The sequence below is a fragment of the Leptopilina boulardi genome, unplaced genomic scaffold, assembly GCF_019393585.1.
Source record: "Leptopilina boulardi isolate dan_hultmark-lab unplaced genomic scaffold, ZJU_Lbou_2.1 LbouV2_392, whole genome shotgun sequence".
NCBI classification, from domain to species: Eukaryota; Metazoa; Arthropoda; class Insecta; order Hymenoptera; family Figitidae; genus Leptopilina; species Leptopilina boulardi.
Genome location: NW_026137965.1, coordinates 1,028,576 through 1,172,754, shown reverse-complemented (window position 1 = coordinate 1,172,754; position 144,179 = coordinate 1,028,576). Strand labels below are relative to the sequence as shown.

Sequence of the window (144,179 nt, the reverse complement as noted above, 5' to 3'; positions counted from 1 at the left end):
CAGGAATAATTATATAGACGCTGAGCGGACCGTATAAACTCGCAGATTCATCCCAGAGATCCGGCACTCAACGGTTCGACTTTTTTCCTTTTATTCCTCCGCACTTCGTCGGCTTATTCTTATATACGCATATACATACATCGATGCACTATAACAACATATGTATTCGTGATATATGCTCGCTTTCTTATGAAAAACACGTTAAAAATCATACGAGGCAAAAAGTAACCTTTTTCTAAATTTAAATCAATATTATATAGTTATTTGCGATTTCAATCAGGGAATTATTTTACTGCATCATATTTAAAGTAGGCGTCATTGAATGAATTTATAAAAAACGATAGTTTAATTTTTCCAAGTTAATAAAAACAATGATTTAACTTGCAATCAATAACTTTTTTTTAAGTTTTAGTTAACTCGAAAAAATACATAATTAAAAATTAAGATTGATATCGATAATAATAAAAATCCGTAAAGCCTATACTTTGCGGGCAAGATTGAGCACTTTTCTTCGTTAAAATCCACGTATATTTTATCCTTAATATCCTCATTTTCTCTTGGTATAAAAAAACCCATATCGAATCCTTTCGCAAGGCTAAAATTATCGCCCTCCTGTTAATAATATGTATCGAAATTGCAGGTGCCATGCCGATGCAGTGATACTTCAAGCAGGTGCATCAGCAAGCACCTGAACTCACATATCTATATGTTTCCCATTTTGAATCATTAGAACCGTATATATACGAAAGTGCATAATTTAAAATGATTTATCTCATTCTCATTTTCAATTTACTCATAAGTGCGCAGCAATATATGGTTCATTTTTACAGTGTAGTAAATATATATAATATAATAACTTAGGGCTGGCGTCGAAATTAAGTAACAATAATTTACCTCTGGATTAAAAAACAGTGCTTTAATATTAATTTAATAATTATTAAAATTTTGTTTATACACAGAAAAAAGTTGGACTCATCTTTGTTGCATCTCAAAATGAATTCATGTTAAATGGCATAGAACGTGGCGCCATCTGTCTGTCTCATTTTTGATGCGTATCAAATTGAGTATAAATTTTGTTTTCAATTTGAGATTAGGTTTTTTCTGTGTAAGCAATTGGTTAAAAATTTTGGACCGTTGCAATTATTTAATAATTCTACATTGTATATGCACTTTTAAATAAGTGGTTTTCACTCAAAAATAAGTGAAGTTTCACTTATTTTAAAGTGCATATATACACTTATTTTTCTACGTGGAAGACTTTTGACACATTTTAAGTGAAATTTCACTTATTCAGATTTAGAGAGTATACACGGTAAATTGTATACAATTTACAATTTGAATCAACAGCATTTCTGCCAAAAGCATAAAAATTATTAATTCAAAAGCATATACTATAGAATCTATATAATATTTTACAAATTCTATAGCATATGCTTCAGAATCAATCATTTTTATGGCTTTGGCAGAAATCTGTTGATTTAATAGCATATTTTTATCAGTGTACAACATTAAATTTACATTGTTTAAACTCTACATAATGTTCTTTTAAATTCTTCAAAATTAAATTTTTACACTCTGTAAACCTTACACACATTTATTTATAAATATATGTAGGGTTTTACGGTTTTCAGTTTACGTAGTGAAATCTGAAAAATTTGACATTGCACACTTTGATTTTGCCTAAATTCTTACATTTTATTGAACATAACAAAATAAGTTATAAAAGAGATATTACCACTGGAAGTTTCTCTTTGAATTTCAAAATATTTATTATTTGTGACACTGTTTATGTGATTCCGAAGAATTTACCTGTTTCATAAAGATTTGAGCCAGGTTAGTCAGTTTCTGCATAATTGTGTAAACATTGCACAATGTTTCAAATATATTTTTTTAAATAAAAGAAAATAATAAACATGTGTATTATCATTTCATTATAACAAAGTTCTCGAAGAATTCGATTATAAAGATATTCAGCATTCACATGGTAATTGTTGTGTTAAGTTTTCAAATTGAAAATAGATTTAATAGAAAGGAAAAGCTGAACACAAAGAAAAAAATATTGACAATACACCTTTTTTGAATTTCCATTATAGCCTCTTGAAATATTTAAAAGGGAAAAACTCTAACTTTTGCAAGTACGTTTAACCACAATGTAATTTTCAAGTGTATATAGACACACAGACACAGAGAATTTCCATTTGTCGACTCGAATTGCTAATCTGAACGCACTCGTTTGTTACATTCTCTGAAAATCCGTTTACGGAATGTGAGTCGTGCGACATTCATTTGAACGTGCGAAGTAAGAAGTTTTTCCCTTTCAACTACAATGCGTAATCTCGTCAAACTTGACAAATGGCATAAAAAGAATAAAAAATGCACTCGAGATCCAGAGAGAGAGAGAGAGGGAGAGAGAGAGCACTCAACGGTTTTTTGTTGGAAAAAAAGTCCAGCTTAGCGCCGTTCATCTTTATGCTCCACATAACTGCGTTATCCTAGGACAAGATCGCGATTCGGATACAATCTCTCTTTGGATCCAGAATCCATCAGGTGTCCATCGCCCACAACAGACACCTTCTCGAGTACCTGTTTGTGTCTGCGATAGGTTCGAGACATTGTCTCAGGTATTGTCCAGACGCGGACTACTTTTCCTCCTGAAACTGAAGGATCGAATACTAAGACCCGTCTCAAGGGATCCCCTTGGATTCCTTATTGCCCCTTATGACCAATGGACCACCTGCTGCGAAGGTTCAGCTGTTAATCCACGCAAACAAAAAGAGTTGGCGCCGAAGTAATGAGCGACGAACAATGTCCTTGCATTGTTACCAACATTCCCGACAATGATGTACTTACTCTAATCCCTGTAAACATTACTGCCTTCCAGAGTCTTGGTTATATACATTCAAGTTTCCTTTTATTGTTCTATCAGATCGGTTTCATTTCACTCCAGTGTTTATCAATTCGCCCAACTTTGGTAGTGTTGCAAAAATCTAGTTCAGATTTCATCATTTAAGTAACGCTACTTCAAAGTATACTCTATTTTTATCCAAGTTTTTTCGAAAGCAATAAATAGTATAGTGGTAATTAAAGAGTTAGTATTTAAGTACAAATAGCAACACGATTATTACAAGGATAATGCACTTGGCTGTTTGCTTGGCTAAATTCCACCGTTCACTTTTGGACGGGTCCAAAGTTTGGAAATCTTTCATTAACTTTGTTTAAGATTTCACCAACTTCTTTTTGTGCACGTGCGCAGACATTGATTGTCATGAAGAGAGTGATGAACGTTCGTGAAATCTTGGAAAAAGTTAATGAAAGATTTCCAAACTTTGGGACCGTGTCCAAAAGTGAAGAACTAGTTTACGAAAGTTTCGCGAACTATTTTTTTTCGTGTACGAATCTTGCGAATTTCATTTTAACATAATTTTTTTTGCATCGAATAAATATTTAACCGAATTTATTTTTCATAAAATTTTGGAGATTAAAATCCCCGAAAATTCATATTACAGAAATTCTAATCGACAGAAATTTATGTAACAGAAATTTTATTTGACAGAATTTTCGTTAAACACAGAAGTATTAAGTATAATAGACGTTTAGTTGGACAGAATTTTCATCCAATAGAAATGCCTCTTAACAGAATGCTTACCCAACAGAATTTTCATTTAACAGAATATGAGTGTAGCCGAATTTTCATTGGACAGAATCTCGGTTTAGCAGAAGTTTCGAATAGCAGATACCTTACTGGACAAAGCCGCTTTATTGGGCAGAATTTTCATCTAACAGAATTATCATTTAACAGAAATCTCACCTGATAGAATTCTTATTTGACAGAATATGAATATTGCAAAACTTTTATATTGAACAGAACAAAGCCATTATTAAGAAACATATTTATAAAGTTAACAATGCATTTTAATTGTTCAATATGAAAGTTTTGCAACATTCATATTCTGTCAATAAATAAGAATTCTATCAGGTGAGATTTCTGTTAAATGATAATTCTGTTAGATGAAAATTCTGTCCAATAAAGGTTTTGTCCAATAAGGTATATCTACTGCTATTCGAAACTTTTGATAAATCGAGATTCTGTCCAATTAAAATTCTGTTACACTCATATTCTGTTACATAAAAATTCTGTTGGGTGAGAATTTTGTTAAGAGGCATGTCTATTGCGGATGAAAATTCTGCCTAACTAAAAATCTGTTATTTAATACTTCTGTCAAATGAAATTTCTGTTACATAAATTTCTGTCTATTGGAATTTCTGTAATTTGAACTTTCGGGGATATTAATGCGTTTCGAATTTTTATGCAACATAACCTCATTTAAGTATACGTTAGTTTCCCATCCCTGAAAAAGTGATATTGCTAAAGACGCTAGAGGGCTCTATTTCAATTTTTTAGGGATGGGAAATTAATGTACTTAAATGGGGTTATGTTGCATGAAAATTCGATTGAAGAACAGTTCGGTTACATGGTTAATACTTATACACCCCGGAGGAACTAAATAGAGGAATTAAGGAACTATACAGACAAGTCGAGTTTACAGTTTTATGATTTTTATTTGTTTTTTTTATACTCTTTTTATCGAACCCCCCAACTCTGGTCGAAATGAACGAATGCGAGCAAACCAACCAACCAAAAAGGCGAGACAATCAACCCTCGACTCTTTGGTCTTGTGGTTAGAGTAGAACTGGTATTTCACATTGAAAACGCGACACGTTTCCACCCCCGTCTCGTCTCGCAGCTTCAGACACAACGCCTGGATCGAGCGCCATATCTCCGCACAAGAAATAAAACACTGTCAACATGTTTGTCGATGTGAGGTTTGCTTCTGAAAATGTGGGTTTTAATATACACATGTTGTACATACGTGGCCGAGTACGCGTGATACGTATACATACGAATGAGAAAGCGTGCAGGGCCGAAAGGGAGGAGAACTGCTCGCACACTGGCACTGGGGTGCTGGTTTAATTTAAAAAATAATTAAACCGTAAAATTAAACGACTTTCTATCTTTTCTTTCTCGTCGGAGTGTTTTCGTTAGACTAGGGATTTTTAGGGGTTTTTTTTTAAACAAAAAGAATGGAAGTTTGGAATGAGATTTTTCATTAATATGATTCAAAGATGAAAGAAATTTCATTAAATTCTGTCAATGGAAATTCATCAAAATGTGTTCCATCAAACGGAATTTTGTTTAAGGAAATTTCAAGATTGATACATACGAAAAAGGGATACATATATTACTCGTCGTAATTAATTACTTTATGAAATTTAAAGATGGATGGTAAGATTTTGATTGGTAAAAATAGATGATCATAATGCTACTCGGTACCATTAAAGATGTTACAAAAAATATGGTTATGTTACCAACTACAGTCAAGATGTTACTCCTGTACAATCTGGATTGTAACCTGATACTATCTATTAGTACCCCGCACCATCTATATTTCTCTTTGTATGTACACTCTACTTGAAAGTCTACTTAATTATCACAATAATTAACATAAGGATTATTTTGAGTCACTTGAAGTTTGACAATTACTCATTTTGATCCAGAATTCAGAATGATATCCCACACAGCACCCAAAATTCCCTGAAACTTGACAGAACCTCACATGGCGAGGTTAGGAAACTTTAGTGGCAAGGTTCATACAAGTTTGTGTCGATTTTTAAATGTCCACATGAAAAGAATATTCACACGAAACTTTGAAGAAATATTACACATAAATATTCACGTGCAATGTTCAGTCAATGTTGTGTCAATATTGAAATTACATTTTCGCCTAGTTATAAAAATTTCATTTACTAATATAATAAGTATAGGTGAATATTGACACAACATTGACTGAACATATTGCACGTTAATATTTATAGTGTAAATAAACCCAGGTTCTTACAGTCATTTATCAAATGAAAATACATAAAAATTGATTACCAAAGAAAAAACTAAATATTTTCAATACACCCAATAAAATAGTTTAGTTGCTTAATTACCAGCCAAATTTAGTTGGTTCTGTACATCTTTCTTAGTGTATATTTATGTATTATTGTCAAATAAAAGACTTGTGTTAAAAAAAAAGAAAAAAGTAGTGTATGAAAGGTTTTTGTTGATGGTTTTAACGGTTTAACTCATTAAATTCGTGAATGCAGTGTATAATCGTTTCGTGTGCACATTGAGATTTGAAGATTGGAGGTTGACCCGACGGGGATCTTAATTTGATCAGACGTTTCTCAGCAGCCGCGCAGTTGCTCTGTGTATATATTTGTGTGTCGCACTTTTGAGGAAGTCTGGAATTGCAGAGCCTCGCCCAGGGGCAGGTTTCTCATAAAAATGCTCGTTTCGCGTGAGTTCGGATAAAAAGTATGCCCGCTGCCGGCATATCTACTCGCGATAACAATGATATCTCTGATATATTGTTGCCTCCATACTACTAACCATTCGCGAGACTCTTTGTATATCCCACACCGCGTGCAGAGAGCGAGGGAAAAAATCATCTACATATACATTACTTGTTTACAGTATATATATAGAGTGGCTATATATGTACTTTTTTGCGATACGCGCATTGTGCACCTGCAAACTTTACAGAGCAATAGAATATTTTTACTGCCTCTATGATTACGAAAATCTACGAGCTGAAACCCGAGTCGAAATTTAGACTCTACTTTTGATGACTATTAAACTTTTACTCTCTGATGCTATTAAAGCATCTTCTTTTTGACTTAACTCGTATAGAATCAGTAAAAAAAATAAAAATCAATAAAAAACCGAGTTGAGGTACAGTAACAACTATGTCGACATGTTAAGGGCAGTAGATATATTCTGCGTCTGCGCAGAAACTGTATACAAAAATTCTGCGCAGACGCAGAATATATCTCTAATTAAATTTATCCACATGGTGTAAACGGCGTCATAGTGAAAAACAAATAGTTTAATATAGTTTTTTTATTTCTTAATTTTATTGTTTTGTGAAGAAAATGGTTAAGGCATGTACTTTTATTATGAATTGAAAAGAGAGAAAGTTAGGTTATGTTAAGTGTGACTGTAACTTGCATATAAAATCAAATATTTTGTCATAATACCACTAAATTTTTTAAAAATATATTTTTCAGTATATTAAACTAGGTCGCACGTGTGTTGCCAAGAATAAAGACGCACATAAATGACCCAAATTAGGTCAGTACGCATGAGCATGAGACAATGAACCTGTTAGCTGAGCAAATTGCCAACAATTCTTATTGTTCCTTTAGCAGTCGCTAGGATCACTACTATTAGCACAACACAAAGATGCCAAGGACTCCTTTAACGCAACTGCGCTTGCGCTATCTATTACTCTTTCATTGGTAGAAAAAGGCGCTTTTATTTAAAATGGTTTAATATAAGAAAATGTTTTTAAAAAAAGAAAAAAAATTGTTTAAGCAATAAATTTATTGTTTAGTTTTTTTAATTAAAATTAATTTTTATCAATTATTTTGAGATTAATTTTTAAGTCAAGGTTGGTGGCGCCACTGTCTATGTCGTTTAGAATTGGCTCATTTTGAGTTGCAACAAAAATGAGACTAAGTTTTTCCTGTGGCAAGAGTAGTTGTGTTTGCACTGAAAAAATTTACTTGTCTCAAATAATTGGTTATCAAATAAATATTTACTCGAACCGAATAATTTTTATTTGAATTAAATAAACTGTATTTAAACCAATAATTTATGTAGTATTTGAAACAAATACTATTTAACTGACTTAAATAATAATTACTTGATACAAATAAATATTTATTAGATATAATAGTCAAGTAACCGATTATTTGAATCAAATAATTTTTTTTCAGTGTGGCATCTTTGGCACTGTCTTGAATGGCTAAGGTGCTTAAGACCAGCTTATTAGTGTTTGATCCCATGTTCCGAAGATTTTTTTTCTTTATTTCTAAATAAGTTTATAGACAAAAAAAACAAACTTAATGTAAAAATTGATATGTTAATAATTAAATTAACGATAAGTATGCCACTTATAACTGACAATGAGAATCAGTAATATTCCGCTGATTCAGATTTAGACGTCAAAAAATATTTTGTTGGTGGAACTTTTCTTACAGTATATATTATTATCTCTTCTATAAAGTATGGATATTGTATATGACCCAAAATATATATGTAAGAGCAGGTGAGAAAGGGTCGAAAATGTATTAAATAAATAGCATGCAAATTATGTAACAGTATCGATCAAAGAGAGCTTATCGGACGATGGTAATTAATAAAGTGCCAGAGGAATACAAGTGTCAAAGTTTTCAAAACTTGTCCTTGGTTATCTATAACATTAGACAGCATGTGACGTAGCAACGTGTGCTACTTTGTAGCCTAATTAAACCGCAGATGCAGTAACTCTAATTAGCCAGGGTATGATTAAGTTTACGAAATTGCAGGTGATTTCAGACTAGCGGTAATTAACGTCTGTGAAAATTAATTTTACCTCGTACGCGGAAAAATAATTGTGTAGAATAACATTAAAAAATATATCATCAGTTATCGCCCATAAATTTTAACAGTTTTTAACTTTTCTAATTTTACATTTATATAAGGACAAAATGAAAATTGATAAATGAAAAAAATTAATAATAATTAATATAAAAGTAGAAAATTGTTATTATTACAATCTTTCTTAACATTTTAAACTAAATTTTAACAATTACTATAATACAATTACTATTATAATAATATTATAAAACCTTAGAGGCTAAATATTTTAGAGGTTATGTTTGTAATTATGTTGGATTGAATATTCTAGAAACTGATTTTGATTTTACATAATTAAAAATGAACGTTTAATGAAGCTAATAAAACTATCACAAAACATAACCTAAAATTTTTTGTCTTTAAGGTCCCTCTTCTCGTGAAACGTCACATATATAATAGTAAGTTGCGGTTTAACACATTTTTAATTTATATTCTTAAAAAATATATTTCTGAAAAAAATTTGTAAATTTGACTCTGCTAATTTTATTGTAGTGCTGAAAGTACACATTTTAACAGTAGAAGACACTCAATTCTTATTCTAAAAACAAGTTTCCATAAAATTTAAAAATTGTCGTGTCGAGGAAAAATGCGCGAGAAGGGATGAAAAAATAGAGGAAAGAGAGAGAAAGAGAGGGTTATCGCGATTCGTGGCACTTTTACATTAGCGAGATAAGTCATGGCGAAATGGGGTGGTGGGAGGGAGGGGAAGGTTCGGAGAAGATGGAAGTGGGACGGGGGTGTATTTTTTTACCCTTTCTTGCAATAAATCTGGTCGCGGGAATTAGTTTCGAGATAAAGTATAATATCGGACCCAGGGTGGGTGACGTCAGAGACTGCGAGTATTTATGGGCTTGATAGTGTCAGTCGTATGCACGGGCCCGTGCGCAAACCTTCTCTCCTGTACCCCCTCAGAGGCTACACCCCTATTCTCATTTCCCCGTCACCTCAGTTGGTGAGCCACCCCTCAGGCTAAATTATTGGAAAATAGTCGCTCTCTCGGTCTTTCCCTTCGTGTTTTTTCTTTTTTTTTTGCAACGCGCGCCACCACCCTAAAATCTCCTTTCTTTCTCTCTTCCGTTCCAATGCGATTTTCTTCGTTGGTAAAGAGCGATTCTTCTTCTGTTTTGTATTCAACGGAAGCTTCGGGCACTTGTCTGATTTACGAACGCTTTTCTTTCCGAGGAACGAATTTTATTTTCCTTATACAAATGTTTTCTCCATTTCCTTTTTGTATTTCTTTCATTTATATATTATTGTCGAATTCTGCTGAAAATAATTTGGGTATTTTTATTTAAAAAAATATAAAATAATTAAATATTTATTAAAAATATTATTTTTATACAGGACAAAATTGTATGTCAAATCAAAAAAAATGTTGAAAAGCTTTATTGTAAATTTAATGACGTTTCTTGATGAAAGGATTTATTACTTCTTAATATAAGATACATATGTTTTTTGTGGATTTGTATATATAAATGAAAATTGGCTACTTTGAATTTCTATTGAGCTGATAAGCTGTCCGAATCTTCCTTCCTTCCTTACTTTTCATATCCTTTTCTTTATATCAAAAATGCGTCCCTCTCTTTCTATATACAAGAGAGCTTGGCAGATTTTCAGGACCGTCGCGTCGGCCGATAATCTGATACAGTCCAAGGAGGAATAGGATTGGCGAAATACAAATTCCTCGTGTGCAGATATGCGCAGCATGTGTGCGATGGTACACTGATAATAATATATATACGTACATCGGAACTGTATGAAACTTGTGTAATATGTAAATTGACCCGTGCTGAGTGTATATATATCCACTACATTGTAACTTTAAATTATTTTCATAGTAATGTTTCCCTTCAAAATTGACTAAAAGTAATTCCTTCTTATTGACAATATTGTCAATACTGTGATAGATTTCACTTTTTTCTTCATTTATATATCAAATCATTGCAAAACCCTAAATATAAGTACTTAGGAGCCATCGATGTAAAAGAATTGTAATTTAATCGAGTTTTAACTTAACAGAATTCTCATTCAATCGAATTTTACGTGATTCGAATTTTTAAATGACAGAAATTCCAATTCACTGAATTTTTATTTGTCCGAAATTACGAATGACCGAACAAACAATTGATAGACAGATTTTGGCGCAATTTTTGAAATTGAGCAATCAGAATTTATCAAGAAAATCGAGATTGCGGTTAATTTTGAAAATTGCTACGATATCTTTTCTGTCGATTGTTTGTTCGGACATTTTTGTAATTTTTTGGCAAATGAAAATTCGGCGACTTAAAAATTCTATCAATTAAAAATTTGTACAAATAAAAATTTGAACAAATTAATATTCTCTTAAACAAAACTTCACTCTCTAAATCTGAATTAGTAAAAATGTTTACTAATTTGAATTAGAGATTCACTTTTTGCTTCTATATTAGTAAAATTTTACTAATTCTAAAGCAAAAAGTGAGTCACTAATTTAAATTAGTAAACATTTTTACTAATTCAGATTTAGAGAGCATTTAAATTAAATGATTATAAAATAAAAATTCTGCCATACAAAAATTCCGTATAGCTAAAAATTGTGTTATTTTAAAATTCGTAGAAAAAGAAAATCTATCAGATTTTAATTCAAAAATTGAAAATTCGTCTAAAAAATAATTATTTATAATAAAATACTTTAAAATAAAAATTTTAATCAATGAATTTTATGATATAATCATGTGTGCCTCTTTCAGATTAACACTTCAGTTACATAGGTCGAAAAGATGTTGGCCTACACTGTAAAAAATTTCGGAATCATTTCCATTAAAATAATCGGCAATATTTCCAAAAGTGGAAGAAAAACGATTATTCCTAACACTTTGATGGAAATAATTCCGAAATAGGAATATTTTCCAAAACGTTGGAATTTCTTCCAGTAAGTTAGGATTTTTTCCTGAAATTGGGAGAGTTTTACGATTTTAATTGATTTTTATCCAAATCTTAGAAAATAAATCCAAAGTGAGATAGAAATATGTCCAAAACTGGAATTTTTTCCAAACATTAAAAGAAATTTCCGAGTTCAATAGATTTTTATCCTAATGATAGGAAATAAAATCTGTTTGAAATAGAAATATTTCCAAAACTATAGGTACTTTTCCGAATTATTTTGAATTCGAATTTGACCTCAGAATTGATCCAACATGGAAGATTTTCAAGTGACGCTCCGCGACAAAAGGTACCTATAAAAGCTCCCAAAATTTTTAGATTATATTTAGTGATTGTCGCGAAGCGTCACATAAATTCAAACCTAAAAGTGCAAAAAATATACGTTTTTGACCAAATTTGAGGTCATGTATACCATCAAGAGATAATTTTGTTTAAAAAAAATCGGTATACGGCATTGGAAAGTACCATTTTTCCCCTTCAAGATGCATTTCGAAACTTTAAAAAATCTTTACTAGATTCTGAATTATTGTCATGAGAATTTTCTCAGTTTGTTGAATTTTCCAATATTCGTAAACTGCGATCAGAACATTCAAATCACGATAACTAAGAGCCATGTAAAGATCTATTAAAGTTTCAAAATGCATTTTAAAGAGGAAGAATAGAATTTTCCGATGCAACCTTTTTGAAAAAAATTATTTTTTGATGATGACCTCAAATATGGTCAAAAACGACTTTTTGGACTTTTAGGTCAGATTCATAGATTATCATGTCAAAATGCTTCGGAAACGTATAATATATATTGTTTATTTGTACTAATGTTTTAGTACCTTTCTCACAGTTTTAATTGAGAGAAAGATTATTTCGTATAAAAAAAGACATGCTTGTAATTGTAAAAGAAGATAATGTTCCTTGTATGCAATGGCCTTTAGCCAGAATACATGAACTACATCCTGGAAAGGATGGTGTGGTTGGATGTGTAACTTTGAGATTTTCGAATAATTTGTTAAAAAGACCAGTTACTAAAATTGCTGTATTGACAATACAAGAGAAAGATGTTGAGTGAATGTTGATCGTTAACTCTCAACGGGCGGAGTATGTTTAAGCATGAATATAATAATTTGATGAATTATTATTATTACTTTTTGTTTAACCTTCGCCGGACTGGATACTTTTTATATACACGGTTGACAAGATCCCACCCAGGGTGGGCCAAATGTTTTCTTCTTTGTATATTGCAATAAAAACTTAGAATCATTCAGTTTTTTTCCAAAATTGTTATATGTTACCAAATAATATATTATATTAATGTTTTGTTGATTTTTTATTTGTTTAAACAATTTATTATTAATAATTTATAACTTTTTCAAATATACATACGACAGTAGAAGAATTTTAAAAATTTGTTACCTTTTCTTCGTAGTTATTAATTCAAAGGTTATAAATAAAATAAAATATATAATTCAATTTGCAACAACTATTATTATAAATTGTTTAAACAAATAATTGTTGCTATTTATTAACTTTCCTTATAATGTTCCAAGAAAGTTGCAATTTTTTTCTAATTTTGCAACTTCCCACACAGCACCGAAAGTTTCCTAAACCTGTATTAAAGCTGTGCGTGCCAAGTTGGAAAAATTTACCGTAAAGCTTAGCACAGGTTGTGTAAATATGTAAATGTCCGCAATTGAGTAAATGTTTAGCGTAAAACTGTACTGAATCTTTAAATTACATATTTAGTACAGGTTTAGCGCAAAACTGTACTGAATCTTTAAATTACATATTTGGTACCCCTATCGAAAATTCCGATATCGAAACCTATATAGAAAACTATATGGGAAACTATATTGTTTCCCATATAGTTTCCTATATAGGAAGCTATATATAGCTATATATAGCGTCAATAATATAAAAAAAAAAATTCTTCCGACGTGTTGACTCTGAGACGCGAACCCTCGACCATCATAGCTCTCAACCGCACTGGGAGCGCCTTAACGGGCTCGACCAGGGGAGGCTATGAAATATCTTGAGAAAATGTCTCTTATAACGAAAATACTTTAAACAGATACTTATATTATTATTTTGTAAAGTCATCAAACAGTTTTTCAGATGTTTATTATTACAAAGAGTATATTATTGTATACATATATTTTTCTCCAATGGTATATGCGTTTTAATACCCAATTTTATATTCGGAGTTTATTAACTTCAACATTTTAATTTAGAATGACATGAATTTACATTAGTTTTAAAAAAAAATTTGCTATACGAACATTGTTACTTAATTTATTTCCAAAAAAATTGAAATTTATGCAGAGTTCACTTGATTAAAATTTAAATTCATGTCATTCTAAATTAAAATGTTGAAGTTAATAAACTCCGAATATAAAATTGGGTATTAAAACGCATATACCATTGGAGAAAAATATATGTATACAATAATATACTCTTTGTAATAATAAACATCTGAAAAACTGTTTGATGACTTTACAAAATAATATAAGTATCTGTTTAAAGTATTTTCGTTATAAGAGACATTTTCTCAAGATATTTCATAGCCTCCCCTGGTCGAGCCCGTTAAGGCGCTCCCAGTGCGGTTGAGAGCTATGATGGTCGAGGGTTCGCGTCTCAGAGTCAACATGTCGGAAGAATTTTTTTTTTTTATATTATTGACGCTATATATAGCTATATATAGCTTCCTATATAGGAAACTATATGGGAAACAATATAGTTTCCCATATAGTTTTCTATATAGGTTTCGATATCGGAATTTTCGATAGGGGTACCAAATATGTAATTTAAAGATTCAGTACAGTTTTGCGCTAAACCTGTACTAAATATGTAATTTAAAGATTCAGTACAGTTTTACGCTAAACCTGTACTAAATACGTAATTTAAAGATTCAGTACAGTTTTACGCTAAACCTGTACTAAATACGTAATTTAAAGATTCAGTACAGTTTTACGCTAAACCTGTACTAAATACGTAATTTAAAGATTCAGTACAGTTTTACGCTAAACATTTACTCAATTGCGGACATTTACATATTTACACAACCTGTGCTAAGCTTTACGGTAAATTTTTCCAACTTGGCACGCACAGCTTTAATACAGGTTTAGGAAACTTTCGGTGCTATGTGGGTTAACAAGCTCAACATAATAAACATGTAGATTTTATATGAATTTAGTATTCAAACGATTGTTTAAACAATTTATTGTTGTTATTTATTAACTTTATTTGTTTAAACAATTGTTGAATTAATAATTTTACTTCAAATCTATCTTTTATTATATTCGGCTTGATAAATTGCAAAATTAGAAAAAAATGCATCTTTCTAGGTACAGAACAAAGAAAGTTAATAAATAATAACAATAAATTGTTTAAACAAATGAAAAATGCAATATAATATTTTTTATATCTATTATTTGACATCATAAAACACTCACAGTGAAAAGTCTGCATGATTTCAAGTCTTTTTGTAAAATAGAATTAAAAAAATATCTGAATCATCCCGGTTATCTCCGTACATACATTGATAAAAGTTATAAATAATCAAGAAGAAATTTTTTTTAAAAATTTGTTTTTACATTTTTTGAAAGTTCTTAAGATTTTGTTCAGTGACTTAAAATCGCGATTCAATTAAGGCAAAACTTTAGAAGATATGGCAATTTCAATTTGTCTGGCCCACCCTGGGTGGGCATCTTGTCAAGCGAAGGTTAAGCATGTATATAATAATTTCATGAATTATTATTATTACTATTTATCAATATATTTTTACTATTATTAATGTAATTTTCATCTAACGTCAGTTTATTAAATTTAAAATTATATATTATATCGAAATATATATATATAAGAGATTTAAACTATATCATATATACGTTGAACGTTGTTCAGTTTGTAAGTTTCGTTTTAAGAATCGATTTTAAATATTGTAATTTTTCAACATTTGTATTGTCATCGCGTTTGTGTATCATAGTAGTAAAATAGTGTCTTTGAAAGATAACCATTCTTCCACTTTACCACTGAAAGTTGAAAGAACTGCTTGAGGAAGTTTCAATCTCTTATAATTGTTTGATACATTAGAGAGACGTTTATTTTCAGAATTTGAATTTACTTCGTGATTGTTGGTTTGATCTTTTTGCAAAACAATTGAAATTTGATTTTGAGCTAAAGACATTATTTTAAAAAATGAATTTTGTAACGTTTTTTTATCAAGAGTATGATTTGTTACAGTATCGATCAATTGTATTTCATTATACAAATCATCAATATTTGAAAAGTACGAAAATACTGAATTATATCGTAATTGTAATTCAGCAATTTGAGCAGGGTCATATGAATTGAATTGTGCAAGAAATTCTTAGAACGAATTAAAATGTTCTTTAATTGTAGTGACTTTTTGTCAAATACTTGTGAATGAATCTATTTAAATTTTGACATAAATGATCAACAGATTGAAGTTGAAAAAATCGTATAAATAACACACATTTGTTGAGACATTTCCGTAAATCAAGACTCAATGAATTGACATACCTGATATGACCTGAGATTACCCATGATGTTGAAGATAAGGTGTTTTAAACGCATTGCCTTTTTTCGTTTATGATGTAAATTGTAGAGTTGAGGTGTTTTAAACGCATTGCCCTTTTGTTTGTGATGTAAAATTGAAGTGTTTTACAAGAATTGTCACATTAAAAAGTTGATGCAGTTATTGAGGTGTTGAAATGCATAGCCTCAAATTTTATACGAATATCAATGTTTATAAATTCATTGAAATGTTTTTGAAGGGTGTTTTTAATGCATTGCCAAGACAAGATATTTATTTGAAATTTACTTGTCTCTTTAAATCGTGAAATCAATGTAGTACTTACTACTTAAATGATTTAATGATGAATTAAACTCTTAAAAAGAGTAAATTTTTAATGAATGGAATGTTGTGTAATATTAAATTGACGTGTAAATGAACTTTGATGAAAACTGTTTTACATTTGTTTGTGTATATTGCACCGAGTGTACACTCATGATGGTTCACTTATTTTGTTCGCATAGCCTGACATTATTGATATCAGGTGTATGAACTATTTGCACAGCACTGTTTTATCAGATTATTTATGCGTTTGTTAAAAAGTCATAGTTTTTGAAAATATATCCGGCTCGAAGGACCATGTTTAATTGTACTAATGTTTTAGTACCTTTCTCGCAGTTTTAATTGAGAGAAAGATTATTGCGTATAAAATGGAAATGATTGGATAAATGAATATGAATACTTAAGATAAAAATAAACGTTTAATTATATGTATTCTTTACAACGTGTCATCTGGAACTGAATAGTTTTTATAACACTTTTGGACAGAGCCTTTGTGTCGAAGGTTCGAATGAGTAGGGATAAACTAAACAAAATTTGGTACACGTGCATTCGGCGAAGTCCCTTATCTTATTTAGTAAAACGAAACTTACAAACTGAACAACGTTCAACGTATATGATAAAAAATATATTGATATATTGATAAATAGTAATAATAATAATTCATGAAATTATTATATACATGCTTAAACAAAAAGTAATAATAATAATTCATCAAATTATTATATTAATGCTTAAACATATATAGTTTGGTTTTTGGTTCTGAAGTAGGTCAAAATTTTATCGGCCAGTGAATTATAGGTATCAAAAAATGCTCCAAATATTGCGGATCAAGTTGATACCAATTATAGGTATCAAAACGTTGCAAGCCAAATTGATACCTTTAGATTAAAATCTGTGTAATTAAAAATTTATTTAATCAACTTTTCTTTTCTTCCGCATAAACTGCGGTAAAATTATTAGATTCAATGGTAATTTGTTTTAAAATATACATTTGCGATTCAGCTAATTGGTAAATTGATTAATGTAATAAATTCCTCGTTTTGAATAAAGTGCGTGTCTAATACGAATGAATGAAGCAATATATTGTATTGGTTTGCTTAATCAGTATCGAACCGCATTATGCCCGCATCTGTTTGTTGTAGTGTCAGTGAAGTGTGTGCATGAACATGAAATCACAGGGCAAGGATGGCCATTAGACTGATTTGTCGCTTTATTAGATCTTAGTCTGCGTTTGCGGGCCAATTGCGACATTAGTGCATTGGATTGCAGCCTGAGCCTGCATATAACACCTCCAACGGGTAGAGAAACCTCTCAACTATGTATATATACTCACGGGAGGATGAGAGTCAGAGAAGGGTTTGCAATTTGCGTAAATTAGACGATTGCGCCTCCCTTAGCGACCTCTAATGGCACGTGTAATCGCCAATAATTTGCGCGCGACTCGCTTTGACTTGGCGTTAATTGCTTATTGAGAACACAAACATATTATCTTAAACCGGATAGAAAATAATGTGCTTTACTCGCATCTTCAATGTTTCCGATGGGTTCGAGATATTTATTACATCAATTTGTATCGACCCAATTCATTTTTCTTACTAATATTTTTTTTTAGAGAAAAATAGTTTTTATAGTCAAAATTAGTCATCGTTATATTGCATTGCAACCTAGGGACGATTGTCCACTAAAATTGGATTTTCCGTATTAGACAACTTTCTAAAACGACATATGTTTAAATCGGAAAAAGTATGTAGAGATAAATCACAAGACATTGGTAACAAGTATATATAGACATTATGGAGAGTTGTAACAGTGAGACAGGTCCTTGCACCCCCTTAGTCATTAAAGTATGTTTAAGGATGACCGAGTGTCAAGTTGGAAAACCAAACAGCACCCTCAAAGTAAAAGGTCCTTCTACCCCTTATAGGAGGACCACCCGTTGGGATCAATTGGGTGAATCAAACATCACGGCCCATCTGCTCAAGGCAGCGAATCGCGCAATTACAGGCACTTAAATTACGCGACAGTGCTATATATTTCAAGGGTAGACTTTTAGGTCTGTCTCTATATTTATCGACACTGACGTAATAAACATATAACCGCACCCTCCCACTGCGATCTATACATGGTGTTGACGCTAAAATTATTTCATTAGGTCCCCAGGGTGCGTCGTGTTATGCGGTTTGCCGCGATTGCTCCATCTGGCATATGTGTTCAAACCTGCAGCATTGTATATACTTAAAGTTCAGGGTGGGACAGTTGCCTCAGGCGCTAAATTTCGGAAGGTGACAATATTAGTGATGAAAATAAATTTAACTTTCTGCATTCCAATTCAACTTTTTTACTTTTCGCATTCCACATTTTACTTTTCACATTCTGTATTCTACATTCCGAATTACACTTTTCATATTTCTCATTCCGCTCCTCATTTTCCTCATTCTGCATTTCACTTTTCACTTTCTACATTCCGTGTTCTACTTATCACGTAACTATTTCGTATTCTACATTCCGCATTATGAAATCCACTTTTCACATTCCACAATCCCACTTTTAACATTACACTTTTCGCATTCTACATTCCACATTCTTAATTCTACTTTTCATTTTCCAGATTCCGCAATCCACTTTTTCTTTTAATTTTTTAATTTGCTGATTCCTTTTTACATTTTCCAAATTCCGGATTCTATTTTTCACTTTTCGGATTCTAAATTCCAGGTTTCACTTTTCACATTTTCAGTTTTAACAATTATAATTGTTTTCTATTCTGGAATATAATTAATATCATTTTTTAAAATTTGTATTAATACAATAAGACAAAAATTAGTCCTATACATTAGTTACTAATCCTAAATTAGAAATTTGGGACGCATGATTATGTTCTAAAAATCATTAGTTATAGAATTTTCATTTTATGGAATTTCATTTGTCATAATTATTTTTGAGCCGAATTTTTATTTGTTCGAATTAGTATTTTGCAGAATTTTTGCATCAAAACGATTTTCTATATTACAGAATTTTTATATAACCAAAAATTCACTTCACAGAATTTTTATTTGTTCGAATTTTTAATTGACAGAATTTTCATTTAACATAATATGTATTTTAAAGAATTTTTCTTGGATAGAATTTCATTGCATATAGAATTTTCTTTCAGATGAATTTTCATTTGTTCGAATTATTATTTGATATAATTTCCATTCTCTTAATCTATAAATCAGTGAAAATCTTCACTGATTGCAATTTAGTGACTCACTTTTCACTGATTGTCAGTGAAGATCATTGATTGAATCAGTGGAATATGTCACTGATTCCCAGTGAATTTTCCACTGATTTTAAATCATCAGTGACCCACTTTTCACTGATTCAGATTAAGACAGGATATAACCGATTTTTCATTCTACAGAATTTTTAGTTAACCGAAAATCATTTAACAGAATTTCTAATTGATAGAATTTTCATTTGTCCGAAATTGCAAATAGCCGAACAAACAATCGGCAGAGAGATTTCGGCGCGATTTTTAAAACCAACCAATCAAAAATTATCCATAAAATTGTGATTGGTTGATTTTAAAAATCGCGCCGAATTCTTTCTGTCGATTGTTTGTTCGGCCATTTGCAATTTCGGATAAATAAAAATTTAAAAATGAATTTAAATAAATTTAAAAATAAATGATTTTTTGGTTAAGTATAAAAATTCTGTAGTATGAAAAATCGGTTAAATATGTAATCGACCCCCAGATAATACAAAAGAATTGAACATGAATGAAATTAATAAAGAGATTGATTAATTTATGGAAAGGCAAAAATTTTCAGTTCTTCTTAATTTTTCGTTCCTTACTAGGATGTAATAATTTTAATTTCCTTCTTTGATTAAAAAAAAAAAAAAAATTTCGAAGATGAGTTTGATTCAAAGAAAAACATGTGCATGATTATTTAGAAATATACAGGAAATGTGTGCGTGATCTAGGAAACGCAATAAATCTTTTGCATCCTACATTCCTATATATATATATATATATATATATACATGGATATTGTTCGACTGTGCATTATGACACGAGTTACGTTCGTGCGATTCTCCTTCCCGGTGGGACGTTTGGTAAATTAATTGAAGCGTATTTATGCGAACATTATGCGACAGGGAGCCGGGATAAGACTTTTGCTATAGTACGGCTAATTGAAACGCCACTGTCAAACAGATAAGCTCGATTGCTACGGAGAGTTATGAGATAATATTATGAAGCACACTGTACGTCAGATACAAATTAATTTTAGCCGCATCTCTCCAATGCACGGCGGATTCCAAAACATCACGATGGATTGGTTATATATGCAAGTGAAAATTTCAATCTATGCGTCCAATTTCCTATCGCTGATTTTATGATTCGATTATCGACCATATTCTTTCGACATTCATTCTCTTGTTTGTTTGTTAAATGATCTAGATAAACCGGCGTTTCATTCGAGATTTCAATATAGTCATTCGTTCGTATTTGTTTATTGTCGCCAACGATTATTTAAACGGACAATTTATTTTTCAAAATCTATTATTTAAATAATATAATTATTTAGTGTAATTTCTTATTATATTTTTAAAATAGTTTTGTATATTTTATTAAATTTAATCTTCGATCTTTCTGATATTTTTTATTTCGAATTAATCATAAATAATAAAAAACCTAGTTTCATATTTGTCAGATCAAACGATATAGAACGTGGCGCCACCTACGAGGCACATTTTTGATGCGTTTAGTAGCGTACGCTAATTTTAAAAATCTTAATTAAATTTAGTAATTGTTGAAAAAATAAATATGTTTTTTTTGAAGATATATAAATTATATATTCATGATGGCAATTTGAGTTCATTTCACGCTTCTAAGTAATAACGCAAAAATCTCTAAAACGTTGAAATATGATTTGTGTTTATATATATGTATTTTGTTCAAAAGAACAAAACTCTTTGTAATAAATTGCAAATGCAACATTTTTCTCAGAACTTCAAAGGAATACAAATGTACTACGAGTGTAGTGAACTACTGCGTGACTTGACAAAGAGAAATGTTGGATAGCCGTTTGGGAATAAAAAGCTACTCAACGTCCTGCTAACTGTGGTTACTTCTTTACCCTCAAGAAGTGCTCTGATCTGCCCTATCGACATCTGCAAGTCGAGAGTACTAGGGATTAACAGTTCTGAGGGTGCGTGCTAAGTATGCTGCTGAACTTAATCGCAATAAGTGGCAAATACATCTATAAAGTTTTTTCTTCGTTAAAAAAATATACATATATTCATCGTTTTAAAAGAATCTTTATGTATTTATAATATTATCCCATTTTACTCACTGTACACATTTTACGAAAATATTAATAAAAACAGGACAATGCGTTTTAAGGTTATGTAATCAGTAACTCCGAAAAGTCTTGAATAGTAATTTTTAAGAGCATGGGCTGATAGTCGGATCTTAATAATTAAATTAACTCCTTAAAACTAACTCTTTAGGCATAAAATTAACTCGTAAGTCATTAACTCCCTTCGCTTCTACTTCAAAAGGGTGGGACTTTTATAGCATCCTTTAGGGAGTTGAAATTCAACTCCTTTCTTTGCAGTGTATATGAAACACAATTATATAAGAAAGAATAGAAAGAAATAAGACTCCGATTTTAAGAAAATTTTAATAAAAAGCATTTTTGTAATGTCACGATTATTCGGATTAAGGTTTCGATGACTGTGTTATTTACATCAAGGAAAAATATCAAACTCATATAATTTTATTCACAAGTGTATATGACAATAATTTTGGAAAAACATCTTTTCGAAAGCACACGGGACCACCGAAGGATAAACGCCCACGTATTCCCTTGTGGACGATATTGCTTATGTATATTATGGGAATGTTACGTATGCTTATGTCTCTCGAATTTGAAACTTTTTGAAGAGGGAAAAATAGAGTCAACCAAGATAATCCCATGTCCTTAGGGAGAACCTTTCAAAATTTTTATTCAACATTACGGATTATGAGACTGAATATCCACGCCTCTTTAAACAGTTTGTGGTTTTATAACATTTTTGAAAAAAAATTTGTTGATTAGTTATTTTTTTGAGTGTTTTTATCTATTTAAAAACTACAAATTAGCACTATACAACTCCAATTATTAATTCATTAATAAAATTCAGTTTTTTAGAATTTCTACAAATTACGAATATTAAGTTTCAAATAGTTAAATAAAGAAAAATTAATTAATTATTATTCTAGGGTGGTGAAAGTGAATCAAGATGATAAACAGACCTAGCAAATATAATTTAAGTAAATATTATTAAATAGATTTGATTTAGAATAACTCTAAAAGTCACATCGAAAAATAATTTCTAAATATAGCAAACTTTGCTCCTGAGTCATAAATTTTCGAAAGAAAAGAAAAAGCCGATATTTTCATCCTAATCCTAAGAAACCGAAAGCGAAACGTTCAGCGAAAGTCTCTTACCTAAAAAAAGACACCCCGCATAGAAAGTCTAACACTGAAATCGATACCCGGTTAAATCAATTACAAAAATATACATATAACACAGAATTTTCAATTTTGCCTTAATTTCTACCGTATTTGTAAATTAATTTCTTTTAACAGTAAATTTAATTAATAATTAACTGATTTTTGCTGATTAATGAACACTTTTAAGAAATAAAATTTCAAAAATAGTGCACTGCTTGGCAATGATGATTAAAATATTTTACCGACATTGTTTGGTAATTTAATAATTATATAAGTTAGAATTATATATAATAATAAACGTAAAATATTTATCAAACGAATTTTTTAAAATAAATGTAATTAGATTACATAAAAATTGACCAAAAAATTTTTCGGCAAATGACAAACAATTGTTTGAAAATTTTTTACGCTTTTAGATTTTTTTTGCCATCCATAAATTTTACATGGTCGAAACTATTTAAAGCTATATATTGCTGACCGCAACCAACAATAAGGCCCAATCGAGGGCCCAATTTCGGACAGTCCCTTTTCGCATGTTGTTCACATAGCAGGACGTCTTCTTGAGAGAAAGGTTGTTTTAAGTATGAACTTTAAAATTTCACCTTATTTAACTGTTTATAACACTAGAATTTTTTTCTTCTATTATATACGCACTTTCGAAACAGATTTAATTTTCCGATTTTTAAATTGTAACTAAAATTTTGAGGTTATGTTCTCCTCTTTTCATTGTGGACGGTCCTTAAAATGATCTAAATATGAAGGTTATGTTGCCCTCTTTCCATTGTGGAATTACCCTAAAAGACCCTTTAAGAACACTGTTAATTTGAAAGTATCAAATTGGATCAAATTGATACTTTCAAGAAAACAGTAAAAAATCAGGCGTACAATTTGTACAATGAAGTGTGATGACCGACGTTCAACCTATATAACTAATATTATATTACTAACGACATTTAACTACCTATTTCTTAAATTTAATAACGAGATTTTTAATATAGATCTTAGTTAATATAGAATTTAGTTTATTATAAAAACAAATTTTTTTTGTTTTTTCATCAGTTACTGTTATATTACTACAAATTTTAATTGTTAGAAGAACAAAAAAATTTGTTGCAACAACAAACTAAATTTTTTAGTTGCATAGTTTTTGTAATAACAATAAGAGATCTGAGTAGAATATCTTTTAAATATGTGATAATTTATTAATAAAAAATGAAAAAAATTTCAGTATATCTGTTGGAGAACATAACCTCAAACATGTTACCTTTGTAAGAATTTGTAGATTTTGAAGAAAGATCTGATAAGGAAAGGGGTCCAACTCTTCTAAACGTTCCCGAAGAAAACGAAAGTAAAATAAAAGATAGAAGTCATTATAGAACCACCTGATAAGACAGTAAGGCCGCGATTTTATTTCATTAATTATAATTAACGAAATAAAAAATAAATAAAACTATATAAAAATTGTTTATAATTATTAACAATTCTTATATTGTTTTTGTTAAAATTAATTACAGTTAATCAATTTCGTTTTGATCCGATTTATGGGATCAATTTGATACCTTAAAGTTAACATTGATTTTGATAATTAATTTTAAAATTTGAATCCAGTCTTAAATAGAGAAGATATATTTTCAAATTAATTTATTATTAATCTAAACTAAAATAAACTAAGTCGACGTGACAAGAAGTAAATTTTTTTTTTAGTAAAAAAAATTTTTGGAAACAATTTGAAATGTGAAACGAGTAAGTCGTAACTTTAAGTGAATGTATATGTTTTGAGACGAGATGAGGGGTGAATTTTGTGAGCGGCGCCTACGTTTACAATAAGTCCAGACACCCCTACTGGCGCATCATCTAACATGGCCCGTGAAAATGAGCCTCTCAGGTATACACATAACTTCTTCCCACTGATGTGTACACTCGCATCTATGATCTGTCTCCATTTTATGTCACGTGCGTGCAGGTAGATGCGGCATTTGGCTCTATATACATGTTTTTTTTCTGTTCCATGAACTTTTCCAGGATGCTACAGAAACGGTTAAAAAGGGTCTAAATTATGACGCGGTCACGTTTCGAGTACAAAATTTATTATCGTCGCTAGTTAATGGTTTGGTCCTTCTAAAAAAACACGAGAGAAACACACATAGATCTAATGTTCAGATTTCACTTTTCTTTTTATCTTTAATTATTATTCAACATACATTTACTAATTAATTTTTGATAAAATTTAAAAAGGAGAAACATTTGTTTAAATTACAGTAATAACGAATAAAAAAGAAGAAGAAGAAGAATAAAATATTTACATGAAGAGACATGAATTATCGAGTGATGTAATTTTTGAGGCATCAGATATATGAATATCCTGAGAGATTGAATAGAGTAAAGATTAGCTACTGGTGATTTGAAGATTGAAGAGTAGATAAAAAATCAGTTGAGAGTCAAAAAGATAGTGGTCAGTGAACACGTGTCACATCTGAGTGGGATACAATCGCAAACTTGAGGCATGAAATAATACCACGCTTTTATGAATATAGATAAGGTCATTTGGTTTATAGATAAGTGTACATTTAGTGAATTTCGATTTTCAACGAATTAGGAAAAAGAGCGTCCAGCACTTATCTACGACACACCCTGACACCATTTCAACTCCACCTTGTTCCGGCTTCTCAGTATCTTACCGCAGACAAGAATATACCAGATAAGTAGTGTTCGAGATGATCTTCTTCAGATATGGCTTACTTTGAGTAGCTTCTATTGACTACCAGACATACTATATAACTCTTTAACTGTATCTTCGACATGCCAAACACCATGTCGTTTATATGATCTTTCACACGACAATAAACATGAAGATATACATGAATAAGTTCTAAATTTTATTTGTTAGAATTTTCATTTCAAAGAATTTTATTAAATAGAATTTATTTTTAGCCAAATTTTAATTTCTTCGAATTATTACACAGGCCGACAAATTGTTGACCTACTTCAGAAAAAAACTAGATTATATACTTATCCGAAGCAATTTGACGTACTGAATCTGAATCTGATCTCAAAACTGACAAAATACGTTTTCGAAATATTCTGACCTCAAAGTGCAAAAAAGACATTTTTAGCCATATTTGAGGTTATGTAATATCAATAGATAATTTTTTTTCAAAAAAGTCGTTACATCATCTAAAAGTATACTATTCTTCCCCTTTAAAATGCATTTTTAAACTTTAAATAATTTTTATAGGCTCTGAGTTATCGTTATTTGAATTTTCTGATCGCAATTCCACTGAAGATCAGTGAAATTTGACTGAGAATCAGTGGGTTTATTCTCGCGATTTCAATCAGTGAAATTGCACTGAAGAACAGTTAAATATTACTGAAATATCAGCCATTTTTCACTGATTGTCCAATTAAAAAATTACTGAAATTTTCTGTCATTCATATTGAAAATTTCAGTTATTTTTTAACTGGACAATCAGTGAAAAATAACTGATATTTCAATCATTTTTATCTGATCTTCAGTAAAAATTCACTGATTCTCAGTCAAATTTCACTGATTCAGTTTTAGAGAGAGTTTACGAATATTGGAAAATTCAACAAACTGAGAAAATTCGAATGACGATAACTCAGAACCAAGTAAAGGTTTTTTAAAGTTTCCAAATGCATTTAAAAGAGAAAGAATAATAGTATTTTCAGATGCTGTAACGACCATTTTGAAAAAAATTATGTTACATTACCTCAAATATCGTCAAAAAATGCCTTTGTTGCACTTTCAGGTTAGAATATTTTGAAAACATATACTGAGTCAGTTTTGAGATCCGATTAGGATTCAGTACGTCAAAATGTTTCAGAAAAGTATAGTTTGGTTTCTTTTCTGAAATAGGATTGAGCCTTCACAACGTCAAGTCCAAATGCTGGCAAAAAAATTAGGGCGCAAATTTCTGACAAATATTTATTCGGATGTAAATGACAGTTCTGTAAAATAAAAATTTGCAGTTTTAAGAATTCTGTGATCTAATTATCGTCTAATTGACAATGAGGAAAAAAACATGCAGTTGTAAAGAGGCTATATACCTATGAGGTAAAAAAATGACCAAAAGCATTCGTTCTGACAAGATGTCACGCATTTTCTAATAGTCGTATACGAGACACGACGGAGGCCTCTCACTAAAGCGGAACGGCTCCAAGACTCTCAGAGAAGGTTTTTCTGCCGCTTAGATTTTAGAACAACAGACCTTCCTCACTAAACTCGGGGATAACATTTTAAATTTTACCTAATAACTACTCACCACGTACTGGCGCCGTCTTGTCCAAAGGGCAAAAGATCAAAAAAAGACTTAGGTCATTGTAATGATAAATATTCGGTTGCAATGACCTCCTCATTTGCAAATAAGATATTAAGGAATTTATTATTTATAAACATATATATATATATATACACTAAAAATTATATGCTCTAAAATATGTATATCTGAATGTACAAAAGTGTATCGTTAATTCAAGAAAATTTACTTCAAACTGTTAAAATTTTCTTAAATCAAGAAAATTCAATTCAATTTGATTGAATTAATATTGTCTCGTAGAATATTAATTATGCAGAATTTTAATTCAGAAGAATCTTAATTTTGCAGAAAGAAGATTAGACAGAATTTTGCAAAATATTCATTTGTTCGAATATTAATCTAAAAAATTAGAAAAGGTCGAAAATCAATTTACCATCAGAAATAATTCAGCGGAAACTTCAAATTTGACAAAACACAATTTTCTTGATAATTTCTGATTGGTCAATTTTAAATTTCCCGACGAACTATTTCTGGAAAATTAATTTTTGAGCATTTGCATTTTCTAAAAGTATAGTAAATTTTCGATATGTTTTCAACTAATACTTTAGTAAAAAAATTATTATTATTGAATCAAATTTAAAAAACTCCATACCGGATTTATAAATTATTATTAACAAAAAAATTGAAGTATACAACGTGCTTTTTAAATAAAATATATCAATATTATTTGTTGTTATGGAGCAGAGGCGCGAACTTCTATTATAAGTATATTCTAAGGATTCCTGTTGTGAAAATGATGTCTGGCTTAGGAAACTAAGTTTCTAAATTTTCAAGATTTTCGTGTTTCTGATTACTCTAGTAATCCTTTTGTCAGAAAATTTCATGCCCCATTAGTTTTGTAGTCGAAAGAGTAAATGAGTCTTGAAAAATATCAATTTGTCAAAAACGACGAATTCATAAAAACATCATCTTTGTACGAGTATACTTTTTAAAGATTTAATTTTTAAGATACATATACTTTGTGTCTGCTGTCTGTGAAATAACAATTATCATTCAGGATATTTTTTTACGTTCGAAAAAAGGTTTGCCTAATTCTAAAAATCTATGTCTTTCCAGAATGTGACATCTTTTTGACATTCTGTAGAATTTTTTTTTTATTTTTAAACTAGAAAATTTTTCATAAAAATAATAATTCAAAGTAGGAACTTAGAAAAAAATGAGTGAAATTTGATATGTTATTAATTAAATATAAAAATCTCAATAGTATATGCATTTTCTCCCATTACCCCACCTGTGGGGTATTAGGAGCTCTCATTTGAAATTCCAATAAAATGATATGTGACCTGGACAGTTAAAAGGGACCTTTTGTCCGAAAAAATCGATTTTTTATTGATTGGTGTTTCTGATAAAGAAAACTTTTTTCTATCAGAATCACCAATCAATAAAAAATTAATTTTTTCGGACAAAAGGTCCCTTTTAACTGTCCAGGTCACATATAATTTATATTTTCTTTAGATATTTTCCTTATTTTGTCAATAGTTCTCGCGACAAATGAACAATTTTACAAACTATTTAAGACCTTAAGACCTACAGCTTCTTTAGTATTAAAATATCCAATAATATAACACATTATAGACAATAAAACACAAATATTGATTCTTAGCAATTAAATATGCAACAATATCAAATTTTATAAATGAATCTTGTTTAATTTTCAAAAAAATAAGAAAAGCCATATCGAGGTAACGAAACTCTCCTGGCTGGCACAATTTTCCCATTACCCCAAAGAATTTTCACAGGCCACAATTTGAAAAAAAGAAGAAAAACATATACAAATTTAATTATTACCTCTATTTTTATTCATGTATCTAAATCTACATATATTTTTCTCTAATAAAATCATAAAACATAATTAAATAATAATTTTTTAACCATTTACTTTGATCTTCAAAAATATATTTTCCATTTAAGAAGAAAAACTTGAAAACTTATTGATTTTTCCTTGTGGTTTCTACAAATCTGTCAAAAATGTGACCATTTGTCTTCGTATGACATACAGGAAGATTGTTCAAGTTTTCCGATCCACAGTTTTCTTGTGTGGATCAAATTGATACAAGAATTAAGATCAACTCATGCAACGTTTTGATTCGATATAAGGTATCAAATTGATCCAAGATTCAAGAAATGATCCAGAATATGGGATCATTTTTTGATACCTGAATTGGTATCAAAGTATAACTGTAATGGCTGGCATGCTCTTATTGACAAGTTTATTAATTAATTTATTCACTGCCCTGAATATTCAGATATTAAAAATACTTTTATTATAAATTTTAAGAAAGAGAGAAGCGAAAACTTATAAATTGCGAGCAATTAAATAAGAAAAAATTTATTTCGAAATAAAATGAAATATACTAACCTTTATTTATGTTTATCACATAAGATTTAAGTTAAGTTCACCATCACAACACTTGAAAATTTTTAATTATTTTTATGGTTCAAATAATTATCAATAATTTATTTATTATAAATGAACAAAATTTAAGTAATGCAGGCTTGATAAATATTTCTAATGCGTTGTCAATTAATGCAATTTATAATTTCCTATTACACAATATCATAATGGACATATATAACATTTGTAAACAAACAGGGTTGGGAAACAAGAGCCCAAAATATATTCGTCCAAAGCGAATTTCAATCCTACCCAACTCTGCTTTGGGCGAACATATTTTGGGCTCTTGTTTCCCAACCCTGTTTGTTTACAAATGTTATATATGTCCATTATGATATTGTGTAATAGGAAATTATAAATTGCATTAATTGACAACGCATTAGAAATATTTATCAAGCATGCATTGCTTAAATTTTGTTTATTTATAATAAATAAATTATTGATAATTATTTGAACCACAAAAATAATTAAAAATTTTCAAGTGTTGTGATTGTGAACTTAACTTAAATCTTACGTGATAAACATAAATAAAGGTTAGTGTATTTCATTTTATTTCGAAATAAATTTTTTCTTATTTAATTGCTCTCAATTTATAAGTTTTCGCTTCTCTCTTTCTTAAAATTCATAATAAAAGTATTTTTAATACCTGAATATTCAGTGCAGTGAATAAATTAATTAATAAACTTGTCAATAAGAGCATGCCAGCCATGACAGTTATACTTTGATACCAATTCAGGTATCAAAAAATGATCCCATATTCTGGATCATTTCTTGAAAATGATCCAAATATTTGGATCAATTTGATACCTTATATCGAATCAAAACGTTGCATTCCAAAATGATACCATCAAGTTTACAGTGGAGTTAATATGTTAAATTTTATTAAATCCTGTATTAAGTTTATAAAAGTTTAGAATTTTTTATATGAAAAATATACTTTTTAGCATATTTTCTACAACTTGATAATACTTTTATAAAATTTCAAATATTTTCATAAAATTTGCTATTTATTTTCTTTCCGTTTATTAATTTTTATACGAAATTTTGGGAGAAAAAGAGGATTAAAATTTTGGTCAAAAATATAAGTATTAGTTCTGATTTTAATCTCAAACCCAGCTGCGAATTGACGTGCAATGATCCACATATATCTACTTATATTAGTATTAAAACGAACATAACCTCAAAATTCAAGGTCCTAGGTCAAACATAACCTCAAAATTCAGGGACATATAGATTACGGGACCTTTGGGTTTGAGGTTATGTCCGACAAATATAAATTCGAATTTCTCTAACCCAGAAACGAACGTAATCTCAAAATTTATATAAAATTTTAATAATTTTAATACGTACAAGTCTTTAAAAAATTAAGCATTAAAGTGGCATTAAATATTTAAAGCATTAAAATTTAAAAAATTTAAAGTTAACCCCTTTTTCGGAAATTAAATATATTCTCGATTTTTAAAGAATACCCTTTTTACTCCTTAAAATGAAGCTTGAAATGTATACTTTTAATTCACAAATTAAATTAATTAATTATTCTAATAAATTACAAATTAGTTTGTATATAGCTTCTGCGCAAAAAAAGGTCCTTAAAAAAACAATTAAAAAATAGGTTTAATTTTCAAAAAAATGGGTTTTTTAAAAAAAAATTTACACGATTGGAAAGCACGCAATTATGATTTTTCAAAAAATGCAATGCTATTGGATCACTTGAGAAATTTTGCCCCACATATAAATAATAAAACATATATATTGAATGAACACTTGTTATTGTAAAAAATCAATTTGACGGGAAATAAAATTGACAGAATCCTTCTTGAATGGAGACGCATGTTCGCATGGTCACCCCCTTCGTTGAAAGTACATCGAAGGAGGCACTTTTCCTTTCTTGTGCGATCAAAATCTGTCGATTTATCTTTGCTTTGAATCATCCTTGTCGCTATAACAAATGTTGAGCTTTTTGTCATCACTCACAATAAGCTCTATGTTCACTTTGCCATGAGACTAGGATCAATATATATATGTATATAAGTGTTTCGCGACATTCTCTTGGTGAAGAGGCGAAAATAAAAAGAGATTGAAAAACTATATATTGGAGAATGCAGCTTCAAATGTTATCCCCTTATCATATTGGCATCGACATATAGTATATGAAAGATCTCCATTTTTTTCTAAGGTGGATACACTCAGGTACACCTTCTCCAGTTTTCCTTCCATATACACTGCATCTCTCCTTCACCAATGGGTACTTAGGATTCATCAAGATAACTCATGGCTTTGTGCTCACGTACATTGTGCTCACTTGTGTGGTGGACCCTTATGTTTTGGGTTTCTTTTGACCTATCGAATTTGAAAAACGATGCTTTCAGTATTCGCCTTTCTTCAGTCTTTACATATACATATATATAGAGAATGGTAAATCAGCTTTTGATATTAAAATGCGGATGACAAACACGAAAAGAAGCAAGTTTTGTAAAAAAAAAATATACATACGATTATTTTCTGATTTTCAATATATTCGAGATAATGATCTAAATTTGAATTAGTTTCAATTTATTTAAAAATGCTCTTAAAAAGTATAAATATATATAGTTTTTTGAAAGGAAATCGTATAGTGACAGTGATTACAAATCGTTTAATGGTTGGTTCTCGTGACTTCCTCCTTAGGGACTACCGACATGCAAATTCCATAGATGCGGATATTGCGATACAACTCGTGAGAACACGTAAGAACGAGCTGGACAAGTCAGAGGATTACGAAGATTTATGTTCGTTCACGGACATCCCATTAAAAATAATATAAATAAAAATAATAAAAATACAAGTCAAATCGATTTGACAGATAAATGGAAGTCAATTTCATTTTAGTTTCAGTAAATTATTTAATCCGACTGATTTGTTCCTTATATTATTTTAATTAATCATACTATAATATATATGTAATATTAATCATTAAACCTCAAAACGTGCAAAAATGAGCAAATTTAGCCCCTGGATTTAAGGAGCCTTTATGGTTTACATTTGAAAAAAACACACTTTTTAAAACTTTAATTGTAAAAAAATGTATTCAAGTTTTTGCGAAAATTCTTTTTGGACAATGTTACATATTACGAATTTTTTTTACACTGAAAAAACGATATTCTAGATGTAAGAACGCCTACTTAAATAGGAGCCAAGAATATTCCCTACTTAAAGTAAGTGGGAAATATTTTTACAATAAGAGATTGAATATTCGAAAAAATTATTTTCTATCCTTTTATTATTTTCGAATTTACACCCAGAAAAAAAGTTTCTTTGTTTCAAAGAACGTTTCTTTGAATCAAAGAAATTTGTGCATTGCTATAGGGTCAAAGAAAAATTTCTTTGATTTAAAGAAATTACTTCTTTATTTGCTTTTTTATCGACTCAAAGAAATATTTCTTTGATTTTACGAAATTTTTTATTTGAATCAAAGAAATAAATGTTTAGTTTAATGCACAAATTTCTTTAAATGGAAAATATATTTATTTCGTTTTGAGATTGTATATACGTTCGTATTTTGATTAAATTATAGTTTAAAAATATTTAATTAATTAAATATTTTTGAAATATACTTGAAATGTATTTCAAAGACATTTAATTAATTTAATGCGCATTTTTACATGTAAAACACTGAAAAAAACTTCATAGCAGAATTTTGATCACTAAGAAAACAATTAATACACTGCGAGTCACTATTAACACATTTCACATATCACTCGTTAATCCCAAAGACACGAACGATTCACAAATTTTTCTTTATTACTTACTGTAAGAAAAACTGAAACAAAATTTAGCTATTAATACAACACTTTTTAGACCATAAATCCGATTATAATTATCACGCCATGAACACGGTGCCATGAGGCACACACAGCTGTTTACTAATTTACGTAGTCAGCGCAAACGCAGAGTCATGGCAACTCAGCGTACTTAAGTTCGAAACAAATATTTCTTTGATTCAAAGAAATAAAATTTTTCTTTAGGTTAAAAAAGTCATTCAAAGAAAAAATTTCTTTGATTCAAAACACTCAAAAATTTCTTTTTCGTAAAAGCAAAGAAAAATTTTTTTAATTCAAACAAATTTTACCTTTGATTCAAAAAGTGAGTTTAAAAAAACGATTTCTTTGTTTCAAAGAAATCTTTTCTTTGGGTGTAAATTCTTAAATTTAGAATATATATAATTTTTTCAGTGATATATTCAAGCGTCTCATTTAGCATTGGTCAAAATATAACACCCGACAGAAATAACACTTCTTTTTTCTGTGTAAAATTCCTATACATATAAAGTGTCTACAGAATCTTATAATTTTGCTTTTAGTGCTTTTTTTAAACAATTACTATACTGTGATTGAAAAAAAGTGACGAATGCCGGAATTGAGTAATATTAATTTAAAAGCAAAGTGAGTATGTATTTGCTGCCGGTGCATTAAGGTAATCACAAAGACCACCAAATAGATGTCTACATATATACGAAGTAATGTCAAACACGTTCCTGACACGCGTCTCTATAATCAAACCACCTACTCGAGCGTCAAATTATTTCTACTTGGTCCATGTATAAATATATATATATATATATATACTATAGGTATACGGTTCAAAAGTATTTTTAAATGGCTCTGACTCGACAAGAAATTCATTTTTATATACGCATTCGAAACATATATTTGATTTTTTCTACTCTGTTTTTTGAATTCACATTCTTCCTATAGGCACATATATTATAAACTTTTATAAGCCATTCGTTATCGATCAGACTATTGAAAAATATACGTCCGAGATAAGACTTCCCAAATTTTGAGCAGCGCTACTCCTATATCGCGTTAATTTATTAATTAATGAGATTTCAAACAAAAATGTGTGAAATTTCAAGTAACAATGTATGAAATTTTACTCAAAAACATTAAATTTAAAGAAAAGTATTTGAAATTTTAAAAAAATGTGTTTGAAATTTAAATCAAAAAATTTATATTAAATTTCAAAAAGTGTGTTGTAAATTTACAAAATTGTATGTGATACCTATACCTGAACGTCTTCCGTAATATTAATAAAAATTATATATTTAATTCTTCCATATGTATATATATATTGTATTATTTTAAATCGATTTTTGGAAGACAGGTGAATAAAACACATTCACATATGAAATGACAACGTTTCGGAGGCACAGTTCGCCACCATCCTCAGGTCACTTTATTACACACTGAGAAAAAAGGTTTGAACTGACAACAAAATATTTCATTTAATATATGTGCAACTAAAATTTTTTGGTTGACACAACTAAACTTTAGTTGACATCAACCAAAGTTTGGTTAAGACTACCAAATTCTTTTTCATTTTCTTATTTAGTCGTCTGAAACAAACTTTGGTTGTTGTCAACTAAAGTTTAGTTGTGTCAACCAAAAAATTTTAGTTGCACATATATTGAATGAAATATTTGGTTGTCAGCTCAAACCTTTTTTCTCAGTGCAATCTAAACAAATTCAATACATACGGAATAAACCAAAAAATTCAAAAAAAAATTTGTTTAGATTGTAATAAAGTGACCTGAGGATGGTGGCGAACTGTGCCTCCGAAACGTTGTCATTTCATATGTGAATGTGTTTTATTCACCTGTCTTCCAAAAATCGATTTAAAATAATACAATATAGTCTTCCGTAATATTCGAAACGCATATGACAGTACACTGAGTAAACTAAGCTGAATCTTTAAATGGATAATCTTAGTTTCCTAAGTATACCAAAGTATTCAGAGTAATCTCGAAGGTCTTCAGAAGTCTTTTAAAAGTATGAACATCGTCCGGAGTAAATAAAATGAATACTGCAGTCTCTGAGTTTTTGGATACTTAATTGGTGATACAACACATAGATGACAGAAGTAAAAAATTAGTATAGCACTAATAAATAAAATAATACATAATGAACTGAGATTATACAGTATTTTATTTAAATTTTAGTATTATACTTTAAGTAAGGACTACTAAACATAACTGATAACAAGAAGAAAGATTTTTTATTAATACTGCAAAATATTTTTACTCTAAAGCAAAAATTGGAGTATTTTTTTGTTTTCAAAGGTTTGCCACATCTGGTTTGCATTAGGATGACCAGTCAAGGGTTTCTCGATGCAAGAGGTCCTATTTTATGAGTTTTTCGGTACCTGTTTTTTTCCTATATAGATTTATTTAGATAGAAAATATGTGAATTTTGAAGATGCAAAGAGATGAAGGAAATGTTTTTAAATGTTTAGTATTTTTTCAAAAATTTTCCTAAGGCAGACCTTCAAGTTTTCAGTTGCTTTCTATAGCATTTGCCAGGAACGAAGGGGAACTTACAGTCTGTAGTTAGTGAGTTAAAATGAAGAATTTATTGTGAATTTATTTATTAATTATTAGTTTAATGTAATATCTAGTTTTTTATTAAATGAAATAATTTGAAGTGTAATGTAATTCTTTAACTAAAAAAATCCTGCACTAAATGATACAAAGCATTAATGACATAAATTACCCTTCGAATGGTACGAAATCATATGCTAAAAAATATAAGGAAATCAAGTAAGTTTTTCATATATTTTTTATTTACTTAACCAGAAATTTATATTTTATTAAATATCATACACTGAGAAAAATGTTTAGTCAGAGCAACCAAAATTTGGTTGGGCCAACAAAAAAATTTTGTTCGTATTTAAGCAACCAATAACTATTTGTTTAAGTCAACTAAAAAATTTGGTTGAGTGTTTTTTGTTCGCATAACAAAAATGTTTGGTTAGCCCAACCAAATTTTTTTGTTAGGTCAACAAAAATGTTTGGTTGATCAAACAAACCGTTTTTTTTGTAAAATTAAAAATTTTATTCTACCTTATCTCTTTTCTTTTTATCTTTTTTATTTATTTCATTATTTATTTATTATCCATTTAACATTGAATTTATATTTATCCAATTGAAATATTTGAGGACTTTGAAAAATCTCATCTCCGCCTGGGATCAAACCTCTGTTTTAAAATTGAAGGTCGAGAGCTCTGACCACTGAGCTACCCATTCTTGTGAGAGATTTAAACTAACTGTTCTCATAAGCTATGAGCTGAGAGCGAATCAATTTATTTGGTTGTCGCAACCAAATTTTGGTTAGGACAACAAACGATCATTTGGTTTTTTAGACCAAACTATTTTGTTGTGTTAACCAAATTATTTTGTTGTCGAAACCAAATTTTGGTTGGAATTAAAAAATATTCTACCAAATAATTTTGTTGGCCTAACCAAATGTTTGGTTGAGATAACTCTACGACTTTGTTTCAGGCAACCAAAATTTGGCTATAAGAACGAAAATTGCTTAACCAAAATATTTTGTTGCAAACACTAAATTTTTTTTCTCAGTGTAATATAATATTAATATTATAAATGTTAACCTTGTGTTCACTGCCAATTGTAATAGTTTATTTAATAAATTATTGTATAAAAAATTATAACAAAAAAATTTGTATAAAAAATAATTTGTAAAGGATATATACCATATTACTTAATCGCTTCAAATATTTAATTCAGATACAGTTATTTTTTTTATTTTTATCTATTTATTTATTTAACTTGTATATTAGTTAATTAAGTATTAGATATTATATGTATAATTATGTTATTTGAGAAAAAATTTTTGTTTATTTTGAAAAAAATTATTTGAAAAAATATTTTGAAATGAATTAATTATCATTTAATATTATTTATTTTTATTCACATTTATTATTGAGAAGAATTTTTGTCTATGTGATAATGCGACATCTATTAGACACCATTAGAACTCTATAATTGGAGTTCAATACAAGATAATTAAGAAAAATTCATATAATATCCCAATGTATACGAAACGTATACTCTCCTCTCTATGTGGTAGATCTTAATATACCATCAGTTTACTTTAGTAACTTAATTTTCTCAAAGTATTCCACAGTCTATACCTTTTGGCACGGAGGAATACTTATTCGAATACACACTAAAAAAGAAATCTTGATTTCAGCCTATTTTTGAGGCTGAATTTAAGGTGTTAACGGAGTCAGACCAATTAAAAAAGGACAGACTTATGCAAAATATATGGGCTTAATTTAAGGTGTAAACGGTTTAAGACTTTGTTTTTACTGTGTACTATGTAACTCAAGTTTACTTTTGGAATATACCAACATTTTTCATCCCGGAGCACAAGCTCCAAAACTTCTGTTCCTTCGAAGTAAATAAAATGAATTTTAATTTAAATAATTTAGTTCTAATATACATAGCGATCGCATAGATAAAGAAAGTATTAAGTAAAAATTTCAGATAAATATATGTATGAATTTATCAATCAATTTATCAATCAAAATGTTTAAAATATTTTTTACATACAGGATAATTTCTATAGTTTATTCCACAAAAGTATTTTACTTCATTAGTTTTAAAGGAATTGTATAATTTATATGATATATATATAATTATATATGTTGACGGTAATTTTTTACGAAAATTAATGTGAATGGCAATGTTTAAATTGTTTTTAAATGAAAAATATTATTTTTTACCAGAAACTAACATTCATATACTTTAATAGAACAGTTAAACATATACTATTCCTATATAGTATTTATATTTTTTGATGACACAAAAATTTTGAATTTTGTCCAGCCATACATTTGCGGTGATAAAATAACACTTCTTCTTTCATATTAATTAATATATTGAACGGGTTAATTTAGGATTTAGGTTAGCCTGGGAAGTTAATATTAAGGAGTTAATTTAAATATTAACTCCTTTTTTGAGTTAATTTTTAACTCGTAAAATTTAACTCTCAGTACTATTATAGAGGAAGGTGGGGGAATTGGAGCCCATTAAGGAAAATGATTTAAAAAAATAACTTATTGTTATAATAAAATATTGTTTTGGTCATTTTTTACTCCTTTTGTTATTTATCTTTAATTATAAATAATTAGAAATTAAGAACAAAAAAGTAAAGTTTGTAAAAAAATGCATTTTTACCCATTAACGAAACTCTGCTGGCTGGCACAATTTTCCCATTACCCCAAAGAATTTTCACAGGCCACAATTTGAAAAACAGAAGAAAAACATATACAAATTTAATTAATACCACTATTTTTATTCATGTATCTAAATCTACACATATTTTTCTCTAATAAAATCATAAAACATAATTAAATAATAATTTTTTAACCATTTACTTTGATCTCCAAAAATATATTTTCCATTTAAGAAGAAAAACTTGATTTTTCCATGTGGTTTCTACAAATCTGTCAAAAATGTGACCATTTGTCTTCGTATGACATACAGGAAGATTGTTCAAGTTTTCCGAGTTATTTCCACGAAATTCAAAGTCTCTGTGTACTTGAAATTTAAAAGCTCCCATTACACACGCTCTCCTGTTACGCCACCTTCCCCTAACTCCCTAATTTTTTACAGTGTAGTGTATACATTTTAACCTATAACATTTAGTTGTATCAATAAAATGTTTATTTGCCTCAATAAATTTTTTCTTCATTCGATAAATTTATTATTATAATCTTTTGACTAGGAATTGAGCGTGTTTTATCACTATAATACAAAAATTAAAGATTTATATTTTAATGAAGATGTATGACGCACAGTGGTACGAATTGCGAATCTATGCGGTGTTAAAATAACATATAGAACAAATTTTAACCATTCATGGTAATTTTAACACCACTTTAGGTGTTAAAATAATAGTGTTAAATCAACACCCATCCAGTGTTATTGTAACACTAAACGGTGTAAATCTTTATTGTATTAAAACAACACCATCTGCTGTCGTGTTAAAATATAACACTATATATATATGTATATACTATACAAGGCAACAAATTTAACACTTATTTTTTTAACGTCAACTTTAATTGAATATTAATAAGGGAATTATCTTTTTAGGATGGAAAAATAATTTGAATAATTAAAAATTAAATGTTACATTTTTAAGAAAGCAAGATTTGATTTTTTTATGAAACATTCTTTTCATTTCAGCGCCTTTAGAAAATCGAGTGCCCGAGGTTACTACGTTGGGAAAGTAAAGGGAAACTTATTTCTGCTGCAAATATTTGTGTTTCTAAGGATGTTTTGGCGAAAAAAGAAAAAACACTCTGCCTGGAATTCCCCAGAGGTAAGAGACTTTTAATAATTTTTTTTCTTCCCTCTTCTTTTGCGCGATATTGTTTGTACATACACATAGTATGTACGTTTTTTTTAAAAGTATATAAAAAAAAAAAACGGGAAAAACATTTTATAAACAAACATAACGACTTTTACAGAAAAAATATATATTCCTTATGTAAGATTCTTCATATACTTAAAATCACAGAAATACAAATGTATTCTTGAGAAGAAAATTGAGAAAAAGAGACAGAGTGGACGGGAGAAAAAAAGCGATGGACAAAGAGGGAATAATGTTGAAGAAGGGGTTTTGGGGGCAGAGGGTGAACGAGAGCAGTAAAAATGAATCGATAGGCGGAGTTTTTCGTGACGCACCGCGAGGAGGCGCTGAAAGTGGGGAGAGCAATAGGCGGAGTCAGGCTGATTTAAGGCCGCCATTTTGTGACAATGAACGAGAGGGGGTATGCCTATCTGATTGGCTGATCTACGGACTTCTCTCGTCCTGGACAAGCTTCTACAGATTGTTCGGTTGTACTCCGACGGTATTCTCCAGCCACCCGGCAACGCCGCTACCTCACCCCACTCTTTCAATTCCATCTCCCCTTCCACCCTTCCAGTCAACCCTTCCATTCATTTCTTCGTTTCGTGTCACGATACCTTCTGTAGTGCACAAATTTGTCTTAGGATTCTTCTTCAAAATTTCTTGTTTCATGATATGGCTTTTTTCCGGAAAATGAGATCAAAGGATTTAAATTTTACTGATAAAGTTAATTATAGTAGTAGAATTCTTTTTATTGTATAATTATTTGTTCCAGATGTTTTTGGATATGCTGTTTAGGATTTATTTTTGTTATTTAGTAAAAGCGCGCCTTTTTTGAATGACTCGCACTTTTTGCTTCTGAATTAGTAAAATTTCATTAATTTTTAAAAATGTTTTTACTATCAAATTGGTAAAATTTAACTGATTCAAAAGCAAAAAGTCAGTCATTATAATTCAAATTAGTTAACATTTTTACTAATTATTCAAATTCAGAGAGTTCTTTCAGAGAGTTAACATTTTTACTAATTATTCAAATTCAGAGAGTTCTTTCTAAATTTGAATTAGTGAAAAGTGAGCTACTAATACACATTAGCAAGAAATTTTACTAATGTTTAGTAAAATATTACTATTTAATTTAGTAGTTTTTAATTTTTTTACTAAAATTTTAGTAAAAAGTGACTAAAAATTAGTGAAAATTCTTACTAATCTAAATTAGTAGCGAGATTAGTAGCTCACTTTTCACTAATTCAAATTTAGAGAATTTATTTTCTATAAATATTTACTTTTTAAAGCAGCTGCGAATATTTTTTTAAAACATATATATATATCATGTATTACGGAATTAATTAGTACTTTTCAAACGAAAACAAATTAAGTTGAGGTATTTTTTCTACTTTCTGCAAATTATTCACAAAAATTATAATGTATTATAAAACTATGCATAAAATCCAACTAAAAATTAAATTTGATTCAAATAATCGGTTACTTTATTCACTATACACTATATCAAATAAATATTTACTTGAATCAAACAATTTTTACACGGGAAAAAAAAATGTAACATTTTATAAAAGTATATTTTTAAGTCATGGAAAATATGCTAAAAAGTATAATTTTCAAATACCTAGTTGACTCCAAAAATATTTATTTGGTAAATAAAGTAATCGATTATTGTCTTAGATTTCAACTAATATATATATGACGGAACGTCTTTTAGATACATATTTTCTTAACCAATTGAAACAAGACGAGTCAATTTTAAGATGTTCCCTTAACCTTACACAGAAAAACGCTGGGTAAATTTTATTGCGGGTAATTTTAACCAATGATAATTCACATAGACGGTGGCGCCCTCAACTAGGATAAAATTTGTTGCAGGTAATTTTTATACCGGTTTTGGGGTAAAATTCTACTTTTTTTTCGTGTGTTATAAAAATGAAGTGTCTTATTTTCGTCAAAAGTGTCTTGTTTTGAAAACCTTATAGTGGTTTCTAAGACATAAAAAATGTCTCAATTTGAGACGTTTTAAGTATCTTAGACAACAAATAAGACACTTTTTTCGTGTCTTATTTTAAAACATATATGTATCTTATGTGTAGCTATTTATTCACAAAGAAAATTTCTGCTGTCCAAAGCAAAAACCTAGTAAGTCCTTTTTTCGTAAGGGTGAAAATCGTTTGGTCAGATTTATCGACTTTTAAACTTACTCTCTAAATCTGAATCAGTGAATAAGTCACTGATGATCTCAAATCAGTCGCTAAATTCTAGCTATTTGAATCAGTGATTTTCACTGACAGTTAGTGACATTTCACTGGAGAATCAATTACTTTGACTGAAAATCAGTGAAATGTTACTGATTCAAATAGCTAGAATTTAGCGACTGATTTGAGACCAGTGACTTTTTCACTGATTCAAATTTAGAGAGTATGGAAAGGCTATATATACTCTCTAAATCTGAATTAGTCAAAATTTTACTAATTGAATTAGTAACACTATATTTTACTAATGAATTAGTTGTTTCATCACTTTCTACTAAAAAAAATAATCACTTTTCATTACTGAATTAATTAGTAGTGCTTTTTCTACTAAAAAAAATAGTCACTTTTAATGACTAAATGAATTGTAGAGATTTTCTTCTAATTTGTTAGTCATGATATGTGCATACATCAAAATAAGCAAAAATAGCTTAATTGAAAATTTTTTAATTTATTATACAACATTATTCTGTTCCAACCAAAGAAAAATCAGTTTAACAAATGCACAAGTAATTATTTTCTATTAAGTAATTATGAAAAAAATATTTATTTTTCTTTATGTCCAGTCATAACAGTTAGGTTTTGTAGGTTATGTTTACCAAAATTGACATATAATTAATTTAGTAATATAATATTAATAATGATGATATTGATATTTTGATCAAATTGAATGTGTTCAAACTCAGTTCTTCAAATGTTTGTATAGATGGCCAAAAAACACTCCAAACTATTGTTGTTATGTTAATGTTAATTAATTTAATTAACAAATCTAAATCAATATTGGCACATTTATAAGACTCTAATTACAAATTTATATAATAATTAAATTTGTATAGAAAACAAATCGACTTTACCTTATTTATTAGCGATTTGACAACGAGTTTATGACAATTTGTTTATAAGAGACATTTTGTAACTAATTTTCATAGCCTCCTTTGGTTGAGCGCGTCAAGGCGCAGCTCCCAAGGTAGAAGGCAAGGTAATGGGTTCAAATCCTAGTGACATCTCCCATACCAGTAATTATCGCAGAATAATTTCGAAAATGAAATAAATAAATTTTTTTTATTGATTCACGTTATTTAAACTATATAAAAACAAAATATAATCGTTTTCTATTTTTTAAGCAATAATTTTTGTCAATTTTCAAAATAAATACGTCTACATTACCTACTTTATCTACCTATGTATACCTATCTAGAAACTGAAACTACTAATTCATTTAGTGGTAGATTATAGTTACAGATTGAATTAGTAACTTTTGACTAATTCACAGTAAACGAATCCGCCCTATTTGAATTAGTCAAAAATGACTGTGAATTAGTCAAAAATGACTAATTCAGATTTAGAGAGTATATACTTACTAGGTTTTTACTTTGGACAGGAGATTATTATGTACAGCTTGAGTTAATTAAATGTTTGGTTTACTCAGACAAAATTTTTATTTATTTAAAAAATTTTTAAACACCAAATATTTATTATAATCGAATCATTTTGTTTAAACATATCCGAAAACGAACGCTTCAATAAAAAAAAGAAAAATTCATTTTAAAATAAAGATAGTCTTTGTTAAATATGCGCAAGTGTTCAAATGATAGTATGAATAATGAGGGGGGAGGTGGTAAATTGTAAAAGACGAAATATAATGAGAGACGTCTTTTCTATTTTGTGTGACGACCTACGACAACCTGTAACTCAAGCAGAGGGTTTACGTCCTCATCGCATCTCGGTCAGATTTCAGACTTCAGATTTCGAGGGGCGTATCTTAATCGACGTATCTCATCTAGATAGTCCGCATGCTATCAAGATTAACTCTCTGCACAGGCATATATAGGCATATATCTTGGGTGTAATCTTCTCGCGAGAGGCACGTGGCACGTGGTTCTCGTTTTCCCGATCTGATCTAAATTTGGAACCGTCGAAATGTTGCGAGACATTTCATTCACGGCGATATGATGTCACTCTCTCGCAGCATATCTTTTCACATTCACTCAAATCAAGCTTTTCTATTTTGACTCCATATATACCTGCCTTTTATCAAATTATAGGATTCAATTTCGGCCATTATTATACTCATCATTGGATATAACCTATATATGTTTGAGGTTTTTAATGTAATTTTTTATATGTATGTCTTGAAATAAAATTTCTAGTTTCAATAATTTTATCAATAAGACCCTAAAAAATTACTAAAGCTTTTCTCTATTCAACAATATAAATTTAGAATATATTTTTAAAGTTAGAAAAAAATATTACTAAATTAAATATATTTTTTTCTAAAAATTAGTGAAAATTTATAATAATTTGAATTACACTGTTTTCATAGTATAATTACAAGCCCAAAAATGGACTGAAATAACTTATTTTGAGGCAATAAAAAATTGGCCAATATTCATCAGTCATTTTCACTGCAATAAATAAATAATAACTTATATATATACTTGATATCTTACAATAAGATGTAATATGGAAAAATGGTATCATTCATCTTAAAAAAATAAGATATTTTGTAAAGCATATATAATCTTATTAATATTTATAAGATGCTTTTTAGCGTTTTAACGAGGATTAAAATATTTCTTCCATCTTAAAATGTATAGGTTTATACTTCGGCAAGTTTCTTTAAGTAAATTAATTGTGGAGTCATAAGATCAAGTACTCTCTAAATCTGAATAAAAGTGAATATTCACTTTATTGGAATCCAAAATCGACCACGTAAATTAATAATTGCACATATACACAAACGCATATAAGTATATTCACCCAATGGGAAATTTATATATACCATTGGCAAAAGTATATTGGCAGCATTTGACCCAATAGTGGACTATCATTTGTCCTATAATGGTTTAATTGGTTACCGCATTGGCAATTTTCTACTGAGCACTTATTTAAAGTTTATATGCGCACTTGTTTTTTTACGTGAACGAGTTTTTACATATTCAGATTTGGAGAGTATATCTTATTACATAAAGAGCCCCATATTTATAACCTTAAAATTTTTTTCACATAAAAAATTTGTACTCATATATTTATTGCATCTCAAAATTACTTCATGTTATGACTTTGCCATCAGTGCGCGGTGGTTCTAAGATATAAATGTAAACTTTATAGTAATTAATATACTTTTTTATTTTTATATTAATATTTATTAATTTTTAACTGAAAAAAGAGTTATATTTTAATGATTAATGTCATAAATTTTTAATATCATTGTCATAACCCTTTTTAAATTTTATCTATACTTATATATATATCACATGCAATTAAACCACCTATTAAAAATGAAGATAAAAATATATTGAATGACGCCTTTCCTTTGGCAAGACAAAACGTCGTTTTTATTAGGTGCAGTTAATTTTCAGCAAGATTCAGTGACGCTGAACGAATCTGGCATCCGCTGGTTACAGATCATTCGTTCACTATCATAATTTACGTAATAAGTTGCGGGATCGCTCGCGAACCTCATATATACACCAACGAGTAATGGAAAAATCAGTACCTTTATATAAAGGATACAAATTTAATGCAACTCTTGGCAAATATCCCGGGTGCGATTCTCTGTCAAATAGATCTAGCTGTAGTGAATATATTCTTATAAATATTAATATATACATATATATATGACCGCGCATATATCATATAGTGAAATGACTCATCTTCATATCATATTAATATAATTCTTTTAATATATATACAAGTCAGCACTTGTCTTTTAATCATATTTATCATTAAATAAATATATATATATGATAATATATATTTAAAATAAATATATTTGAGGTATTTATATATATATATATATTGTATCAAATATAATAATATGTATTATATACTTAATATTATTAATATTATATAAATTATCACATATGTCGCTCTGTTTCGTACAAATAAGTCAGGATATAAAAATGACTATAAGTATAAAAGAGTTGCCACTTTGTCTTTATGACTTAACAGAATAAGTCCTCCGCTGCGTATATAGGATGTCACGCCTGCGCAGAACTTATATGAACATGGTTTAATTAAGTCACCAATCGAATAGTGTACCGAACTTTAAAATAACAAATTTTCAAATCTTAATTAAGCCCAATTATAACAAAATAATTAATTGATATGGTTCTAAGTAATAAACCACAATCAAGGAGAAAAATGAATAAATATATATATATATATATATATATATACTTTAAAAGTAGAACTGAAACTGTCTGCAGTTTCTGTGCATTTATGTCAATTTTTACTCCAGAAGTAGTAAAATTTACTACGAAAATAGTAAATTTTACTATTTCTGGAGTAAAAATTGCCAGAAATGCGCAGAAACGCAGTTCCGGTTTTAAACTACTTTTAAAGTAGTACAAATTACTTTATTATAGGTATAGTTATCCCATTTTTCTCTGCGGTACTTACTATCTTAATAGTAACAATATTCGTGATGAGTATTCATTATGTGCATGTGTGACTTGCACCATTGTCATTTGCGCAAAATTTTATTTATTTGTGCTTGATAGAAAAAACTTTGTTTTATATATATAGTAGCGTCTCAAATTAAACCACATATGGTGCTGCCACCTACGAGGCTCATTTTTATTGCATTTCAAATTAAGGTAACGTTCGATACTTAAATCGAATTCAAGTTTTGTTTAGAAAATAAAATACATTTTAGAAACAAAGAATTGATTCCATTTTTCTCCCTAACGCATAACTCATAAATATATCAAATCTGATGAAATTTTAAAAATAGGTAAAGATTTACACAACTTTCTTTTTCCGCTTTCCTCTTTAAGGTAACCCCTTATATACAATGAACACAGATTCTTTAACCAGAGAGAAAAAAAAAAGAGAACCCTCTCGTTGCTTTCGCGGAATTTCACGAATGAGAGGACGTCGTTACAAGGAACTTTTGTTCCGTGAGCATATAAACTCGCTTTTTTTCCGCGGTGTTGACAGAAGTTGCGACGAGAAGGTAAAGTTGGGTTAGGTAAACCTCTCAACGAAGGAGGAGGGGGTTAAAACGATAAGGGGGTGGGTGAGTTAACGCCCGGTCGGAGGTGGTACTCCGCGCTGTAGGCGTTTCCACAGTGACCCGATTAAAACCGATTGCCACCGAAGAGACACGAGTTGTGGTGAACGTGGGGGCTTCACAGGTTTGTGTTTTTCTGCGCTTTAGTTCCGCGCCGGGTGCCACGAATGTTGCATCTATCATATTGTGTGTGCGCGCGTTTTTCAAACATTTTCCCACAAATTTTCGCATTTAAAGTGTGTAGCGCGAATTTCAATTGGTTTAACAAAAAGGATTTAATATTTTCAATGCAGCTCCTGCAGGTGGGAAAGATCAAAATCAAGTCTGATAAGATTCTTTCTACCTGGACCCTCCCGTGAAGTTAAAATTTTCAACAACTCGAAAACGATGTGCTGTGTGTGTGTACAGTGCAGTGTTCTGGTGATTACTTAGTGATAACACTTCGCGCCACCTACAAACTAGTCGCTATCATCGTTATCCTAGGATTGACACTCGAGATAAGGTAAGCAGTTTACTTTTCATCTCGAGCGGCGCTTATCAACCAGTGATCGAACTTCGAGTGTCGAAAAGTCGTTTACTCAGGATTAATTTACAAGATGAAATCTCGTTTTAGTCCTCTTACAACACATTTTTATGGGAATAGGTTTTTCTTGATAGCAGTGTTTTTGGTGAATTTAGTGCACTGAGTGGAAAAATATTAACATCTCGAATTGATCTGTTAGGTCCTTAAATAAAGATCATTGGGAAATTTTATGGTATTTAAATTAATGCTATTTAACTTTTGTTCTTTTATTGTTTCTCTGTCATTAAAAACAGAACTTCACTGCAATTTTTTTTTGCAACAGAAACAATTCACGATCATCTAATTTTTCCTATAACAAAAAACCGAGGGCAGGCATATAAAATCAGGGAAATTTTGAAAATTTAAAGCAATTTTCCTATAAAAACAAACAGTAGTTCTACGTAAACATTTCTAAGGATCAGTTTTGTATTTACTCAAAACAGTGAAAATTTATGACGTTGTTAGTTTATTGACAGTTGAAAATCATGTCTTTGATTGTTATTTGAATAAATAATAATTAGAGATGCCTATTGCAATACATTTTTGACAATTTTATTAAAAAATTTTTGTATTTCAATTTTTAAGTTGAGTATACTTAAGAAGAAAACTCATTGCATTATTCGAATAATCTTTTTACACGGAAGGAAAATAAATATCAAATTTTATAAAAGTATTTTCAAGTCGTAAAAAATATGCTAAAAAGTTTATAATTTTCAGATGAGAAATTCTAAAGTTTAGAAAAACTTTAATAAAATTAATATAGAATTTAATAAAATTTCCTATCATTTAGTAGTGAAGTTAGTTTTACGTTAGTTTTGCTAAATTTTAATATAACTTGTAAATTTCCTACAAGCTTATTAAAGATTAGTATTGTATGAAAATTACGTTTTTTACCATATTTTCCACGACTTGAAAATTCTTTTACAAAATTTGAAAATAATTTTATAAAATTAGATATCATTTTTTTTCCGTGTAAATTTCTATTGTACTGAAAGGCATATACGTATAACGTTAAAAATAACGAAATTTTTGTCTTTTTTACTACGTCTTTGTATTAAATAAAAGAGGATAAGAAATTTCATAATTTTTAACGTTATATAAGCGCAAATCATTCTTTTAGATTATTTGATTATATATTATATAAATCTAAAACTTTAAAGTATTATTAAACAATTGATTTTTCAATTTACATCTGTAAAATAATATCGCCTCACTGGGAAAAAAGAAAAAATAATTTTTTCTACTTTCGGAGTAAAACGGAAATTGTCACAAGTTTATGCGCATCTCTGGCAACTTTTACTCCAGAAATAGTCAATTTTACTATTTTTGGAGTAAAAGTTGCTAGAGATGCGCAGAAACTTCGGAGTTCCCGTTTTACTTTGAAAGTAATAAAAATTGCTTTTCCTTTTATTCCGTGAATTATACTCAACGAAAAAATCTAAAAAAAAATCTCCGAGTTTCAATATCGAATTTTATCAACTGTCAAATTGTAAATATATATATTAAAAAGTTATTTATTTACATTATTATTATCATCTTAAGAAAATTCAATGAATTTTTTATTTCCAATAATTGCTACAAAATATAAATATTTTATCAAATTCACAATTGAAAATAATTTTTCATAATCATCCAATCGTTTGGAAAATAAATATTATTAATTACTAATAGAAAAGTAATAAAAATACAAATTTAGTACTATGTGAAAAAATTTACTGATTAATCTAATGACAATAAATAGTACAATAAAAATTGTGTTTTAGTCAAAGGCATGATCTGTCAAAAATATTTTGCAAAATAATTGAGACGTGTATTTCAGAATATTTTAAAATAATTTATTCTTAAATTTGAAATATATTTTTATTTATAGCGAAATTTAATGATAATTTTTGAATTAAAATAAATAAATTGAACATAAATTTCAAAAATAGATGTCAAGGATTTCTTCTAAAATAATTTTTTTCACTATGTCATTCTGCAATTCTGAAGGTCTCGGTATATATGTATATTCGCATCAGATTTGTTGTCTACTCTAAATTTGCAGATTTGCACAATTTGCGGATTATTCCGAAATTCCGTAAAGCTTCATTGCGCCCACAATTAGAGACGTTTAATTTAAAGCACCTAGGATTATCTGGGATTACAATGTCCAAACTTTTGAACCTCTTGGAGAGTCTGGAGAGTCGCGCAGGTATATATATATATTGGCGACTTGGGTTCTTCAATAGGAGTGCGAGCAACATACACATAAAACTTGCAATATTATTTATATTGTCATGAAATAAAAGAGATTATATGGTTCGTTCAAATCCTTTTAGACATTTGGGTAAACACAATTTTCTTTTGGAATATCGTTTACAGGGGCGTATTTATATATATATAAAAGTATATATCGAGAGAGCTAGACTTCTTAAAAAAAAGTCTTGCAGCTTTTTCTGTCTCGAGTCGTTAAAAATCAATTAGTAACTAGCGCCATTTTCCTGTCTAGACAAATTAAAGAACATCAACATGAATTGCCAATTCTGGGCCTGGATGCGAACTTTCTACTCTTAAATCATTTTAAAGCGTTTTTTTTCGAGTTTAGGAAACTTATTTGAAGTTAGTTGCACTCAGTTCAGTTTCGTTTGTGCATCGGGGAAAGTGTTCATTTTACTTCGGCAGATTTAACTTTGACATAGAAAAGTTTTATAATTATAGGAATTATTAAATATAATTCTGTTTATTTATAAGAAAAAGAATTTTTATAAGAAAAATAAGGTAGGAATTATTTTTCTTCTTTTATTTGAATTAAATATGAAAAAAATATTTTCAAAATTAAATAACTATTTCTTTGAACGAAAAATAAAAATTATTTCAAACAAATAAATATTAAAATAATATATTAATAATATTAATTAATATTACAATAATATTTATAAATAAATAAATATCCCTACTGAGTGATATTTAGTTCTGAAATATATTTACTATTGTTAAAATTTCAGTTTTTTTGGAAAGTTTTTTTTGTTGAATTTTTGGCATTAGAAATATCTATATATTCAATCATTCGAATATCAAATAAAAAAAAGTGCGATAATAATGTGACAGGTAGTGTTGGAACAAAAGTGGACTTCTATATTATCCGACGGCAGAACAGGTAGATTAATCGATTCAGTCCATAGCTATTGTTTGCTTTTCGGTACAGAAATTTAACTGAAATATTTTCAATATAAAATCGAATTTCACGGTAATTTCGTATATCATCAATTTTCACACACAGCTTTGAAATATAGTGTTAAATCTCACATATTTAAAAAATAAAAAAATACAGAAGTACATTTTTTTATTGATACAATTAGGAAAATTTCTCCATTTATGGTGAAAATGAAAAAATATCATAGACTTTATAATATAATTTTTTTTACAATTATATCGTAATAACAATTTTTTTTATAATTGTATTATTATAATAAAATAAATTTTAATAACTGGCTTTTAAAATATTTAAATATAACTTATAATTGAAAGAATATTCTCAGGACTCAATTATTTTCTTGATTTTTTGGAAGGATAGAAATCTTCTGGATCAATTATCTTTTTTTTTATAAAATATACGATGTTTTGATACAGTATTCTCTTGAGCTGATATAAAATCCATATAATATAATTTATAATCATATAAAAGAATTATAAATAAATGAAGCAAATAATTATATACACGCAAATTTATAATAGCAGAAATGCCTCAAGTGCGAGAAAGATGTAAATTTTCTTTATTAATGTCAAAATAAGCATGAACATTAACATGAAAAATAACTTATAATTGCTTTCGCTAATAATATATAACTTATTATTTTACGAGTTGCACTCAACATTTATATAATTGCTTTTTGTAAATAAATAATTAGTTCACCACAATCCATATTATAAATATATATGTGCGAATTTGACCTGACTATATACAATATAATTATGCAATATACCTAGTAAAAGTCTATGATATTTATTTCCGGAATATTTATTAATAATTATTTTTATGTAGCAATATACTTTCAATCATAAAACCTTTATTTTGAATGTGTTATGAAAATGAAAAAACAAAATTAAAGTAAACAAAGTTAATTTTTTCTAAGTTTCATATCTCTGGACACTTCCGGCGAGGAATAAAAAAGTAGAACATGTCTATTCGCGGGGCACCGCAAAACAATAAACGGGCTTATTGGGGTTGCATTCAGCGATAGGGAACGTAAAGCATATTGTTGGTCTATAGCATAAGCTATAATTGGTAATTTGCAAGTATAATCACGTGGCGGTTTGTGTTTTCATTTATTAGCCGCGAATTGCCTCCGCTTATTAGCGCATCAGCGACGCATTTAAAATAACTCGTTTTTTTAAAAGTACTTTTGTTCATTTGTTTGGTCTCTTGAAAAATAATCATTTTTACCCAAAAAACGGTGCAACAAATTTTACCCTAGTCTTTAGTAAAAATTAGCTCAACAGAACTATGGCAGATTTTTTCCGTATTTTGCGAATAAGAAAGATTCGGAGAGTTCGAGATTTAGGATGAGATGAGACACGGATTCTTTTTTTATTGTGAGAATTTTCTTATGAACTTTTGATACTGTGTGCAAAATAATAAACTCTTGTGATTTTTTCGCACTTCGTTCCCTATTAATGGCTCAAGTAGATTGCGCTCCTTCAAGTACCAACGGAAGTTGTAAAATTTACCTTTCAGCGTAATCGGTTCTGTCGAGAGTTTCTCGGATTCAGGTTCATGTTTATTCAATTTTAATCTTTATGTATATATGTATTATATATACTCTCGCTATTTTTTCATTTTTTGCGCCTTTGTATGCGTAATGCGCTCACAATTTCTGTTGTCGTTCGAAAGTCGTTTTTTTCAAAAACAATTTAACATCCTGTTGAACTTATTTTCAAGATCAACACCCAGAAAAAAGTAATCATATATGTATATAGAATATTAAAAGAAATTTCTTTTCTGATATTTCTTATTCTTTTATTATTAATTTTTTTAAAGAAAGTATATGGTAAAAAAGTTTCCATTTAATTTTTATCATACATTTTTCGAGGATTTTAATTTTAAACGAAAAGAATTATAAAAAATCTTTTGGAACTAGAAAAAATTACTTCTGAAATAGTAAATTTTACTCTGGAAATAGTATATTTTTTTACTATCGGAGAAAAAGCTAGTATAGAAATGCGCAGATTAATGTTTAAAAACTAAAATTATGACAAATTGGATAAAAAATAAAAATGGCGGCAAAATTTAAATTCTGTGAACAAATTAATTACACATAGAGAAAAATGGAAAAAAGAATAAAGTAACTTTTACTACTTTAAATAAGTAAATAAGTACTATTTCAGGAGTAAATTTTACTATTTCTGGAGTGTATAAATTTTCGTTTTGATTTAAATCCGTGTAAAATTGCCACCTTTACAAACATTGTTTTTACTGTACTAAAACTATTTTCTGGAATATGTGATTCTCAGCATGAAATATGTATATATAATTTTTTCAGTTATTTTTCTATATAGTTTTTCATTATTATATGTTGTACGTGCCTCGATTGGTGCCGTCGGATCGAAACAAATATATACAAAATTCGATGATTTTTTTTCACGTTGTTGGACTATTTTCTATTGTGAATGTTTATTATATACTATTTTCTAGACATTATTTACTCCTGTCATTTTCTATTTTGCTTGTCATGGTCTTCTATATACATATTTTTTTTGCAAACATTTTTTTTTGCAATAATATTCTATATGATGAATATATATATAGTGAAAGAAAGATGTTATAAAGTGATTTAGATGCTGTTGAAATCTCAAATGATTATGCTGTTCTCTAAGTGCAATAACCAATGTACGAGAGAGTGGCAGAGAGTTTGCTTTCTCGCAACGGGGGGAGGAAAAGTCGGAAACAATATAACCAGGAGCGGATTAATCGAAGTCTCTATTGTTTTCTATTTATTAAGCTAAAAATCGCTTTATTAAAATTAAAAATTATTTTCTATAAAAAATTAAATTTCTGCTTTCTTCAGTATTCCAAAGAGTGCGTATTTCAATTACCAAAGTGTGTTAAATCAGATTTAAGGAATTGGTTAAAATTTTTTTAAACTTTGCTTCACAATTTAAAAATAAGCTTTTTTTGGATATTTCTTTCTATTCTAGGCGTCGTAACTTTGTTGGCATTGAGGATAACAGAATATATAGATTACAAAAATCATTCGATAAGATATATATATATATATATATATATTTCGTGTACGATTTATCTTAAATTTTCGATATTTAAAGAAAAGTGAGTTTCTGAGAAAATTCAAACATTATTATTCTTAACATTTTTATGCCTTTTAAATTTTTTTCAAATTATTTTCATAATTGTGTTATTATTATATTATAAAAATTCACTAATATATTTGTAATATTTACATATATATTTCATCTATAAGTGAATTTTTATTACCTATACGGTGAAGAAAAACAGTAAATAAATTATATCAAAAATGATTTCCATTACATTTATATATACGTCATTTCCATAAACTTTATAGACAATTTCAAATCGTTAAATTCTCATAAATTTTCCAATTTAAAATTAATAATTCTCAAATTAGAGAGAAAATTCAAATTTTGAAATATATATCCTCTTATGGCTTTTTATGGATATTATGTTTCTTTCGTCGGATCGAATATTAAATATATATTTAATAAAAATTGGCCTTCCCAGGTGATTATTTATCATTGTTTATTTGAAATTTTTGTAAGGAAAAAGATCATTTTGGCGATAAATTAAAAAAAAATACATATATGAATTATCTAATCTTTCATATAATATATAATAAAAACGTCATACATATATATATGTGCGACTATATTTAATCTCAAAAAAAAAATTAAAAATTAATTTTTCTTCAATCTTCTCTTCTTAAATAAAATAGAATATTTTCCAATGATCTTTTTTAGGGATTTTCTGTTACCTAATTATTTAAGACTGCGTGTTACATCACACGATAATACTTGGATTAAAGGTCGCTTATCTCTATTTTTTCACTCATTTATGTATTTCTTATCGGAAATATTTGACGTTCCGATTCTTCCATAACTTCTGCACGTATTAGATAAATTTCACCCAGGATATACGAGACAAAAGTTTGTCGTTAGATAAAAAACTATTTCGATAAATTTTTTTCCCCTCAAAATTTATTTCTCGTTTCAATTTTTTTTGTGTGTATTGTTTCCGGCTAAAATTTCCTAATACTTGATCAATTACGATATATCATTGATAAGTTTGTGATTTGACAAAATTTTTCATTGACAAATAAAAATACTGGGATTTTGATCTGATGATATAATTTGATGGATGAATTCATTACCTCGTCAATCGTCATTTGATTTTTTTAAGATAATTACTCGAAGGTAATTACGTCTTTCTTGCTCAAATTCGAAATATGAGGATTAAAATTGAGAATTAAAAAATGACGAAATGGCGCCCAGTGAACACGATATTATGATTTTTAAAATTTATTATATATATTCTATTATTATTTTATTATCATTATTATATACTATATATAATATACATTTTTCAACAATTTATAATTTGCCTTAAAATACAAGAGTCGTAAAAATTGTCTATGCAATAAATATTTTTTATGCCTAACAATAAAATTCGGTTGGACATCCGTCTAATAGAAATTAGTTCACTAGCGGAATAAATTAGCTGGGAGTTAAATATGGTATAGGACAGCGCTTACGACCTGCGTAATTTGCTACCGGTGTCATTCTGATAAGTCAAATAATGTTCACTATCCATTAAAGTAATTTCTAACACTGTCAGAAGACAACTTTATCGATAATGCATGTTCAATCTTCTTCTTTCTCTTTTTCTTCTTCTTCATATATCGATTTTGTGACTTATAAAAAACTTGTCTTTTCATAAAACAAAGATTTATTTCTTTTATAAAAAAATCATCACCTTTAATTAAATTTAATTACGTTCGTCTGTCGAATTCTTGATTTAATCTTATCGATACATAATTTTATCATTTTTTTTACAATATCTTATCGTATATTGTTTTTGACTGTTCTATTTTCTACTTTTACAAAAACCAATTTTCTATATTCAAAATTTTGAAATATTTTAAGTATTAAATTTTCTGTTTGAAATAGGAGAGAATTTTTTAAGTGACAGTTGTGGATTTTAAAAAAGGATAACTATTTCATTTTATAATATTTATATTACTGCCAAAATTCGTAGAAAAATACATTTGATGTAAAATTTTTTTTAATGATATATATAACAGAGTTATTTTTATAAAAGTGATTACATTTTTTTTAGGCAGATTGTTTTTCACAATTTGAAGTATATAACTTGTGGTCGAGGAATTTTTGTGTGATATCGTTATCGATGACCTTGTTTGATCACGCGTTTGTTGATAAATAATTTTGGACTCAGTTACACAAAATCATTTAATTCCAGTATTCCCTAACATAAGTGTTGATCAAGTCGCGATCAGGAAAGATCATATTCGATTGGATTTTTATCACTGTATCTTTTCATATATGTAAGTTTATTATAAATTTCATTTTAAACTAACAAACTTTTCAAAATCTATAATTTTGCCAATAAAAAATAATTAAGGGGCAAAATTTTTCCCTATAAAAATCATTTTTGATAAAACAAATTCTCATCAGAAAAAAACTTGATAAAAATATTTTTCTCCATGAAAAACCTGTTTCAATTAGAAGATTTAAAAAATTTTATACAGAAAATATTTGCTGATTTTCTATCTACTTTCCATATAGAAATAATTTGATAAATAAAATTCACTGCGGAAAAAAAAATTGGGAATTGTTTGCAGAAACAAGCGAGGAAGTGTAATGAACCCCCATGACTTAACACCGTGTCAAAAATAATACCCTGTGTAATTGGTACATTGCGGTATAATATCTTCCGAGTATAAAAGACTCGCTCCTTGGAAATTCGATCCGGCCATTTAGTCGTAAGTCTTTCTATCGATATACTGATGGCATCCGATCTTCTTGCGCATAGGAGGTCTTAATTTCATGTAAGCCGATTTCCCTTGCTCAATATATATATATATATATATATATATACAAATTAAATTCTCGTCCTTCCAGTTTCTTTAAAATAATCGTAACCAGTTTCGCTACGACTTCCAACTAACTGGTCAAGTTTGTTAAGAAAACCAAAAAAATCGACCGAAAATCATATTAATTTTGTCATTGCTACTCGATTACTCTTATTGCTCGCCATATTAGCGACAATTAATTCTTAATTATAAAAAAAATTAATTTTTTTTGTGCTTTCATTTTGTATAATTTGAATTGTTTGTTTGTTGCAGAGGGACAAGAGAAAAACAGGGGAATTCCCGGAGGAGCCGGGATTTAAGAGAAGGACCTTATGACACAGTATCGAGTGGTTGTGACGAGGCACAAAGAGGGGCGCCACTGATAAAAGCCTGTATTTTCCAACTGCCCTCACTTTTTTGATTGGCCTCGGCCTTTCTTTCTTTCTCTTTTGCTTTCTCTCTCTCTCCCTTATTTCTTTTTTTTTTTAAATTTCTTACCGCGAAAAAGTATCGCGCGTGCGCCTACTATTCGACACGTGCGGTGTCATTAAAAAACCGCAAAAATTCTCGACATAATGGACATGAGCAGCGAATCGAGCGCGCCGAGGTCGTGGTACGAGCAGCCGAGGAGCCTCGAACCACCCTCGGGGGCAGGAGGACCAGCCGGGGTCACAGGGGTCGTCGGCAGCCCCGATTACAGGAGTTACTACCCCCACGGACCAACGCCCCATCATCCAGCAGCCGCTCACTACGCTCACAGTAAGTCAACTCTTTATTTACTCTTAAGTCTTTTTTTTTCTTTTCGTTATATTGCCTCTCATTCTTTTTAATGTGTGTTTAACATCAGACTTTTTTTTTTAAAATCAACCTTCCCTTTGGCTCAATTTTTTTTTAAACAGCGCCGCCGTCGCTACTCTCTGATGAAAGACGATCTTTGAATGGACCTAATTAAATTTTACGCTCGCTCTATTTCATCGCTAAAGAACTAATTTTAATAGGATTTCAAATATAAATGTATAGTAGAGTATGTTTTATATTTGCAGGGTTTTTGACATTTAAGACCCGTTTTAGCGTGCAAAAAATTAGCATTTTTTTTTTTTTAATCATTTTTATACCAATTTGTGCTGCAAAAATTTTTTTCAAAAAAATAATAATTAGGACTTAAGAAACGAATTTTTAAGCTTACAAATGCAACTTAATTAAAAATCAACAACATTTTTGTCAGAATTTATTTTTTAAAGAATTTTTAATTAACAGAATTTTTAGTCACAAAATTTTTATTTAGTAGAATTATTAAAATGACGAATTTTTATTTGTCCGAAATTGCAAATGGCCGAACAAACAATCGATTTCGGCACGATTTTTAAAATTCACCAATCAAAAGTTGTCAAGAAAATCGTGATTGGTGGATTTTAAAAATAGCGCCGAAATTGATTGTTTTCTCTGCCATTTGCAATTTCTGACAAATAAAAATTCGGTGCCTAAAAATTCTGTTAATTAAAAATTCTTTAAAAAAAAATTCTGACAAATTTTAATTCGTCTGAAAAATAATTGTATTTAATACAATTCTTTAAAATGACAATTTTAACTAATAATTTTTATGGGATAATCATGCGCCCCACTTGTACAATTCGGTAAAAAATTTATTTTTGAGAATATTTTTGAATATTTTATGATAAACCAAACTTCTTACTTCTATATTAATAATTCGGTTATCAGATGTAACATTTTTTTAGTTTTTTTTCTCATTTTCTCAGTGTTCACATTGTTGATTATAAAGTGGAATTATTTGAGTCTATTTGATGATTATATGTAAACAATTTTTATAATTTCCTGCCAATAGATAATAAATAAATGTGACGCGTTCTGAAAAAGAGACCTAAGAAGCAAAAAATTATAGGCTATGTTCTGAAATTTTCAATACACGCACACAAAATCATTCATTAAGTCTTCATTACATTTAAAATATTCAATATAAAAACTGATTTTGCTTTTATATAAAAAAAGGATAAATTTAATCAAGGTAAAACTGTCGTAATTCTTCTAAGGTTATGTTTAGCTTCTTAGGTCCCTTTCTTTAGAGCGTGTCAGAAATATTAAAAAATTAACGAAATTTCCAAGAAAACCATCAATCTCAAAAATTGTTTTCTGTTTTCCAATTAAGTACAATGCAACAGAGGAATTTTAAGGATTATATATAATAACGTTTTCCAAGGTCGCCAGGTGGTTTATGTCTGAATTTAGATATAAACGCTGCACTATTAAATGCAAATGCAAATCGTAGCACGAATGCTATCGACCAGTGTGCGGAATAGTAGTGTGTGTGTGTGTGTGTTCCTCCGTATAATGCGTCAGAACAACGAAAATTCGTTCGGTGTATAGCAGTGGTGGCCAACCAGCAGCGCGTGCTCGGAATACATATTTGGAGTACATAAGTAATATACGTCCTTGAGATATCCCAAGTAACCACTCGGCCATATATACGTAATGCACAACACGCAATCCGACGCGGGTACTTGGCCAGTGGGCACTCGCGTGCCGAGATTTTGTTCCCTTGTTCTTTTAAAAAAACACTTGGAGGACCTTATTCTCAACTCACCGGGTGACTTTCCGTTTCGACTTTGTGGCCATTCTTTTTCCAAACAAAAGAGCGAATGTGAGTTGTAACATGCGGGCATAGTGATTTGTGAGATGAAGTCGACGTCTCTAATACATTATTGTAATGTACTTCATTGCTCACTTTTCGGACAAATTGGACCAACTAATCCCTTTCAGATATGGTCCACTTGATGACAAACAAATCATTCAGTATTTGATTCTGAAAGTCTTGAACCAAATGTTTCTAAAGCATCAGTTTGTATAATGAAATTTTCAGAATCAGTTAATCCAAAACATCAATTTAAAATATACAAAAATTTTCAAAATCAGAATTTGTTATTCATCCAAATGTTTCCAAAGCATCAATTTGCAACATAACCAAAATTTTCAGAATCAGAGCGAAATAGTTGGTTGGTGGATTTTGATATAAAAATTATTGGGCAAGAAATGTATATATATAAATGTAGGAGGCCTTGAAAAAGAAATAGAGATTACGCGGTCAAGAATATGAGGATGCTATATTGGAGCAGGAGAAATAAAGCCAAAAAGTACATACGATCCATGAAACTTGATCCACCCGGTCGGATCTTGAGGCCTAGAAGGCGATATCCCTGATTCGTGCCGACATACGTGGATCATACCCGAGCCTCTGTTAGCTCGTGGCCCCGAAAAACTGCTGTTCCTAATCGGAATCAAATCTCAAAGACCGCAGAAACGAATTTTGTTTCTTATGACACAAGCCTTCCGCTTTGAAAGACCCGCTGCTTTCTCCATTCCAGTTGGAAATCAACTTAATTCGCGTAACTTATGATCCCGTTTTCCAACTTTCAAGAAAAAAATAAATATTCCTTCCACTATAAAAAGAACATTTATATAAATAGCATTCTGTAAACATTTTTAAAAATAAACATTAATAAAAATGTACATTCATAAAATTTTATAATAAGAACAGGATTGAAAAGAATTTAATTAGCGTGATCCAATTATAGACATTGTAATGTTTACAAGTTAAAGAAGGAGGCTCTTGACACGTTCAAGTTCATTTTCCTTAGTGTGTGACAAAGTGTGATCATAAAGCTGATCATGTTATATGTATCATTATAATGAAATATCTTGGTTTATCGGCTCTTTATTGACTCAATGGAAACTTGATATGAATATGCACTGAACCAGAAAACGAAGGTTGGAGATAAGGAAGATAATTGCATACTGGTTTTACTCCCCATGTGCAAGTATACATATAGCGATTCAGAAATGTTTTTGCAATGCAAATCAATTGGAAATTTTCAACACGAAAATATAGAGTTCACTCAACGAAATGTCCTTTTCCTATAAAAATTGAACCAATCATTTATCTTTATTTTCGTTGATAACAGTGGAATCAATTGTACTTAATGCAGTTTTATTCATATCCGAGTGTCTATAAAAAAAATTGGGGGTTAAGGGAATACAATTTTTGGAGTTGTAAATCAGATCCAAAAATATTTAACATAACTTCCTTAGCATTGATTTCCTTTGCTTCAACTCTCCAAAAAGGTATGAGACATATAGAATTCCGTTGGGATTTAAAATCTGCTAAAACCCTAGTAAGTCGCTTTTCCATAAGGATGAAAATCGGTTGATCAGATCTAGCGATTTTCAAACTTACGAAAAAGCGAGGTTTTTACTTCGGATAGCAGAAATCTAACTCCCTTTTTTGTGTACCGAATACAAATTGTAAAGAAAAAAGAATTAACAATTTAGGCTTTTTAATAAGAGTCGTGTGATCTTTCCTGGAAGTCATATTGTTAATGAACGTTCCTAAAAATGGGTAAAACAACGTTATTCCCAGAGGCCATCATCATCTCAAAGCTGTATATACTATTGGTGCAAATGGATGGATCTGATGTAAATGAAACTTAGTCGAGATGACTTCGAGGAACAAATTTGATACCGCAGGACAGTGTTTTAGATGTTGGCGATAAGATGTTGTAAAGAAACTTTGTAAAGCCGGGTAAAGGAACCCAATCTTGCTTCCCACGTGACCAAAAAACAAAAAGAAGAAGAGGGTCGCTACCTGTGCTTGCGAACGAAGACAGAACCTTTCTGATGAAACGCTGTAATAGGAAAAAGAGAAGCGAGAGGAATACCTGATAAAGGAAAGTGTGTGCGTATGTGTGTGTATTCATGTTTGTCAGTTGGCAGCAGAGGTTGCAGCAGACAGGAAGGAAGCGCAACCAACCGCGAAGCTCCACGGGATCTGAGAGAGGTGCATATATAATTGCAGAGGCCACATAGGGAGGCTCTTTGCCAGAGAGCTGCTGTTTTATGCTGCTGCGCTGCTCTGCCATCCGTCCACTTAAGTTTACTTCTCTCTCTCTCTCTCCCTCATATTTTCCCTACATGGCTCTGTTTCCTCTTCTTCTTTTTCACTTGTTTTCTCCGTTATTTCCTTTCATTTCTTCAGTTTTCTTCTTCATTTCTTGTTCTTATTTTTTATCTCTTCATCCTTTTTTCCTAAAAATTATCTTTAATTTTAAATCCAAATTCTGTATTTTCTCTCATAATTTCTCGATTCTTTCTCTTTCTTCATCGAGACCTCCTCTTTCTCCTCCTCCTCTCTTAAACGGACTTTTGTACATATTTGACCATCTTTTCTGCAGTATTTATGTATGTAGTACGTACTGAAAAGAGAGAACGACGCCATCTTGCGCAAATGCATTCGCCAACCGAAGGCGGAGCCAAGGCTCTCTCTTTCTCCTGGCTCTCCTTTTCTCTACTCTGATCAAACTACAGATCCAGCTTCCCGCTTTCATTTCGTTTCTTCAATTCTTCGAATCCTTTTTCGAGTTAATGGAGTTTTGTAATTAATGAATAAAATTTTTCGCAACTATATTTCATCTTGTAATTTTCGTTTTCTTATATATATACATATTGCTATATATAATGCAGCTTGTTTCTAAACAAAGGGATTACGTTTATAATATGTGCAACAATTTTTACCACATATTTCTGTTATTTACTATAAATTTTATAATTTTTATTAAAGTACAGTTTTTCCCAAGTGTTTTGTTAATACTGATAAACTTATCAATTATCTAAATTATTCGTAAAATTTTCCTAAATGTTGCGTATTTTGTTATATATACTAAATTTTACAAACGCTTTGGAAAAAATTACCAATGATCTTGTGTATTTTTACATAAAACTTTTTTGGTATAATTTACTTGTATAGTAGTTCCATTTTTACCATACTAATAAATGACTCTGATTGATTTTCGCGACCTACTATATGGTAATAGTTCAAAAAATCTCAGCAGATGTCGTATACTCTTTAAATCTGAATTAGTAAAAATTTTAACTAATTTGAATTAGTGACTCACTTTTTGCTTTTGAATTATTTACACTCTAAATCTGAATCAGCCAAAATTTCACTGATCTCAATTCAGTGGACGAGTTTTCTTTAATTCATCAGTAAAATTTCACTGAGAATCAGTAAAAACCACTGATTGTCAATGAAATTCCCCTGATTCATCAATGAAAACTCGTCCACCGAATTGAAATCAGTGAAATATTCACTTATTCAGATTTAGAGTGTAAATTTAACTAATTAATAGTAAAAAAGTTTTTTACTGACAAATTAGTAAAATTGAACTAATTCAAATTCAAATAAAGATCCCAATTAAAAACCTATACCAAAATTAGACAGTTTGTACAATCAAATAAATTTTTATTAAAAGATAAATTATATATTTTGAACAACCAAATAGAATTCAAAATTTGCGTTGGATTTTACGACTTTGGCAGATAAAATGTTTTGAATAGGAGTCGTTTTTACGCAAGATTATAATTATTAATCTTCTTCTTTGAAATGTTGCGTTCTTATATAGTGCAGCATTGAATCCGTTTTTTTAAAACATTCTCGCATTGAGCGTTCAACGCTCTCCGCCACTATTTTCCGCTCTCGGGCAAATAACGAATGAATATATATATTGTAGCGAATCGCACGCGAGTAATAAGTGCACGTGCTTTTAGTTTAACGAGTCGAGGTTGCATTCCGTGGAGCTACGATGCGTCGCGCGCAATAGTAGCGCAATATATATATATATATATACAATTTATCTTGAACGTGTGTGCACTGGAAATAAATACAACATATTCTCATGATATAGAAGCTAAAAGTTATAGCCTCGTTATTGGTTTTTATCATTAGCATTACTCTCGCACCTCTCCATTTCAAGATCAAAATTCCCGCGAGTCTAGACACCTTTTATATATCTTTGAATAGAAATATAATTACTATATATTCAAACATTTGTATTCATATTCGGAAGCCTTCATATAATATGAAAATGTGTATAAAGAGTGTAAAGTAATGTTCTTCACTCTCTTTCGAAATGGTTATATACTTAGAGTAATTACTTTTCTGGATCTAGCGATGAATAGCTTTTCAGATACGATTGCAGTGTCTGCTTTGTATGCGAGGTGTCAAAAGCGAATCCATTCCACCGCTGATTCGTTGATTCGAAAAGGGTTCAAGAGGATTCTGCTCGAGTTCAAAAGGCGAGATCTTATCTTTCTTTTCATTCGAAAAGTCTATGATATCGACCGAGCCATGTCAATAGCGAGTTTCTAAAGTTTCTCTCCATTTTCGCCAACTGCGAGATGGGAATTATAATATACTTTTAGATTCGTTTTAAAATGAACCTTAATTCTGCATATTACGTTAGTGTTTTTTAGAAAATAAAAGGGGGAATAAAAATATGTACCTCACCGCTAAATGGAGGTGCCTTGAACCTGCAGGAGCGTGCGCAAACTTATAATAATAAAATCTTGGGAGCTGCTTCAATATATATAACTGATCACATAGCGCTGAGGGGACTTGATATAAAATTCCAACGAGAAAATAAAGCCTCATTTCGGCGAGTGCCCCCAGCAGCTTTTTTCGTAATAACATGCAATTTTAACTGTACCCACCCTCTTCTTTATCATAATCTTCTGAATCTCCTTACATTTCGACGAGAACTTTGGCTTGAGGATGAGAATATATATATTTTCAGAAATATCAGGCTCAAACATTGCGCACGTTATGTTTATTTAAATATAGTAGGAGAAATTTTAACAAATACATTTTATAAATTAAAAACTAAAGAAATTTTGTTAAAAATTGTTATTTTCATCGCAAAGGATATAAAGTATACGTATAGGAAATTCGTGTATGCGCAGAATATAGTCAAAAATGCGATTGATAATTGGATAATTTTCGTGTGTTCTGCGCAGACGCGAATTTCCTACTTCATTCTTTGCGATCAAAACATAACCTCATAATAGCAAATTTTTTCCATATAATTGAAGTCATATTCGCAGCAATTAATTGAAATTAGCCTCTAATTTTCTAAAAATGTCTCTTTCATGTTAGTCGAATTTTAATGTGTTTTTTCCTTTTCTGTATTTGCGCTTGCGGTTATAATTATTTCCTGTATGTGTAAACTTTGCCTTGACCATAGTAGTAGGATTTTCTCCGGCAGGTGAAACTGGAACGCACGAGTATAACTGGACTAGATATATTATACACATATAGCAAAAGTAAAAAAAAAGCTGAACTGGAATCATTAGCATATTAAATTGTCGTTATAGAGCGGAGTAATATTTGCAAGATTGATGATCGTAACGGCCTTTATATTGGCAGTCGTCCTCGAATATTCATGTTTACACGCCTCCACTTAAGATTATTAGACGAGTCGAGGAACGTTCTTTGATCGTGTTCGATATACAATTAATCTGTACGATCTAGATGACGCGAGATAATCTGGTACTTTATAGGCACTCAAACTTCTTTACGATCCAACTGTATAATGTATAAGCGTAACTACGGTTGCTGTTTTCTGCAAAATAATTTAAATTTTAGTTTATACAAGAATTGTATTAAAATTCGGAGTGATAATTATTTAATGCTCACCTTTGGAATACCTTTTAAGGATTTATAATATATATTAAAAAAAATAACATTAGCAGTTGCGTGTCTTCATCTGATGTGCATACGCAATAGTCTTAATTACTATTATTATATGCGGCTTAAAGGGGAATAAAACTATAAAATTACACATCTTGACAAGAGTTATAATTTCCGTGAAAATTATCACAAATTAGTAATTTCAGGTTGCATAGTATTTCTCGACAATTATAACATCCGATGAGTTTTCAAATATTTCACAAGAAGTATAATGAAATTTAGAAAATAAAAGAAAGTATCAATGGAAAATCCGCTTAAAAAAGAGAAGAAAAAAAGAAAATATAAATCTAGTTACCATGTATGAATATTCATTAGTCTCCCTATCATATATATTCATTGTCCATGAATCGGAGTAATACTCGATATTACGAAGTGCTTTATTTATCCCGGATGCGCGAGCGAGTGTCATCGGATTCAATGATCGACGATGTGGATTGAGTCTAACAAAACGTCCGACACGTTCTGAACAGTCTATAACATCAAAGTTTGAATTATTCACGAATTTATATGGTCGACTCATATAAATGCCATACAAAGAATATTGACGAAAAAACATTACTACAGTCGCAGAAAAGCGGCGCCATATTAGAAACGACGACCTGTTTTGAGACGCGTCAACCAGGCTCCGCACTGTCAGCTTTTTTACCCCCTAAGATTCTCCATGAGATATCACCTAATCGATATCTGTAAGAGTATATATATATATACAGCTGCAAGTAATTTAGAAAATTTACAATCTTCCCTAAAGACTGTAAAAAAAGTGCATGTTTCAATTTTCTAAGAAACATTTGTAGAAATAAAAAATCTTATTAACTACTAAATTTCATGAAAATATCTTTATTCACATAGGACCTAAGACAAAATTAAAACAAAAAAAGAACTATTATAACTGCATTCACAAGACCCTAGAACCAAATTCCAGTTGGAGTGCAGAAATTAGTGTTTAGCTGACCAACTGACGAAATTTTGACCCAAAGAACACGGTTTTCGTTATAGAAGAGCGCGATCCAACCCAGATAAACTTGCCGGAGTAGACAGAAATATCGTCGAGAGATAACGCCTCGAGAGTTATGTCAGCTCGTTTCAAGCGCAGAATCTTTTTCGAGGGCGTCAAGGGGGAAACGGAACGAAACGCGCGCGAACGATGCCGACAAAAAAAAGTTTCGTGAATTCGCGTAAAAACAAGTCTGAAAAAAGGCCCTTGCGAGAGGGGGAACATGATAAATATCTGGTAGAAAAGTTTTTGCCGCGTCGAGGCGCGAACTGCCTCTCTAGATTCATTTTTTCCCCCCCTTCAAGTTTCTCTCTCGCCTTATATATATACATTTCCTTCGTTTCATTACAAAGACATGTTTATTCCCTCCATTTTTCAGATAAGAAACTTGTAATTTATTTTTCATTCCGGAAATTGAATTTGATGAGCTTATTCTAAGTTTCGAAAAAAAGAATATCTCAACATTTAAAAAACGGGTGAAATTTATTATTATAAAAGAGAAAACATATTTCTTAATGACGAATTTATTTCTCAGGTGGAAAATTTATGCATAATCCGTTGAAAAATTATGAATATTTTTTTAAAAGTCATTAATTAAAATTCAAAAGGCATCATTTTTTAATGGATATGAATATTAATTATGTATTCTTTAAGTGGTTTTTGTTAAATTTCAGATATAGGAACAGTTCAGTAATAAAGGGTTTATACTGACAGGAAATCATATATGTTGTACATTTCTGTTACTTCCTTTTGTTTTTCCTTTTGTAGGACAATTTGATAATAGAGGAAAAAATTGTTTTTCTTTGCATAAAAAATTCTTGCTTTAAAGGATTTCTATATTGGAAAAAATAAATATTGGTTGGCTTAAAAATAATGTTAACGCTCACAAAGGAATTTTACACAAATCGATTTTTTAATGAAAAGTGACATTAAGAGACTTGCTAAGTAAAAAAATAATAATAATAATGGACTGAACAGAAATTCAAAAGGAAATAAAAGAATATATATATACTTTGCGTAAACTCTATTAATGATTGCTATCACATTTATAAATACAGATATTTTTCAATAATTATATATTATTTTCCTTCAGTTTTCAATAATCTCAAGCAAATAAATGTTTGCTACATATATATAAAAACATATAGGTACATGAATACAAAATTTTCTGTTATGTTCATTAAACACATATTTACTCGAAAATTATATATATATATATATCAAGATTTAAAAACATCAATATTTAACAGAAACTGTTTTCATATTTTATTTTTAATATTATTAAAAATGAAGAAGAATATGACAATAAAATATGAAAACAGGAAAATTAAATAACAATTCAGAGTACAAAATGTATAATTGAATATGTATTGTTATTTTGAAAATCAGGATGTTTCACTGATGAGAGTTTATTATAATTCATTATTAGAGGCTATAAATATAAATCAATCACGGATTTCTTATCTGCTAGTCTAATACGCGATTGAATTTTATTACATTACAAAATACGTATTTTGTAATTCGCGAAGATAATTATTGGATACTATTATATAAAGTGTGGACACTTAATGTCTAATTAACCAAGCACTTAGTGTCGAATTAATTGATCGTCCATTGATTGGTAATCCATAAAACTGTCTTAATTCTTCACATCCTATATATACATATATACATATACAATCTTATATCATTCAGCAATTGTTACTTTGAATTTTCCACATTTTTTTTTTAATTCATCAGCTATTCTTCATTTGTAATGATAGAATTTTCTACTGACGTCCTAGAAGTAGGAAATTAGTATATTCTCAGGACATCTAATTTCCCTAATTTTTAATTTCCCAGAACCATAACTGATAGGACGTCAATGGGATATTCTGAATACCTTGATGATGAACACTGATGAAACGAAACAAAAATCTTTGGTTGCGTTTTTGAATAATTTCTAACGATCTTTTTCTTTTTTGCATTGCAGGTAGGATGTCAACGAGTGGAGTTGGAAGTGGACCAGTGAGTCAAGTCTGTCGTCCTCACTTTCATAGTTCAGTACTCCACCCTTGGTTGTCCAGCACGGGTGCGGACACCTCCAAACCTTGGGGATTTCCATCGAGTGCCGCGTCGACAGGTGGCAGTGGCGAAGATAAACCCCAAAGTCCGTTGAATTCCTCTCTGCCACCCAGCTCAGGAAGTCTCTCGAGTCATGGGGGTGCGAGTGGTCATCACCTCTTCTCCTTCCCACCGACGCCGCCAAAGGACGCGACGCCGGACAGCATAACGGCGAGTACGACGTCGAGCACGACGAACGGCACCAGCAACAACAACAATAACTCGACCAGCAACAGTAACAACAATTCTCTGAATCTCGGCGGCGGTGGAAGCAGCGAGTATCAAGCGGCTGTGGCGCACGCCGCCGTGATGGGGGCCTTCATGCACCACCAAGACGCCCTCGGATCAACTTCCGGTGGTTCGTGTGACGTGAAACCCTCGGTGATGCTCGGTCATCATCACGGCGCACCATCGCCTCCCCATCAGCACAACGGCTCCAACGGTGCTTCCGGACAGGTCAAACAACGAGAAGGTAATAGCCAATCGGCCGGAAGCAATGGGCCATCCGGGAACCAGGCGACTGCAAGTCAACAACAGCAGCAGGATTATCAGAGCAATCAGCAGGCACCAAATTCACCTTGCCGGGAATCTTACGCCACGTCCCACCATACATCCTCTGCCTCCCAATATGATCCCACTGCCACTGCTTACAACATGTATCAACACCTTCAATATCCCACCCATCATTCCCACAATCCTCACAATGGGCCATCCTCAATATTTTCGACGAACCATCATGGCTCCGGTGTTCCCGGCGTCAGTCCCGACTCCAAACTCTTAGGCTCCCACGGGAACACACCCCACTCGCCCGGTTCCCAACAACAGCAGCAGCAAAAGCCGAGGAACAAGTCCAGAACGTCCGCCGGTAAGCGGCACCGTCTTTATTTTTCTTTCCTTTAGTTTTTCTTTCTTTCTTTCTTTCTGTTTCACCTTTTTGGTTATCTTATGGTTTGGTTTCCTTTTTTGTTCATTAACCTGTGTTCACCATTTTTGTTCATATGCACTGAGGATGTGCGATGTGTTGTTGTTCAGTGGTTTAGTATGTGCATCAGACTTCGGACTCACATTTGATAATATAGACACTAATTTTATTCTTTTTCTATAATTATGGCGAATCGTGTATTTTCCTCTTCAATTGAAAGTTTGTGTTTTAGACAAAATTTGGCCTGGACCTAATAAAGATTTGCATATTAATTTATTTTAATTTCTATGAATTTCTAAGAATCGTTAATTTACAACACAGATGGATTAAAATTCTCTCAATATTAAATGCAAATTTTCAATTAAAGATGACAACATATATCTTGGCAAATGTTTCGGATTCCAATCAGTTTTGGTAATGTATTATTCCGAGGCATTCTAAAACTTTTCGAACCAATTCGAACCTAACTTTCTATGTAACTCAGCAAAAAATTATTTTCGCATCATTTCGAATCATTCCAAAAGTTAATTTTATTCCTTTTAAATCCTGGAATTTTATTCCGAATCAATCCGAAGCTCAATTTTAATCCTTTTAAATTATGACATTTCATACCGAATAAATCCGTTTCCAAGACGAATGATTGATTTCGAATGAAATTGCAGGATTCAAAAAAGGATTAAAATTTAGTTTCGAAATGAAACGAATTGATTCTGAAAAAAAAGAATTAAAAATCCGGTTTAGAATGAAACGGATTGATTCGGAAAGAATATTTTGTTAAGTTAAATTAAAATTTAGATTCGGATAGTAATTGTTTGGCTCGGAAACAAATTTCAGAATGTCTTGGAATAATACCTATTAAAACTGATTGTAATTTAATCCGAAACTTTCGTCAGGGTATATAGCTAGAAAACTTTTCATTCGAATTGTGTAAATTAATTATAATTAGAAAAAAATTGTAAGTCGGGAAAATATTTTTAACAGCATATAATGTAATTGTTGTGATTTCACATATAAATTATCTCCGTACGTTTTCTTGCAAAATATTTAATTGAGCTAAAATTTTGTAGAGAATTCAAAAATAGTATAAAAAATTGCTGTTATTTTCCATCAGAGTATATTAATATGTTAACAAAAATTTATGGATAAAATAATAATAAAAAATAAAAAATTAATATACTCTGCCACATGACAATGATTTCTTCTACTATTTTTGAGTTCTCCTCAAAATATTATCTAAATCTATCGAATATTTTGCGAGAAAACCTGCAGAGAATATGAATGGGAAATTACAGCTACTTGACCTTAACAAGTTTGAAACATTAAACATACAAAGTAGGAAAAAATTCAATTATCAATTTTTAAAAATCATTTTTAATATTTTCTCATTATTTAAAATAGAAAACTAATATGGTATTTATTCTTTGAAACTTTCAATATTAAAAGTCCGAGGCCTGAGTATATAATTTTGAAATTGCAAAAACCATATATTCACCATCGCACTGCCTTGTTCATCTTTTGTGAATTTTATTTGATACTAATTTTTCTTTTTTTTATCTTATTTTTAATTAATTTATGAATTTTTAATAATAACGATTTTTTATGATTATTTTTCTTTTTTTTTGGTGAGCTTTCGGTGGCGGTCGTCCAACGCTTACAAATATATCAACGACACACGTAAAATCTACACCATTAAAAAGCTAATTTTCGTTATTGATTTGACTATAATAACATTGATGATTAAGAGAATTTTTTTTGCGCTCGTCCATCTGTGAGTGGAAGGAGATGGACACCATAAGATTTTGTATTTTGCCTCACTGAATTTTTTGAGTGGCACCCACGAAACGAGCGCACATTGAAAAGTGACACGACACGAGCACGTTTTTTTATGTGGTGTGGCTACTATTTGTTTATTATTCACAGCTAATATCCCCCAAAAAAATTTTTGAATATTAATTTCATTATAGGTTGAAAATTTATTGCGATTCATTTGAAATTCATTTGTTATTGAAAAAAAGTTTCGAAATTAAAATTAGAAATAGACTTTTTGAAAAAGTTAAAGTTTATCATTTTAGTGATATTAATTTTTGTTACGTTATTATAGAGATTCGCTTTTCAATTTCACAGGAACGGCGCTTTCTCAACGCCCTTAATTGCAAAACAAAATTATTCCTTTGGTTAATTAATCCTTCGCGCTTGGAAAATACCGGATGCAAGAATTGCAGTAATCGTTGGTCGCGGTGAAAATCCTAATTCTATTAACAATGGGGCATCATTGCACTGCGGAGACCGTTAATTAAATTTCCTTATGACACGCGTCTTAGGTCTTGTTTAGTTGTAGAAAAAGGCGCAGGAAAAACTAATTACAAACTGTGTTGGGTGTATATAAAAATGTAGAGAACGTAAAGTGCATAAACGTCTTGATAGCAGCGACTGGCTATTTATTCCAAGTATATAATATAAGGCATTGTATACAAATCACCCTCGCGAGTGAAAAAAACAAGAGCAACTTGGCCATTAAACAATGAATATTGTTTACGGAACCTTGTTGCACTCAAAAGACAAACCACAGAGAACTAAGAGGGAACATTCACTATGTCATCAACTTTTTCTAGAATGAATGGAAGTAATTTTTTTTCGTAATATGTATGTAACTTGGATATATATATATATATATATATATATATATATATTTAACGAGAGAAAAAATATGTTCATATTATCGAACCCCTGCAATCTCATGGCAATAAAGCTCAAATCGAATTAAGCGAAACAATATGGAGAAGAGTCTTTCGTAATTACTTTCAGAGCCAACTACAATTAGAGACACATTAAGTTAGACTAGATTGCATCTGATGAGATTGGATTTAGATCAAATCAAACTTTACCGATTGACCCAGTAGCAATGCCGTGTTTTTTTTTGTCCCAAAAACGACTTTTAGTTTTCGCCATCATCAATCTTTTCGGTATATATCTTGAGATTGCAGTTTTTATTCGAGATAAGGGTAATTTAATGACATCTCAATTTGAGTTGAGATTTAATTACGTTATTTCATTGATAATTAAGAGAAATTCATTGCATATATACGTGGAGAAAAATGAAATGTACCGTTTAATTCCTTTGGCGATTTATATATGTATTTTAAATTCGTCTATTTTTTAATTTTCTGTTATCACTATTTTTATGCGTATACGAATTTTACGTAGGATATTAACTTAATTTTTAACAAAAAAATTTATCTTCATTTCGGATCATATTTATTTTTCACTGAACTGATGTTCTATAATAATAAAATTTATGAATAATTTAATGAAAATATTTATTATTATTAATATAATTAGAATGAATTAGAACAGTAAAGTAATTTTTATTTCCAGTTCTATTTAGAAGCAAAATAATCCACAATTTTCAGATTAATTAAACTTTATTGAACGTTTGGAATTTCAAAAAAGTATATTTTTATAAAAAAGAATACTAAACTTTTTTTAACAAAAAGTATAAAAATTAGGAACTATAAATAAATATACAAATTATAATTATATATAATATGCTTAAGGTTATTACAATTAATATGTTTCAAAATTATCAAATATTTGAAACTGTATTTTTAAAATAGGATTTGAAGAATATCGACGTTCTACAAATTAAAAATTAATATCTAGTTAGATGTTTTGTATAGTCATCATTGATATACAAAGCGGGGCTATCAATTTATCTTCGTTTACTCTTATTGATGAATAAGCATCATGTTGTAATGGTTCAAGTAATTATTAATTGGATTCTAATTCTCACTTTAAATTTTCATCTGATTGAGTTTCTTTTTTTGTCAATTTTCCTTAGGATGCAGCAACTGTGTCAACATTTGGACAAATAACATTACGGTTTGAATTTTATAAAATTGACAACAATTTCTTTAATACAATTTGGGTAACTTTTGACTACTTTGATGATTTCAAAAAATTTTACCAGATTTATGGTACAATTATTTTATATTATATTAACTTTCTTATGAAAGTTAGTAATATAATAATAAATTAATAATAAATAGTAATAGTAAAAGGTTGTAAATAATATTATTTTGTTTATTAATCATAATTTTTAACTATGATTCAATAATTTTTTTTATTAATAATCAATATCTGATGATTTTTATTAATATAGTCAATCTACTGATATGTCTGCAAAGATTTTTATTAATAAACAATCTGACGACTTTTAAAACTTTTATTATTAGTATAGCCATTCTGAAAAATTTAATTAATTGCGAGATAATGACTCTGTTGATTACTTTTGATTAAGACGTTGACACTGGTAATTTTGATTAATTATATTGATCATCAACGTTACAGAATTGTTGTGGTTACCATTTTGTAAGATTGATCTCAACTTTGTTAACCTCATTGATAACTTTTCCCCCATAATCCGTTCTTCCTTCTTTCACTTTTCCTCTTGTAATTCGGCCATGGGATAATCTTTATTCTAATCATATATATGAACCTTAATATGCTGTCCTTAACTGCCTTAAGTCTGCTGCTTTTGCTCTGGTAACCGCTTTGTTGTATATGTTTGCAATGCATGTCAATTTATGTCAAAATATCGAAATGACCATTGATTTTATCGATAATTATAGAAATATATACACAATTTTTATTACAGATTAAAATTTTATTAAAGATTATTAAGAATATTTTAATGCGACGTTATTTTGCCTACCAGATGGTAATTTTTCACAAATATTTATTTTACCGACGTATATATAAATATAATAATAACACTGATTTTTATACAGATATGCGTCGGTAAAATAAATATCTGCGTAAAATTACCATTTGATAGGGTGCCATTACGTCTAAAGCCGAAGTTCATTAAAATAAAAAAGAAAATCTTTGGTCATTTTTGAAGCTTAAAAGTCTTCATCTCAAACTTAATGTTGAGTTTTAAGTTTTTGCAAAAATAATCTATTGTTAAGAATGAATCTGACGCGCTCTGAAGAAAGATATCTATATGCAAACAAATTTTAGGTTATGTTTGTGAAAGTTTTACCTTGATCCTTTTTTATAGGTAAAATCAAAATCAGTTTTTATTGAACAGAGTTGGCATTTTCACTTCAAAAATTACAAACCTACAACTTTTTGATAACCTTTCTTCAGAACACGTCACAAATAATAATAATTAAAGAATGAAAATAAAGTTAATTGAACATTAAGTTTGAGAATAAGTAATTATTTATGAAACAATATGATGCTAATATTTAACCCTGTTTGGGGCGAAAATGATCGCAGAAGGTCGCGAGTGTGTCAACTGTGGTGCCACGTCAACACCCTTATGGCGAAGGGACGGAACCGGTCATTACCTCTGCAATGCCTGTGGTCTTTACTACAAGATGAATGGACAAAATCGACCTCTCATCAAACCCAAACGACGCCTTGTAAGTACCTATATATATGCTTCTTCAATTTCGATAAATCATCGTACTGATTACTTTTAGTAGTCGATGACCCAAACTATTTTTTTACAAGTCACCTCAACTGTATATATCGATTTCCTAATGATCTAATCTATTAAAATTTTAAAAAATAAATCTCACCAATAATCATAATCTCAATATGTTTTCTGTTATTTGATACGTTATAGTCTTATTTGGGTCATCGACTGGAGTCGATTGATTATTTTATGAGTGTGTGTTTTTCTTATTAAATATTTCCTTAATTTCCATTTGATATATATAATCAATGGTGGGAAAATTCTTCGTGAGAGTCAATTGTAGAGGATCGTGCGAATCTGATTTATTTTTGAGCGACTATTGAAATGGCTTTGCAGGAAGCATCGCGTGGAAACAAGACACTGACTCGTCTGGACGTTTTTTTTCTTTTATCTTCGCATTCTACTGCCTTTGACTATATACACAGAAATCGCCCACACGAAACAGTCTAGCGATTGAATGATGGCGTAACAGCTTAATCCACTTCCTACATTCTCATTTTAGTTTATCACTTTTAATTCATATTCCAAACAAATCTTCCCCCTTATCAAAAGCATCCATTCAAAAAGCACCACCGTGTATACATATAATGCATTAATGTTGAATAAAAGTTTTATTTTATTTATACAACTTTAAGACATTCATTTATACACGGATATTTTTACATTGCATGCTGTGTATAGGGCAAGTTCATTGGATTGCGAATCGGTCCTTTGCGTGTTTCGGGTCCGGAATATATACCCTCAGTTTTGTAAACTTTTTGTGCTAAGACCACCACCCCTTTGATTTTCTTTCTCTCTTTTTTTTTTGCTTGCTTACACTCAGAACTCTTTCCAGCCTTTCAGTTGGAAGTCACGCTCTTTAGAAACACGAAGCACCTCGATTCTGTAATATCGATCCATTTCCTTGCTTTCGATAGACAGCTTGAAAATTAACACCGCGCAGTGAAGAGAAAAATAGGGAAAAAAATTGATAGAGTGGAAGAAAATTTTTCAATAGAATATACAGTGGAGAATGTGGAGAAACACGGAATAATAGAAAAAATTTAGAATAATAAAAAATTGGCAGATAAATTTCTAATAATTGAAAATAATATTTTTAATCTTGATTTCCAATAAAATTCAGTCATATTTCACTGAAAATTAGTAGAATTCCTTATTGATTGAAACATTCAAATCTGTTTTACCGATAAATGATAATGCTTATCATTTATCGGTAAAACAGATTTGAATGTTTCCATCAGTAAGAAATTCTACTAATTTTCAGCGAAATGAAAATTAGAATTATTTACTGATTGAAACAGTCAAATCTGTTTTATAACGAAAATATCAAAATTGTGAATATTGTCAGTAATAAATGAAAATGGATGACACATATACAATTTCTTTGAGTACCACTGAAGTCCCTGGACATGGCGTATATATACAACAGAACTGATGATAAAATATTTATCGCTATTGAACTGCGGTGTGTGCGCGCGGTATTCGTGTGTATGAACATTAGAGGAGGGTTGAGGGCGTACGCGACACTCAGGCGCAAAACCATAATTTTCGTGGTACCCACCCCTCTAGGAGGTGTCATTGTTCATGTTATTTACGAATCCTTTTTCAACCATTTACCAGGAACGAGATTAAAAATGAATGCAGACATTCAAATGTATTCCGGCCTCCATTGCAGACTGTCCAAATCCCAATAAATCCAATGACTTTGATCGATGTCCCAAATATACCCTGGTGACTAAATAATCATTTATGATTACTTTCAGGGAGTTTTATTTCAAAAATATGTTATTTTAGACTATCATTTCCGGTTTATATGTACACTGACAGAGTTTTCATTTCAAAAATTTAATTCCAAAATGGGAATATCTTTGTTTTTGTACTATTTAGTATAGGAACGTTTTCTAACCAAATAATTACTGAAAATAAAAATTGCCATACTAATAAGTTTTAGTATGGTTTGGTAACCAAAGCTGCAGTTTTTAGCCAAATAGTACCAAAAATTAGTATATTTCTAACCATAATACCGAAAATTAAAATAGTCTATACAAATTTTGAGTGTGGTCAGAAACTGTCATACGACTAAATAGTGCATGTCCTTATTTTGAAATACACTATATTAATTTTTAAAATGAAAAATCTCTAGTTATAATATAAATAATACTTAAACAGACTCGTGCGCTTGAAAGATTTTAAAAAATCCATTTCTAAACTGCCAAATTCCAAGGTATTGGAATGGTTCTCAATATATTTTTTAGGAAGCTTGGATACCAGAAGTCATTCGGTTTTAATGCTAAGCACAATCGGCTACATTCCTCGGACAAAAATGTGGCGCCGGAGTGGGTTAAAAAATCGTTAAAATTCGGACGGCATTCTGGGTGAGTGCGAGACTATATATCAGGCACTTTTGAACGTTGAGTGTGCGCAACAAAAGCGCGTTATAAGGGCATATGCCTTTTGGACAATATGTTACACTTTTATAAGTATAGTAAAGGTCCACCATGGGAGCCAAAGGTTTTCGTTCACAGATGTGTCGCCTACATAAAAAAAGAAGCAAAAATAGAGCGAGAACGATAAAGAGAGAGAGAGAGAGTGAGAGAGGGGGGGGGGAAGAACTGATACGATCTGGGAAAACAAAGCGACCACCATAGACTACTGCTGTAATAATGTTGGGTATATATATACGTAACATGGAAGGGCGTGCGCCTGCGTGTACGTGTTTACCTCCCGCCTCTACACACCAATATCGTGCTCACTCCACATGTGAAAGTCTCGCTCCGATGGGGAAGATAGCAAGGGTTGAAACCCATCGCCATCTTTGATTTTCGCCGCAGATAACTGGTGAACAGCTGGGAAATTTTCAAACTTCTTTTTTCCTCCCCTTCTGTACTTTGAAACCAACTATATATTTCTGTCATTTTTTTTTCTTCATGGGGAGTCGCCTTTCGTGCAACATATTCATAACGTATAATATGGCCGGTAATTTAATTTTTTTTTTGAAATGAAAATATTTGTTTTGCATTAGATGAAAATTGCCTCTTTCTCATATGGCGAAAGGTACGACCATGACATATCTTTTGAAAGGGTATAAGATGAAAAGGGGGAGTGTCGAGAGTAAACCGAAATATGCGCACCGCGCTGTCTGTGAGTTGCGGCAACCGCGTTAAAATTTATAACACACGTACCCACAGAACGTGGTCTGAAATATTCAGATACACGATGAAGAAAGTACCGCATCGTGCATCAGTGAAGAAAAACAAATTCGATGAAGAAAAAGTACGGAAAGTGAAAATCCGTTAATTTCGGTTGATTGAGAGGTTTTGTTTTCTTCACGGCCCCCGGAAGTAGGAAATGTGAATATAATTAAGTAATTTCCTGTCAGAGAGCGATGTGGCGAGAGGGAGACAAACTATAAACTTGGTGGCAACGATTGGTATATCTTTTCACTCTTCTGATCTCACTTTATCTCTCTCCCTCTCTCTGTTTAGGTAGCGAGGTTCGCGAGGTTATCTTCGGCATCTTCGCTTGGAAAATGAATAGTTGCCATACACCTCGGCCCGAAGGAGGAGCATTGTCTGGCCTTCCCCCGGTTGCATTGTCCGAGGCGTTAAAGGCTTCATATACATGCCAAGCGACCGCTTTATAGATCGTGTGCTGTGTTGCACCTCCGCCTTATGCTTTGGAGTTCGTGTGTCCCCGAACAAAATATATATACGCGTACGCGAAAGGATAAATCATCGCTACTCTCAGCCCTAGAATTCCTCAACACCTTTAAAAGATAAGATTCAAAGTCAAAGGAATTTAAACCCCTCCAAAAAAATTGTTATTTACTCCTAGTAGCAACTAATGGTTTCCTTCCTTTTGATACCGATCAGAAGCCTTCTTATTTATTAAATAGTTTGCTGCCATTGTTCGGATACTTTCTCTCTAGCTTCACAAATCAATAATATATGTACTGTATGCATCAGTAGCATCGATTGCAGCTTTAGTAGATTCAATAGCTCATATGGGAGGTGTCTTGCAGATTCAGAATCTTTTCAACATGTTGATAAGAATTTCTTCCTGACTTTGAAAATTAATAGTGCTAAAGAAGTAGCAATGATATATGTGGAGTATTTTATTTTTTGGTTATGAAGTCGTTGGTAGCAAATGAATACTAAAATCGATTTAAATAGTTATGTTTATTATCACACCAAATTAAAAATTAATTACAAATTTTGAATTTGGTGTATTTTCTTAAAGTTGACGTTTACAACAAACCTGATTTCTAAATTATGACTTTAGAAAACCGTCAAGTGTGACTTTAGCTTAATTATAAATAACTTCATTTTTTGGTAATAATTTTTGCTCTTAAAAGACGTGACAATTACTCCAGAAATATGAACCCTTTGCAGCTATTTTAAGATAGAAATCGAAAGCGCATATTTGATTGGTAATTGACGATAAAAGCGTAGGTTTGGTTTTATCCATTGAATATGGATCATAATGTCAGTATCGGCTTAATCGATTGGCAATCGAAGGGCGAGTTGGATTCGTCAGCATATATATAGCGATAAAGTATCGCCTTGAGAGGCTGCCAGAGTTCTCTATGAGCAGCATTCACAACATGCTGAAAGGCAGAACGACGTCTGAATTATGTATACCAGATGCAAATTCAGGCGCATTGTCCAGTGCCGCTCGGCGTGCTCCATCCATCTTTCAGCTTCCTTGAAAATTCTTCTCATGAAATCAAAATTTGCATCGTTCACACTTTGAATACGACGTCAGCATATCACGACGATGTACCGTTTTTCTTTTTTTATTCTCAAAAAATAATTTCTAATACATAGAATAATATATAAATATATTTGAGAGTAAAATTGTATTTCATTCTTTGATTGTTAATTTTCGATTGGTAGTTAATTTTCTGAATGAACGAAAGGTCAGTGACGATCATCGATCACAAGGGGAATTGGTACTCGTAATTTTCGAATCGTTTCTCTCGTTTCTTTGATGTTGTTTTATTCCTCTTGGATATATCTTCGAGCTCGATTGAACGAAGAGCAGAAGTGTTGCGAGCCAATTAGATGGGCGTACAAGCAGCCGAAATAAATCCTGCAGGAGCGAAGTGAGAAGGCATGGAACGAATCTGGTATAACCTATTAACTTGTAAATTGCTTCCGACTGTGGGCGAAGCGAACTAGAACACATAAATTTGCGATATAAAGCCCCTCTCACCCCTCGTCTCTCCTTTTCGCTCTCAATACACGTTTTTGTCTCTCTCTGTATCAAATCATAAAGTGAATTTAAATTTCTTTCAGAAAGTATTAGAAAATATAGATTTTAATTAATTATTCGCTGAAATTTCCGTCTCGGGAATCGATGAATGAAAAGAAGTGATTTTAAATGGGAGGGTGAAATTCTAAAGTGGATGAGGGTTAAGAACAATGTGGACAATGCAAAAAAGAAGAGTCTCTTAATTAAATTCCATTTTTTCTGGTCGGGAAGAGTGGTTCGGCACTTTCTAAAAAGTGACGACGTCGAAGACGATATTGATCGCATTCCTTGACGTCGCAGAGGAACCATCGTTTGGTAGCTGACAGTTCATACATACTTTACAAACAGTTAGAACTGGATTGCGTTTGGTATATATAGTCTTGAAGTATGCCGTCGATCCGAGACCCCTCGTTCAACAACTCGATCGATCATTCTCCATATGCAGGGCCGTATAAAGAAACAATTATTGTTCCCTTAGAATATAGAGCATAAAATTATAAACTTCAATTTTACTCAAATTATTATCTTCACAAGGGGTCAATGGGGAAAAGTTATATTCTATTTTGAATCAGAGCAATAACAATTAGGCAACGTTGCTCACTTGTGTTGGGAGATTAGGTACGATTGAAAATACAAAGCGAGCTTTTGTAAAGAACCATAAATGATTTATATAATTGAAAGGGAAATGAAGCGATGAGAGTCTTGAAGATGTCGAAATTGAAAGGGCGAATCGCTTTATAGCCGCGCCTTATACGTACGATCGATCTCCTTTCGACGTAAACAAACGGTACGATTGTGTATTAACTACCATTTGGCCTTTTGTTTTACTCGCTTGCTTTCAATGAAAACAATAGCATACGCGTGCACCCAGAAACGAACAACGCTCTTGAAACAATAATCTCGATGGAATAATTGTCTTTAGATTTGTTCGCGCCTCGTTTGACGAGGTGCTAACTTTTTTCAATTTTAATATTTATTATTTTTAATGTTATTTTATGTAAAGTTTTGGAAAATCGTTATTCATATATTTTCCACAAGGAATAAATGTTGTCGTAAATAATTTTCTTTTCGTAAATTAAAGAATTATTGCGGAAACAAAAAAACAAGATTGAGATTTTATTGGCTTAGAAAAATGGGAGTGTAACCCTAATCTTTTGCCAGACAAATAACCCTCGATATTACTGGCTTTCTTCCTCACATTTCACTGCTCTCATTTTATTCCCCTTTTATTTTCTCCCTCTCTCAACAGGGGTTGGTTGAGAAATATTTGGGGGCAGCTGTGCTTTATCATTGGTCGCGATCTTTCAGGAAACAACCCCTCGCCAATCAAGGACCAATCCTATTCGTCTCCCCGGAAGGATGACTTTACCACCCCAATTCTCTTTCCCAAGAAAAAGTCTATACCAACTTTTTGCTCTGTTCAACGAAAGAATGTTATAAAAAGACAACTTTCCGTCTAGTTCGCGGTTCAGTAAACTGTTAAAAATATTGTAGATTAAATTAATACCATCAATGATTAAAATAATTTAGATTAAATTTTTATTCTAAGTTTATAATTTTTGAAAGTTTTAAAATTTTAATCTTTTATCGGATTGAAACAGTTATTTTAATCCATTTTGGTATTAAAATGGATAAAAAAACAGAAAAAACCCGTGAAAAGCTATTCATTTTGAAATGCAACAAAATCATGTAACATAGGTGGCGCTACGTTCTATGTCTTTTGGCTCATTTTGAACTGCAACAAAAATCTAAAGTTTTTTCTATGCCGTGGTTAGGATCTTAAATCATATATAGCCATTAAACAAATTAGCCCAGCCTTTAAAGTTTATTTTTGACCAATCCGCAATTAAAATTTTTCTGAAAGCAAAATAAAGAAATTTATTCCATCAAATCGTGTATATACGATTTAATAGACTAAATTTGCGTTCCTATAAATAAAAAATATATTATACGAATGTTAAGCGCGCAGCTTTTGAGAGGAAAAGAGCAAAACAAAAATATAGAAACTGCGTCCGCGGTATAAAAAGACTTTTGGGAAGAGAAAGGTGGCGGGCCAATCTTAAAAGAATCGTCCAGGGAAGTCCATAAATTTCTGAGGCTCGAATGGGAAAAAGGGAAAAAAGCGTTGGGAGAAAGGGGGTGAGGGTTTGGCGAACCTCCATTACTGGCTGAAGGATTCGAAAAAGCTGCGACGGTGGCGCACTCGAATAAATCAAAGTGGCGTGAAAATCAATTGTAAGACACTCACTTCGCGTGTAGGCATCTTTGTCTTTCGATTCTCTCTCTCTCTCTCTTACTCTCATTCCTCTCTTATTTCACAGGTTACGAGACCCAACCCCACAGTGGCGCTTTGTAAATGTGCGTACACTGACAATAGTGTAGGTGTGTTGATGTGTTTTTATGTTTACTGTGAGGAGGCAAGCAAAGTCAATACGGTTTCACTTATGCGCACGCGCAACTTCCTCTCGTTGCTATTTTACCACCCAGCACATGCGTTCTCAGTTATATACTCGGTTATATATGTATTAGTATTTTCCCCTTTAAAATAATAATCTCCTTTACTTCTAAAGAAAATTTCAATTTAATAATTTTTGATTTTGAATCTTCAATATTAAAAAATTGTTCCTTGTGAGAAAATTCGACAGAAGCGCCATCTGCATTTCTTTGGAAAAAATTTTGCTATTTTTTCTCCTAATTATATTAGAGTATAAGGGAGAAAATAGAGGGAACGAGTCCGCCCTTCTGGCTCGGAAGTCCAGTAAGCAAAAGGGGGTGGTTCGTGGTAGGGTGAGTGACAAGTAATGGCCGCTTTGAAGTTATTTATTACGGCTGCCGTGAGTCTCGCAAACTCATAAATACCATAGAGGTATACATATATGTGTGCAAGAACAATTTTCGCACGTTACGATTAGTTGTTGGCGACTAAGCGTCATCGCAAACCGAAACGCAAAATGGAACAAACTCAACTGTTGTAAAGCAAGACGTAAAACAAAAGCGAAAATGGCGCACGGAGAAAATGACACGAACCGGAAGTGAGAACCACCTCGTTGTACACTCTGTTCCGCCTCAGCAAACCGCCATTTGAAAGTCATTCTCCAGCGGGACAAAATCCCATTGAATTAAGTTTTTTTTCACCTTGTCCCCTGCGTATCTTTTCACTGTATATATTTGAATTTCTGTTGAATATTTAAAAGAAAAATATATGAATTAATAATTTGAAGTTTATATTTTTAAATAAAAATGGTAATTTTTATTATAAAGGCAATTATCGATTCTTTGGTAAAAATGTATAGTAATATAATTATCAGTTGGCATTGTCATTAAGGATGATGAATGGGAGATAAAAGACGGAATCTACAAAGTAACTATTACTTTCAAGCGCAAAGTGCATAATAATAATAAGAAGCGTGTAAGCGTGAAAAGATACGAGCATAAAATTGATAATTGCAAATCACTGCTGATAATTGGCAAAGGAAAACCACCGCTTTCTTCAATTTGATATCCCAATCGACTGTTTGTAATGAGAAACCGAAAGCAAGTGGAATTGTAATTTTCGTGTTATAAAAATGTCTAATGGCAGGTAATTACTTGATTATCAGGTTTTATTGCGGTGTAGAATCATCCTTCCATTCGGAGGCAAATGAATATGGCGCCGGCGGCCAGCCGCACGCCACTGTCTCTCTTTCTCTCTCTCTCTCTCTCTCTCTGCTCCCTCTCCGCTATCGATTAATTTACTTTGCGCTAATTAGTCACGAGTTACGAAGCCGAGGAAAATGGAGGACGAGTCGTGGGCTCACACAGTAACCACGACGGATTTAACAAACCCTCCGGATAGCCGCCAGCTACAAGGGACTCTGATTAAGATTCGAACGCGAGAGAGTATATGATGTAGGTACACATGCAGTACACAAATACACCTGCACAGAATTACCAGTTATAAATCGCGTAACTTGCATATATGCTATTTGGTACAAAACGATTTTTCACGTTGTTTGTTTATTTTCCATTTATTTCATACTGATGCTTTATAGTGCACCTGAAAAATCATTGAATCAAACATTTTTCTTATTGATCGTCAATAAATCCTGTTGAAAAATCATCCTCGGCAAACAAATGAACATGAATGCCTGGAAAATTTCTATGGAGACGATGTATAATGAAATAGTCATTTGCATAAGTGAGTAATTGAAAAGTAATAAAAAATTTCATTTTTACCGTATCCAATAAGTTTATAGAGGATTCATTGTGAAGTGACCTTTGTTCTTTTTGTCAGAAAGTATATATTTATCATTCTTTCAGTTCAAATCCGAGTAGTCGAAACCAAAATTTCACTTCTTCCATTTTAATATTTAAGTATTTCAGAATACATTTCTTCGTACGACATTATTTATGTTTCAAAAAACATGTTACTTTTCACTCCGTTAACATTGAAAAGGAATATTCAAAAATAAATCACTTGCGAATGTGTAAATAATGGCACAATATAACCTTTGCAAAGCAGCAATTTGACAAGACAGGAATCATAAACTGAGTAAAGAGAGTTAATAATTAACTATTGGCGATTATACGCGAGGAAAGGGAGGTGGACGTTTGAAAAAAAGTTGGGAACTATGGGAGCATGTTTTCTTGAAGAAAAAGGGAGAGCGAGGTGATCCGAAGGAGGTCCGGTCAGACGGTATTCTCCAGCAACAATGGAGACAACGTAATGACCCTATAAATAAATAATAATGGCAGTCACTGAGGCACATGCCTTCAAGAACTAGGTACATATACCTATACTTGTTTCGCGACGCAGGTATTACACCAATTTCATCTAGTAAAGCGTTAAATCGTTCCAGTATAATATTTTCAAGCATAACTTTATAAATTATAAAGTTCAACTCTTGTTGAGTTCATGACTATTTGACAACTCTGATTAATATATCGACACAGGGGAATGTTAAAGAAAAACAAGAAATCTCAGATTTTCCAATAATATTCAACATGATCTCATGGCGTCTTCCCCGCTATTATAATGTCTTGCAAATGACTTTCTAAATAGCTGTATTACCGTCGGAACAACAGAATATACTCGGCATGTATCGATCCATTGAGATTTATTGCTAATTATTTACCTCCGCGTGCTCGTTCACGGTCGTCGCTTATAAAAAATATTTGCCTCTCTATTCAATATATACATCCACGACACTTATTGCCTTATTCTGTCTTGCTTTCGCGTCCCATAAGCAATTCCACGCGAGCTCCGGATGATTCATCGCGATATACCAACTCGAATTGATTTCTAAATTAATAATTCAGCGACTATCCTGCGCAAAAATATTTATTTCCCAGCCAATTAATTGGACAAAAATTCGAATCATCGTTAACGAGACTATAATTCGATCTATTGTTCTCCGTCGATAATATTCTTCGATGGAATATCACTCGATTTTTTTTATTCATAATATTTTAAAACTTATTATTACGACTTTGTTTAGCGATTACGAATAAAGAGTGAGATAATTATTAACTGGTGAATAGGAAGACAATTAGTATGACCTTTAATAAACGTAAATGTACCTATAACAAAGTGTGTGAAAAAATGAATGCGAATAGCGTTTATAATTACGGTATTATTACAAGAATATCATTGAAAGCATTGTGTAGTTCCATATTACAAAAAATAGACTTAATTGCAATTTATTCACAAAAATATATATATCTTTCCAATTAAGTTTTTTTTGTAGAAAATAGCAAACTGTCCTCACAAAAGTAAATCTTATATTCAAAATTTTCGAAATTAGTGATAGTTTTAATTATATATGTAAAATCAAAATAAATTTTTATTTTCAATCTAATAAAAAATTAATTTCAGTGGATCGTATTAAGTGTTGATACTTTTTGTGTATACTTTCAATATACAAATTACAAATATAACCTAAAATTTGTTGCTTCTGAGGTCTCTTTTCTTGTGGACATTTTCTTATATTAAAGCAATTTAAATAAGAGCACGTTTTTCTATACCAATGAGAGAGTTATAGTAGCGCATGCGCAGTTGTGAAATGAAGATCGTTAGCAGTTTGCTTGCACAATTAATATTATTTGCGACTCAAGTGCCATCTGGAGGTACACCCGCGTCAATATAAAACTACTTCTCCTTTTCTGCGCTATTTAAAATGATTGACTATTAATAAAACGACTTACAGTATAAAAATTAAAAAATTTAGTTACCACTATACAAAAGCAAAGTTTAAAAGTGAATATTTTTTCTTCATTCATGTGTATAATAAATAGAAAAATGATATAGACCCAGGCATAAATTTTTTTTTCTTTTTTGTCGAGCATGGTAATTACTTTTGGGCGCCCGGGGCGACTGCCTCGCCCCGATTATGTGAGGATGATTATTTGTTGATATTTGCGATTAAAAGTTGAAAATTTGTGAAAGTAATTTTAGTTGATATATAAGTGGGATAAATGACGAGGTTTTAGCGAAGCATTATCTTTGATACTGTAGTGTAGTATCAAAGTGGCAAGGTTGGCCACCTTGCCCTAATAAGCCAAACAGGATATTCGACCTGTGTATAATAACTATACACATATCCCTCGTGGTATATTGTCTCTTACTATCGTGCGTACACGCCGTAAGCAGTTGCACAACATGCTTCTATACATATACACATATATCGCCGCGGGCTTGCGAGAGAATGAAAGAGAGAAAGAGAGAGAGAGAGAGAGAGAGAGAGAGAGAGAGAGAGAGAGATTCATAAAACTATTTAAATACCATACACGTATGCTCGAGCAAATGCCTTTAGTCTACGTGCTCTATACTCACGCTCAAAAGATAAATAGAAAAATCATATTGTGATTGTCCGACAAGCCGTGGATTTTCAAACGAAACCTCATTTTAAATCCAAGTCTGAGTCATCTTCATCAACTCTCGATTATATTACCTTTTGTTTCTCTCTACGTCTCGTAGAATTTTTTAAATAGTAATTAATTTATATTTTTATATATTTATTATTATTTATACAATAATTACTATAGAAAATTTAACAGTTTTACATTTATTATAAAGCCGACCCTGGACTGAGAATGACCCTTTAATTTTCACTAATTATTTATAAATTACATCAATCATGATAGCGAAAAAATATTGATAATTTAAAACATTGTTGCAGACAGTCATCAATAATTTTCAGTGAAAGATTTCAATTTTTGGAAAACATTAAATAATATATTCGCTTTTATATATATATAATAGCAATCGCAGACAATTTAATCGATTCTTGTTTTATGATAAATCAGCAATAAACATATATATAACTTTATCGGGTTTACTTGGCGTGACATGATCGAAAATGCTAATTCGATCGTTGAATTGGCGTTGGACGATTAACGCGCAATCGCGATGGATAAAAGAAACATCAAATGACAAGTTGATTATTGTTAGATTTATATGCACCTCACTATTTTCAATTAATCGTATAATAGAAAAATGTCACAATTATGAAAAAACATTTTTGTCTTTTATTTTCTATATAAATTTAGAGTAGGAATTTATTTGTAACACGCTCTAATGAAAGGGACCTCTAAAGGAATTACGACACTTTCAAAAGTTCCTTTTTTATGTAAAATAATAATAATAATTCAACTTCCACGTTTTCCGGTGAAAATTAAATGTATAATAATAAATCCTGCAGAACAAAAAGCTATTTTCTAAAAAAAAATAGAAACAAAAATTTCTAAAAAATGTATAAAAGAACTTATAAAAAACAATATTACATGTTGAAAAATTATATACAATAATAAGCAGTGAGAACGTACAAATTACACAGTGCAAGATGAAACGGTCAACATCAAGTCAAAAAATGCCTTAAAATTATATCGCGCAGGCAATAGAGTAAATTATATGTCTAGGCGTGAAGTGTAATGAGAAATTGATACGCGCATTTATCAGGTCACCCGTTAAATGAAATAAGTCTGGACGAAAGTGCAGGAATATGTGGGTGCGTGTAAGAGGTCCAACCTTGCGGACGGAGGCTGGGTGTGGCCGTGACTAAAAGTTCACTAGAGCACTATATACATATTATAGTTAATAGCAAACAAAGTCGAGTTATTCTCTCTCAAAACTATATATGCATTTATTAAACATCCTCATAGTCTGTATATTTTGTTCAGAATTCCTCACGTTTCTTTATACGTTCAAAATTGCGCAAGCACTTTTTTCAATTATTGTGAGAATGCTTTCAATTAAATTGAAACGGAACTATTATATATTTTGCATCCGATCTTATCCACGACGATGCTTATTGACCTACCTAATTATTATTATTATTATTTATTAACATTATCCGAGATTGGTAAATTATTAATTATAATTCAGAATTATTAATTTATAATTACTTATTATGATTAATTATAAATTGACTGTTACATCAATTATAAGCACACTTGGAAACAAATTTGTTTGAAGTAACCAAACAATTGGCTATTATTAAATTTGATGCTCAGGCGTATTAAACGAGTAGATTATATTTGCGTCTGCGCAGAATATTTGTTCGCAGATGTACACAAACATTCTGCGCAGACGCGAATATAATCTACTCGTTTAATACGTCTGAGCATCAAATTTAATGCTCCTGGTTGGCTTTCGGCTCATAATATATAACATTTTATAAATATTTTAAATTACATTTTATAAACATTTCTTATAATACTAAAAAATTTGTATATTTGAGTTTTAAGTACAAACATATGTAGGATCAATTCCAAAACAATTATTAAAGTACGTATTTTTATTAAAATCCATAAAATCAAAAAATAGGCAGAAGATATACAAATTATAAAAGTTAAACTAAAGAAATATTCGGGTACAAAATAAGCATCATAAATTGGTCTGTTCTCTCGGCGATCAAAACTCGACTGATTCGTGATCTCGTTGCCACGCAGGGCATGAGTCTTGATCGTCTTTTCTTTCTCTAATTTTTACACTCGCACTCATTCTAACTTGCATAGAAAAATGTCACACGTGCATTCGGAGAATCGAAATCACGCCACTTCGGTCCAGTCAAACTGTTTAGGTTACACGATATCTAATATAAACACTTTGGCGACTCTCGGGCGCCTTGCGACAAACACGGGTCTAAACTTTCAAAAAGACTTTCAGAACAAAGACACTTTATATCTAATTTTTATTTCAACTTTTTCATTTTGTTAAACTTTAACTTTAATTTTTCTTTAATTTTACACAACACTACACTCGGCCATTCTGCAACTATGCATCGTCCTCGATGCACTCGTCTCCGGAAATGTAGTCATCTGGTTCCTCCTCGATATCCGTCTCGAATCCAGCTTCGTCTCGCATCGGCCAAGGTTTCATGTGATCAGCTGCTGAGCTCGTTTGGTTCGGGCCCTCATGTAACCCGACTTTTTCGACCTGGTATCGATGATTTCTCAGAACTCTCGTGACTTTGTATGGCCCCAAAAATTTCGGATAAAGTTTGAGACCGCCACCAAACTGCGTTCTTTGAATGGCAACAAAATCGTTGATTTTATATTCTTTTGCCACTTTTCTTTTGCGATTGAACGTTCTGCGATTCTCTTCCTGGATTTTCAGCAAACTCGTCCTAGCGTCATCTCGAACTGCGCTGCGTTGATTTTCGAAATTTTCAATGATTTCCTCGTCGATTAATTCTTTTATTTTCAGGTCTTCTTTCAGCTTCATCTTGACTCCGATCATCAACTCGAAGGGACTTCTTTTGATACTGCGATTGAATGATGAATTCAATTGCTGTTGCACTTTGTCGACATATTTGTGCCACTCCATCGGATTCGTCATTGACATCTTTGTTAAAATCGGAATTATACACCTGTTCATCCTTTCAACTTGGCCATTTCCTCGAGGAATTCCGGTTGTTATTAACACATGCTCGATTTCCTCTTCCCTGCAATACTCTTCGAACACTTTGGAGGTGAATGAGGATCCTCTGTCCGAAATTATTCTTCGAGGATTGCCGAAGATGGTAGCTTGAATCTTGAGTCTATTAATAACTTCATCTGCGGTCGTCGACTTTGTTGGATACAACCAAATAAATTTTGTGAATGCATCCACAACAGCAAAAATATGATTATAGCACTTTTTCGTCGATGGCATGGGACCGAGATGGTCCACGTGATAAGTTTCCAGTGGCTTATCACCTTTCGGGATTGGATTCAGCAGGCCTTCTCCTTTTCCTTTCTTCTTTTCAGCCAACAAACACTTGACACAATTAGCGATCACTTTCTGAATTTTTTCTTTCATTCGGGAAAACCAAAATTCTTGTTCCAAGAGATATTCAGTTTTTTTCCACCCAAAATGTCCTCTTTCATGAGCTTGCTTGATAACATCGTGTTGCATTGATTTTGGAACCACTAATTGATCTCTTCCGTCACTTTCGCGAAACAAAACACTGGAAATCAGCTTAAAATTCGCCTTTTCACCTTTTAATACAGCATCCACGATTTTTCTGATTTCTTCATCTTCTTCTTGGGCTTTCTGAATTTTAATTATCAACGTGTCCGAATTTTCGCGTAAACACAAGACACTCACAGGATTCCGACTTAATGCGTCAACGTGACGCATTGATGTTCCAGATCGATGTTCAATTGTGTATTCAAATTGTTCCATTAGCAGGACCCAATGAGAAACTCTCAAGCACGTATCCTTCTTTTTTACGGTCATTGCGAATGCTTTGCAATCGGTAACAATCTTGAATTTGATTCCGAGCAGGTGAACTCGAAATTTTATCAACGCTTTTATCACCGCTAATATTTCCAATTCAAAACTTGTGTACTTTTCTTCAGCTGGGGAGGTTTTCCAACTCGCGTAATAAACGGGGTGAAAAAGACCATCATTTACATCTTTTTGCAATAAAATTGCACCGAGTCCTTCGAGACAAGCATCAGTGTGCAACTCTGTTTCTGCACCGACTTGGTAAAGGCGTAACACTGGTTTCTCAACTAACGCCATTTTTAATTGTTCAAAAGCTGATTCTTGTTTCGCACCAAAAACAAACTTCACATCTTTTTTCAGCAAATCACTTAAAGGTCGAGCGATTGTCGCAAAATGAGGGATAAATTTCCGAAAATACCCCGTGAGACCAAGAAAACTCTGCACTTGTTTCACCGTCGTTGGTTTTGCGAATTTCGCCACTGCCAAGGTTTTTTTATCCGAGGGATAATAACGTCCCGCTTCAACTATATAGCCTAGATAGTCAACACTTTCAACTAAAAAGGTGCACTTTTTCCAGTTAATTACCAGGCCATACTCTTCAGCAACTTTTAAAACTTTTCGCAGTTTCTGCAAATTTTCTTCGTGTGTTTTTGCAGCCACAATCAGATCGTCGAGATACACGAGAACATCACCATCCGCGATCAATTGACGAAACACTGCTCTTATATGTCTTTGAAAAACCGCTGGGGAATTGCACATTCCGAAGGGAACTCTCAAAAATTCATATTGTCCATCTGGCACTATAAACGAGGTAAATTTTCGGCTTTCCTCTTCAACTTCCACTTGTAAAAATCCATCTTTCATGTCCAGAGTACTGAACACCACGGCATCTTGTAACTTGTCCAGCTGATCCTCGATCAAGGGGAGGGGATATCTGTCTTTGATAATTTTTTTATTCAACCACCGGTAATCAACACAGAGTCTCCACTCACCATTTTTCCTAACTGTCAAAACAATAGGACTCGCGTAATCGGAAGAACTTGGTCGCGCGATTTTTGCAGCAAGCCACGATTTTATAATTTTATTCGCCACACGATTCTGCTCAGCTGACAGCCGACGCGCGCGTTGATAAACCGGAATATCATCTGTCAACATAATTTTCATTTTAACACCGGTGTCTTTCACTTTTTCAGGGTTATATTCTTCGATCAACTTTTGTAATTGAATTTTCAGCTCTTCATCTTCTATGTGAACCAATGACACTTCACACTCATCGTCAGGCTCTTCAAGGACATTGATATTTAACACTTCGTTCCAACCACTGTCACCTGTTTCCACTTTTGTTTCAACCGGATCAATTTTTGTCAAAATTGCATTTCGATTTTTAATTCTCACTTCCGCGAAATCTGACAATTCACCACCAATTAACACATCATGAGCAATGAAATGATCAGGCACTACATCGAACACAAACGAAAAATCAATTTGATCCATGATTACTTTCGACTTGAATCGTCCCAAAGTTTGATTTTTTGACGCACCAACACCTTCAAACGTCACTACATCCGGTTCCAACTTTGGAGCACCTAGTTGAAAATAAAGACTGGAACGGATCAGATGCAAATCACTTCCGGGGTCAATGACAGCTGTAACTTTTTGTCCCAAAATCATCACGTCCTTGTAAGTCTTTTTGTCACTTGATTTCACTGCGTCAACGCGAACTTTTACATCTTTTACACTTGATTTTGTCTGTCTTTTTTCACTTGGGCACTTTGGCGCCGTGTGTCCAAACTGGTCACAATTAAAACATTTTGGACCTTTTCCCTTGTCAGGACATTCGTTGCTCAGATGACTCTTACTTCCGCAGTTGAAACAATTTTTCATTTGCCCTTGAGGTTTGCCCGTGAAATTTGTCTTCTTCCCTTTATCACTCGTTACAATCTTTGCAGCGGCTTTGCTCTTTGAATTATTCTTCTGGATTTCATATTGCGACAGTTTTTTTCGCAATTCTTTAATCGTCTCTGCACCATACAAAATGGATTTGTTTGCCTCTTCATCTTGAATTCCATCAATGATATATTGAATTTTCGCTTCTAATTCAATATCACTGTGGCTCGCAATCTCTAGTACGCGATAAACGTATGCTTGGAAAGATTCGTCACCTTTTTTCTTCACAGCATTCAGCTTTTGATGCACTTGTTTGCTGTTGATTGTCGTGGAAAATTCATCAACCAAAGATTTTCGCAAAAGTTTCCACGATTTTGCGGCACACTCGAAATTGGCAAAAAGTTTCGCGGATCCTGACAGCAGTCTTTTTGCGTAAATCACTTTTTGTGCTTCCGTCCATTGGCATAATTCTGCAGTTTCCTCGAAATTAATTAGCCATCGATGAATGTTCTCACTTCCGTCGCCGCTGAATTTTTCCAAAGCATCCTCGACATCTTTAAACGACAATGTCGGTTGTCTAAAAGAACGCGATTCTCTTTCATCTTCAGTTGGAACATCGAGCACTTTTTCTTTCTTCTTATTCTTCTTTCTTTTAACATTTTCTTCTTTCTTCTTTTTTCGTCTTGCAACTTCAATTTCGTCTTCACTTTCGTCATCACTTTCATCTTCACTTTCATCTTCACTTTCGTCTTCACTTTCATCACTTTTTTCGTATAGGACAGCTTTCAGTCTTTCGCGCAATACGGCTTTTTTACCGGAGGTATTTATTCCTAATTCGCGCAATTTCTTTTTTAAATCTATGTACGACATAGATTCAATGTCTCCAGAAGTTGAGGCATCTGGTTCTTTACGCTTTTCAGCACCGTCTGTGTTCTGCTTAGCGTTCGTCTGAGTTGAGTTTTGTGATTTTCCGTCATCTGCTGTACCAGTCCCAACTTCTTGACTTTTCTCGACCAAAGCCCGTCTTAGCCTTTCCGTCAGAGCAGCTTTACTTCCAGTCAATGACAGATTTAATTCTTCCAATCTTTTTCTTAAATCGTCTTCGGACAAAGTATGCAGATTCCCTTCAACATCACCGGGAGAAGACATCTTTCACAAGAATATTTAAATTTTCACTGAGAAGGATCCACTTTGAAAATCGTTAAATATCTCTTTTAGTCTTTCGCGAACTTGTAACGCACTATAAAATAAAGATTTGGCTAGATCCCGGACGAGCCCCCAAATTTGTAGGATCAATTCCAAAACAATTATTAAAGTACGTATTTTTATTAAAATCCATAAAATCAAAAAATAGGCAGAAGATATACAAATTATAAAAGTTAAACTAAAGAAATATTCGGGTACAAAATAAGCATCATAAATTGGTCTGTTCTCTCGGCGATCAAAACTCGACTGATTCGTGATCTCGTTGCCACGCAGGGCATGAGTCTTGATCGTCTTTTCTTTCTCTAATTTTTACACTCGCACTCATTCTAACTTGCATAGAAAAATGTCACACGTGCATTCGGAGAATCGAAATCACGCCACTTCGGTCCAGTCAAACTGTTTAGGTTACACGATATCTAATATAAACACTTTGGCGACTCTCGGGCGCCTTGCGACAAACACGGGTCTAAACTTTCAAAAAGACTTTCAGAACAAAGACACTTTATATCTAATTTTTATTTCAACTTTTTCATTTTGTTAAACTTTAACTTTAATTTTTCTTTAATTTTACACAACACTACACATATATCTATGTTGTGAAAAAAATTCTCACAATCAGTTAATATATAATTTAAAATCGTATTGTCTGATTTGTTATTTGTAGATTTATAGAGTCATGATGCCATTATAGGGTCGTATGGTGAATATATATATATAGCATGAAGCAACTATATGGTAATGAGACTTAGTGACTGTCTGACAGGAATCGTTTTACACTGGTATATTATCTAAGTGCAGATTGCAGCTTACGTATTGTAATTATCTGCCTGAGCGCATCACTTACCCTCCTCTGTAATTTAAAGTTTTTCAATAAGCCACGATTTTCTGATCATTAACATGCAGGTTAACAGGTTCGATCCTTATTGGCTCGTTCATGCCACAAGAGTAAACATCATCCTCGTTTTACGATCCACCCAACTCACTACAAATATATTCCCCTCTCCTTCAAACATTCAAATGGCAAATTCACTTATTAATCTTATTATTATAATTACATTTGCCACCGTTCAACGCCTAGAAGACACAAGTCAACCGAGACTATTATCACACGATCGATATCGCGTAATCTCATTTGCAGAAAGAAATAAATACAGTGTTATACATTTAATTATACTGCACTTTTTTTCCCCCCGTAAAAGCTTTCATTATCGCGCTAATCAATTACTGTGTTTAGACATTAATGTTTATATTCCACAATTGATGTTTTACTGCGATATAAAAATTTTAAATAATATTTTCTGCATTGCGGAAATAGTATGGAAAAAATTATTTAAACTTTGTAAAATCGTTATGATCACAAGTTATAAATCTGTTCTTAAAAAAATTTTTTGCTGGTGAAAATACTATTTCCTATATATATCGAGGCAGTGACATATATGAGTCGGTATGAATCAGTTGTAGCAAGAAAAACATGTCAACAATGAAGCAATGGTTATTCAGAGCAATAAATTGATTATGGATACATTCTTGACGAAAAAGAATGTTGTTACTCTCGAGTCGAGATCGATGTCACTTTAAAGAGGATAATTTTTAAATTCAAATTTTCTTGTTTGCAACGCCCTGCTCTTTTTCTTTTTCCGTTTTCTCTCCTTTTTCTTTTCTTCTTGCCTCTTCTTCTTTTTTTTGTAAGTCAAGCAGTGGCCAGAGCGAGGACAACGATCTACAGTGATTTCACTTTATAATCTTTCTCGGAGGTGTACATATAGTCACTCGACAATCTCAATATTGTAATCCCATTCTAAGTCGAAACGGTTTTTTATTGAAATTCACAGAAGAGGAAAAATATATCAATGCGAGCGAGTACAAATATTATACATTTTAAACATTTCAATATTTATGTTCAGGACATTGCGAGTTTGACAAAAACGTTAAAAATTTGAAAATTATACAGACGAAAATAATTTGTTTCAGTAAAAGATTGACTTTGTTGGGTCCAACAGACCCAGTGTGACCGTTATTGGATTTTAAATATCATAAATTGAAGAGCATAAAAAGTTTCCCAATTTAGAAAAAAAATGTATTATTTGCAAGGTGTAAAAGTGTGCACTTGCACAAAAGAGACACAATACCCACGTGCAAAAGTGTGAATAGATACACGTTCAGGATCTCTAAACAAGTACAAAGGTGTCGTTAGTCCGTTGCAATTACTCATACAGGAAATGGAAGGTACAATTGCGACTTGGAAGTTTATATATTTTTTTTCGAATCGTAAAAACACTCAATAGTCGAGCCGAAATTCACCTTTATTAATTAGAGAGGTGCAAATTCCACGGGAGTTGTTATGCCAATTCCTCTGCATAATTAATAAGCCGCTCCTGAATTTAAAGCCAATGGTTTTGTTTCACGCTGAGACGATATCCTAATTCCATTGTAAATTATTACCTGAAATTGAATTTTAATTATTTTTTGAATTTTAATTTAAATTTAAAAAAGAATATAATTGGTTAACCAGAAAACTCTAAAAGGCATAAAATTGAAAAAGTGACAAAGAAATTGATTTGAAATTGTTTCTTTGTTAAATTGGAAAAGTTAGCGAATAATAAAATAGTATCGGTATCAATGTTGTGAGTGTATATATGTATACATGTTGGAAAGTGTGCGCGTGGGTAGTGAATTACGACTTGTACCCCGCTGGCGAGCGCTTCAGAAAAAGAAATATCCTTCGCTCCTCGTTTCAATAGAATATAAATAAAATTTATTTACTCGGCTACCGAAACGGGCCTAAACGGGGCCTCTCTTTCTCTCTCTCTCTCTCTCTCTCTCCGCTTTTTTACTATACTCTGCCCCTCTCCCCTCCATCACTTGTGTGTGACGAGATGCGTGATGCTACGACTCCTCTTGCCCTTTATAACCTCTTAATGGCACCTTAATAACCTTCCGGATAATCGAAATGATTTGTGGTCCACTATGCTTGGTCGCAAGCCAATCTCTCAATTTTCGTTCCCAAAATATTTATCTTCGCCACAAATATTTCAATAGAAAAATACATATCCCATAACCGGTTTATATATACTCTGAAATCTATTTTCAAGTTAATTAGCTCTTTCGAGCGAATATGATTTAATTTGAACGCGAGAAATTTCATTTATTTATAGAAAGTGGACACATCATTTTTTTTATAAATACATGTTCCGTAATTGATTGATGATTGCGCGAATGATAATTTTCACACTAAAATTATTTTTACATTAAAAACTACTCTCTCTCTCTCTCTCTCTCTCTCTCTCTCTCTCTCTGTTTTAGTCTGAATTTCAACTTATTTGTTAACATCCATTTTTTTGTGAGAAAAAATATAACATTTTAAGAATCCTAAGTTTAAAGGAATCATAAAACTCCGGGTTCTATTTCATTTAAATCCGATCCTGTTACAAACTAATTATAAAGCAAATATGCAATAGAGAATCGTGGAGGCGAAAAATTATTAAAAATTTTGAATCAACTTTAAATATTTATTCAATCATGATATTACTCGCCAGGAGCAAAAATCGATGAAAAATTATAGAGATAATAAATATTTAATAATAGGTGATATTATAAGTGCGAAGTATAAACATTTTTTTCTACGACATAGTCTCTGTGAGGATGTGTTTAGTGAGTGCAGGCATGCGTATCGCGTGGGGAATTTTTCAAATCTTGAGAAGCGTTTTATATATAATATATTGTATATATAGGCACGTGTGCGAGAATGTATATATATACACACGGGTAAAGTTCCGTTCGCACGTGAAAATCGTCCCGTGAATATTGTATATTTTTTGCACATATATGTAGAGTACAAGGAAACTTGTAAATTATACGTGTGTGTGTGTGTATAAATCCTGCCAGTCTGTTATTTGGCGCACGTCGAGGATGCGCCAGTTGGCCTTTATGGAACGCTGGATGAATTACATGGTCGATCGTGGAAAAGGAATATAGTCCTTCTATTCCACGGCCAATCAGCCACTCGCAAATTATACTCTCCTCAGGAAATTTTCGCCTCGAATTATTCTCGAGGTATATCTTTCTCCTCTTCATTTTAAAATCGATCTATCCTTTTATATACTCTTTTTATTTTCAAGTAACTCCTAACGTATACTTTCTCAACTTAATACATACAACATATTCTCCTTCCGGTAAAAATATTTTTTCTCCCAACTAATAAATATTAAATTATATATTTATTTATATTTATAAAAAGTCTTTTTTTGTTTAAAAATTTATTATTGAAAGGTATATCTAATATTGAAAAATCCCGCTAAATGAAGCTTAAGAGGAAGGAAGGAAAATAGACAAAATGTTTTCCAGTTAAAAATGATTTACTACTTGTACATTCAGCGTGTGTCAGTGAAATTGCACTTTCTCTCTCTCGCTCTCTTGTGAGTGGTAATCGCGGTGAAAATAATAATTGAGTTTACCTCGATGCTACACAACAGTTTAATAAATCACTGCCACGTGTAATGTCAATCATTACATTATTCTCAAATAGCGACGTGTCCCAGTCACGCACAAGAAGTATATATGTCTTCGAGCCCATTGACAGATTCTATGCTTCACTGATCAACTATATGACTTTGGATATTATAACCGCGCGCTCATATCTATACATATATTATATACTTTAAATGACATTTAAATAACTGCTCGATTTTACAATAAAGCCGCGACAGTATGATTTATTCGATTTTTTTTTCTTTTCAATTTAGTCTCTAGAATTCATCGATTAATAATTTTTTTTTCACTCTATGGGTACATTCGAAAAATTTTGATGACGATTTTTTCTTTAACGTACATTAAAATCGTAAATGAATGAGAAAGAAAAAAACTAATATCTTCTATCCTTTTCTATTTCATATGCTTAGTTAGCGATACTAGCGCTCTTGCGGACAAACTGTTGCAACTCATGTGAGAGATGAATTATTACAAATGGCGGACATTTAATAAATTGAAAAAAAACTGCGTCTAACAATTCGAAATTGTTGTGATAACAGTAAAATAGTTCAGAAAAATAATTGTTCTCGCAAAAAAAACAGAATTTCTACCCCAAAATTAAAAATTAACTCTGCAAAAACTTTTATCCAACGTTTTTTCTATGCATGCCGTATTTGTTAGCTCTATCCGGTTATTACATTAGATTTAACAATTCCTTCTTCTCCGTGTACTACAATTTATTTTTTAAAAAGTCCTGTTGAAAAATTTACAAAAAGTGGAAAATCAATGTTTCTCAGGGTATAGGAGAAAACTCGTGACTGGTTTTTTTTTTGGTTTGGAGAGTAAAAAAATTGGGTACGGTGGACTCTCACACGAAGACTTGGGTCCTACCTGTAAAGAGCCCAGCGGTTTTATTTTATTTTTTTGTTTTTATACTCTCTCTCTTTCTCTTGCATTCTCCTTCTTTTCCGAGCATCTTCGCCGAAGCGGAGTTCACTTTGCTCGATTTTCATTACAGAAGAAGCTGCTGAACAAGAGGGAACATTGCTAGCAATTTAAATAAATTCACTGCGCTTGTACCACATTCACGACATGCCCTAAGTTCGCACGCTTTTTCCCTACCCCTCCCTTTCAATGTAATTACTTTTCGAAAATTGATTCTTTTCATTAAATTAACCTGTATTCCAAATAAGTCTTCTTTATTAGTTTGTCAGTCTTATTTAAAATCTCAATATTCCTAATTACTTTGTTTTTTCAGTGGAATTAGAATTTCTTTATTTCATTCCGCACGGAAAATAGGTTATTAGATATTAAATGTTTATAATAAATTTCGTATCTAATTAATAAAATTTTCTTCCGCATTCTTGAATTTTTTTTCTGGAGAGAAACGAGTTTTTTTTAGAGAGTATTGACAAAAATCCAATGACAGATTGAAGATGGTGTGTTTAATTTTCTTTTCCTTGGTCCCAATTCGCTACTGCAAGACGATCTGGGAGTTTTTAAATTGGAGTATAGTGACACGGATGCAGGCGAGCTAACTGACTCACTACTTTATAACTAGACTGTTTATCATATAGATTGGCTACTCTCAACTGTGGTAGCCCCTGATGCGATGGCAATGGTTGACTTGTTTGTTAAACTTTACAGCGGAGAACGTGTGGCCAATGTAATAGTTGTCGTTTTAAGCTCCCATGCACTTCGCGGAACTCCAGTCGCACGCTATATAGCTCGAAAGAGATTAAAATGACCTCATCTGTCTTCATTGTACCTACAAATCAAAATCTTTTTTATAAGAACTTTTAAAAGTGTTGTTTCAGGCGCTAAATTTCACGAGGCGACAAAATTAAGTAAATATAATTTCAAAAACTGCATTGTTAAATTATTATTATATTCATAATAATTTTTAAAAATATATTTTAAGAGTCATAAAAGGATGCTGTTTCCTTACCCCGAATGTCATTTTTGAGTATTCTGCGCAGACGCAAATTTAACCTATCACTTTATTTCTCTTAGTGACCGTTACTGCAAAAAATCGTCATTTTGGACGCCTGGTGGTGACAATGGGAATTACTAACCGCTCTACAGTGGAAATAAGTTTTATCCATTTACCTTTCGCGATAAAAACAGCTTTAATAAAATTTTAATTTAATTTTACATAATATAATTTCAAAAATAATTTGAAAAAAATGTGAATTATGATAATAATTTTAAATGATAAATACTAAATAAAATCTGAGAAATAAAATAGAAATTTCTGAAATAAATTCCAGATCTTGATTGGATGAAAAAAAAGGAACGCATCTACAAATTGAATTTGACGGATGACGTGTCATAGTATCTGGAATTGTGAGATTTTTTTTTATTTTTTTTTTGTTTGCACTCGTCGGGGGTTCGTATCCTTCCGTAGAAACGAATCTCCCTGTGGAGAGGGACTATGCTGCCGTGCACCGAGCGAGCTAGTGTTAGGAATGTGGTACCACTGCTTGTCACAGTCACATACAAACACACACACATTAGTCAAACCTATATATGCTCCATCCACATGCATTTCACGCATGCGTATTCGTTTATTTACATTAACAGATCCCACCGCGTACAGACTTGGTATAATTGTGCACAAGTTAACAGGGCCGTACATCATGTGGTCCACATATTCAAGATAATTAGTCTCACTATTCATTCAATTCAAGCTTCCAGTATTAAAAAAAACTCTAAATTGTTCCATTCATTTCAGTCCCATATTTTCTAGATACTACGTTTTGATTATTTCTTTAATTTTTTTAATGATTTTCTTTATGATTTTGAAATAGAATTTTTGTATCGGAATAGGAATTACAAAGATAATTTAGTTATGAAGTAGAGTAAACTAAAGTGTATATAAAAATAGATAATTAGTTTTTAATTTCGGTGCCCGGGGCACTGCCCCGCCTTAGAATCGGGGAGGCACGGTCCTGGCCATGTGTACATGTAAACTAAGTATGTATTTATTTATGTATCGAACGGAACGCATCATCGATGTAAATCTTGAGCAGAAGCGTCCGAAGGCAGCTCTTTCGAGTCGCAAAAAGCAATCGAGAGGCCCTTCCCTCGTTCTTTTCTCGTATTCGTTGTGGGGCAACGTGAAATGGGGCAGTGCCCCCACCCCGCCCTTAGGGGGCCTTTTTCTCCCTCCCTCTCTCTCTCTCTTCTGCCTCTTCTCAAGCCCTTCTTATTCTTAGCTGGTTTGCTCCAAGCAATTTGTATCCCGATACGAACAATGTTGCCCACTGTATATCGTTGTAATGCACTCCCTCTTCTTGATCGTCGACCGAGGGCTTCTAGTCACGATTTAGTCAAGGATATAGAGATACGTATCTCGGCCTCGCTCGTAAATGCTCGTTTACTTCGCGTCGCTATTGCACCGTCGAAGAACATCTTTGGAAAATTTTCGCGACAATTTTGCAGACTTTTTTTTCCCCAACCTTATGTCAATAATTTTCAGTACCTTGGGGTACAAAAAAATGTATGGTTCTTCTACAAGAAACGAATCCAATTCAAAAGAATAAATAATAATGAGAATTATAAGAATAAACTAACTTTATATTGGTTCGGATATAATTGTTGATTGTCACATACGAGTTTCAACCAAACGGTGTTTTTAATTAGCACTTCCTTGTCGATAGACAGTAATTAACATTGAAAAATCGTTCAAGGCTGAACGGTAATCCGGTTTTGAAGCAACGTTTTTCTTATGTGATTAAATAAAATGCTATGATTTTTCTCAATAACTGAAACTAGATCAGAAAATCCGTTATCTTTTCGGAAAACCAGAAATGTTTCTAATTTTTATTTGAAAAATTGAGGTATATTGGCTCTGGTTCTTGTATTTTGTTGAACGGAATATATATATATATATATATATACATACACGCTTGATCCAGCCGCACATATTGCCGTTGGTTATTAATTACCCGCAATGACTTTCGATAAAAGGGCATTAAATCGATTCGATCGACGAGAACTGATCGACTCGAACAGGCTTTCGCTCCGCGACCAGCCCAACTCGATTATCCATGAACCACGAGCGCTTTATGTCTTTTTATAATATACATTTTTGTCCGTTTCATCTTGTGCAACCGCGTGCCAATCTCTTGCTCTCAATTTATAGAGAATCATCCCACCATCCAACAGTCGGTTAATCATATGCAAGAAAAAAAAATATGCGGATTATAATGAAATGTCTAGCTAAAGTAAATTAATTATTTTAAAAGTTAACAAAACCGTAATCCTCAGAGGATACTCTGGGTGTCAAACACCCTTTACGTAATGGCTAAATCAGCAAACCTATATTTCTGTGTTAAAAAAATGAATTCATATAAAGGAATTTAAAAAATGAAGGATAATTTATACATATTATTTTTTGAAAGGTGAAATGAACAATTTCCGTCTATAAGTTCATTTGCAAATAGAGTAGAGCATTAAATATATAGGAATGAAATGAGAAGCTAATTGCACAGAACGATATTTTATATGAGAGTTATAACGGGGTTGTTACTTCGACTGTGGGTCTCTTATATCACACACCATGTTCCACTTCGGTAGCCATAGCGATGCCGGTGGTCACGAACGTGAAGGTGTGTAGTTCGCGCATGTATATTTCGCAGAATACGTGGACACTTGGGTCGATTTATCTATCACTCCTGCCGGGTTAATTTATAATTGCCACTAGGACTCGCAACTATGATCCATCAATCTTCTCGCAGTGATACAATCCAAAAGAATATTGCGCGTCTCGTTTTTTTTTATCTTTGCAATTTTATCACTGACAATTGCTTCTCAGTATTTCTAGTGTCTTAATTACATATGCAAATACGAACAAACGGAATCATTTTGATTTTGCAAGAGTGATATCATCCAGATTGTTAGCGATTAGATTTAATTTCCATAAAAATGTAAAGTAATTTAATTAAAAAGAAAGTATCTACTGAATCTAATTTCTCGCGATCAGAGTCACGATCAGAAGATCGATGAGTCGTGGGAGGTGGATAGTCGAGTTTAAGATCGAGACCGATATTCAGATCGAGAGTGAGCAAGAAATCGGGAGACCAATCAGAGACTTTGAGGGAAAAAGATAGTCTCTCTCTCTTTTCTGTAGAGGGATAATATATAAAAACGCCTGGATGGAAAGACAGCGACAAGATAAAAAAAAAACGCCAACTAGAAAAAAATGGGGGAGTTGAGATCGCCAAGAACTTGAGAAATGTCATATCCGTCAGCGTTCGGAGGTCTGGCTCCGACAACCGGTTCTCCACGGAATAAATATTGTCCATATCAAGTACAATTACCCAGCGAGCAATAGCACCCAATTCAGAAGCAAATAGGCAAACCATTTGCATAAGAAATAACTGCTCGTCCAATATTATTCTAGAATTAGCACGTCATTGATTGAGATATACCGTTTCTATTCAATTAGAGATTATAAACAGAAGAGGACAGGACTTAATACGCCTACAAATTTCAAGACTTTAATCATGCAGCAATGCGTACGAAATGTCCTGGTTGACCACTCTGGTTTGCATAAGAGAGAGAATCGACCGTATTGTTGCCGACTGCTCCAAACGAATCTTATATATACTTTCTTTTTCTTCGTTTCCCTTCTTTTCTTGTTTTATGTTTTTCCCTGGACCCTCTTCTTGATCAATGATGTATATATATACACACAGATTTACCGGGAAACGATTCACCGTATCAAGATTTACAACTTATTGTTACCAGGCTTGAATTTATACATTGGAAAATGCTTTTTTGCAGACCTAACTTTATTGAGCCATGCTTAAAATAAAACCAATTATTCTCCGCTAGTTCCTCTTTTACTGACTTAACGCACAAATTTTTCTCACGATTATTGAACTTAGAGACAAAATACTGAACTAATGCAAAACAAAATGAATTTTTTATTCAAAATTTACAGATTTAGAAAGTTTAGATATATAATCATGTTTAGTTCTCACGCGTTTCAAATTCAATTCTCATTTACTGAATTCAAATTTCTAAATTGCAAAAAAATATTCAACTTCTTTTTTCATCGCCGAAGATAAAGTAGGAAATGGATAAATTCGCTACTGCGCAGAAACACACGAAGATCATCCAATCAATCGCATTTTTTACTATTTTGCGCAGACGCTAATTTAACCTTACTAGCTACTACCCTTCGCTATGAAAACAGCCAAAGTGTTCTAAAAAGAAGAAAAGAAATAAAATTGTATGGAAAATGACAAAGAAACTTTTTCATAAGACACAAAAATAAACTTTGAATGTTTTATATAAAATATTTGCCTGTCCTCATTTAATAACCATTAAGCAACATCGTGGGAGGTTAGGTCGAGTATTTGCCAGGGTGTCAAAGATCTAGAGCAGATATAGCAACCCCCGCGTTGTATTGATGAGGTGGCGCGTATTGATTCTGGTATATATAAGGGTCGACGTGGTACCTTACTCTCACCCCCTTATACTCAGACCCCTTTTATGAAGCGCAAGAGTTGATAAGATCCGGCCGATAAGGCATGATTACACACCACCTCTTATGCCGGACCTGTACAATCGTATAACCACCACCCAACTTCTATTCTCACCAATCCTTTTTCCTTTCAATTAATCTTCACCACTTTCATAAAAAATTCTTTTTTTCATTTCCTTCGTGTTATTTTTTATTCCATTATCATGACGTTTTTAAAGATTGTATCATTTTTTTTATTATAAGGCGCACTATGTATATTTTCTTTCATTAAAAATTATATATTTATATACCAGGGACGTCTTTGGACAAAAAGCCAAGGTCCTTTTTAACCAAAGGTCGGCCTTATTATATGAATGATAATTACCTTTTTTAAACATTAAACAAATTCTTAGGTAAGCGAATTTTTGGCAAAATTCTTAAAACGACAAATTTTTATTTGTCCCAGGTTGCAAATAGCCGAACAAACAATAGACAAAATGGTTTCAACGTAATTTTTAAAATTTAGCAAATAAGAATTATAAAAATTATTAAAAGCTTTACAAACTATAAACATAAAATTAACTTTTTTGGAGTATAAAGATGGTTATTTTGGCATGCTGTAGATAATAATCTAACAGTAGAGTGTTATCTTATAGTTGACACAAAAAATTTTGTCAAATTTTACAATCCTTAAGGTAATTTTAATAATTCTTTTTTCTTGCATAATAGTATAAAAACTATAAATCTAAAAATGATAAAAAATTGAATAAAAATAAGTAAACTTAAAAAAAAAACGTTAAAAGTTCATTGGCATTTCACTCGAATTCAATTCTCATTTAATAGGATCAAGATTTTTGGACAAAAAGCGTGATTGTCAAAATAGTGAAATCCTCGAGAAATCGACATACCGAAAGGAAAGTTTCTCCTCGTCGTGTATATCGAAGCTTTATTGTGTACATATATCGAGAGGACAAAAAGCGTAATTTTGTCCCCAAGGGAGTACAAAAGAAATTTTCAATAACTTCTCCATTATGCTACGGGAGTTCGTCGGAGTTCCGACGGTGCCCGACAATGGCAGGTATATAGTATGTCTTGCGTCGAAATGGTTTCGGTTCAAATGTACTGTGTCATCTTAGAGGTTAAGTGGTCCAAAAGAAGGAGAAAAGAGGCTGGTCGAGGATACCCTATTATATAGGTAATCGTGCGAGAGGGATACCTATATACATGTTCGTTTTGTGGCACACGAGGAGGTCGATTCGTTTATATACACACAACTTACTTTTTTAAAACTTTTTTTTAAACTTACTTTTAAAACATTTATTTTTAAAATTTTGACATTTATTCTAATAAATTTCCAATTGAATGGAATTATTTATTCTATTAATAAAACAATGAATTCTCACAGTAACATACAATCTCATGAATATTAGATTTTAGAATGTGATAGTAGCGATTGTTTCGGAAAATGATGGAAAGATCAATCTGATTTTTTTTTTTTAGTGAGAGAGAAAGGTATGGGAGATGATGCTAAATAAGCTACAGTTATCCCGCAGAAGGGATAATAGACCTTTTTAGTTAAGTGTTTGCCACTCTCGAAGGCACAGGTGTCAAGACCATTCCTCGGTACACTAAAAGGTCCTAGACTCTTAGTGTGGAAGGATTAGATTCTAGTCGAGAAAAACGCATCACCTTTTTTTAATCCCTAAAATCTCCGATCGATCGAGAGGTTTCTTTTCAAAAGCTATTAAAGCATTTCTTTTGAAATAGCCGATTGAATCGTTTATCTTTACTGTTGAACAAAAGTTATTTCTAAAATTTTTTTTTAATTTGTTTCGTTTTTTTAATTCCAGTCCCTGCAAAGTGCTGCCCGTAGAGCTGGCACAAGTTGTGCGAACTGCAAAACAGCAACAACGACGCTTTGGCGAAGAAACCAAGCCGGCGAGCCCGTTTGCAACGCTTGCGGTTTATACTACAAACTCCATAACGTAAGTAACAATAAATTCTTAACTAAAAAGTAAAATAAATTTTCATGTATAAGGGGAAAACAAGTGTAAAGATTGAAAAAAAAATTGCCAGTGTCAGCAGAAATTTGGAAGATGGGGGAAAAAGAAAAGAGAATCAAGGGGATAATAATTTACGGCATGAATTTTGCGACAATAAGACGGGACACTTGAGAGTCTGTTGTACCGACAATTAGGGCAGGCGTGTTTGCCGGAACACGATTCCTCTGTTGTGCTGTATTTGGGCATTTATGTGTGAGGCAACCACTCAAGGGTGGAGCGTGCTCAACTGCGTGTGACACAGGAAGCGCCGGAAGTGAGCTCAGAGAGAGGCCCTCAAACCAAAGGTTTTTGCTCCCATTATTTTCCCTCGGGATGTTCCGCGGGACTAACCAGGAAAACGGATATCATTGCAAGAGAGGGCAATTCGCAAGGACCTCATTCAACTTGTTTTTATCCCATCCAACAACTTCCTAGACATTCCTGCCAAAAAAAATCATCATTTATCTTTTATTACGTTATTTAACAATGTTTCTTGAAAACACGGCAGAATATGAAAAAGATGACTATAGTTTATAAAATTATTAATGGGATTGCAAATATTTTTGTCATTGAAGGGAGTTTTTTTTATCGGTTAAGAAAAGACATATACGAATTAGGCTTTTAAAGAGGAGATTGACAATAGGCTTTTGGGGATCAACGACAATGGCAATCCGATATTTCGTTACCGACCCAACTACTTTAGAAATGTATCCACCTTCGACCTTTTGCTTTAGAGTATATTATACAGCATTCGTACTTTTATCATACTTAAAAACCTCGAAGGTGGGGTTATAGACTGTTGCTTTTGGGCAATGACATACCTATTGTCGCTTGTCGTTTGTCAACTTTACGTCGGCATTCAAAATCGAAAGAGTATCCATTACCGGTACTATTTTTTCCGTATTCAATTTTACGAATAAAACTTCTTTTATTCTCAAAGTTTGTATTTGCAAGACTGAATTAATGTAAATATCGATTTTCTTAACATTTCAACTATAAAAGTTTGTATTTGTATAGAAAAGTAAATCTCATATCCTTAGGAGATTAACGTGAATTGGTTTTGGTATGGAGATGATTGTTCGGACCTTATAGCGCTAATTAGTATAAGCATTTTCTACAGTGTGCGGATATTCGTCACTTTGGATTCCCTGATGGTCTTGTTACAGGCGGCTTTCTGTTTTCTTCGCTGCATGCGAAACCCACGAAACAAGCCTCCACTTGTTCGCATCTCGTAGTGCACGCGTCGCTCAATGAGCCTAATCGGAGTGCAAATCACCCGTTCAAATTTACCCTACTTTTTCCCCGTAGCGTTATCCGTCATTTTATCTCGTCCGCCTGCATCTTCATATTATCAAGATCAAGCCACAATTTAAAGCCAAAAAACGCAATATTCATCATTTATGTACTTTCTTTATTTGTTCAGAAAAAAAAGTCTTATACATCTTCTTCATTCCCTTGTGAACACAAAAAAAAACAACAGATTTTATAGCCAAACAAATGTTTTTTCACTTTTAGATTTTCGTATTAGGACCGAAACTCTTTTAACAAGATTCCTTTTTTGATTTTGTTTCTTTAGAGTCAATAGAATTGAAGGACTTCTTGTAACACAAAAAACAGATTTTATACCCATTTTTAGGTTTTTGTAGCCCCAGAGCTAACCTCTTATAACTGATTTTGTTTCTTGAGAGTCAGTAGAATTGGAGACTAAAATTTGTCAGGCAATATGTAATTGGAGATATTCTTTGATATCCTATATATTTGATCAAAAGTAGAATAATTTCATACATGCCAAAATTTTTTCAATTTGAGAAATAAGAAAATTTGCCGATGAAGCACCTTAATTGACTCGAACTTGCCGAAGCACAAGTGCTTTAGTTCTTCTCCTTTTCTCTGCTTCTTCTGGTATACTGGTTTTTTGTTAGTTACTTTTTTCCTTCTCAAAAGTCTTTGGGACGAAGAAACGTTACGTCGATCCCTATATATATGTGTCGTTACGTATATAGAGTTTATCGAGTTCGATCTGGATAAAGGGGGTGCACAGCTCGACCAGTGGACAAGATCGTACACAGTAGTCTCCCATAGTGTATAGTTATACGAGACACGTTTCCTGGTAATCATTAATTAAGCAAGGGGTTCCGTCGCTAGATATACTCGCGACACGAGACGCGCTATCCTCTGAAAAAATTGTTTTCATATCCCACCATTTTAGGCCACTCCTAAACCTCATCATTTTTTGAACTTTAAATTCAGTTTTTTGTGAATAAAAATTTTTTTATTCACCATTTTTTATGTGTGTTTCTCACCAAAGAATTTATGATATAACTTAATTAATTTTAAAATAAAAAGTTGTCCAATTTAAAATTGTTAGAGAATTACGTATACTGTATTTGTGCATTTTAAAAACAATGGAATTTGTCATAAAAATAATATTATTATTATTCCTTAAATCCCCTTGATCTTTTCCGAAAATGACATAAATCACATCGTGCGAGTATGTTTCGTGCGACAGTTTGAATTCTTTAATTTACAAAAATGCAGACGTCTTCCTGAAAGGTCCAAAAGTTGGGTCGTAAAGCCAAAGAATAATGTCTCGGACTGTTTTACCGTCTGCAATAAAATCCTTGATGGAAATAAAAACATTTGGAACAAGCCGATGTATTTTTTCTAAATTGCAGAGTAGAAATTATCATCATCCATTCTAATTGTGTATACAGGTGACAGTGACAAAAAAAGATGTTGGGCGACCAAAAACTAAAAACTGAGTCCCCAAACTATAAAATTCTGAGGTGGACTTTCGTACAAGAACAAAGTATATATCTGATCATTAATTCTTATATGTACATTTGTCAGTTCGGGTCAAGGGCGTAAAATATATCATATAAAATTAACGATGTTAAAAAGTGACACAGTGTAAATATTCTGAAAATATTCTTTATTTTTACAATGTGGCATTTAAAGTTTGACAGGATAATTAAACATAACGGAGCAAAATTATTAGCTTGTCGAGATGAATGTGAGGTTAGGTTGGGTTTAGGTGATTCAATTACGTAATGGGAACGTGACGGGTCGTTGTTGCCAAATAACGAAGTTGTCAGTCAAGGAATAACTTGACATAAGAATTCCATTGTCGTCGTTTCTTGTTTGATTGTTAGTCAAAAACGATATCGAAGGAAGGTCGACGATTTACCGATCGCGACCTGTGCAAAACTTGAGATCACATGCGCCTCACTTTAGCCTGTAATGGTGTTGGTTACATTGTTACCAACTCTGGCCTTATATATACACATAAACAAGTTGTATATAGCAAATGCGAGAATCCCGCGTAGACGACTCGTCTCGTTGGCATTAAGCCGACACATTACACTTTGAGCTGGACGTTTGTCTGAAATGTTCCTCTCAGTAATTCTCTCGTATATGTTGCACATATATTCAAACGGAATTATTAGTCACGGTCACTCTCCAGTCACAGCAAAAAGATCTGAATTCATCTTTAATGTGAAAAATGATCCAGTTAGGAACTTCTGTATGTTATTTTTTTCATTCCTTTTAACTTTAATTATTTTATTCCTGAAGAGTTGCTATTTATAGTTTCCTCTTCAAATAAAATTCCTATCATGTAAAATGGATCTTCACGCATCAAAGTTAAGTCCTTCTAGTTTTACACGCGACGGCATTTTGCATATATGATGGATTTGAGTCTTGCCAAATTGTTTGTCGCAAAAAAAAAAATGTTTAACTGCGATTTTGAGATATGAATATAAAAAAACGACTAAAAATCTTGGATCATTATCTCTGTGGATAATCCTGACCTCTGGGGGATTGGGACCTTTTAGACTGTTTGGAGCCATTTTTAGGAAGACGAAGAACAACCGGAGGATGATTCTGGGGGATATCTTGAGGGAACAGAGGTGCCCTGTCCACGCCGATATGATCTCAATCGTGGGCTGGGGCAACCAGTAAATATAGCGCTACTGGGAACCGTATATATTCATGCTCTGATTGGTCGATAAGCCGCATAATTTTAGGACTTTCTACACTTCACTGATCTTCCTGCGAAATCTTGCAAGCCTCCTCTTATACATACGTAAATAATCAGACAAATTTACCATCAGATCGAATTACCGACTATAAGATTCATGAGTCATTAAAAAAAGATTTCGTGAGTCATTCGAAAATACATTTCTTCGTGTAAAAATGGTGAAAATGGAAGCTAATACTGAGAGGAAGTTGTAAAAGTCACACTATACGTAGAAGAGACATTAAAGGTGCCTTTATTAGTATTCTTGTCTCGAAGTTATTCAACTCGCGCTTTATTATATACGTCATTGAATTCTCAGATTCGGACAATCTTTTCTTTATTTAAATTTCAAAATTGTAATTCGGAAAAACCTATGTAGATCCACTTTTAACAGTCAATTAAAAACGTTCGAAAAGTCAAGAATATCAAGGGCGAAAAGAAAGTCCAATAAAAAGACGTTTCGTCCTTTTTATCTGATTGAATGTTTGCGAAAATTGGGAAAGAACTGAGAAAAAAAATCGAGCAGACATGGCCATGTAAAACGCCATTTCTTCGATCCGATCTTTCATTCATTGACCCCTGTAAGCCGCGTAAACGTATCTCGTATGCAAGAGACGTGCGGTTGCATCGTGTGTGACCACATCAATCCGCATTCGAAACTCCTCCAAGTCTTCGTCTCTCGTCTTCCATCTCTGTCGACCTCTTTGGTTGGTGATACTCGCACTCTCTCATCTCTTTTGTTTGCACTTCGCACTTTCGGACACCAGCAGACTTAAGCGATGGTTCCTATTAAAGCCGCCTTATTGTATTCAAATCGGTCCGAGCAAACAGCGTCCATCTCGCGGAAACCGAAGCTTCCCTCATTAGAGTCTCATCGCTTATTATTGCTCCCATTGTCCCAACTATTCCCATCTCGAATTCCAATTTATACCTGCAACCTTCCAAACTCGCTAATTTCTCAAGTTTTACTTTTTTCTTTTTAAAATCGTACAATAAATCAAATGCAACTTTTAATTCTGACTATATTCACTTTTGTACAATTTGGCTAATTTTCAAACATGACTTCTATCGGTTGACGAGAGGGAATTATATTAATATTTCCTGAATCGCAGACCCTTTACAGACCCTTCGTTTGAGGAGGCCGCCACTAATTTGACAAAATTTGGCCAATTCCGAAAAAGAGTCATTGACCGTCTAGACACTGAGGATAACGAAAAATTAAGTTTAAATAAATTCAGAAAGAAATTGAAAAATCGATGTTTGTTACTTTCTATACAATAATAAATATAGGTACAAATTGTCACATATGTTGCGGATTTGTTTGATTTTCGAAAGGGTAAAGAAACTCTTGCCAATCGGTTGAAAGAAATATGAGACAAATTTTAATGTCCGATGAAGATGAAGAGGGTATAGAATATGCGGAAGAGGAGTAAGAGAGGGTATAAAGGACGAGAAGATACTCCTTATAATACCGGGAATTTTTTCTCGCGAGTTGTCAGTTGCGTCACGTCGCGGCGACTACAAAGTCCCGCCAACTCCCCGTTTGCCACACAATACTTGCATACCTACTTATTTTGTACTTAAGTATTGTACAAGGCACTCACTCACTCGAACGTCAAAAACTCTCCTTCTCTACATTCTATATCTGTATACGGTCCTGCCTGCTGTTACAGACTTGAAACAAACAAAGGATTAATAAACGAGCAAACTTTTTTTTCTATATACTTCTTTTCTATTTTGCTTATAGACATATTTTTATATATGAGGAAAATATGCTTTTCTGACAAAAGGCGTAACAATTATTAATTCAATACACGGAGAAAAAGTACTATCTATAAGAATTTTTTCGCTATACAGCCCGTTTGCACCGTGTGGATAAATTTAATCTTCCGAGAGGTTAAAGGCAGTTCTGCGTCTGCGCAGAAGCAAACATCCTGCGCAGACGTAGAATATATCTACAGCCTTTAACCTCTCAGAAGATTAAATTTATCCAGACGGTGATAACGGGATTATAATAACTAAACATTTAGTCAAAAATAGACGAGCGATATATCTTAATGATGAATATTGAAAAATTCATCAAACTCAGAAAATTCAAATGACGATAATTCAGAGCCAAATAAAGATTTTCTAAAGTTTCAAAATGCATTTTCAAGGGAAAAATGGTACTTTCAGATACTGTAACGAACTTTTTGAAAAAAAAAAATTATCAAACAGTTGGGAATCATGTTGGTTTAATGATGTTTATCAATAACCTGATATTGACTAAATCAGGGAATAAAAGAAACAAAGTCCACATCTTAAGTTATGATAAAAGTAATTCCCCATAAATAAAACGATTTTGCAAATAAGTGGAAAAAAATACGGATAATTAAAAGTGAAATCGTGGAAAAGAGAAATGAATATTTCATATATATATATATATATATATGTTTGATGGTGATATGGAGGATGTTAGGATCGTTATTGTTGGAGATTTGCATGAAGAATTTGAAGATTACGATGTGTGGAATATTATCCACATATGGCTTGCATGATACACACGTCTTGAGTATATATATGATGATACAGCTCTCGAATTGAGCGAGGGCTGTCGATTCGTTAATTATAATTGCGCGCGCTCGCAACCGCAGAATGAGCAGACTACCGAGAATCTGAGGGATTTCTTAATTGCGTTGTCTGGTTATACACACTCGCACGAGTCGACGCTATTGTCCGCTTTGCTGAAACGTGCTGAAACGATTGCAATTAGCGTCCTGTTCTCTCGCGCGTTAATGAACTAGAGAAACGTTATAGTAATCTCGGGAATGGAATTATAGACATATACGACTCGCGTTCATTATAATATAATTTAAGAAAATTTTTCCCTTCTCTTTGAAATTTGGGTATTAAAAGATAAAAAGTTTGCGAAAGAAAAACAAGTTTGCTTGAAGATAATTAAAATCCCTTTTCTAAAGAATCACTTTGATTAATAGATTTATTTAAAATCCAATAAATTTTGAAGAATACAATACAATTTTCAATTCCATTGTGTCTGATGGTTTTCTTGATGGCGAGATATAGTTTCTATTGTAGAAAAAAGAATTGTTTCATTGACCCTGATTAAAAAATGGATTACGCGTCCCAATTAAAAATGTTAATCGCCACAAGTGTTGTGTTTGATGAAAACAATTCATTGAAGCTATATATATATATATATATTTATTCCAACGAGGTACGTCTCTCTCGACTAAGAGTGAAACAACGTGCCATCGATTATGCGAACGATTTATGGGACGACCCGCGAATGCATATATACGCTCCCTCGACACGAGTTGCACCGTGTCTACCATCCGAGTAAGTAACGTCTTTGGCGTTATTGCTCAGCAAGTTACACGAAGTTGCGTCAGCGCATTGTTCCAGCAATAATTCCTGCACCACTTGCGTCCTTGGCTGATTTTTCTTCAGGTTCCCATTCCCCCGGCGCCCGTGATCCTTACCCGCACCTCATTTTTCCATTCTCTTCCACTTTTTTTTTCTCTTCTGTATAATGCACCTCAAGGGGAAAAATTGAAAATAGTAATCGAATTCTCAAATATGATAATTGGAAGACAAAATTGTCGGGACTGATGAAGGTCAGAGATATATGTGAAGCTGATGAAAAATAATTGAGTGAGATGTAAGGAATCTGAGAGATGAAGATGATGTATGGGGGTGTGTTAATGAATAAGAATTTGAATTTTTCGCACCGAATACAGTAGAAGAAGGCGGCCGCTATTCGAAATTCAAAGTTGGCGCGAGCGATCGTCAGATCGTCTTAATTGCCGCAACTCTTGGGTTGATTTTCAAGAATGCGACGGGACGTTAACCCTTAACCACCAGATGATCCGACCGATAAGTTCCTGCCTGCTGTCTCGCGTTATTTTTAAAACTAAGACTCAACCTTTTCAGTTTTTGTCACCAATAAATGAAAAGGGAAAAGCAAAGAATAAAAAATATTATATATAGGTATTTCTAAAAACGATGTAATAATAAATTCTTTTTTATTATTGTTGCAGGTCAATCGACCACTAACGATGAAGAAAGAGGGAATTCAAACCAGGAATCGGAAGTTGTCTTCGAAAAGCAAAAAAAAGAAGGCTGGAGGCTGTTTGGGACTGGGTGGTGTCATGGGAGACATGATCAAAGCCAGTGGGCATCTTGATCTCGATAACAAACCGTTTCATTCTGGATTTGGTTCTCCAATGGGTAAGTTTCTAAATTAGTATATTATGTTTTTAAATTAATTCATTTTCTATATAAAATCCTGAATCAATTTCTTGTATTTTAATTCTATAGAAGTTTTCAAAATAAATTTAAATTTCTAAAATGTCTTTTATATCCTCTAGTAATTGCATTAAAATTATTTATATTTTAGCATGTATTTTTATACTTTTCTTTTTCTACACCATAGAAAATTTGTTTTTTTACAATGTTTTGATTTCTGTGATTTCAGGTTCATCGCAACATCATCATCCAATGCATCCAATGCAGCATTATATGTACCACCCGGGAGTCGGTGTACCCGGCGGTCTTCATCAAGGATTTGCACCGCCGGCGCCACCTTCGATTCATCCTCACTCGCATTCACATTCTCATTCTCATCACATGACGAGTCTTCAGGGTCTTCAATTAGCAGCCACGACGAACGCTATGGTGAGTCGATTTTCTAATCTTTCATCAAAATTATTCAAAACAGCTTGTACAACTGGCGCCTCTCAATAATCCGTTCTCACAAGCACACCCCAACCAAAAAAACAGATTCTACTTTTAGAGAAATTTAAATTCAATCCATGAATTGGAAGATAAATGACGTAAACAAATAGTTTCATTTATTGACTGTTGAAAATTTTGGTTTGTTATCAATGAAGAGCTTCACGGAATAACGATCTATGGCACAATTGAAAAGTTTGGTTATGAGCTTTCAAAAAACGTAAATTTTCATAAAATTGGTAATAAGTATATGTAAACTGTTATTTATTACACGCTTAGTAACTATTACTAATTCTATTAGTAATAATAATTAGCTTACAATTGTTATCAATTTAATGAAAATTTATGTTTTTTGAAAGCCCATAACCAAACTTTTCAATTGTGCCATATATCGTTATTCCGTCGAGCTCTTCATATCATATATCGAAAATCTCGAATTGAACACCTGCAATAATAAAGAGATGAAAAAACTCATAAACATTGAAAATATTTAAATTTTACATGGAAAAAATTAATGACTATTTTACAGAAATGAAAATAAATTTTAATAATCACTAAAACTCCCCATAAGTTTTTTTAGTTTACAAAAATATGTCTCACCTGGTCTCACGTTAGCAGCTGTCAAGTTTCGGAAACGAACATAACCCTATTGAGTTGAAATCATCTGATTGGCTGAAATAAATAACGAGAGCTTATTTTGAAGTATTTAATAAAAATAAAAGCATATTTATAATCTTTATTAATTTTTTTTAATAAAATTTTTAATACGTCGTTTCGTATTGAAAAATATATGAAAAATCTCAGAAATTGATATAAAAATTGAAATTTATTTTCAAAATATGAAGATAGAAATTAAAATTAAAAAGGTAAATTATAAAATGTGCGAACTGAAAAAACGGACACGGCCACAAAACCGTCGGAGGTGCTAGGAAAATTAAAAACTTGGATTTATTGATAATTTTCATCACATTTATTATTTGACCAACTGTTAAATTCTTATATATTTAAACATAGAAAATTTTCACCCAAAAGTACAAAAAAATGCGTTTTACAAAATTTTCGATTTTTAAAACATCAATAACTTTTTAATTCTTAATTCAAATCAGTTGATCAGGTTCACAATAAATTTATGTTCCATCATTTGGGTTTTTTAATGATTCTTCAGAATCTCTCGTATGGATTTTTCAAAATTTTAATTTTTTCAAAAAATAAAAATTCTAAAATGGTCAAAAATTAAAATTTTGTTTTCTTGGCCATTCTGAATGTTTTTAGGACCCAAATGATGCAAGAAAAAAATATAACTTCCTGCCATCATTAAAATTTTAAGGGACTCAAGATAAAGGTGGTGCCTCCCCTTAAGGCTAAAGTAGTGGTCAAAAATACAAAAAAGAAAAAAAGATTTGAATTAAAAATTCGTTTTTATATATTTTGAAATCTTGATATTAAAACACATGAAGATATATAAAAAACCCAAATGTGAAAATTTTTACATAATAATTTTTTTTATGAATAAACAAAAAATGATTCCAGGAATAAAAATATTATTTTCTTTCTGTTACAGAGTGGCTGGAGATCGGAATATACATGAATGGAGACCGTTGATTAGCATTAAATAAGTTTTTGGGCGAAACCCACTCCACTTTTTTTTGTTTAAAAAAAAGAACCTTTTTCTCGTTGGTCCGATAAGAGAAATTATCGGGAGAATACATCTAAATAAACTATAGAAGACATATGTAATAGATGAGCGAATGTTTTGTAAATATGTAAGATAAAATTAATATTTAGGGCCATTGCGCCCCGGCCCCAAGTACAAAAGAAGTCATACTTGTATCGAGTCTTATATTGTGTATATATAATGCTATATATAAATATATAAATATATATTATTAATAATATAATTATATTAAAACGCATTCGCGTTGTGCGAGATCGTCACGTCTGCGGGTATTTATATTAGAGAAAATCCGCTCATTTTTTATGTCTTCAAAGTAAACTCTAATCTCTCAGGCAAAATGTTTATTTAATTTAACTTAACTATTAATTATTTATTACTTATTTACACATAACTTTAGTGTACATGCAATTAAATTTTTTTTATTTAATTTCAATAAAAATTTGATTCCTTATTATAAATATATGGAGTTTATTTGGTTGTTTCAAATAAACTTTTCTCTGAGGGAATAAATTATAAAATATCAAATTAGAAAAAAAATGATATATTTCATCAGTTAAAAATTTTTTGATTGTTTCAATCAATAAATTAGATTTCAAATATTGACAGAAATTTTTTAAAATGAAACGAGAGGATTTTTTTCGCGGTGTAAACGATTGTTGAAAATAATTGTTAGGGGGATGAAACCCAACGATTGGTCAATTGACTAATATATTTTTGACAATCGAGACGCGTCTTTAAAAGTGAGCCGCTGACGTGAACGAGGAAGCTTAGTTAATCGAAGGTATCGTGCAATTTAAGATAATAAATTTTTTCCAAGTGCGCTCGATCGGACGCTCTCGCGCGTCGACTCTCTCAATTCAAAATATTCTAAAAGTATCAATTCTTTCAGGAGGCTGTGCAAAAGAAATTATTTTGAATTTTAATGAAGCTTTTAAAAAAAAATATTGAGTAATATTTAAAATTTTACAAACTTTTTATCAATATAATTGTCCGATCGTGTCACTGTTGTTTTGTGTGTTGTAATGGTTAGTGATAAAAAAAAAGATATTATCCTTGTAAATCATAATGGTTCCCAGTGCGCGCCATTAGAAAATTCTCCTTTAAATTTTATTTATCAATGTGAAGATAAAAAGATTTCTTTAAATGTGAAATCTCTGTATTTTTCATCAAGAAGAAAAGTTTATTTATAAATTTAGACAAATTTTAATTTGTGACAATTATTAATTTAAATGATTTTCGGAGAGATGGAGAATTTTCTTTTGAGAAAGGAATCCCAATGCTGTCGCCAAATGTGTGTTTGTAATTTTCGGCAAGCGATGAAGATATGACAGCGTTGTGGCGATTGTTGACTGGGACAAAAAAGTAGCTCAAATAACGAAAGGATAAATTAAATGAATAGGAAAAAAAATAGTCAAAGCCACGAACCGAGAGGCGCGCGGAGAATTGTAAATTTTGTATCTTCGAGATTGTGTATCGTGTTATTAGTAATTATAACAATTACAAGTGTTGGTCAGATAGCGATTGCGAAAAAATTTTCGCGCTGCGAATGGCGACTGTGCATAAAAAAAAATTACTATAGTGTTTTAATCACATAACGTTTTACATAGATAGTCAAAAGTATTAAGATGATGAGAGAATATATCGATAAAAATACGTCATTGAACATATAAATATATATAAATAAAAAAAAAATATATATATATAAAACACTGTAAAACTCTCCGTTGCGTTGAGTACCGCATTGTGATTTTCGATTTCTAGAAGTTAACTCGTTCTAGTGTAATTATGATGGATTTTACGGCGCGTCATCCTGTTGCACTTTGATGCGATTTTCTAAAAGACTGATAAATACGAATGAATAAAGGGGAATGAGAGAGCGGGGGATTTTTGAAAATCGCAAATTCGAGGTGAGAGAGACGCACGTAGGTGTTTTGTCGACATTTAAGCCCGCATATACATACGTGAAAAAGAATTGTATCTATTAAAATAGTATTATTAGGATGTAGCGCGTAGAGCCTGTGCGATATTGTCCTTTTTCATGAGGCACGAAAGAAAGTGAATAAAAAAACAAACAGATTTAATAAAGAAACTGTCATTTTGCTGCGACCATACGATCAATTTGCTATACACACTTTGCTAAGTACACATCAGGCGTTCAAAATCGCGCGGAAGCATAAATGGTGTAAAAATGTATGTAAGATATTATTGTAAAAAAGGTTTTAACTTAAAATAAATTAAATGATAATAAATCATACCATAACTCGTTAGTTTTATTTTGATAATTATTATTCCCATCCTGACATGCCTGTTAATAATAAATTGATATACATTTAAATAAAAAGTAATGTGCTAATTTCTTTAATTAAAATAAATAATATTATTTGTTCTTTATTGCACTTTCTTGATAAATTAGGTGTACAGTAAAAAGTACATTGATACAATATTTTTTGTTACATTAAAATTTTATTCTTTTCAACAATTTTATTCTTTTTTTGTTAATAAACAAATTTTCGTTGAACTGATATTTGAAATGAAAATTAAACGGTCTCTCAGATCGCTATCTAAATATTTTTCGTTTATTACTTTTTTTTAAAGTAGAATAGAAAATTCAATAGCTTATAAAAAACTATGACAATTTGATTTAAAAGTTTAAAATTCCTTAAATTTTATAATGTCGATGAAAATATTGGGATCAGAAATCATAGGGAAAATACAAAAAAGGAATAGCGATTGAATAAACCAGGAATTAATGGCGCACTCACAACTTTTTGGCTGCCTGCTTGACTGCGCAGGTTACCATGGCAACGCAAGGGTGTGAGTGAGACAGAAAATTTGAATATTCAAATTTGAAAATTTCTGTCGCACTCACTTTCATGCGTTGCCATGGTAACCTGCAGGCAGCCAAAAAGGTGTGAGAGCGCCTCAAGCATAATTTTTTAGCACCTAACAGTTTAAAGGTTTGATTTTATTCATTTTGATTTTCAAGTCATAGAAGTTGAGGCTATTTTTTAAATAATAAAAATTAATCAAGTACTGTTCCTTTTTTGGGGATTCTTTCTATTCATCAATATCTTTGTCAATTATTAAAGTTCAAGTGTTTAAATAATTTTACTTTTTTCAAATCTTAAAACTGTTTTAGATACACCTATTCAACTTCACAAAATTCACTAGAATTTTTTTAAAAAAAGATATACTATTTTTTATGAAAGGTATTTTTCTAAAATTTTGAGTTTTTTTTTGGTGTTCCAATTTTCTGATCAGCTTTTTGATACAATCAAAAAACAAAAATGCTTTTTTCTCCCTTGTTATAAAACGAAGTAAATACTACATAATAAAGTTATTTTGTATTATAAACAAATGTTTTAGCAAAGAAAAAATAATTTTGGGGTAGTTTTCTACCCCAGTTAGGTTTTTAAATATGAACCATTTATACATATGGGGGATTCCAGGTGAAGTGATCAAGGTAAAAAAAAATTTGTAGTAGATGTTAATTTTTAGTAAAAATATATTTTTATTTAGTCCAATGTTTTCCGAAGGGGAGGGGATGAAAGTTTTGGAATTTTACGGTACACTGCATGTTTTAATAATTTTTTTTTTCTTAAATAGCAAAATAAAACTTTTTTTTATCAATATCAGTTAAATTATTTTTTTACTATTTTTCAATATTTAAATATTCTTGTTCCATTTTTTCAACTGCATATTTTTGTAGGAAAAAACTTCAGCTTTCGATTAAAAAAAAAAAAAAAAAACGTATACCTTTCACCCCGAAGAAGTCAAATTTTAATTTTGAGTTTAATTTTTTTTGGTCAAGAAACTTTTTTTTCTAAAATGCATATTACCAATCGAAAGAGCATAAAAAATCTTTCGAAACTGATATTGATAAAAAAAATTTTATTTTGATATTTAAGAGAAAAAAAAGAGAAAAAAATTACAAGAAAAGAACCATTTTTCCCATTTGATCACTTCACATATAGTGAAATCCCCTATAAATATTAGGCTTTCTAGGGTTAAGTAGAGCTTTAAGTGTGCAATGTCTAAATTCGAATTTCTTTTTCGCAAAACAAGAATAATGTATACACTTCAAGTCTTGCAGTGACACCTACCATAAAAAGTTGCACTAAATTTGCAAGTCGGTATGCAGCATCTACAGGTCAATTTATTCGAGGCAGGCTACTTATCCAATGAAATAAAAAAAAAAATGAAAACTAAGATTGTTCATTAACTTTTCGGGATTATGACTGATATTTGAAAAACGATAATAATAATAATTTTTCACCAGAAGTTAAAATAATTGTTAACATAATTCCAAAAGAAATATTTCTACTCTTAGCAATGAACCTGTGGGACAGAAAAGATTAAGAGATCTAAGATGATTTACATTAACCCTTAAACAAAAAAGCCAATACAAAACTTTAATCAATATTAAATATAATTAAATAAAATTAAAAAATAAATCATACAATGAAAGAAATTGATTAATTTGCAAATGTCAATAAAATATTACTCATGTAAATAAGATTGTGGATGATGGAGCTCAAGTTTTAGGAGACCTTATCGAAATCGATTCCTGGGTTTGAGAACCTCTTATATATAGCTCCCTACCGTTATCGAGTAATTAAAACGTCGTGTTTCTTGCAAGGACGACACGGTGCATCAAACCGTTTAGAATTCCGAGCTTGTTATACGGCAGTAGAAGGCCTGCAATTTGTCTTATACCCCATCCGGTGCAACATTAAGAAAAAAAAATTTTAACACACCCACTATTTTTTTTCTTCTTCATTCGTTTACAATAATAGTCGATTAAAAAAGTATGTATATTATCATTTATTCGAAAAAAAATAACTATTCTCAATAACTTTTAAATAATTTACATATTCAAGTTTTAAAAAAATATTTCCCGAAGAGTAATAATAAATTAAAAATTATCGTTTTTATCACATATATGCTCTAAATAGGTGGTGAAAATCTGTATAAAATTATTCCGAATCTAGATTTATAGATATGAAAAATAAAAAAGGCAAATGATCGATACTGATCAATATACATTGGTGTTAATTAAAAGATGCAACTCAATTAAGCTTATCGAAGATACCAAGTGTTTTTGCATGTAAATCAAAATCGATTTAAGATCTCTATCAACAGTAAATGTTTCATGTTCATTGGTTGATCTCTTTTCTCCTCAAACGGGAAATCGATTAATAATATGTGACATATTCAAAAGCGAACTTTGGTCTCCATACTAACAACACTCAATTCATATAGTTAATTACAAAATTAATTAACTTATTATACTATTATTACTCTTCAATAGGTACCTACTTTATTTTTATATAATTTTTAGAATAGAAATTTCTGAAAGTTTACTTTAAAAATTAATATTAAATTCTGGAATTAAATCAATAATTAATATAAAACTGGGACGCATTAATATCGGAATTTTTATGGTATCGAATTTTTATTTAGCAGAATTTTTAAAAGTGGATTTTATAATCAACCTATATAGTTTTCATATCGAAGAATTTCTATTTAACTAAATTCCGATTTAATTTAACTTTTGTGGGTATAGCAGATTTTTAAATATACATTCAATTCTCATATAATACAATTTCCATTTAACAGAATTTAAGTCCAGCAAAATTTTTATAAAAAATTATTTTTGTTTAATAGAATTTTATTCTTATTAAACAAAATTTTATTAAAGAAAATGTCTTTTTTTTATTTAAGTTAAATCGCTATTTTTCACAAATTACGTAAGTTTCTTCCTTTAAAAGGTAATAATTGCGGGTTTATTTTTTTTAAGTTGTTATTTACATTCCCAAGATTAATTTTATGCATCAGAAAAAAATATAGATACGCTTTAAACGCATGAAACTGACTGTCCCCATTTACCCTAAAATTTAGAAAATTTCATAAAATTTGGGGTAAATGGGGACAGCATAGTTTCTCAGAAAGTTTTAAGAAAAAAGTTTCCCTAAGTATATTACTGTATTAAGGGATGAAAAAACTTGAAAAAAATTTGTAGTAGATATATTGAACCAATTGAAATTTTTTTATTTTTTTTATTTTTTTTATTTCTGTATTTTGTCTCGCATTTGAAAAAAAACAGATTTAAAAATCATACCAAATTTTTGGTCTTATTCCTTATGACTCCCATAACAGAAATTCACTTGAATTTTTTATTTTTGTTAATTTGGTTAATAATGACAAGCTGTCCCCATTTACCCAAAACATTTTAAAACTCAGGGTAAATGGGGACAGCTTGTCATTATTAACCAAATTGACAAAATTCAAGTGAATTTCTGTTATAGGAGTCATAAGGAATAAGAAAAAAATTTGGTATGATTTTTAAGTCTGTTTTCTTTGAAATGCTCGACAAAATACTGAAAAAGTTTGACTTTGATTTTCAAGTTTTTATGCATTGAGCGATAACTTTTTTTATCTTGCTGCCAATTGTCAACATAAAAGCTTGGCAATACTCAAAACCTCTTGCAGGTGATCTGAGGTTAAAATATTGACGTAGAACTTCATTTTAAGATTGTAAATTAAGCTCTAAAACCTCTTGTCCCCATTTACCCCAACTGATCCTATGCAATTTTTTAAAAATAAATTTTTTGACAAAATATTAAATTTTATTTCAGCTCAATCGGTCAAGTATTTTGCGAGAAAGTCTATGGAGAATATTTGCATGTAAAATTACAACAATCTCAAGGCCTTAAAATGTCAAATTTCCATTTGAGAGAACTTTTACATATCCGATCATACACTTGATAGAAACACTTCAACGGCAGTTTTAAAATCAACCAATCACAATTTTCTTGATAATTTTTTATTGCGGTGGATTATAAAACTTCCTCTGAAATATTTTGTCCATAATCGAATATGTAAAATTCTATGAAATGAAAATTTGACGTTTTAAAATTTCTTTCAAATGTCAATTCGGACAAATGGAGTTTCGGTGAAATAGAAATTCTCTTACTAATAAAAAGTAACTTATAAGTAGAATGTTTTTAAAATAAAAACTTAGCCGAATAGAAATTTTCTTTAATGAATGATTTCATAATTTTCAATTCGCCACGAAAAAAAATATCACTAGGTCTCATGTGCTCTCTAAATCTGAATTAGTAAAAATGTTTACTAATTTGAATTAGTGACTCACTTTTTGCTTCTGAATTAGTAAAATTTTACTAATTGTTAGTAAAAGTTACTAATAATTAGTAGAATTTTACTAATTGAGAAACAAAAAGTGAGTCACTAATTCAAATCAGTAAACATTTTTACTAATTCAGATTTAAAGAGTGGAGAATATTCGCGTGCGTCTCATAAAACTAAATTAATTGATAAAAATTGAAGTTCTTGGAGTCAATTACGTAATTTATTTTTCCGGATCCCACATTTTACATTCGTATTCCGGATTCCAAATTCCGGATCCCACTTTTCACATTCCGGTTTACACATTTCACATTCGGAATCCCACATTGAGGATTCCATTTTTCACATTCTGTATTCCGGATTCTACTTTCAGAATGTGGAATGTGGAATACGGCATTTTAAAAGTGGAATCCGGAATGTAAAAGTATAATCCGGAATATGGGATTCAGAATGTAGAATACGGAATGTGAAATGTGTAATCCGGAATTTTGAAAGTGGAATCCGCAATGTAGAATCTGAAATATGTAATTATGAAAGTGGGATCCGAAATGTGGAATTCGAAATACGGAATGTGAAAAGTGAAATTCGGTAAACGGAATTTGAAAAGTAGAATACGGAATATGGAATCCCGAATAGGGAATTTTGAAAGTGGGTTCCGGAATGTGTCGTACGGAATTTTGAAAGTGGAATCAGGAATGTGGAATCTGGAATACGGAATTTGGAATGTGGGATCCAGAATGTGGAATATGAAATGTGGGATCCGGAAAAAGTTACGTAATTGACCCCCTGTTAAATATGATAAACAAGTGATGTGTATTAATTTTTTTCAAAAAAATCAAAAGAATCATAAATGTGTGTATAAAAAAAATGTAAACTTTTTCTATGAGAAATATTGAAAAGATCGAATGATTTGTCTGCGTGATTGCAAACGGGATTACGCAAATCTCGGTCACTTTTATGGGAATCGTATCCAATGAATTTAAGGAAGCATTTCAAGAACGGTAACTCGAAGTTTATTTTGTCGTCTGTATTCCCTTTGCCTCCAGATCTCGATTCTCGTGCAAAAGGTCACCACGAATGAGGGGCAGCTGGTCCGACTTAACTTCACATCGAGATTTAATTCCCCGTGAAATGAAACCGACTTGTGCACAACGCGAAAGGACTTGCGGGGATTTACTTGGCACGGATTTTCGGGGATTTTGGGTTTGACGTTCCTACATAAGAAAAGACATTTCCTGGAACCCTGGATCCTCCTCGCACGACAAACTCCTTTGATTTTTGTATATATATATAAAAACTAACTCATGTGCTCACCTTAATAACAGAATGAAACTTATATTATACACTTGAAAAATAGGCAAAACGCAACGGAAAGAGCTCTTTATGCAATAAGTTTTTATTTATAGTTTTAGTTTAATTTTTAAAATCAATTTTTCATATTTTTTTCAGGGAATGAAGTTACAAATAATCATTTTTATAAATTAAAGAATTCAAAAAAATTAAATAAAAAATATTATGAATATTATTAAAAAATAATATTAAATAAAATAATAAAATTTTGATTCTATCCTTGACTCGGAATGATCGATATCATCTTCTTATATTATTAAATAAAATAGTTATTTATGATACAAGTGCGTAAAGTGAGTGATTATACACGAGTGTGACGTTTGCAGCACGAGTATAATCAGATTTACGCACGTGTATCATACAACATTTTTTGCCTCACTCACCTCTAAAGTTAAGTACCTATTATGAAGAATTCCAACTCTCTATAAGAATAATTTCGATTGCACAGAATTAAATAAATATCAATCGAAGATCAGGAAAAATATGATTAAACAGTAGTGTATAAATTTAAAAGTAAAGTTCTTTCTTTAATTTTGTGGTTTTGTATGGTCTAAAACAATCCTTATATTATGTGAGAAAAATTTCGGTGCGTAAAGTAAATTTCAGTGCTTAAAGTGAATCACTCTATACGCCGTTTTAAAAAGAGCTTCTTTACACACACTTTTCGGTGTGTAAAATTTAACTTTAGAGGTTAGTGTTGCAAAAAAATATTAATTATCAGATATTTTTTTATGTCCTTTTGATTGGTAATATAATTTTGAAAAAAATGTGCCTAAAGTTCTGAACGTTCAAATCACGAAATAATATAAAAACACATATCACATGTATTTAGTTTGCTCAGAGATTTCGGGAAAAGATCGTGAAATAGTAAAACAGAATAATTTATAGGCACATGCAGGTTTCAGCGCCCCTCCAGGATAAAATTTGCAATATGATTGTTATGATTGGCATTTCATGCGTTAAGTGTGTTAAAAGTGTGGTTAAGTTGTTAAATTCGATTAAAAATCAGATGTTTTTTATCAAATATTTGTGATTATATACTTCTATAAAAAATAATAAAGTAAACAGTGCAGAGAAAAATCGTTTTTTTAGGGCACCAAGAACAGTAAGTAAATATATTATTCATAATTCATAACATTCTTTAATACTATTTACACAGCTCAACTTAGAATGCAATAAGTTAAACAAAATACATATCATTACTGGAGAAGAAGAAATAACATTTTTTGAATTAAAAAATAGATTAGACTATGTCACATTGTGTTGGTGCTTTACAAGAGAAAATGACTCTTTTTTTTGTTTCAAAATAATTACGAATTATTTTAACATCAGAAAAAAGATTGCAGTGTTTCAAAATATGAAGGCAAATGTTTACATTGATGATAAAATAATGCCTTTCTCATCACATATTAAATTCCCAACAGTTAAAAAATTTATAGTGGATTTTTGAATACCATTGATGAATTAGAATTAAGTGATTAAGTCAACTTTATTACGGTTTTTAATATATATTTAATTTGAATTTAAAAATTTTTAATTTTTATTTATTTAATTTACTTCACAATAAAATAATTTACAAAAATTATTTAATTAAACATTTTGATTATTCGAATAAATTTAACCTGAATCAATAATTTTTAACTTCATACTTTCCGCTTCAAAAAGTACTCATAATATAATTTCTATCTTTGAATTTTACCATCGAAACAATTGTGCTAACCTAAATCTGTGAAACTGATACAATTTTTATAAGCCACCCAGAAACTAAAAAAATGTTAAATTTTTTTTTAAATCGCTACGTAGTGAAATCTTCATAGCCCTGTTGCTATTCGTAATCCCTTTCCTGAAATCGTCCTCAGGATATCCTAAAGATATTCTTCGGATATCCAAACCGCTTCTATAAAGGATATTTTTCGCATATAGAATTTTGCAATGTAGGCATAGAGTGAAGTCTTCTTATTCTTCCTTCGAAACAAATTTTGTAAAAATTTTCTTTATCCATTGCTACGATATTTTTAAATTCATTACAAATAATATAATTATTTCACTAGTTTTCCAATAAAAATATTTATAAAAAATAATAATTTCCGTTATAAAGTCAATGTATATTTCGTGAGAATTCAACAAAAAATAATTAGATTAACTTCACTCATACCATCGTGTATTTAAACACACAAAAAATGATATCTCAAGCGAATATTCGATGAATATAATATACTTATAAAAAACAAAACAGATTTATATAAAAAAATACTCATCGAGACGATGGAACATCGAATTCGGTTTGAAGGAAGATTCACAATTCTATCAATCCAGAAATTTATGGTTGCTTCCTTGGCAAGGGATTAACTATGCAACTGCATTTCGCATATACATTGTGCTTTCATTTATTATATTCAAATAATTCTTTCACAGAGCTCCATCATTGGAGAAATCGATGGTGAAACAATACATAAAATTTAGGCAAATCAAAAAGTATAGCACAAAAAAAATATCACACTGTAATAAATTAAAATTACACAAATAAATTAAAATAGAAAACGACATAAATTTACACAATTTTAAGATAATTATACCTTGAGAACTCTCACCAAGGTTTTCGAGTGTGACGCGAAGTTTTAGATACAATATTCAATCGAATGACCAATTTACATATAGTGACAATAATTTTATATTCGTCAATTTTCCCCTTCCTTACAGAATTAAGGGTTAGGGAACAAAGGCAAGTCTTCGTTAATTTATATATGATATGAGTGAACATAGCGATCGCTTCAATTTTTTGTCCAATTTTTCCTCTTTTCAAAGGGCATGTTATATATATATATACATTTTGAAGATTCGAAATGAAGAGGCTATTTTGAAAATAATGAGCTATATAAATCATGTTAAAATCAGTACTGATCGGACTCGGATTTCCGTATAAATTTCTCAGTGACAGATCAGTCATTCTGAATGATTTCCGAAGGAATCTGGTCGTTGAATTTAATCCGTGTTGCTTGGATGGTGAAGTCACGTGGGAGAATCTCCGAGTGACTGTCATTGGCATTCCTAAGTGCCCGATCGGTCCAGGACGATTTCAACTCGTCAAATAAGAAGAAGAACCCGTCGACTCTGGAATGGATGTGGTTGGTAGTCGAGGCACTCCATCACAGTCTGGAGCGAAGCAAGTCACCTCCTCGTACCGGACAAATAATCCATCGCCTTATATTATATTACATGGCTTTAAACCTTCAGAATATACGAGTTTATATATATGTGTATTCTGACTCCTTCCACATGGACATATAACGGGTCAAATGCTTGGGTCAGCATCATGTCGAGTGTGAAACTAGGGATTTCCAACGTCCTTCTATCCCAACTTTCAAATAAACAAAAATCAATCCCTTGATTCATGGGATTCATTGACTTCAATCCCGAACAAAAGATTGGCGGATTTCTCAATTTTCGTTTAAATCACTGAACCGTTTCCTTATTTTCAATTTGTCTTTAGGATCGTGTCAAAATTTGATACTCGTGCGTTGGTTTGACAATTTTTAAGTTTTTTTGAAACAACCAATATATGTAAATATGAATTTATGTTAGCTGTTTTGCCCAACATAATTTATAATTTTGGAATTAGTTTTTTGAATATGGGTAAAATAATCTAAATAATTTCTATATTTAATTAAATTTTGCTTCAATCAGATCTGCTTTCAGTAAGACGACCTTGAATTAAAAGTAGAACTTCTTTCTTAATTGGCAAAATGGTGTAAAAGAAAGAAAAGTTGAAATATTACAAAAATATGATAGGGTTTACATAAGATCGCAATAACATGTCTTAAAGTTTCTTATTACTTTAAAAATTACGCAAGAATCTCTGCTCATTAAACAATGTTTTTTAAACTTTACAAGGAAGAGTTGCGTGCGTTCCCTAATTAAGTGCAAGTAACAATAGAAAACAAGTTCGTTACTAAGATACGAGGAATCCAGAATGGTCACTCGTGTTTCTTATAGGTCAGACAAGCGTCAATTGTAACGCCAATTTATAACCGCAATCGTATAGGACATTATGTTCTAATTAATAATTTCAAGTTGAAACAAAGCACATAATTGTGCTTTTCAGTCAATTTTACATTTGGCTTGAAAAATTTTAGATTTTCACTGAAATATTTGACAATTTTGAAAAAATTGTTTTGTTCCTCGCCATACAAAAAATAATTTTCAGGTTAAAAATAATGTCAAAATCTCATTGACAATAAATATAAAATAATCAGTGGAACTTTTGGATTGTAACACTTTGCAGGGAAAGGTAGATTTTTCTCCATACATGGCAGGGAACTGGAATACAGAAAATAGCAGGTGTCAAAAATATAAATATACGGCACATTTCGAACGTTCTACTTGAATTCCAGGGGAAATTTACATGCGCCCATTTTAAACTAAATTAAATGAAACATATATTATAATTTTCATTCAAATAAATAATATTTTTAAATTAGAGTATGATCGATATTTTGCATAAATTAAAATAAAATTACAAACTGTTAAATTAAAAATCGTTCAAACATATATTTAAATTAAGAATTCTTTTTTCTAAGTGTAAATAATACAATTATCATATAATAATGCAATAATTTCAATAATAATGTAGTAATTATATCAGTTTCTGAATATGGAAATAATTTACAGAACATATATAACAAAAATGAAATATAAAGGGAAAAATAAAGTTGAGTTATTCTTGAACATATATTGTGGAAGGGAGATGAATTCAAAAATGTCTCAATCAAAACTCGTGCTGATAATTTACGTGTTCCTTTGCTAATACATTTTCATATTCGGTTAATACCTTTGTTCCATATTCAAGTAGGCACACTCTCTTGATTTACATGCTCGTACAAACTCCTGCGCTACTTTATTTACTTATCGCACTGCTTTATCGACTTCTTTTTTCTTAGCAGCAACGTTGTAAAAAATTGCACCGGGAGAAAGAACCTTCACTTTAACGTTTAACACGTCGCGAAAAGTCATTGGAGCATTTTTATGCAAGGTCATGAATTACCAATGGATGTACATTTTTTAAATGTATATATGTATATTACAATACAAATTACAAATTAATAAATTGAAAATAACATATTAGTTTATACAATAAAACTACTTTACAATAATAATATAAAAATAAAAACAAAGATACTTTTGAATATACTTTCGAAAAATGTAAAAAACACAAATAAATAAATGTATATGAAAAAGACCTTACTTAATTGAAGACTTGATTCATTTTAAAAGTTTAATAGGTTGCAAAAGGTTAAGTTTTTATAGTAATAAGAAAAATCACAGAAAAAGTGAAAAAAATACATTTTTGAAAATATTAAATATAAAAGATGTTCATTAAATATATCGAATTAAACATAAATTATTGGAAAATTACTCACCTAAATATTTAAATTACACTTTTAATCCTTTTGTACATTCTTAAATCAACTTTTTCATTTTTTAATATCTTCTAAGATATCTATATGGTTATGATTATAATTTCGGTGAAATTTTCATGGGATCTCGTCTCATTAGTAATACAAATTTAATTTAAATTCAATTTTTGTTTAATGTCAACACTGAAGTTAATAAAACAATCAAGTTTGGATGATTTTTGCAGGAGTGTGATTCTTATTATGACACGGAAAAAAATGGAAAAACGAATAAAGTAACTTTTACTATACTTTAAAATTAAAATCGCAATTGTCCACAGTTTCTGCGCATTTCTGGCAATTTTTACTCCAGAAATAGTAAAATTTACTATTTCCAGAATAACTTTTACTATTTTAGGAGTAAATTTTACTATTTCTGGAGTAAAAATTGTCAGAAATGCGCAGAAACTGCGGACAGTTCCGATTTTACTTTTAAAGTATAAGTAAAAATTATTTTATTCATTTTTCCACTTTTCTCCGTGGATATATTATATAATTGAAAATGTTCACAAAATATTAATAAACAAAGGGAATTTTATAAGGGAACATTTTCTTTAATTAAAAATAAACTAAGTTATTTATATTAATAATTTAAAAATATTTTTTAATCATACATATTTTATTCTTACAATTATGAATATTTAACTAAAATTTACATAATTTCGGTAATATTTGCGGTAGAATTTTTTTTCTTCCACAGAGTATGTTATTATTATCGACTGGTAAATTCCAAGATCGACCTCGGTGCACCATAGAATGCCCGATTCCATGGCGTGTGACGGTGAGGAGCCATAAAAAAAGCGAGTGCATTGTTTCTGTGGGAGGATCCCATGCATAACTTAGACGGGCGTGCAGGTGTAAAGGGAATGCGCCTGAGTATAAATTCAGTGGGGAAACAGCTAGGGTAGAGAGTAGGAGGAAAGGGGAAATATTGTACTGAAGGAAGTGGAGGTGGGAAAGGGTGGAATGGGGAGGCGATGTCTAACAACAAAGGCGCAAGTTTCGCCAAGTAATCGCACCCATTAATAACGTATGGTGATCCACCTTATATTCCCTTCGTCGTTTCACCAACATCCAAACCACCCCTGACACCTTCACTGCCTCCAGCAGACACTTTCAACTTCTCCTCCCCCATCACCGTATGTTCAAACTTGTGGGTTTTTTTTATCACTTCAAGCTCCTCTCAAATCAATAACAAGTTTATTTTTCAAAATTTCCTTATCCCTTTTCTTATTTCGCATATACAAAACTGGAGGTACACGAATATTCCCGAAATACCACTTAATATAAATATCATTTGATATAGAAAATCATTTGATCTGAATCTCACTTGTAACATAAAATAAAATGTATTTGACATATACATAAAAAAATAAGTGTTAAAATTTAAATTTGTAAATAGTGTTATTTTAATACCACAAATGGTGTTGTTTTAATTGTACCAATATTTACACCGTTAGGTGTTAATTTAATAATAAATGATGATAATTTAACACTTTATGGCGTTATTTTAACACAAAATATGGTGTTATTTTAACACCAAATATTTTGTGTTTGCAACAAAATTGTTTGGTTAAGCAATTTTGGTTGTAGTAACCATATTTTGGGTGGCTGAAACAAAGTTGTAGAGTTATCTCAGCCAAAAATTTGGTTAGGCCAATAAAATTATTTGGTTGAACATTTTTAAATTCCAACCAAAAGTTGGTTACCACAATCAAATAATTTAATACGCTCTCAACTCGTACCTAAAGAGAACAATATTAGTTTAAATCTCTCACATAGATGGATAGCACAGTGGTCAAAGCTCCCGACTCACATTTTAAAAAGTGAGGTTCGATCCCAGGCGCAGATGAGATTTTTCAAAGTCCTGAAATATTTCAATTGGATAAATATAAATTAAACGTTAAATTGATAAAAAAAATAAATAAAAAAGATAAAATGAAAAGAAATAAAGTGTAGAATCAAATTTTTAATTTTACGAAAAAAACTGTTGGTTTGATCAACCAAACATTTTTTGTGTTCTAACAACAAAGAATGATGCTATCCAAAGAAACTCAACGAAATTTTTTGGTTGACTCAAACAAATAGTTTTGGTTGCTTAAGTACCAACAACATTTTTATATTGGCCCAACCAAATTTTGGTTTCTCTGACTAAACATTTTTCTCAGTGTGATGAATTTCGTTTGACATAATTTTGATTTGGCAGAAAAAATTTGGACATAAATTTCGTTACACATAATTATGATTTGGTAAAAGCCTCATTTAACATAAATGTCGTATTTGATATAAAATTCACTTTTGGCTTATTTATTGGGCATAAATTTTGATTGACATAATTTTGATTTGGCATAAATCTCATTTGATATAAAATTCATAGTTAGCATAAGTCTCGCATTTGATATAAATTTCACTTGATACAATTCTCACTGGACATAATAAAAGTCTTTTGAAATTTTCACTTCAGATAAATTTCCTTGTGTAAGGTTTATATATCATATGATATTTATGCTAAGTAAAAATTATGTCAAAAGAAGATTGATTTTAAAAGAGTTTTACAAGAAATGAGATTTATGCGGTAGGTAATTTTTTTGTCGCGTGAAATTTATGTCAAGTAGTATTTGGAGAATATTCATGTGCCTCATACCTTCGAAAGTCAATATTTATTTAACAAAGAACATATAAGAAATTTTTCTTGTAATAAAAATTGATCAGTGAAAAAAACTGCCATTAAAAATGATTCGACAAAAAAATAGTAAAAAAATTATATCACTTTTGGAAATGAAGTAAAATTAAAAAATATTATTTTAACAAAAAAAAAGAAACGTTATACTTTAATTGGAGTTTGATTATCGAGAATAAAAGTTACTTAGTCTGTTTAAAGTGTTCGTTACAATTTTTTGTTCTATATCGAAATAAAAGATCGAGCTCGAAGAGTTTCACGATCGGCAAGTAGTGCGCGCATAGCATCCGATTGGGCGTGTTCTGGATGATTTTGCAGCCCAATACTATATAAGACCAGGAAGAAGAGGTGAGTAGGTGAAGATGAGGATGAGGAAAGAGTAAGAATAAAAGGTTTATAACGCGATGCGCCGATATGCGATGGGATTAATCACATCACTAGCCGATCAGATTGTTCGGCTAATCTAATTCCACCTATATTGCCTCGCTACAAAGAGGCACAAGGAAAGAGAGGAACTTCTCGGCAGGGGGTGCCTCGGGTGTTAAAATGTTAATACGTGAGACGTTAAGTCCAAGAGAGGTATATAACAAGAGGTGCCTAACAAGCACGAACTCTCTTTTTTTAATAATAATACAAGACCGACGATGCAAAATCGATTCTTGTGAATTCTATATTGAGATTACATCATATATCTTATAAACATACACCCGCAGAAAAAAGCATAATTATAATTTAAAACATTTTGCCACAATTATTTTATTTAAAAGAAATTAATTTGATACAGTTGTATTTATTTCTCCACAAATAAAAAAAAGAAAATTGATATTTATTGTTAGTAATCCTGATGGTTAAAATTTGGAACTGATTCCAGATGAAATCCGGACAGACCAGAAATTATATATACGAAAACACTATACAACGAAAATGATCCGAAATAGTCACCAATCAGTCTCGACGAAAAGACAAATCTGAGAACAGTCCGGAATTGACATAAAATCAATTCGCAATTAGTTCGTAACAATATCTGATATTAAATTTATTAAAAAAATAAAAAAATAAAAGCAGTCCGAAATAATTGGAAATCTGTACGTAACGAATCCGGATTTGGTCAGAGGTTAAAAATCTATATAATGATGTTTTCCACGCCAAAGTGTAAGTCCATCTGCAATTACATCTCCAATTTTTTTGAGATTTTTTTTTCTTTTAGTACTAATTGAGACTAGCATCCATGAATGTTTTCAAATTTTTTTAGCAAGCCGTTTTCGAGTTATGGAATTTTTATGACTTTTAATTTTTGAATGTTCATAACTTCCTTAAAAATGCATCAATTTTAAAAGTCTTTTTTTTTAATGTGTGTCTTTAAACATATACTTTTCAAAAAAAATCGAAAATTTTTTTTAAACGATATTACTATCAAATTTTTGAGTTTTAATGATAAAAAGTCATTTTTCTCATTTGATGTATCGATTTTTTTCAAAATTTTAAAAAAAACTACTTCTTTTTACGAAACTTTTAAGCCTAGTCCGATACTGAGCAAACAATTTTTACAATATTTACGGAATTTTTCAAAAATTTTTGAATTTTGAATTTTTAAAAAATATTTTTGGTTTTTTTTTATACTACGTACTTTTATGTATTTTGATGCGCTTATTACGAAAATCATAGTGACAATACCCAAAAATTTGATTTTTATGGTGAAAACCATAAAAAATACACAAAATTTATGGTTTTTTTCGTTTATTGGGTAAAATATGTAAAATTTAAAAAAAATATTCAAACAAAAGTATATATAAAAAATGTATTTTAATACGATCTATAACTTTTGTTTGAATATTTTTTTTTAATTTTCCATGTGAAAAGTGGGATCCGGAATTTTTAAAGTTTGGAATCCGGAATGTGAAAAGTGGAATCTGGAATGTGAAATGTGGGATCCGGAAAAAGTTACGTAATTGACCCCCAGTTTAAGACCAGATTGTTGCTAAGTAACAACGAATTTTTCACATACAAATTTTAGATTATTTATAAAGGACTTATTTCAAATTAAGTTTTTTGATTGACCTAAAATCGAATTGTTATATGAACTGATTTCATATAAATTTCGGTTACTCTCAACACAACTCAGATTTATCTTTTCGGACTATTTCTTATCATTTTCGGACAGTTTTCGTACAATAATCTAAATAGATTATTTATCTGCTTAAAATCTGAATTTTTGCGTTCACATTTTTTGTAAAATAAAATCAAATATTTGCGTTACGTAATTTATGGAAGTTCATTTATAATAGCGTATACGTACACTGAAAGAAATGATGTTCAGTTTTGAAATAATAATTTTTAAGAATTTGCAATCTAAAATTATTTTTAACAAATATCATTTATTAGATCACTTACTAAAAAATTGAATTTTTGTTTCATTCGGTCAGTTGCCTCGCACTGTTATTGTTATGCGGCGCTTCGAGTTGTTTATCGGTTATTTTATTATTGAAGAATCTTGACCTTTTAAAATGCCGGGAAAATAAACTGAAGAGTCGATTCCAACAAGGCATAACCGTCAAGACGGCGACGTTAATACGTTTTCTCTTTGGCGTCTCAATAAACAATATTTACAGAGCAGCTAGGTGCCCTTTCGCGCGCTTGTCAGAAAACGCCCATTCGTTCAGCCTAACAAAATAAATTTCAAAAAAATAGGATCATAAAAATTTGGTCTTAAAAGCACTAAAAAAATTCGAATACAATAGACATATCGTATATACACATAAACAACGATCGGTTTGCTTTTCTTTGAAAAATTAAAATAGTAATAAGAAGCCGCTGATACTGTATATATAAAGTGATATATCAGAAGAGTTTTTTCGTCATTTATAGTTTTGTAAATGATATTGGGGCGTTGGATCTTTTCAAAGGATGGCGAGGGCGTTGACGGGAGGAGGACCATCACAAACACTCCCCAGATGAGTCCGAACGATGGATAATTTATGTCATGACTTTATGAGAGTTTAACTAGCGGGTATACCACTGGCAGTTGGTATCACTGAGCTGGCGGTTTTCGACGCCTACGTCTGTCTCTTATGCTTTCAACGTCTTTATATATTCCTCGGTTACTTACAGGCCTTCTTGATTTTTCGTGCAAAACAACAATTGTCCTGAATTACTTCATATTTCATTTACTTCATCTTCGTATAGCAAGTAGAAAAATTTCAATTAAACTTATTCCATAGTATTAAAAAATAAGTATAGTTACGAGCAACTACAGTTTGCTAAAGCTGCTAAAAAGTTAGCTAATATGACGGGTAAAAAAATCAAGAAACATTTTCAGATAACGTTATTTGAGCTAAAAACGTTATAAAATTTCGAGTTAAAGATCAACTTAAAAAGGGAGTTAATAATTAAATTAACTCATTAAATCTAACTCCCTTAACTCGTAAAGCATTAACTCCCTTTGCTTCAACTTCAAAAGGGTGGGACTTTTATAGCATCTCATAGGGAGTTAAAATTCAACTCCATTTTTTATAATTATTCAATGATTAAAAAAATATATTCCTACAATATTTCGTTCTAATTAATAGTTAATGTAGACATTATTTTTTTAAGTATAATTTTTTTTATTGTGAGAATAGAAACTTTGTTGAAGAGAATAATGATCCTTATACAATTATATACATATATATATATACAAACCGGTGACAAAATGCGATCTAGCGCAAAATCTTATTTGCAAACGGTGAAGGTACTCAAAAAATCGTCCCAGTTTAAAATGTTGCCATTGAGATTGTTAATCCGTCGTTTGTTGCAATGCCGATTCAATAGGTCAGAACCACTTCTCCCGGATGATATGTATACAAAAAGGGAATTTTTCTCGAGTCCCGAAAGCGATTTCCTGCATGAATTGACTCGTTATAAGGGTCGTCGTTCTTCCTGTTTGCTCTTGAGATTTTCAGCACCTATAATTTCATCGGCTTTCCCACTACTGCTCTCGTTTTCGTCATTTATTTCTCATCCCTTTTCATTTATACATATAATCTCTTCGAGTTTCTCTCGTTTTTATTTTCTAATACTCAAGTGTATACCTTAAATTCGGCAGTGCGCTATTTATCCAGGTAATCTGCTTTTGTCAATTTTGGGGACAATTTTACCTTTTTTTCCTCATCAATTCAGATTCTTTTTACTTTTATAATGGATTTTGTTTTATTCCTGATTTGAATATTTTATTTTTATTTAGAATTTTCAATATTTGAATAAACACTTTAAATTAGAGACACATTTCTCGTTATCTGATGAGTTATATCTCTCTTTCGCTTAATTGAAGAAATTTCCGAATTCACGATATAGATGAGAATTGTATATATAAATGATAAACACCCCGAAGCGTTAGATCGCAACCAACATTTTGCCCCCAACTCCAACCCCGCCCCAACAGTCTGCAAGGGGCACAGTCCTAAGATGTATGGTTTCCAGTTCTGGTATCCGGGCATTTGTCCGCCATGGCATGTTCAGGAACTAGTCGGGAAGACAGTGAACTCGGGAGAGATTTAGTGCGCCGAGCTAACGCCGGAAACGTCTAATCGCTAAAATCGCGTAATCGCAATGGTTGCTGCAAACTCGCGAATCGATTTCCCAAAGGATCTTGATATCTTTCGTGACCCTCTTTCACGTTCTTCGATTATTCTATATATAATTATTAAAATCCGCACCTCTTGAAAACTTCGTACATTTTTCATGAGTTAATAATAATTGTTGAATACAATAAAAACCCTTTTTGATTTTGAATTAATTCTATTCATTAATTAATGATTCTTGATTATACAAAATATTTTATTATATTGTTTAGAATTTAAAGAAACCCGTGTAGAAATTGATCTAGTTAAATCCTATTTCCTATCTGGCCCTGATAAAGGTTGCCTCATTATATCCTGTTCGGGAAATTACCGGGACCTGATAGGGCCCTAGACTACAAAAATCATTTTTAAAAAAAGTAATAAATGAAGTCTTTGGTATTTCTTTTTTTAATGACCACATTCAAGTAATAAAAATAAATGTCAGATTGTCAGTGAATGTCTTTCCTGAATGTTTAAAATAAAGAAGTGTTACAATAAAATGGCAAAGGAAAAAAGTGCAAAAAGAGTGAGGAGATATTGATTTATAAAAGGACTTACAAATTTAATGCAAAACACTAAAGAAAGTAAGTAAATATTTTTAATTAAGATTTTTTAACAATTAATTTTAGAAACTTCTATAATTTTTCTTTATCTAAATATCATATTGCAAAGTTAAATTACACCAAAATTATCTATGCGGCCCATTTCTATGACTGCAAAAAATTATTTATTTTTTAAAACATGTTTCTTGAAATTATTTCTCTTTAGGTTAATGATACCTTTTGAAATTTATTTATTAAAATTTCGAATTTTTTTAATTATTCCAGATGTACTGATGGAAAAATTCAACTTGAGCGATGACAGCGTTCTAGGTCTCTTCGCAATTGCGTTTATTATTGCAAAAGATTGGGAAGGAGGACGCAAGATGAGGATGAAGTTAGATTTTTAAAGTTCATTTCTGTTGTGTTACTTTTTTTCGTTTATATATTGTATCCTCTATAATCTCATTTTGTTTGAAAAAATAAAAATTTAATAACTAAAATGAAAGGGTTAACAATTTTGATCATTTCAGTATTTTATTTCGATTTTCAATAATTAATAGTAAAAATAATTTATATAAAAAAAATTATTACAAAAGTTAATTGTATTAATTATAAATAATAATTACTATTTTAATATTTTTATTATAATATTTTTATTCATAAAGCAGATATATAATAAAAGAACTGATTTAAAACTTTACCAATTAGAAATTAAAGTAAACAAACATTTCTTTATATAAAATTTATATTTTTTAGTCTAAGGAATCACTAAAATTTCAATTATTAATTGGTAATTTGTGATTTAATTATCTTTATATGATGAAAATGTTAATGTTGAGCAGGAAGAAACATTGTAGTTTTTTCAATACTGTCAAGCCAACCTATTGTTTTGTAAATTAAACAAAATGTACTTTTACTTACTATCAATACATCATAATTTATATAATTTTTTTCACTTAGTTTGTAAAATCTCAAATATTTTTAGCACGAACGGCACTTTATTAATTTCTGAGCTAGAAAATACATGCAAAAGTGTCTTTTTTTAATGATGTTAATGACAGGAAAGAGGTTAGTAACTGAATTAATTAAACAAAATAATGACATCTGTGACCCCTTTGATAACCCTATTTGGCCCTTAATTTCAAAATGTATTGTCAGGCCCAGTTCAGGTAAGGTGTTTCATTTGATCATTTCCCTAACTAGGGTCATATTTAGCCTAATCTGGTCCTGATCTGCACCATGTTTCAATTTCTACACGAGAATATTTGTATTAACTTAAATTAAAACATATAAATATATATATGAACAAAATATAATAGGGTCAGTTGTGGTAAATGGGGACAAAATCGCTATTTTTCACAAATTACTTAAGTATCTTCCTTTAAAAGGTAATAATTGCGGGTTTATTTTTTTAAGTTGTTATTTACATTCCCAGGATTAATTTTATGCAGTAGAAAAAAATTTAGATAAGCTTTAAACGCATGAAACTGACTGTCCCCATTTACCCCAAAATTTAGAAAATTTCATAAAATTTGGAGTAAATGGGGACAGCACAGTTTCTAAGAAACCAATTGAAATTTTTTTATTTTCTTTATTTTTTTTATTTCAGTATTTTGTCTCGCATTTGAAAAAAATAGACTTAAAAATCATACCAAATTTTTTCACTTTCCTTATGACTCCCATAACAGAAATTCACTTGAATTTTTTATTTTTGTAATTTGGTTAATAATGACAAGCTGTCCCCATTTACCCCAAATTTTATGAAATTTTCTAAACTTTGGGGTAAATGGGGACAATCAGTTTCATGCGTTTATAGCGTATCTAAATTTTTTTCCGCTGCATAAAATTAATCTTGGGAATGTAAATAACGAACTTAAAAAAAATACATCCGCAATTATTACCTTTTAAAGGAAGAAACTTACGTAATTTTTGAAAAATAGCGATTTTGTCCCTATTTACCCCAACTGACCCTATATATTTTACATAAATTCGAAAAACAAATCATTTTAATAAATATAACTGAAATAGAATGAATGGAAAAAATAGCCAAATACAGGTGTAATCATCCTGACTTTTCGTTAGCAATCGGTCAAACTCGTTCAGAATCCCTCGGTTGCCTTCGGTCCCTCTTTACCAACCTTCTTTTCTGAAAATTTCGTATCGAATATACCAAAATATAAAAATATTGAAGCAATTAACGTAATCATTTTATAATGATATTTCTAAAATTCTTAATAAAAATTGTCATTTGAGTTTCCTATAGTAAAATTTTAATTTTTCAAATGACTTTACTAATTTTTATTTTCTAACTATATTATATAATATTATTTTTATTTCAGGCTTTCTTAAAAGTTATAATAATAATTAATGAAATCCTTTAGTTTCAATGACATATGCTACCAACTATATTAAAAATAGATTTCAAAATATTAAATATTATTACAATTTTTCTTTCCGTGTATTTTCATAAAAATAAACTAAAAATTGAAACCAAAATAGTAGGTCCTAGCAGGTCTCAAGGAAGTTTTAATTAAGACCTCATTAGACTCTAATAGGTCACTAAAAGTGACATAAGTAGCACCTATTAGGTCTTAAGTCGATCCAAACTTAATGTATTACAAGACCTTATTAAATTCTTTTATATCCTGCAATAGCAGGCTCTAAGTCAACTTTAAATTTCGACTCGGGTCATTAATATTTTCTTGTACCCCATAAAATTTTTCTAGGGTAATGAAGTAACAAGTTCATGCAGAAGAAATACGTCAATTTTATCCTTTTAGCGAAAAAAACTTACATTTTTGGTGAAAGATAGATATTCTGTTTACATTTATCCCAAACTTTGAAATTTTTAAGTCATTTTTCACAATTACCATATAAGATTTTTAAGTAATATTTAAAAGATAAGTGAAATTTTTATCATTTTAATCATGTTTTTTTATAAATTATTTACTTTTGACAAACCCATTAAAATTTAGTGTTCGATTGGCCGATTCTAATCCCTAATATGGCCCCAATTTGACCCGAGCAGAGCCTAATGGGGCCCACGACAAAATTTCTACACATGCTTGTTTAGACAAGCATAATATTCATTATTAATATTGAAAATACTGCGAATGGAAAGCGAGGCATGTAATAAGCACCAAGCAATTGGAAGCCTCCCTGCGAAGAAGGAACAATGCGTCGTCTAATAGAAATCAAATGGATTCAACCATTTATAACGAGCTATATGATCTCTCTCACAGGTCCTCCTCGAGTCCTCACACTCACCTTCCTTTTGTTTCGTTTCACTCGCTTCTTTTTTCGCCCATCACGGAATAATCGAACAAGATTGATGAGGGCGGCATGACTGGCGCTCTCTACGGTGGCTACACGCCGAACCCATATAGAATCATGGTGTGCCTAAAGTGCCTTCGTATATAAGTAAAAGAGACGAGCCCACGTTCCTTGACGTCCGGAACATTGCCATTTTATGCCCTCTTACACGCTGAACCTTAGAAAATTTTTCTTATTTCAAACAAAAGAGAAAAAAAAGTTAAAGGCTCTTAAAAATAAAGGTAGACAGGTTCAGTTGTTTTTACAAATTTACACGTAAAAGGTATAAAAACGGACTCTTATTAAGGACAAAAGAAATTGTTCACTATAGGAATTTTGACTTGATTTTTATATACATATTTAGAAGCATTTAACAGACTTAGAAGAATTAATAGAATTTCATTGAAAAACAAATATTTTATTCAAACTTCAAATACTCGATTACTTGTCTACTATCGTATTATCAGATAAATATTTATTTGTATCAATTATTATTTAAGTCAATTGAATGATATTTGTTTCAAATACAAAAATTATTGGTTCAAATACAATTTATTTAATTAAAATAAAAATTATTTGGTAAAAGTAAATATTTATATGATAAATAGTCAATTAATCGAGTATTTGAATCAAATAAATTTTATTCTTAATATATCCAGTATAATTTGACTTTTTGGATATTCTTTTATGTTAACAATTTTTTTTGTTTATACTTTGAATTTTTTTCTTGACACTTTTATCCGTCCGAAGAAAATAAGCGTAGCTCCAATAAAAAATATTATTATTTATAAAAGTTACATTGGTTTTTATAAATAAAACGTCTTGCAGGCGTTAAAGGGTTAAATGAAAAAATTGGTCCCTATAGAAAATTCTAGCGTGAAACTAGTATACCAATTTTTAAATAAATGGGATAAATAGGATTGGGTTTCCCGACAGATTCAAAAAACGTTGTTTTAAAAAAACGCGTTTAACATTTATGTTGTTTTTATATTGGTGCAAGTAGGCGTTGCGCATATTTAAAATTTAGACTATTAACATTTTTTTCCTTTCATAATGATTAATGTTTCTTCTTCTTGAGACACAAGGAGGACTTTTAAGCAAAAAACACCTTACGAAAACGATTAAATTTTAAAGAGACGTGTTGTTTTGAGAAATTAATGTTAACATTGCAATGTACAGTGAATGTGGCGGAGCCAATTTTTCAATCATAACAACTATTTACAAATTTCAATACAGAAGAAGAAGAAGCCAAAAAGAATTATCTTATATGGAGAATTACACGTATATAGAGGGGAGAAGACTCAAGGATTGAAGGAGCTTGGACCCCCGGCGAGAAACAACAAGCAGTCAGAAAAATGGATGAGCTGCTAACCATGCCACCCATGGAGCTCAGCGTGCAAGTTATTTTTCGCCTTTTAGTTGGCGTTTGCTGTTATATGCATTTAATAACCGAATAGAAGTCTTTAATTGCTTCCCTCTCATCGATTCTTAATTAAGCTTCTTCCACACTCGCGAGCATAGAGTGGAACCAAGTTCCCAATTCCACGAGTAGGTATATATAAAGTATATTTGGTAAGACAATTTTTGGTTCTCTATAATTACGTAACTTTTTCCGGATCCCACATTCCAGATCCCATATTCCGTATCTCACATTCCGTATTCTACATTTCCTATTTCGAATTCCACATTACGGATCTCACATTCTGGATTCCACTTTTCACATTCCGCATTTCGAGTTCCACAATCCGAATTCCACTTTCAAAATTTAGTATTTCAGATTCCACATTCCGTATTGCACATTCTGGATTCCACATTCCGGATTCCACTTTCAAAATTCCGTATCATTTTTAAATTAAATTTTAAGGAAAATAATTTATTTTTGATATACCTACAAAGAAAATAATTTTTTTTTCATTAATTTGTTTCTGTTTA

General features: G+C 31.1%; 1 protein-coding gene across 3 annotated transcripts; it reads left to right on the top strand.

The window, feature by feature from the left end:
• The first annotated feature begins 47,105 nt into the window (after positions 1-47,105).
• Positions 47,106-119,429, top strand: LOC127288577 (GATA-binding factor 2-like). 3 transcript variants are annotated; one of them, XM_051316114.1, is made up of 8 exons: positions 47,106-47,476; positions 56,908-57,393; positions 68,191-69,186; positions 74,524-74,669; positions 106,554-106,688; positions 114,801-114,990; positions 115,238-115,437; positions 117,056-119,429. In XM_051316114.1, the coding sequence occupies exons 2-8, from the start codon at positions 57,210-57,212 to the stop codon at positions 117,080-117,082; spliced, it is 1,878 nt and encodes a 625-aa protein (XP_051172071.1). In that variant the 5' UTR covers positions 47,106-47,476; positions 56,908-57,209; the 3' UTR covers positions 117,083-119,429. The 3 variants fall into 3 exon arrangements, with proteins under 3 accessions (XP_051172071.1, XP_051172072.1, XP_051172073.1); XM_051316115.1 differs by lacking the exon at positions 47,106-47,476 and adding an exon at positions 47,501-47,729; XM_051316116.1 differs by lacking the exon at positions 47,106-47,476 and adding an exon at positions 55,961-56,106.
• The last annotated feature ends 24,750 nt before the right edge of the window (positions 119,430-144,179 follow it).

Excerpts from the sequence above, each read along its gene's own strand:
- LOC127288577 (XM_051316114.1), top strand. The coding sequence starts at position 57,210 with ATGGACATGAGCAGCGAATCGAGCGCGCCGAGGTCGTGGTACGAGCAG. Across the intron at positions 69,187-74,523 it reads CAAGTCCAGAACGTCCGCCG|AAGGTCGCGAGTGTGTCAAC; the intron begins GTAAGCGGCACC and ends AAATGATCGCAG. Across the intron at positions 74,670-106,553 it reads TCAAACCCAAACGACGCCTT|TCCCTGCAAAGTGCTGCCCG; the intron begins GTAAGTACCTAT and ends TTTTAATTCCAG.